Source organism: Podarcis tiliguerta (assembly GCF_965153285.1).
Source record: "Podarcis tiliguerta genome assembly, chromosome: 4".
Classification (NCBI taxonomy): Eukaryota; Metazoa; Chordata; class Lepidosauria; order Squamata; family Lacertidae; genus Podarcis; species Podarcis tiliguerta.
Genome location: NC_139537.1, coordinates 99915313 through 100025965, shown reverse-complemented (window position 1 = coordinate 100025965; position 110653 = coordinate 99915313). Strand labels below are relative to the sequence as shown.

The 110653-nt window shown below is 42.1% G+C and overlaps 1 protein-coding gene across 4 annotated transcripts; it reads left to right on the top strand.

Annotated features, from left to right (window-relative positions):
• The first annotated feature begins 14832 nt into the window (after positions 1-14832).
• TDRD3 (tudor domain containing 3) lies at positions 14833-74452 on the top strand. Of its 4 annotated transcripts, XM_083435817.1 has the most exons (15): positions 14918-15118; positions 15950-16057; positions 25783-25871; positions 28100-28161; positions 31805-31965; positions 35369-35510; positions 37201-37272; positions 38228-38377; positions 39765-39899; positions 42467-42623; positions 44686-44811; positions 50814-51646; positions 52020-52145; positions 70324-70449; positions 74231-74452. In XM_083435817.1, the coding sequence occupies exons 1-14, from the start codon at positions 15078-15080 to the stop codon at positions 70441-70443; spliced, it is 2322 nt and encodes a 773-aa protein (XP_083291943.1). In that variant the 5' UTR covers positions 14918-15077; the 3' UTR covers positions 70444-70449; positions 74231-74452. The 4 variants fall into 4 exon arrangements, with proteins under 4 accessions (XP_083291944.1, XP_083291946.1, XP_083291945.1 ...); XM_083435818.1 differs by lacking the exon at positions 15950-16057 and having other exon boundaries at positions 14833-15118; XM_083435820.1 differs by lacking the exon at positions 15950-16057 and having other exon boundaries at positions 14858-15118; positions 25783-25867.
• Positions 74453-110653: the final 36201 nt, after the last annotated feature.

Here is a 110653-nt window from a genome sequence, read left to right as displayed (position 1 = left end):
AACTGAATAAGATGTGGGGGTTATTTTCTGTCATTGAAAGAAGAGAAAATAAAGTGCAAGAGTGGATGATAGGGACTGTAGGAATTCTGTAATATCTCTAATGTCTTGAAACATTATTCAGGCTGTTAACTGTTAATGCCACTACAGCAACACAAAGAGCATATCCATAGCACATATAATTATAAGTTACTTTTTCGATATCAAACTGTGTGGGTGTGGGTGGAGGGGGAAAGAATGCTTTAATAGCCACTTGACATGTTTTGAAAAGCTTTCTATACACTATATTACAAATAACAATTGTTATATTACAAATGTTATATAACATTTTTTATATTACAAATAACCTTTGGATGGATTCAACTTTTACTACATACAATGTCTAATTCATGGTATATTGCTCTGTCCCAGCTCCTGCCAACCTAGCAGTTCAAAAGCATACCAGCATGAGTAGATAAATACATATCGCTGTGGCAGGAAGGTAAACGCCAGAAGCAGTTTAGTCATGCTGGCCACATGACCCAGAAAGCTGTCTGTGGACAAATACCAGCTCCCTTGGCCTGAAGCGCGATGAGTGCCACACCCCATAGTTGCCTTTAACTGGACTTAACCATCCATGGGCGGAATCACACAAAGAAGACACAGCCCAAGTGCCCAGAGACAGTAGTGGCATAAGGTAAAGGTAAAGGGACCCCTGACCGTTAGGTCCAGTCGTGAACGACTCTGGGGTTGCGGCGCTCATCTCACTTGATTGGCCGAGGGAGCCAGCGTACAGCTTCCGGGTCATGTGGCCAGCATGACTAAGCCGCTTCTGGCGAAGCAGAGCAGTGCATGGAAACACCGTTTACCTTCCCACCTGAGTGGTACCAGAGTCCCATCATCAGGTAACTGGCAGCAGATGTGACTGGTGAGCACCTGTTCTGCTTTAAGCAACCGACTCTGCAATGCAGATGTGAAGAGAGGCTTCAGCAGCACCCTGGACAGGTCCATACAGATCTCAGTTTGGAGACTCCACAAAAGCAGAGTTCAGATGCGACTCAATGATAGCTAGCCATCCTCAGTCTGAGCCTTGAACAGGAGCTGAGCTCTAGCTCAGAAGCCAGCTCCACCTTCCGTGAGAGGAGTCTCTCCATTGAAAAGGGCCCAGCTTAAAGCAAGCCATGTTGATCAGTCATGTCTGTTGTCAGCTGTATCCTGCTGAAATCACTCATCCAACAGAAATGCACATACAGATACAGATAGGTGCACCCTGGAAATAAGTGAAAATGGCCCTCCCCTCATAACATGGCATTATTTACTATCAGTTACTGAGAAGGCCTTCTTGAAGAAGAGTGAGCACTTACTTTTTTAAAAAAGAAATTTAATTATGCTTTTCAGGTTTATATATTTCACTGATTTGACAATCATTTTAACATTTCAAAAATTGTCTTCCTTCCGCCTCTTTCTGCGATTCCTTAAATTTATTTTTAATAACTTCCACATATCCAAATTAACTTGATTTGCTCATTTATTCATCGACTTTAAATATATACTCTTATAAAATTGCAAGTTATTACAATACTCCTGCCAATGTTCTTATCTGTTTACAGTTTATCTGTAAATATTCAACAAACCATTTCCATTTTTTTTGTATATAAAAAAGTTATCTTGATTTCTTATTCTTCCAGTAAGTTTTGCCATTTCTGCATATTCCACAAGTTTTTGTATCCATTCTTCCTTTGCTGGGACTTCTTTCCATTTTGGGGTGATTAACATACTTGGCGCTGTAGTAGCATACATGAATAGGATTCTATACAGTTTAGGTAGTTCTGTCCCTATAATTCCCAAAAGAGAAGCTTCTGGGGTTTTTTCTTACAAGCATTATTGTAAACATCCTTTTCAATTCATTATATATCATTTCCCAGTAAGCTTCAACCTTACTACAAGATCACCAAATATGATAAAAAGAACCTTCTTTCTTTTTACATTTCCAACACTTATTTGATTTAGATTTATACATTTTTTCATTTTCATATCATTTTCTCTTAGATCATAGCATGCTGTAAATTTTATATCCATATTCCACAATTGTTCCCATGCTTCCATGTCTATATTATGACCAATATCTATTGCCCAATGTATCATTGAGGATTTTACTTTCTCATCCTTTGTCTCCGATTCCAATAATATTTTCTACATTTTAGACAGCACTTTTACATTACATTCCAACAGGTCTCTCTCCAGTTGCGATATTTGTTCCCCAAACCCTCATATCCTATCTTTCTTAAATACTTCATTCAAATGATGATATTGTATCCATGTTGTTAATTTCCCTGATAATTCCTTAAATTCTTTTAATTTATACTCTCCTCCCTCTTGTTTTAATAAATTTCTGTAAGTTGTCCACCCTTCTATCTTTACCGCTATAGTTCCAATGGTGAGAGCTAAAGTGGTGTTTTTACCTCTAATAAATTCTTGTATTTATCCCATACATTGTACACCCCCCCCCAATTATATGATTTGTAAATCCTTTATGAACTTTCACATTTTCATAACATAAATAAGCGTGCCAACCAAAAATAGTAATGACCTTCTAAGTCTAGAATATGTGAATTCTCTGATGTCATTCATTCCTTCAACCAACAGACAGGATGCCTCATAGTGTATCCGACAGGGGAAAACCTCCTTTATGTTCCTTTCTTGCTTAACTCCTCCTTCGTATTGGCCAATTTTGAGAAAACAAGAAAATAATAATAATAATCCACTCTGGGGATGTTTTGTGATCGCACCAACAATATTGTTCTTTTGATTTCTAATAATCTACTTCAATACTCAATACATGTAGAACATGCTATATCAATTATTGTTGGGGTTTATTCTTAACATTTTGAAATACACGTTGAGGGGAAAACCCCTAATGAAATAAGCTTCATCTAAGATAAGTAAACGGCGTTTCCGAGCTCTGCTCTGGTTCGCCAGAAGCGGCTTAGTCATGCTGGCCACATGACCCGGAAGCTGTCTGCAGACAAACGCCAGCTCCCTCAGCCTATAGAGCGAGATAAGCACACAACCCCAGAGTGGTCCGCGACTGGACCTAATGGTCAGGGGTACCTTTACCTTTACCTTTTAAGATAAGTACAGAGTTCTGTAATATGGAACACAGAAGGGTAGAAATTGCATTCTTGGAAACTGAAGGGCTAAGAGGTTAAGAGCTAAAGTTAGTGTGTAAAATATGAACTTTTCTTTTACTAGTTTAATATGTGTGCATGTAGCTAATTGATATGTATTTACAGTCTCTTCATGCCATTAATATTACTTGCCTTGAGATAATTTTCAGTTGCACCATGTCAAGCAGACAACGAAGACTCCCTTGCATGTGAACAAAAGCTCCATTGTTCTTCCAGTTCTGAAGTAAATGATAAAAATTATAAACTAATTTGCATAACAGGAGATTAGAAAATTATCCTTTTATCCTTCTTAATATATTTGCCCTTCCTAATTATAAAGATACAAATCTTTTCAGAATAGCTTCACACAAAAATATTCTTGGATAAAAATTGCATGTTAAGCTCGATTTTGGAAGGTTATTTGCATAATAAGACAAAAGAGATAAATTGCTTCCGTTTAATAATAGCCAATTTTACACTGCCGTTCCATACATGGCTGCTCAGAATAAAGTTCCACTGAGTTTAATGGGCTTACTCTCAAGTTAAGTAGTTATGGGATGGCTGCCCAAACTGGACTCTTTGGGAGCAGAACTTTCTCCCTGAACTTTACAACTAGAAGTTTCTTTGCAAAACTACTAGTCAGCATGGAGAAACACTAGTGACAGGCCTGTGTCTGCCATGAATTAGCAACCAGTTGTTTCTGTTACATGGAGGACCCCCCCCCCCCCGGCTTCCCCACTCTCTCCATAGCTTAGTGTTGAATCTCCTATCAAGATGACTTTCCTGGCTGGAACAGAAGGACTAAGCTACTGGGCTCAGGCAGTTGGCTTAGAGTTCCAAAAAGAGACGCTGCCTTTCAAGATTCACAGGCAATTGCACAGAGCACTATCTCTTTGGGTGTGTTTTTATGTGGGTGAGTGAGTGGGCCTGAGGCCTGAGGCAGAGGGTACACAGTTGGCTACTTCATGAGATGCTGAAAGCAAAGGCAGACATGTTGGTAAACGTCTTTATTATGATAGGGAACAAGTGTCTGAATTCTCCTGAACTTGAAAGCTTTCCCACTGTTGTGAGACATTTTGGTTAGTCTAATAAAGGTTATGCCTGCCCAACCTTTAGACCAAATGGAGCAAACAGCAAGCAGACCTAGTGGTGGGAGGAAAAAATCCTTAAATAAGAGACACGGGGGAATGACTAATGGACTTCAATGTCTGTACACTAATGCACAAAGCATGGGAAATAAACAAGATGAGCTTGAGCTCTTGGTACAGCAAACTAAATATGACATAATAGGCATCACTGAAACCTGGTGGGATAAGTCCCACGATTGGAATGTAAAAATGGAGGGATACAATCTATTTCAGAGAAACAGACCAGACAAGAAAGGAGGAGGAGTGGCGTTATATGTCAGGGATGTGTATACCTGTGAAGAGATCCAAGATTTAGAACCTCAAAGCCAAAGTGAGAGCATTTGGGTCAAAATTAAGGGAGAGAAGAATAGCAGTGACCTCATTGTGGGAGTTTACTATAGATCCCCAAGCCAAACGGAGGACATAGATGATGCCTTCCTGGAACAGATGGCCAAGCATGCAAAAGGAAGGGAGATAGTAGTAATGGGGGACTTCAATTACCCAGATATTTGTTGGATGTCAAACTCAGCCAAGAGCATAAGGTCAAACAGATTCCTCACTGGCCTTGCAGACAACTTCATTGTCCAGAAAGTGGGAGAAGCAACAAGAGGAACAGCCATTTTAGATCTGGTCCTAACCAATGTCGATGACCTGGTTAATGGGGTAGAAGTGGAAGGATCATTAGGCGCAAGTGATCATGCTCTTCTGAAGTTTACTATACAACGGAAAGGAGCAGCCAAGCATACTAGGACTCAATTTCTTGACTTTAAGATGTCCATCTCCGTTCCACTTTTTTTTGCCAAACACTTAAAGCTGAATGTGCACAAGTTAAAAGTTGCAAGTTATGTGTATAGGGCTTTAAGGGTCAAAACCCATACAGTCATATCTCGGAAGTCGAACGGAATCCGTTCCAGAAGTCCATTAGACTTCCAAAACGTTCGGAAACCAAGGTGCAGCTTCTGATTGGCTGCAGGAAGCTCCTGCAGCCAATCGCAAGTGGCAGAACCCACATCGGACATTCAGGTTCCAAAGAACGTTCACAAACCAGAACACTCACTTCTGGGTTTGCAGCGTTCAGGAGCCAAAACGTTCAACAGGTGTGACTGTACTTTGAATTGGGCTAGGAAACAAATTTGCAGCAGGTGTAGTTGGGTCAGAGCCCGCGCTCTACGTTCACACCTTCTAATTTCACTTAACAATCTAGCAGCCACACTCTGCACTAGCTGTAGTTTGTGAACCATCTTCAAAGGCAGCCACAGATTAAATACATTGCAATAGTATAACTGAGCGGTTACCAGAAAAGGTCAGCTGGAGTTTAGAGTTTATGAGCTGAAAGGGAAGAAGAGGCATTGCTTGTCCCTTGCTGCCGTTGCCCAGGCGGAATATTCTGTACTGGAAGGTAAAACCTTTGAAACCTGTGCAAAATGGGCTAAGATGAAGTATCAGAGAAAATCATGTGAGATGGAGATGGTTTGGAAGTGGGATAGAAATAAGGTTGATTTAAAAGCATATTTAATATTTGTCGCTACTGAGTATATATTTTTTTCATACCAGAGCTGTGGATGCCTTGAGACGAAAGACATAGGAGAATAATGGTCAAAGAAAGAGCTAAATAAATAAATGAGGTCAATGAGAATGCCCAATCCTATGCTGCTTTCAACCTGCTATAGCAATATTTCTTTATGCTCTTTAATCTTGGAGTTATTTTATTAATAAAATAAATTTTATTTAATTTTTTAAAGAAAAGAATGGGTCTCCTGTTTCAGTTTGGAATAGACATTAGGCATGGTTTGAAAAGCAAGTTCTGGTACAGAAGCGTCAGTAATGCCCCCTATCAATATGTGGAAATGCAGGAGCAGTTGGTCTAAAAATAAGATGCCTTTAAATGTGCAAACTATCTGCCAGATTGTAAAGATGCTAATGTAAGACCAACCTCTTGCAATATTGTGTTTACATTGCAGTGCCATTTGCTGTTTAGTAGAAACATTGATAATGCCCATGTTCCATCTGTTAGAAAATGTAAAGGCAAACATTTAACAAACGGTGGGTGCAGCTTCCTGGCAAATTAAGCTGAATACAACCCAAACATAAAGCAAGATTTACAACTTCACTCTCGCTTTCACCTGCCCCTTTTTACTTTATTTTACTTTTTAACTTTAATTTTTCCAGAGTTTTGAGTAAATACATAAATAAAACACAGTTTTATGTTTAAATTACTGCCTTGTAAGAATGAAATATACATATGTACACACAAACAATATAAGCAATAAAACTGAAAATAAAACAATATTGCAGCTGTGAATCACAGCAATGTGCTACTGAGTTTTCCTGTAACTGGTTGTAATGCATGCTTTTGTAATGGGCGCAAATATGAAAAGTAAACAAGGACTGTATAGTAATGAGCATCACAACAAAGCAAATCAGTTTTAAGACACTATTTGTTCTGGATGGAATCAGAGGAATTCAAACATCAAGTGGAACCAATTCCAACCCACCAAGCCTGCTGGCTCCCTTTCAGGGACTTGGTTATTATTAAAGGTCGGTTTAACTCGGCAAAAGGCAGCTTCATATGGCATGTCTTGGCCTCTGGCACCCAGGCCTTCTGGGAACGTGAGATTAAAGAGTAAGGATGATAGAGTTAGGTTTTTACGCCCCTTTCTAGATATTTGCCAGCAGTACAATATCCTTGAAGAGTTGTGGCCACCAGAACTGTATGCAGTATTTCAAGTGTTGGTGAAACATAGCCTTGTGTAAGTTTTATTTTCAACTCCTTTTCTCATTATTGCTAACACAGAATTATCCCTTTTCACAGCCGCCATCTTAATTGTGCTATCCACTACAGCCCCAAACTTGTGTTCCTGGTCACTCATCACCAGTTCAGAGCCCATTAGTGTATATGTGTGTATTTTGTCCCAATGTGCATTACTTTACACTAGAATACATTGAACCAGATTTCCCATTTTAATGCTCATTCACTCAGTTTGGAGAGAACCCTGAGAGTTCATCACATTCTTTTTTAGTTTTAACTGCCCTGAGCAATCTGGTGTCATAATCAGCAAGCTTGGCCACTTCACTGTTCACCCCTAACTTCAGGTAATTTGTGAACAAGTTTAAAAGCGGAACTGAGGAGTGGCTGTAATTCAGAGACTAGACAGTGTGGGGCCAGGTGGCTTGACTGAGCAAAATGCAGTTTCATAGGGTATGTATTGGCATCTGCTAAACCCTCACTGCCAAAATTGATGAATAGGGAAAACACTTTGAAATGGACTTGTGGAGTTTCTAGAAAGGCTGCTTTTTCTTCTTTTTTTATGTTGAGGGTGGAGTTGGGAAGTACAGGTTGGGGTTCAAGAACGGCAAACAACACATAACCAGTAATTATATTTCACACAAATTTGATGCAGTAGCATCAATGAATGGTGGATTTTTTAAAGGAACAAAAATACTTAAGATCTGCTCTGATTACATTACAGAAGACCCAGTTATTAACTCTTAGACTGTATCTCCTCAGGGCAGCAGGGCAGGACAGCATACCAAGAGAGCTTGTTTCAAATAGAGCGGACAAACCTTTATTCCTCCTACCTCAAAAAAGATTATGAGGGGAAATGAAGAGCAAAGCAAGAAACCAAAACCAAAAGAATCTCTGCTTTGAGGGTAAAGCTGCTCACTTTAGACAGGCAAAATCATTCACAGAAGCTAGCACAAAGATTCAGCATCAGAGTACTTTCAGCCAGTGGTTTAAATTAATTACCGGTAGTTGGATGTTAAGGGACGCGGGTGGCGCTGTGGGTTAAACCACAGAGCCTAGGACTGGCCGATCAGAAGGTTGGTGGTTCGAATCCCTGCGACGGGGGAGCCCCCGTTGCTCAGTCCCAGCTCCTGCCAACCTAGCAGTTCAAAAGCATGTGAAAGTGCAAGTAGATAAATAGGTACCGCTCTGGCGGGAAGGTAAACGGCGTTTCTGTGCGCTGCTCTGGTTCGCCAGAAGCAGCTTAGTCATCCTGGCCACATGACCAGCTCCCTCGGCCAGTAAAGCGAGATGAGCGCCGCAACCCCAGTCATCCGCGACTGGACCTAATGATCGGGGTCCCTTTACCTTTACCTTAGTTGGATGTTGATGTGTCTCCCTGCTCCCTCTAAACAGCAGTAATGCAAATTAACGTCTTCTATAAAAACTAAGCTTGCTGTACTGCCTGTTCACTCGCTTAATGTTTTCTACTGACAAAGTGCAAATAATACTATCTTTATTGTCAATGTACAACCCGTGTACAATGAAATTAACTGAGCCTCCCTCCCCCTCCAAAACACTCCATCTCATTGCACTCTGTGTGCTTGTCGCACAACACAACAACCCCGAAAGTCAGCTGCACTATATTATTTTCCGTTCAGCAGCCTAACAGCCCACGGATAGAAACTGTTTTTTAGCCTGTTGGTACGACGGATTATACTTCTATATCTCATGCCCGAGGGTAGAAGATTAAAGAGGTGCTGGCCGGGGTGTGAATCGTCCCTGAGAATTTTCCTCACTCTCCTAAGGCAACGATCCCTTGCGATGTCATCTAGTGGTCTCAGGGGACAGCCCATGATATCATGTGCTGTATTCACCACCCTCTGTAAAGACTTCCTGTCCGTGGCTGTCAAGCCAAGGTACCACACTGTGATACAAAGCTTCTGGACTGCAGATCAAAAGGCTTCCTTCCAAGCAGGCCTAAAAAGAAGAGGCATTCGGGAATGTCAGCCACCTTGCCGTGAGCCACCATTTAAGCTCCAAGCAGAAAGAATGACTAGAAGGGCATGCCTGCTGCTGCTTTGAGGAGCAATTCGGCTGAGCAGAGAGGGAACAGCAGCTTCCCTGGGCAGGGAGACGTGAAACACTGCAATGCTTCAGCTCTTATAGGGAAAGTAATGAGGGGCCTGGAGGAAGGAAAGCAGCTGGGCAGGTGGATGACTGTGCATTCATGAGACTCAAATTCCTCTATTCAAGGGCACTGGGCTGGCCCTGCAGGTCTTCCCATTGCCCAGGGCCAAGTTTCTTCTTCTAGGTGCCCGTGAGAAGCAGTGGCAGTGCTGAGGTTGGGGTGGTAGCCAATGCCAAGCTGGAATATAAATGTAAGAAGGTTTTTTAAAATAAATAAATAAAAACTGATTAGAAAAGAAATGGAGTGCTAACAATGCTTTGTGGTTTAGGTGGACTGTTCTTATAGTATGTGTCTTTGCAGCTCTGACACCCATTTTATGGAACACTCTCCCCAGAGAAGCTCGCCCAGAACCTACATTATGAGCTTTTTGAAACCCAGTGAAGACCTGCTATACTTTCCGATGCTGTTAAACAACTATGGTTCTATTGCTGTTTAGGCTTTGAACTGTTTTTCACCCTTGGCTGGATTTTATGCTGCTGTGATTGATTTAGCTTTGACGTAGTAAGATTTTTGTTTCTTTAAGTTGTGAACTTCTCAGATGACAGTTGATTAGGAGATATTTATGCAATGACATATAAATGTCAAAACCAGATAAAATATTACTTTTCACGTATATACCCTGCACCACCTGCAAGCTCAGGGTAATTGATGTGAAGCTATCCCATTTCATCCTTGCAACACCTCCGGGTTTGGCCAAATTATTGATCTGCCAAAAACCCCTAATGAGCTTCATGTCTGGGTGACCAGTTGAATCCAAGTTTCCTAAGTCCAGCCCATCACACTTCTCCAGTGTCATTCAAAACAAGGGAAATAGTTGCAGTGATACAATTAGAGTGCAGAAGGTCATGATGAAGCCTGCCCAATTTAAGCACATATGATGGCTAATAACAGGATTGATGTGTGACTTTTCTCCATACCTTCAGCGGTAAAGGTACTATTACCGTAATTAAAATGGTATAAACTCTGCAATACAATGGAGATTCAGGCTGGAAGCTAAGGGACTGTACTGATTCCAGTTGCACCTTGCCACCTTAACCTCAAAAGTGTTTTGCTGAATCAGACCAAGGTCTACATGATCCAGGATTCTTTCCCAGCATCCAAGCAACCAGCAGGGAGCAAATGTTTCACTGGAAGCCTGCTTGTGGCCCACAAGCTGTCTCCACATTTGCTTGCTGTGATTTGTTATGGGCTTTGATTACACATAAAGTCTCAAATTCTAAGCAGTGCCAGTTGAAACAGCGTTATTTTTATTTGATGGTTTAGTACTTGTTTGATATGTTATCTATGAACATTTATTATAATCTTTAGTTTTATATTTTAACCTGTCTAAAAATTATGGATGCAGATTTGAAAAGATGTAATATCCAAGCAAACAAATCTAGGAGTTATGATAGAGCTCAATGAAACATCGACCCAGTGAACAGCAGCTGTGAAGAAAGCATACTGTGTGAAGGATCATTAGGAAAGTTGTCAACATTATTATGTCTTAATACAAATATATGGTGCAGCCGCACTTTGAATGCCATGCACAATTCTCATCATTTCATTCTTGCATTTCAAAGGGAATTCTATAGACCTGGAAAATGCAAAAAAGGACAACTCCTCTCCTGTTGAAATAATTGCTTCATTATTTGGATTCAGCTGTATTATGCGAGTTGATTATAGATTATTCATCTCCAAAATAGTTCTAGGAGTAATATTTTATTACACATTCAATAAAGTAGTTCAGACTTCTGTAGTTCATACTGATTGCATGACATTTAGATGACATCTTGCAATTGACATGAAGGTAAAAGACTTAATTGGTTATCTGACCAAAAATGAATTATTTGAGTGTTTCCTGCAATTTTTTAAAATTTTTTTTTAAGAATCACACAAAAACATTGAATGGCGGGTTCCTTTGATTCTTAAACATTTTGATGCTATCAGCTTTTTCTTTTTGTGTGTGGTGGAGAGTTACTGCTTTTATTATTATATATTTTTACAAGAAGGGCCATAGACCACGACCTAGAAATTAGACTCATTATTTTACAAATGTCATTGCTTAACTGTAGGCTAAATATTTGCTTCTTAAAATAGAAGTTTGGGTGCGCAAAAGTAATATTACCCCAGATGAGCAAGCAAGTTTTAGAGCCAAGGTTTTAGGTAGCATGTTCATCTTCGCACATCTGACTAATAATAAACATTGCAAGAAAAGCACAAATATTATGTATACCACCATTGTAGATCTGAAACGTTTTCTCTACTCAGGTAGAATGTTTTATTTAGAAATGTAAAGAAATGAAGGGAACATTTTATCATATGTATTGGACATGTAAAAAGGAAAAATTATATTGGGAAATGATTTATAATGAGTTTAAAAAATGTTTAAAATAACTTTCCCCAAAAACTGGAGTCATTTTTGTTTGGAATAATTCAAACGCAAGTCCCTAAGTTTCAATAAAATTTATTCATGTATGCAACAATTGTTAGACCAAAAATGGAAAGTGAGGGATGTCCCAAGTGAAGAGGACGGGCAACTTAAGATGGTAGAAAATGCAGAGCTTGCAGGTTTAACATGTAGGGTAAGAGAGCAAGGAGAACATATATTCAAAGAAGAGTGGAAAATATCTATTGACTATATGGAAAATAACTATACACAGCTGAAAACACTGGCAGCATTAAGATAAAATCAACTGTGTAATTATTGTTTGAGTGATGTAAAAGTGAACTGACTGAAATGGTTACAGCAAAATATGCAGGAATGAAAGATAAATAAAATGAACCAAGGAAAGAGGGAAGTCATGGGATATCTAACAGTATGTAAAATGCTGACTTTAAGAGGTAAAACTGCAAATTTAATAAAAATTATTATTTAAAAAAGACTTTTAATTAACATTGGAGAGGACCTTTGTTGAATTGGACTTTGTTGTGACATTATAGAAAGATCTTGGCCATGGGAAAAGGGCTATGTCGGGTTATATAGCATTATATTAAGTGCTCTGTTTTAATTCCAGTTCAGCTCATTATGAAAAGCAAGGCCTCAGTACTAAAGGCCTGTAATGTTGAAGCAACCTGTACCTGCATATCTCCAGTAATGTTGCAGCATCTGTTGTTTTTAACACCATTCAAGGGTCCCATAAAGTACATTGGTTTCTGAAGCTATGTTGCTTCTAGTTTGTTACTGCAATGAGTGGTAGCTTTTGGAAATTACAGTGCTTTATGCTTCTTTCAATATCTCAAAAAGATACATATTTAAGTTTAGTACATGATTAAATTTTTAAAAAATAATCAGTTAAAAGGGCAAGTAATCAATTAAAAGATCTGTCAGTTATGTGATACGATTTAATTTCCTATTATTAAATACATTAATCAATTATCTCATGCAGGTGATAGTTTCAGGCTACTAACAGTTTATCCTGACTTAACAGACTGGCTCTTTGGCAAGCCAATCCAAACAAATTGGCAGATATAGATGGTGTGCATAAATGATCTACAGCAATGCCATCAGTGGTACTTAATGTTCCATTTATGAATGAACTGCTATTTATGAATGAACTGTTAAATGATACCTGACAATGAACGTTCTTGTGCTGGAGTTCTGACTCAAAATGCATGTTCATGGAAATAAAACCCACTGATTTCAAAATCCCTCTTCATATACTCTAAACTTGCATAGGCGACACTTGCTGGGTACTGAGATACCATAACCATGTAGGTTCAGGCTGATTGGACGGGAAAGACACACAAAATAATTGGTTCAATAGTAGAGAATTTGGCAAATGAGTGGGAAACTCTCATATAATTGACCCCAGTAAGTTGCAGTGGGTGTGGTTTCACTGTAATGGCCTCATGGGCCAAATGGGGAAGCCTGATTAGGCCCACAGGCTGGAGGCCTTATTGATGGTGCAAATTTTCTCCTGTTCCAAACCTGGTACATGGATTTTTTTCTCCCACTGACTTTAATGGGAGATATATTTTTTCAAAAAAATTGATATAATAAAATAATTAAACATAAATAAATATGCTTTTGAGAAGTGTAAGGGGATTTGTACCCCTGCCTGCAGGGGTGCATTGAGATTTGCAGCAGTGCATTTGTTGCTGGCTGTGCAACTGCGACTGTTAGATTGGCAGCACAGAGGTCTTGCCTTGCATATTGTGTGCAAAGGTATGTGCTGGTGACATATCCCTATCGTTATGAATTCATTGTCTCCCTTCATGTATGAGTGGCAATGTGGGTATCATCACCGGCAGTCACTGATTGTTGGGCACTACTGTAATGTCTCTGCCAATTTAAGTGTATGTGTTTTCCCCTCCTGTGCGCACAATGGAGATGGCAGCTTGTATTCCAGTGTGGTGTAGTGGTTAATATTGTTGGACTAGGACCTGGGAAACCACTCAGCCATGAAGCTCCCTGGGTGACCTTGGGCCAGTCCCTGCCTCTCAGCCTAACCTATCTTGCAGGGTTGTTGTTGTGAGGATAAAATGGGGAGCAATGGAAAACATGTCAGTCACTATGAGCTCCCTGGGGGAAAGGTGGGATACAATGAATTAAATGAGATATCCACTGTGCCAGGGTTAGGCAGAGCAGCAGCAACAGCCCTGCTACTACTGTAACATTATGCTGGCTTAATTTACCCTGGCCAGCTTCTTCTGCATAGGACTATGTTCCCTTAGGCTTTGTTCAAAACCTTACATTTTGAAAGCTCCACTGAATTCAACAGGACTTAATTTTGACTAGATATGGTTGGAATTGCACTGATAATCTAGGTTTTGGTTGCAATTTACTGTGGTCCCTCAAAACTGCTTTGCTAGAGTAGATTCTCCAGGGTTAGCACTCTGGGATTCAGCTCCTTTAGACGCTATTTACTTAACTAGAACTTAGCTCCTGAAACACAAGGCCTTTGCTGTGTGGATGATGGATGGTACAAATACATGCTTTGATTATAACTGTTTCTAAATTGTTTCTTTAGCCATTCCTCGAATATCATTTTTTGAAACTATTAAAATCAGAAACAGAAAAGAGCCAAAGATCCCCTCCATCCCCACTGAATCCTTTCCTCCCAGCAGTCACGGACTGTGGTTTTACTGCCTCCCAAACCTTTATGGCTGAGTCCTTCCACTTTCTTGGTGATGGAAAAAGCGGACCCGACACACAGACTGGCGACTCTGGAGTCTGAGAGGGAGCGGGTCAAGCAACCTGGAGGAAGGGTGTTCTGCACCCAATTTCAGCCGCATCTTTTGACCTTGTTATATTACCAGCACATTCACACTGCATGACCACAAACCACTTTTCCCTCTCTTTTTAAGAACGGTGGGGTACACAGTGCAGGACTAAATTTATTCATGGAGTTGTATTATTATTAGTAGTACTATTATCATTTCTATACTGCCCTTCCCCCCGAGGATCACGGGCACTTTACAGTATTAAATACATTACCTGAAAACAAAATAAACAATAACACGCCCCCCCCCTTCAGCCAAAGCCTAAGGTGGGGCCCCTTTCGGAGGCCGAGCCCTTTCCCTTCCGCAGAATCCCGGGCTGCGCTGCCTGGCTCTGCCCGCCCCCCCATCGCCTCCCCGACACCAGAGCCTCGGTCCCGAAGGCGCGCTCGGGGAAGACCGGAAAGGCCCACCTCCCGACCCGGAAGCGGAAGCAGCTGCGGAAGGGCGGCGCTGGGGGCGCCGGAGACTCCCCGACTTCCGGCAGCGTGAGAGTCGGCGAAGCGGCGCTCCGGGAGGGGCGGGCGGGCGGCGGGGGAGGGGGCCCGCAGTTCTTCCTTTTCCCTCCCCCGGCTTCGTGCGCTTCCCCTCGGGTGCCTCTGCGCCTGCGCGGCGGGGCCTGGGGCGGGCGGGGCCGAGGCCTCCCCGCGTGGCCCTTTCCCCGCGGTTGGCGGCGAGGAAGAGGAGCCATGGCCGACAGAGGCGCCTCGGCGCTCCCGGAGGCCGGCTGGTGAGTGGGGCGGCGGCGGGGCGGGGAGGAGGGCAGCCCCCCCAGGAGCTTCTCGCCCCTCTTGGCGGCTCACCTGCCTGACGCCGCCTCCTGGGCCGCAGCCTTTCCCCGCAGGCCTCCCGAGCGGGTCCCTCTCTTTACCTATTCAGTTATCCTTTGCAGCCGCCCGTGGGTCGGGGGAAGGCCGAGAGACAGGCTGGTCGCGAAGGAAACTTCCCCGAGGAGGGTGGGACCTCCGCGGCGCCGTGTCCCGAATGCGCGGCGGACTTGGCGAAGGGCGAGGAAATTAGGGGTTTCTGCCTCTCGGGTTTTGACAGCGGGGGGGGGGGGGTTGCAAGGGGAGCCCCGCTTTGCACCTGGGCTGCTTTTCGGAAGTTTGCAGAACTTGGGTTGGGGTTGCCTTGTCGTCAGCTCACATACTGTCCTAGCATACCGACCAAAAATATTCTTATCAGCCGTTTGTCGCCTCCTGTATTGAATTTCCTATACTTTATTTTAGCATACCTTACAACTGTGTATGGCAGATCAGTAATGCAATCTCCTATACTGTAGATGTAGTGACTAAGAAAAGAGATTTGCTTAAGTTCACCTGATGAGTCAAAGTTTGAAGTTGAAGTTTGAGGCATTTCTATCATGTCAGTCTTTTAACTGCTCTCCCAGCTTTTGAACCTAGGTTTCTGTTACTCCTCACGCAGTACACTCTTTCACCTAAAGATATGTTGCCGGCTTGTGAAGATTAGGCCAGAAATGATTAAACTAGCTGCTGTGCAATTGGAAATCAAGGTGGCACGATTTAAAGGTTTTTGCATTTGGGCTTGCATTTTTTTTTAGTCCTTTCTGTGGAAATCTGTCCTCACCCTTTACTTTTCATCAGGTATTTGCTGAGTTTAGATTGACAGTTAAGAGATTAATAAAAGTACACTTCAAGAACATTTCAAGGTATATTTCATTTGTTGTTGTTCAGTGCTATATTTATAACTAATAATTACATTGCTTGCAGTATATGTACTGTTGAAACAAACCATTTTCTACTTTAGCAGCTTTGGTAGAGAAAGCTGAATAATGTAAAATGCTGAACACTGAAGTATTCTAGCAAAGCTAATATTTTAAAGTAGTACTTGGGCCTAACCACGAGGTTGACAGCTTTGGTTGACAAGTTCACAACAGTATGAAAACATATTTGGTCACTGATGTGAAGCAATGTTGCTACTTATTTGGAGTGAGAGAGGTGATAGGCAAACTCTTCACCCACTCACTTCCAGCCCGCCAGGAGTTCAGGGACAAGTAGAATAGACAAAGAAAAAGTGATCATACTAGAGTGAAAATTTAGAAATTCTTTGTATTGCTTTTAAGTTTACCTTCAGTACTTCATTAGATATATACTCTAAAATAATTTTGTAAGCTGCAGTGAAAGCATGATGTACCTGGCAGGCATGTGGCCAGCAACGTGTTTATTTAACTTGTATTGATGCACAAAACATATTCCCTGTTAATTTTATGTATTGTATAACTATACCAATTTCCCCCCAATAGCCAGATGTGTAAAATAATATGACTTAAGCATTTAAAGCTTTGTTTGAAAATTTATTTTTTATTGGAGAAGACCCCTTACATTGGTTGACTTTTGATAGAGAATCAGGGGCTGATACACACTTTTGAACTGAGTTGCATCCAAAATCATGTTCAGTGAAGTTCTGCTAGCATTGGGTGAAGAGGATTGAGAGGCAGACTTCACCAGGTCTTCCCACGTCAAGATTTGGAGGTTTGAGAGAACATCTGACACGAGTGGCTGCTTGGGGGATGAAGGAGTCATTTTAAAAAGCCTCCCTTTCCCTCTTCCACCAGTGGGAAGCCTTTGCTGGACCTCAGTGCCTTCCAGGAGTGGAAGGAACCCTTCCATTCACGACAATCTGGCTCCCACCCACTAACTCTAGCACTGAGCTGTGCATTAGAATCCTAGATGGAAGGCACCTGAAGGATAATCTAGTCCAGCCCCCAGAAATGCAGGAATCTCAGGTGGCCTGTATGGGGATAGAAACCCATAACCTTGGCATTACCAGCACCACTCTCTAACCAACTGAGCTAACTGGCATTAGGAAATCTATCTCTATCTATGAATAAATACTGTTTACTTTTCCTATCAACACTTTTGGTCAGCAGGTACAGAGAGCAGACTTCCACCCATTAGCCCTGGCCTCATCTTCTATGTGTTAGGCAGAAGGTGAAGATAGGTTTTGTGCATACAGTATAGCTATACTCAGGTAATTTGGAGTCCCTGTGCAGACCAGGGTTGTTGATCACACACTCAAAATGAGGAAAGCCTATTTTGACCTTTTGTTAAACATACAGAGATGAGGGGCCAACAAGTACAGTCTAGGTGCCCACCATGTATTGATAGAACATATGGATAGACCATGAAACTTGAAAAGAGGGCTATAGTTATCTGAAAAAAGTTATGCTACAATTGATATTTACTTGCATTACATACATTCATGTATTGTGTTACTAAATCAGTACTTCTTTTAATGCTGTGTGTGTGTGTGTGTTGGTTGGTGCCCATCTTCAGAGAGAATAGAGTGTTCCTCCAGGGGTGAACTCAAACTGATGTGTTAGCAACACCAAAGTCACCTCCCTGTCGCGCAAGCCTGGGCAGTGTGTGTGGAGCTCCTGGACTGTCCAGATGACAAGATCCACCTCTTGGCTTCACTGATGCATTCCAAAGGAAAGCACAGCAATATGTTTGGCACCAGCTGCAAGAGTTGCCTGGAAACAGGCATACAAGGCACCATCCAACTGTCTTGGGGATTCCACTCTGGATTTGTGTAGTTTTTACTCCTCAGCCTTTTCTTCTCCCAAAGATAACCCACGAGACCGAAGAACTTTTAAGATAAGATTTTTTCTCTCTTCTAGATGGGCTACCTTCTGAGGTAGATGAGCCCCATCTGCCTCTCATTTCTCTCTACAGCACATGCAGCAACTGCCTTCTTGACCGTTGGATCCCCTATTGGTCAGATCGGCTCAATCTGCTGGAGCCTGTCTTCACATGCAGGGGAGATCCCTAAGTCACTGAGGGTTTGAGACCCTTCGACTACCCTCACCTGGTTTAGCTGGCTAGTTGAAGCCATTTCCTGGGGCGTGGGTTGTTGCATGCTGACGGCTTCTAAAACTTGTTAATGTATGGGTGCCCATCAAATGCCAACAGTGCCCTTCAGCTTTCTATATTGCACAAACAGGCCAAACCCTATGCCAAAGGATAAATGGACATAAATCTGATATCAGGAATCACAAGACAGAGAAACCAGTAGGAGAACACTTCAGTCTCCCAGGACATTCTATACAAGATCTCAAAGTAGCTGTCTTATTACAAAAGAATTTCAGAAATAGACTGGAAAGAGAAGTTGCTGAATTGCAACTTATTACCAAACTTAAAACCATGGAGAGACCTGGTCTGAATAGAGACATTGGATTCTTATCCCATTATACATGATAAAGCTGTTTTTAGCCATCTCACCCCTTGCTTTTTCCTGTAGGACCAATTGCAGTCATTAACAGTTGTCAACAGGTTTACCACATCTATCAGCTAATCACCCATTCCCACTACCCTTCTGAGTAATACCCCTCCCCACCCTCTCACTATATATAAGGGTCTGATGACTTCTGTTTCAGTGTATCTGAAGAAGTGTGCATGCACACGAAAGCTCATACCAATAACTAACTTAGTTGGTCTCTAAGGAGCTACCGGAAGGAATTTTATTTTATTTTATTTATGATGCTTTAATGTATTTTTAATCTTTTGTTGGAAGCCGCCCAGAGTATGGGTGCCCATCAAATGCCAACAGTGCCCTTCAGCTTTCTGATGGATGGGGTATAAATACATTATTATTATTATTATTTGCTTATTGCTTGCTGAGATTGTTTACAGTCATGGGGAAAAGAAGACATAATAACAACCAATTGTTCCTTAAGGTAAAGGTAAAGGTACCCCTGCCCGTACGGGCCAGTCTTGACAGACTCTAGGGTTGTGCGCCCATCTCACTCAAAGAGGCCAAGGGCCAGCGCTGTCCGAAGACACTTCCGGGTCACGTGGCCAGCGTGACATCGCTGCTCTGGCGAGCCAGAGCCGCACACGGAAACGCTGTTTACCTTCCCACTAGTAAGCAGTCCCTATTTATCTACTTGCACCCGGGAGTGCTTTCGAACTGCTAGGTTGGCAGGCGCTGGGACCGAACAGCGGGAGCGCACCCCGCCACGGGGATTCGAACCGCCGACCTTTCGATCGGCAAGCCCTAGGCACTGAGGCTTTAACCCACAGCGCCACCCACGTCCCTTCCAGTGTTCCTTAGCATGTCTTAAAATTAGGTAAATATCAGTGTGTATACTCAGTGTGTTGTAGCTGTGAAAAAGGCAAATCTCATGCTGGGGATTTTTAGGAAAGGAATTGAAAATAAAACCACCCGTTTCCTAACCCCATTATACACACCTATGGTGCGGCTTCATTTGGAATACTGCATACAGTTGTGGTCACCTCCCCTCAAAAAGAATATTGTGTAACCGGTTCAGAAAAGGGCAACCAAAATAATCATGGGAATGGAGCGACTCCTCTACGAGGAAAGGTTGCAGTGTTCAGAACTTTTAGTTTAGAGAAAGGGGAAATAAGAGGTATCATTATAAAAGTTTATAAAATTATGTCTGGCATGGAGAAAGTGGCTGGAGAAGTTTTTCTCTCATAACGTTACAACTCTTGGACATTTAATGAAGCTGAACATTGGAAGATTCAAGACAGATAAAAGAAAGTCATTCTTCATGCAACACATAATCCAGCGGTTTTCAACCTTTTTGAGCCCATGGCTCCCTTGACCAACTGCAATCTTTGTGCGGCACCCCTGTGGGGCTTGGGAGCCCAGTTATGTCAACCCTTGCCTGTAGCCCCTCACCCTTTTTCAAACACCCTCCCTTGTGGAGTGTTCCCCCAGCCTCCTCTACCCTCTTTTTGGGAGTCCTCCAGGCAGCTGCTGCCACCCCCCCCCCCCCGGTCTCTGAGCCACCCACCCAAAAGAGGTGCCTCATACTACCCTGCAGGGGCCTCGGAAGAGGATGTTCCCAGCCTTAGTAGCCCAACAGAGACTGGCTGAAAGAGAATGTGAGGCCAGCATCTTACCTTGAGTGGCAGCAGCTGGCGCCGCTGAGCCTGCATGGCGGAAAGGCTCCTCTTCAGTGCTGGACACTCAGCTCCCAGACAGGCCTTGCACACAGCAAGCACAAGAAAGGCCAGCACTGCCCCCGTCTGCCTGCCTGTCCGGCCTCCCACTTGTCTGTCCATTCCCAACAGCAAGGGCTGGCAGACTGGCTGGGCTCCCTCACCCACTTGCTTGCTTCCTCTGAGGCCGCCTCAGCTGCTGGCAACCAGCACCCCCTGGCCAGCCCCAGAGCCAGGGCTGCTGCAACAAGCCTTTGGGAGGCAGAGGTGCAGTAGGGCATCAGAGGAGGGAGGGAAGGAAGGAAGGAAAGAGAGAGAGATGGAGGCCAATGTTGCCCACGGCACACCTGACCATCATTCAAGGCACCCCAGGGTGCCATGGCACACTGGTTGATAACCACTGCCCTATTCTATTTAACATCTACATGAAACTCTTTAATAAAATAATTATTAGAAAAAACATGGCTTAAATGATACTACTCTGGGCATAAATGCAAGTGAACATATCTCTTTTAAACCTTTGGCACAATTTTCTTGATTGCTACTTACTGGAGTGTAATCATGTGATTTCAACAAGATTCTTGTTTTTTGTAGCAGTAAACTAAATTTAGTTATGCTTCTGATCTGGGATCCGAAATAAAATTATGTAGGCTTTGAGATAAATGAGAGATTCTGCCTTTCTGTTTAAGGACTAACACATTTAAGACCTTAAGTGAGAAGAGCTGTCTCTCATTGCGTTAGTCTATATTCATTGCTTATTCACATGCACCCGCTCTCTCAGCCAACTCACTGCATAGTTTCAAATAATAGTTTTGAAACGTGATGTGCAGAACTGGGGGGTGGGGAGAGAAAGAAGGGCATACAGTCACCTCAAAGTACAGTGGTACCTCGGGTTAAGAACTTAATTCGTTCCAGAGGTCCGTTCTTAACCTGAAACTGTTCTTAACCTGAAGCACCACTTCAGCACAATTTCTGTTCTCATCCTGAAGCAAAGTTCTTAACCCGAGGTACTATTTCTGGGTTAGCGGAGTCTGTAAACTGAATCGTATGTAACCTGAAGCATATGTAACCCAAGGTACCACTGCACACAAAGGTTGTGAGCATCCAGTGCATCTCTTGCATAAACCACAACGTACATAGAACAATGTTTCTTGCTGTAATTGTGCTCTAAAAGGTCAATTTTAGCAACTTTCCTGTTTTAATTTATATACTGCTTAATGCCAAACTAGGTTTCTAAGTGGTTTACAAAATATGGAGAACCAGGTTACGAAAACATTAATATATAAACACCTATAAATAAAATGAGCAATAAGACAATACCATTAAAACAATATATCAAGTACAGGAGATTTTGGTTGTGAGATCAAGAGAATGTCTTTGTCAGAAACTTCTTCAAAAGCCAACAGAATGCCTTTCGAGAGGGGCTTTTGTGTCTCTGAGCAGGCAGTGCTTTGCACAACAGCAGTGCAGCCAGTGGTTGGTGTATTCATTGTGCTCTTATGATATTGTAAGCTGCCGTTGTAAGCTGTTAAGCCCCCAAAGTAAAATGTGCTATATTTTATATTTTTGTTTTATACAAATGCATTATTCTAACACCCAAGTATTCCCTGGTTCCCCTATTCCTTTTTGATCTGATTGAAGTCTCATAGAACATGCATTTATGTGCTGTTCTTGCTGCACATAATAGTCTAGTTCAGGGGTTGGCAAGGCTTACCAGGCATGGGCCGGGTCACTCCCACAGAGATCCTCCATGGGCCGGGACGGCGCAGCGCGATGCCAGAAATAGCTTCTGTGCATGCCCAGACACCGAAAATCGTGCCTGCGCAGAAGCGATTTCCAGTGTCTGGGCATGTGCAGACGTGATTTCCGGTGTCTGGGCATGCGCAGAAACAATTTCTGGAGCTGTGGAAGAGAGTCCCTGTGCCATGCTGCGCCAGTTTAGCGCAGCTCAGTTTGGGGGTGGCTCTTGGGCCTGTTAAATGGCCTCCGTGGGCCTCTTCTGGCCCATGGGCCTTAGGTTGCCTACCCCTGGCTCTAGTTAATGCTGGTGAGTGTATAGGAAATTATTGTGTCAAGTAGGTTTGAGTGTTTTGTGGATAATGCGTTAAGACAATTAGGCTGTAATTGTAGGTGCCTGTTCTTGGGAGTAAGTCCCACAGAATTCAGTGAAGCTTATTGTTGAGTTGGCCTGCATGCTATTGCTCTGCATAAATTATAGACTTTCTGAAATGGAATCGAAAATACATATTCTAGCTGCACTCTTCTGCTCAAACATGCAACTCCATAAAACTAGTGTTAAATTTAAAACTATTTATTTATACTTGGACATTCTCCCCCAATTTTAAAACACTCGTTTATTTTTTAAGGAACAAGGACTTGACATGCAGCAATAGTTCCACCAAGTGGTGATTCCATAGTTGTACATTGTGATGTTTCCTAGACAAGAAAATTCTGTTTGCTTTGTTTAAGTATAATTTGCTTCCAGGTTGAAAGTAAGATGTAAGCACAGCATATTGTATGTTGTTATTATTTACTAAACAGTATATTACAGTATTTCAGTGGCATCCTCAATTACATCATTCCATATTTTAGTGTTGGTCCAGTTCCTAATTCAAAACATTAACAAAAATACTTTTGAGTAGCATTATGAATTATTGTTGCAAGTATTATTATTATTATTATTATTATTATTATACTTTATTTTCTTTCATTGGTGCACACTGCTTTGAGGTGTGTGTTTTTTAAAACAACGAAGATTACATTGGTTTGGATTTTGCTTTAGAAAGCAAGATGGTTCAGCTTATGTTGCTTTGCTTCAACTTGGGTCCAAATCAGAGCTTTGCTTCAGAAAAGCCAAGGCTTTGTAATACTTTTTTCACCGTGTGTGTGTATCTCCTTAAAATCTTTATTGAAGGTCCTGCTCTAAGTTCCCCAGCAGATGAAGTGAGATAGGTGACATCTAAGGCGGGCTATCTTAGTGACAGCAATTTATGGAGTAGATTCAGGCAAGAGGCTTACCTGGCACCATATTTATAGTTTTTTCAGCATCAGATAAATACTTTTTTTCCACATTAAAAGAGTTAGAACCTCAGATTAAACAGACAAGTTGTTTAATCTGAGGTTCTCAAAATTATGATTCATCCTTATTGTGTATCTGCCAGAAATAAATCTTCATACTCCTTTCATTGTTTTGTATCATATTTTTAATATTTATTTTCATTCTTTGTTTTTAGTGCACTTCCCTGCACTAAAGTTGTTTAACTTTATAAATATAATAAATAAATATTTTTGTAGGTAGAGGATGTACTTAACTCTGATCTAAAGCTGATAAGCCTGCTCAAGTTGTGACCAACTAAGCCAAACACTACTCATCTCCCATCTGCTAAAGCTCCCAGATACTTAGCAACTCCTTGCTTCGGCAGTGGCAGGCAGCAAAATCAAGTTTTTGACTCCTTTGTGTAGCTGTTAAATGTCTAGTGGCTGTATAACTGATAGCTTCACGTATAGAAGGAAGTTATTGCATGTGTGTACACCAAACTTCAAAATAACAAGCCATGTTCTGCTTGTCTTCTGAACCTACTTAATGGTTAAAAGGGTGTGTGTGCGGCAGGGAATTCAGTAGAGTGGTGAAGATAGTTTAGGGGGGAAATGCAGTTCTTTTTGCAGCTACTGGTTTGGACGTAGTGTTACTCTTAGAGTGCGCTCCTGAATGATCTTCTGCAAGCAGAGCTTGAATTCAGCACCTTTTAAATTTAGCACTATAGTACAGTGGTACCTCGGGTTACATACGCTTCAGGTTACAGACTCCGCTAACCCAAAAATAGTACCTCGGGTTAAGAACTTTGCTTCAGGATGAGAACAGAAATTGTGCTCTGGCGGCGCGGCGGCAGAAGGAGGCCCCATTAGCTAAAGTGGTGCTTCAGGTTAAGAACGGACCTCTGGAACAAATTAAGTACTTAACCCGAGGGACCACTGTAGTTATAAGCCCTGCTGGGATTGGCTCTGCTCCAGAGTTTCTGAGTTAAATTGATCCCCACCCAAAGCAGAGTGTGCATTTGGGATTGAATCCCTTCCCTGTTTTCAGCAGGAATATTTGCATCTGTGACTTGGTGCAAACTGAGACTGTAAAAAGTAAAAATAATTCAGAGTGCACTTCTAATTCTTCCCTTGAGCCAAGTCACCTGATGTGCGGCTCATGGAGGGTGGGCTGGATCCATTTCCTCACCTGTCGTTTAGTGTAATGCGTGAATGTAGAAAACAAATTTCCTATCAGGCTTCAGCTTTATTTTTTTAGTTTTTATTATTTCTGACCAAGTTGCATGAAAATGTTTCCTTTTCAGTAAAGGCGTGGTTTAAAAACAAGCAATGGTGTTTGTGAACCCGATAGGTTCATGTTTGCATGGACAAGTAATGGGTGGTATCCAAAAGTTAGGACCATTAATTTCAGTACATCTACTGTGAGTAAAACTTAATTGCGCAGCACCCAGTGTTTCCTGTCCAGCTGCAGCCCTTCCTGACATGGAGGGTCTCCTGATTTTTAAGGAGTGTCTTTTCCGGAAGTTCAAGAGGCTGAACTGAAAACCCCTGCTACATCAGTAGAATTTTATGCATGGCTGTTTGGTCTTTACCATTATTGTAATGGTGATCCACCATATTGTTTCCCCCTCAAAACAGGGAAATGGGGCGGGGGGTTGAAAGTAAGTATTAGGGAATATTGTATATGGAAATGTAAGGCATCAGAATTTGCTGAGGAACACCTTCAGTAAATAATATTTTGATAACCTGGCAAAAAAGGTAAAAGCATCAACCTTGCCTTACAAAACATAATCAAGTTCATATTAATTGAGGGTGTTGCTCTTGAATATCTTGGAACAATCAGGTCAAAGTTACTTACAACCAATCTGTTTTGAAAGTAAAGGAATTAGCTTCAGCTGCTACAATGTTTGGTTGAATTACTTAGAAAATAAGAATGACTTTGTTATTTCAGGACAATGTGCAGCATAATGAGCAATATTTAGTGATGTCTATGTGCTTGTGCAACAGGACTTGGTTCCTTTTCTCCCTCATTCAGCACCTGCCCAGGCCATTAAACTCTGTTTCATAGAGTCCCATAAGCCTCCAGAGCAGATCTTTGGAGGACACTTGTGGGGCTCATGGGAGGGAGAGAGGTCACATTGCTACATTGGCTCTCACCCAAGGCTTCATCGGTGACCAACTAGTCATTCCATAAAAGCTCACAAACAAACTAGGAGGACAAGAGTTCTTATCCTTTGTTCTCCCCATCATCTGGTATTTTGGAGACTTACTGTGCAACAGTGTAACATCCCAGAATTGCTTCAGTGAAATCGTAACTTGCTGTACAACTTAAAATGCATTAAAAATGTTTTCATGGATAGATTAAGGATTTGGGATGTTTTCATTTGAGATATCCGTATACTAAATCAACATTTTTCATTTCTTTTAATAGGTACCTGTCAGATGAAGGAATTGAAGCCTGCACAAATTCATCTGACAAAGTCAACATAAATGACATTATTCTGATTGCACTTAATGTAGGTAGCATATGTGAACTTTCATAATTGTCTTGTTAATTGTCACTTATCGTGATCATTAGCTTATGGGTTAGCTGATATAATACAAAATGAAATACCATAGCTCTTAAAGGTGCTATTATTGTAAAATAATTACTAGAAAACCCCAAAACAGATTAGAATAGTATTATACAAGTTTTGCCTAGTAACTATTTAGGGTGGGTGACTTGAGTTGTTGTCTTAAAAGGAATAAAATAGCCCCATCACAATAACAATTGCTAGATTTAATTTCCATTCTGAGTTATGGAAATACAGTTTTGCAATTTTGTTTTTACTTGCTGGGTTTAAAGAACAGGTTTCCATCTGTAATAGAAGTTGATTGAAGCCGGTTTATATATATATTCTACCTTGTTTTTATGTTTTGATCTTAAGTATGTTGGATAAATTAAGTTAGAAATACTATTTCTGTTATAGAAGTATAGGCATTCTTTAGTCTATTACCTGGGGATTTAACTGGAGGCAATTTCTTCTGCCATAATATTGTTAAATAGAAAACAATAGTGATATGGTTCATTCTTTGAAATCACCATTTCTCCTGCTTCTCCCCAAAGGGAACAAGGTAGAATTATTGGTGTTGAGTGTTATATAAGCATTTTTTCTAAGTTTTGTTAGTGCTTCATACAATTCTCTTTGTATTTCTTAAGAATAATTCTGTATAGTATATCAATTACTAACTTTATGTGTTCCCTGAAAAATTAACTGTTCATGCTTCTATACCAGGCAAGCAATAGTTTTTCTGGTTCTTGCCTTTATTTAAAATTACCTCTTCAGCATAGCAGATTTTTTTATACCAACAAAAATTGTGCTAGTGTACTGTATTGTCTCCATAGAATTTTCAGGTAATAGACTAAGCATATGTTATCATTAACCAGCAGATAGTCAGAATCTATGAGCAGACATTTAAGGAAACAGAATGGAAGACTAAAGACGCTGTCATGCCTTCTTTCTTTCTCTCCTTAGAATTATAGTCTTTTATAGTATCTGAAGAAGTGTGCATGCACATGAAAGCTTATACCAAGAACAAACTTAGTTGATCTCTAAGGTGTTACTGGACAAATTTTTTATATATATTTAGTCTTTTATAGTGTTCATTATATTCCCTTTGGGTTTCCTCACCCATACATCTTGCAAAACTGTTCTAGAGGGATAGCATGAGGGGCTGCAGTCAGCAGGAAAATAGTCTAGCGCCCATGTACACAACTCCTTTGTCATTTCTGCTGCCTTTCAGGATGCTTTAGATTTCATTCAGTAATACCACCTACATGATCCCACAGGAGTATTTGCAGCCATGCATACTAGAAACTTGCTTAATACAGTGGATGAACAAAATATAGTTATGTAAATAACTAATGAAGGTTATGTAAATCCTAATTGTAAAGGGTGTGCAGATAATGAACCAACATTTAAACTACAGAGATTTAATGATTTCTATTTAAAAAAACGAGCGGTGTCTCTGGCGTTGGGTCAACTATTGGAACAATACTATAAATGTTTAGTTCAAAGTTAAAACAAAAATTTGAGGCATAAATAATTTAATTCTATTGTGCATCTGATTGTTTATAGGAAGAAAATGTAATCTGAGTGTTGCAGTGTCTTGGGTAGTAATATTCATTTTTAAAAAATACTGTATACTTCCTTTTAAAAGTGAAAATCTCAATGTGCTTTACACAATAAAAACATAAAACAATGCAATAGTGTGTATGTGTGTGTATAAAACAGTTAACTAAAAAACCCCATTCTAAATAAAAATAAAAATAGCTAAAGGATATGACATACAAAACCTGCTTCAAGTAAATGTAGACTAAAACAGCTGGATCTTAGAAACCATTAGGAAATATAGAGGGAACCAAGCATACATAGCCGCTAGAGGTCTGAACTGTAATTTCTATAAAAAGGCAACAAGTTTTTTATAACATTATTTGACTCTTCTTAAGTAGGGATTATTCCTTTTTAAAGATTTGCATTAAGTTGCATAAAATATTATTTTGTTTAAGAGCTGTGTATGAGAATCATGAGCTTGATAATATTTACTTTGTTCATGGGTATGTATATTTACCGGTATGCGTGACTGTGAAATACTGTTAGTACTTCTTACTATAAATTATTTCTTATGGATTGTTACTTTTTCTTTCTTTCTGGTATCTATTTTGGAAAACAGTACTCAAACTTAATTTCTATTTTGACTTCAGACAGATTTAAGAGCTATTGGGAAGAAGTTCCTTCCAAGTGACATCAATGGCGGAAAGGTGGAAAAGGTAAAATTGCTGGCTTTTGCAGTACTTGTGTTCATACAGTACTTGTATTCCTCCAGCTTTTCCAGCTGAACTTGTCTCTCTTCTTCTCCCTTCTCCATTTACTGGGCATCATCCCTGCAGGGGCTACTGGTGTCAGGTGATTAATAGGTGGGTTGTCAAAGTCTCTTGCAAGGTTTTCTCAGGTGCCTGGGAGCCAGCTGATTGTCAGGTGCTTGGGAACAGAGCTAGCTTTTAGACACTTGGAGAGCACTGTGCAAGCCCTGGGCACCAGGATGACAGTGCTGCATGCTGCATGGATCAGCTGTGTGATCTAGTTCCTTTGTCTAGTGATCTAGGGAACTTGGTGGCACAGCTAAACCAGCAAGGTGAGCTCACTCGCTATCAGCTGGGTAGTAACTTTATTCCTGCTGTGATTGAGTGTCCAATCCAGCCACTTCTCTACCCGCCCCACACCTGATGTCACATATGATGTCACATGCGGGCAGGTGGGGGAAACAGCCCCAAACACATCCCCACCCTCGCCGGAACAACGATATCTAGGGTGTAACAGTACAGTTTCATGGAACTTAGAATCATGATATACAAGCTTCAGCCACAAGATGGCTGTGTTAGATTAAATTTGAAAAAAATGTTGAACTTCAGCATATGTGACAGATAGTGTAACAGCGTGCCTTATCGTGAGTAGAGTTAAATGGTGTTTAATATCATGATTATTGTATTTAAGCAGGAAATCTGATACTTCTCAGAGTATGAAGGGTTTGAACAAATTTAGAGCTAATCCAAACTATGCGCAGTTAGCATTTTTTCCAAATTATTGTTGGAATATTAGGTTTAAGTCCTGAAATCAATTTAGGTTAGCAGTCTTGGTCTTCTCTGCAAATATCTTTAATACCTGTTTGGTTGGACAAATCAAAATTAGGAATCTTTTTAATATATTGTTATGCTGACGGTGAGACTAGATCTTCTCTTGTCTTTTTAGTGCTGGGTGTTTAAGTGAATTTTTTCAGAAGCCTTAGTTCTGTAATTAAATGTTTGTGTTTAATGGGTGTAATCAACAGGTGAGAAGCTGAAAAAACAGGGTGCCAAAGTGTGAGCCGCACTTTTGTGGGTCAGACGGCCTCTAGATGGACCCATTTGTTAGGGGAGGGAGATAAATTGTGCTTAGACAAGGAATCATTTGGTAAATTCAACAAGGAGGTTTTAGGATTGGGACAGACATAATTTTGCATATTCTTCTATACAAACAGCCTGTAGATGTTGGACTGCTTCACATTTTAAACTAAACAAGGATTTAGTGCTATGTACACAAGCCTAGAATGAGCCTGAGGAAAGGCCAATGTCCCCCAGCTCTTCTGTGCGACCAGGAGAATAGCTTTTTAGGAGCCAGAATAAAATTCAGCCACCCCACTTGCTGTACTTAATAGTTGAATTTAGCAGCACAGAAGTTCCCGCCACAACTGTTTGGCAATTGTTTCTGAAGGTTAAAGAAGCTTTTCTAGTGGGTGGGTGTTTTCTGTCAACTCTATTTTGTCCTGTATATCTCTGGCTTTGGTGTCATTTCACCTCAGCGGCCAATGGAATCTGTGCATGCATAGGCCCCACTGACTTCAACTAAACTACTTTCCTGGGAGTAAGCCCCATTGCGTTCAGTAGGGCTTGCTTGTGAGTAGACACACTTTTGCTTGCACTGCTTACCGAAAAACACCCTCCCCGTCATTCTCACATTGTACCCAACCTCCCATTTCAGCATATGGCAGCCAGCTAAATCTTCTCCCCCCCCCCCCCCGCCCTCATCCCATCAATCTCCCTTTTTATCAAAGGGAGGGAGGGAGGCCAAACAAGCAAGAAGATAGTCTCCTGATACTGAAATTTTAATCAAATCATGATATCGCTTTTTGTTTTTGTTTTATATAAAAATATGACCTTCTAATATATTGCAAATCTTGTGCATGGTATTCAGAAAACACAATATTTGAAAAACCGGGAAGCTAGTACTTCTTCCTGTGCTAACTCTGCCTCAGTCAGCTGTTCCCTGCCAGCAGGCTGCTGCAAAAATCGCCACCTCTTTGAGAATGGGTTAGCTCTCCCCAATGGCGGAGGATGCCGCTCGGGCACATGGGGCGGGGCAAGGGCGGCAATGCATTGAGGGGCCTCCGGAGTCTGCTTGCCTCCTCCCACTCAGCCGCCCCACAGCTGGGGGGAGGCAGCGGGCGGACCGTTGGGACAGTGTGGAGCCTGAGCATGCCCAAGCCACCATGTCTCTCCCAGGAGAGAGGCGTGGCTCGGGCGCGCTGCAGGCCCCGCGGTGAGTGCCGCCTGGCATTTTGTCACCCCCCTCAATGATGACACCCAGGGCGGCCCGCACCCCCCTTCCTCCACCCTGGGTCTTCTGCCATCCCTACTAATAGCTACAATACCCTACCCTAGAACTCTTCCCAATTCTCTCCTGGCCCCTTTGGTTTCTCACACATTTGTTATTAATAGCAAATTAATACATTGATATTAAATGTGAAGTTTTGGGTGCACAGTTAGAAAAGTATGAAAGTGAGCCTACGGCAACCACTTGAGGTCTAGCCTCTGTGACCCAAGGTTCCAGCTGCATTTCTTGGAGGCTCCTGAGGCTGTCAGACAGGATGCCATAAAGAAGATGACAGGGACTCTGTGCTGCTTCTACAGAGACAAATACTCACCATGCTCCATTGAAAAGGGGTTGGCAAAAAATGTTTATTTCAAGTGGAGGACCAAAGAGCTAAAATAACTATATGGCTATGCCAACAGTGGACATTGATGAAGGCCCTTTGATATGGTGAACGGCACATGAGGCATCCTTCCCAATATTGATGGTGCATGCAAAGAAGTTTTGGGTTATCCCAGGAACAAGTGTGCCTTCTGAAAGTGTGTTCAGCGTATGTTCTTCAGAGACAAATGGCATCTCTATTGCCACAGAATGCTGAAATGCAAATTTTCCTTGAAAAAATGTTCATTTAATCATTTTTTGTTCTGTAAAATTTTATCCATTCTTTCTGGTTTGGCCTGGTTTAGAAAAGAACATTACCCATCAATCAGATAACTGGTTTGTGGGATGTATAAGACTCAATGGATACTTGAATATCTAAAAGTGTGACACTGAATTGGTGTTTTGCTTGTTTAGTAATGTAATTAAAATTTTAGTAGACATTCTCTCACCTTACTTTTGATATATGCTACTGATTACTTCTACAGCTTTAATTTTAGAGAAAATGTGCTGATTTAAACATTATTGTACAGTACCACTATAACATAGCAGTTGTAACAATATGTTAAAGGTAAGTAAAAAATTATCAGTTTTAGAATTAGACTCATAAGTAGTAGCAGTTGCCAGGACATTACCACGTTCACCTCTACATAGCCTTATTTCAGATATCGTGATATATTGAAATATTGCAATGTTTAGCTGGTGATATATCGCGATGTTGAAAACCAGATATCGCCCAACTGTAGTGTCCATAGAAATGATGGCAGTGCTCTGGCAACAATAATAATGAAGTATAATTTTTTAAAAAAAATTTTTAGGTAACCTAATACCTACCAGAACCATTTCCTATAGTAGTTGATCAAAATAGAACAAAGCTAATTAAAATAATTTTGCCCTTGGTCTTCACAGCTAGAAGGTCCATGTGTTCTACAAATCCAAAAAGTACGCAATATAGCTGCACCAAAGGATAATGAAGAATCTCAGGCTGCTCCAAGAATGCTGCGTTTGCAGATGACTGATGGACACACAAGCTGCACTGCAATAGAATATAATTATATGTCCAAAATAAGGTAAACAATACTTATTTTGCTTCATATTGACTGAAAACACATTACATTTTAGAACTCTCAAAGGCATTTCAATATATAGAATATGTCCGAGTTTACAATATCTTTTGAAGGAGAAAAAGGTTCCAGAAGTGAAGAAATAATAATCCTATACGAAGAAATTCTTCATATCTTTTTCTGTTTGTGGTTTATGCCTCCAAGAATAAATTCACTGCTAATCTCTCATAGTGGTCCTTGGTTTACAATAGCTGAAAACACAGAAGTACACTGTAAAAGTAAAACATTTATAAGAAATGAATTGAATAGAAAACTTTAGGGTGTTATGTATTATACACAGCTATAGTTAAAGCTGTCCTTCAGATTCTTTGGGCAATTGTGTGCCTATATGATACCCATTCAAGTAATCAGCTGGAGTTTAACATAGGGTGATAACAGCTGAAAGGCCATCTGGCCGGCTGATCAGTTGTGTACATAAAATGAGTGGAATTTCATTACTAAAAATGCTAATGAATTGCATAATAGGTATACTGGATTGGACTACATATGAATTAGTGACTTGATGAGAAGCCATGTGCAAAGCTCGTTGGCTTTACACGTATGGTAAACCATAAAGAGATTGCAGAGCAGTTTGTGCACTAAGAAATTACTTGGTGAGCAAAATCAAGAATATTTTAACTTTATACAAAAGCCTTTCTCCCTGTGGGTAGGAGCCAACTTCTAGGGGCTTAGGGTGCTACTTCCCCAAATAAAATATTTGAGGGTGCTGGGGCCCTCAAAGTTGATGGACATTGCCATTCAAATAGTGTGCAGGCACCGCATCAGGGGGCGACTTACCTGCCCCCCCCATATTTTATACAAGTTGGCACCCCTGCCAGCACCAATTTAAAACTGCCCTTCAACATTCCTGAAGCTTCTCTAACAGAAAGCTGCCATCCCCATGCACATTCATAGCTACACTACATAGGGATATGCAAGATTGTGCAAGGTTGTACCCAGAAACATTTACCCTAGTGCTAGTTTGTGATTAATCATAAGACTTGTTGTCTTTACACAACTTCTCCCCACAGATTTAGAGGCCACAACTGGAACACTGCCTCCGTATTAGATATTCTGTCCTTTTCCATGTTGGTCAAGCAGGTCTGCTCCTGTTTTATCCTCTATTATCTACACAGTTGCCTTAAATCTTGCAACAAGACAGCACTGGAGGCAGTGTGGTGGCCAGGATTAGGTATTTGGTTTCATAGTTGTATGTATCCTTTAGATCTACTTTAGTATAAACCATTCAAGAACCACTGTGGCTTCACTTTAACTGCCCATATTTCTTCCCAGAGTTCATGTGCCCATTTTCTCATCATCTGTAGATGAAAGCCTGTTATGCCTCCAAAAATAAGTGTGAAGCTGTACTCCAGTACCAAAAGATCGGTCCAGCTTTGCAAGATCCTACAGGACAAACCTTCAATTTTATATTTGAATATATTGTATGCTATTTAATTAAATAGTTTCAAAGACAACGTTTTGTTTCTGAAAATGTGAAATGATGGTTTTGTCATCTTAGTTCTTTAAAAGAAACATGTTTCTTTCTGGAAAAAAGTTGTCCTTCAAATAAAGCCTAAGTGAAGAATAAAGTTTATTTGCACCCATGCTTGTCAAAATATTTTTTCAAAGCAGTTTCTAGAAAGAAAACAAAATAGAGTGACAATAAAAGCACAGCTTAAAATAGCTCAGCATTTTTTAAAAAAGAAGATTTTACATAAGCAAAAATCGGCTACAAAATATCTTTAAAACGTTTTCAGCATCTGTCCAAAAAGGGGGTGGGGGGCTTCTCTAGTTTCTTCAAGTGGAGAATTCTGTCATTGCAGTGCCAGTGATCAAAATTTTGCTAATGACTGGCTGGAGTTTAGATTCTCAGATGCTGATCTTGGGCAGTCCTTAAGGTAACCTGCTTCTAGACTGCTTACACATTTTGAGGATTAAACTGAGCCTGGAAACAAACAATGTATTACGGCAACATGCTCTGACCACCCTTGTACCATTTGCAGTTTTTGAACTAGAACAAAATGGCAGCTCTGCAGAAGGAGCCTGCTGACTTTACTTCAGCACTCTTTTTCTTAAGGATGGAAGTTGTCACATATTATGTTAGTTAATAAACTATTATTGTAGTATTCATGGAGATCTGGAAGTAATTTGCATCACCTCAGCTGTCTTAATAGAGCTGTTGGCAAAGGGCAGGACTGAGCAATATCTAGACCAGGCATAGGCAAACTCCAGCCCTCCAGATGTTTGGGATTACAATTCCCATCATCCCTAGCTAACAGGACCAGTGGTCAGGGATGATGGGAATTGTAGTCCCTAACATCTGGAGGGCCAGACTTTGCCTATCCCTGATCTAGACCACCAGCCCATCTGATAAGATGCTAGACTAGGAATATGGAAGACCAAACTCCACAGTTGGGCTCCTTCCTTCATCTGTGGCCAGCACAGAATGCAACAGGGTCTGTATGGAGCCAACATTATAATGAAGATGGTGGAAGTAGAATGAACATCTTTTTTCATTCAGTTATGCTTGACAAGGATTTGGAATTTCTCATGACACTTTGTACTAGAGATGTCTTGATGCTGTTGGTGGATTACAGATATGTGATGGGTCTCTATCTCCTTTCTGTGCTGCTTGGCCAATGTCTGAAGCCCTTTGCTTCATTGGGAGGGCTGCATGCTTCGGATCCTCAAGGTCCCAGTAGCAAGGCTGTGAATTCTCACATGCTACTGTAAAGGTGTCTCAGTCATGAGATGCCCCATGTTCAGGTATCTGAATCTCATATCTCCTTTGTGCGCTGTTCCATTTCCAGGAACAGGGTTTGTTCTCGCCTAAGTATCCCTAGTCAGAGCTCAGTTTCTGAAGTGATTGACAGCTGATTTTCTTAATATATTCTGTCAATTTGTGAACAGTTGAAAACTACTATTGTAATGATTGATGTTCTATAGATGCTGCAGCATTGAAAATGTGTTTTTTGTTTACCTATTTTGCCACTGAACATTGGAGGCACTTGGAAAAAAACATACAGTAAAACACGTTTTCTGTGAGTGCTTCCAGAAGCAATATGGAGATGGATTCTTCCTGTGCTTCCTGCATAAGGTGATAGTGCTGGGCCATGTGTTTCCTCATGACTGCATCTTCAAATGCAGATAACTTCAAGTGCAGTGAGTCCTTTCTAGTGATACCTTAATAAGTCACATAGCTATTTAGCATTAAAACAGAATGCACTGTAGTTTCACACTACCAAATTCTTTAATATGCATCACATAATAAATAACTTAGAACTGATTCAGTGTAATGGTGATTCAGAACAAAATACTGAAATAATACTTTCGTCAATACTTGTGGAGTTCCTCTTGTTCTTGTGTTTAGTCTGAACACTCCTCCTGGAACGAAAATTAAACTGCTGGGAATTGTGGAAGTGAAAAATGGCATCCTCCTTCTGGATGACAGCAACACAGTGATTCTTGGCGGTGAAGTGGACCATCTTATAGAAAAGTGGGAGTTGCAAAGGGTGAGGTAACATGCTTTTCCCTACCTTAAGCTGAATAATAATAATAATAATAATATTTATTATTATTTATACCCCATCCATCTAGCTGGGTTTCCCCCAGCCACTCTGGGCAGCTTCAGCATATCTAAAAACAAAATAAAAATATCAAGCATTAAAAACCTCCTGATACAGGGCTGCTTTCAGATGTCTTCTAAAAGTTGTGTAATTCTTCATCTTGACATCTGAAGGGAGGGTGTTCCCCAGGGAGGATGCCACTACTGAGAAGGCCCTCTGCCTGGTTCCCTGTAACTTCGCTTCCTCCAGTGAAGGAACCAGCAGAAGACCCTCAGAGAAGGACCTCAGTGTCTGGGCTGAATGATGGGGGTGAGGCTCCTTCAGGTATATTAGTTAAACTTCAAATTATTTATTAGGTATATGAAAATGAAGGCATTGTGATTGTGTTACAAAGCACATTTAATTAAGTCACATTGTAATGTGCATTAAAAATGTTTTTATGGAAAGGTCAGGATTTAAGTTGGGGATGGGGAATCTTAGGCTTGGGGGGGCCATACCTGGCCTCTGGGGCTCCCCAAGACCCCCCCCCCAGACCACAGCCTTCACCAGTCCTGCTCCACACTCTCCTCAAGTTATTTTCCTCCTGGAATGTGTCCTTGTGCTGATGCCTCTTGCTGGCCTGGATGGAGAGATGCTTGGTGTCTATGGGGCAGGATGTGGGAGGGTACAGAGGAAAGTAGAGCATCCATTGCGCTATCCATGTTTGCCTCTGGCCCTAAACTGCTGTCAGGTTGCTCACGAGGGGTTCTCCATCCCTGATTTAAACCCAGGAAATTTAGCATTTTGTTAGCCTTCTGAGGTGTCAGAGAAAAATGGGCTGGCAAAAGTTCCACATTGGAGGTGGGCCGTTTCTGTACCAGCCTTCTATCCAGTGTCAGTGTGGTACTTTAAATGTAATAAAGCTCTCTGATTTCCCTGCTGAGGCTTTCTACTTTTTGCCTCTTCACTTTATGCGAAAACCTGTCTCTTTCCTGAGGCACTTCAGAAAGAACTTCGCAAACACTCCTTGTACATCTCTTGAATAGTGGTTTTTGTCTGATTATATTATTTATTGCAATAATGTATAACCTGCTTTTCATGATGTAAATCTTTCCAAGGCAGCTTGCAGAGTAATGAAACTGTTAATAAAACTGCATTCACACTATTAAAATATTAAGCAGGATCCTTCCCAGAAGGCAGGTGTGGTAAAAGATCTTGGGGTGTGGGTGGGCATAGTTCCTCTAGAGCAGCCTCTAAGGTGGTCTTTTTCCTGCCTAATAAATTGATATCTAGCTCTGGTTGAAGACACAGTGTGTAAAACACGAAGTTCTGTGGTTTGTGTAGCATGTTTCCACCCTACATTTCTTTGACTCCATAGAACTTCCTATTCCTCAGTAAAAAGACTTCATACGTATTTCTTTCTAGAGGCACAAGCTTAATGCCCAATTCAAACTGGGTAGTTGATTTGCTTGTTTAGAAAGTTTGCCTTCTCTCTTTGTCTCCTTCAAGCTTTCCTGTGCCTCCGCACTCTTCTCATGACACCGGTGCTTCTAGTAAGGTTGATCAGTAAGTTGGTAGATACAGGGCATGAGGGGTAGAATGTCATACCTCTTGCTGTGGCAATACCAGTTAATGATAATGTTGCTTAATTTCACAGAGCTTATCAAAACACAACAGAAGTAACATAGGAACAGAAGGTGGACCTCCTCCCTTTGTGCCTTTTGGGCAGGTATGACATGCTTTTATAATAGGTTTAAACTTTGAAACAGAAGCGACTCTGTTGTATCTTAGAATATTTCTTATTATTATTTCTTATTATTTATTGAATATATATACTGCCCCATACCCAGAGGCTTTATTTTTAAAAAAGTTACATATAGGCCTTTTTATTTCAATACTTTGGCATTGTGTTCTTTAGAGTCTAGTGTTTAACAGGATATGGTGCAGGAAAAAGATATTTAAGCATTAATTTACAAATTGATATAACTGTAAGAAACTAGTTTGAACATAATGCTTTTCTACATGTTTGAGAACTTTCAAGCGGCGGCCAAGTGCTTTCCCAGCCCATTCTTTCAAGTGCCACAAGGAACATCAGCTACGTGATACTTTCTATTTAGCAGTTAAATGTTTGGTTAGATATCTTTTTCATTTTAAGTTTTGCCCCTGCTTTGTACTGATGGGCCTTCAGTATTGGTTTGTTTTTAGAGTGCGTGCACACACCCCAGTTTCTTGTTCACGTACCTATGTCAATGAGACTATATTCTAAAAGCAGCTTGATCTGTGGGGTAGAAAGTTTCAATTTCCGCTATTTGGTACCAGCCGGGTGTCTAGAAGTGGAGCATTCTTCACCCAGTAGAGAGGAGGATTCTTTAATCAAAGCAAGGCCTGAGTGGGGCTAGACTGGGAGGCTTCCTCTGGAGCCTCTTGTCCACTTCTTGGAACCTGCACAGTCCCAAAAGATCTTTAAGGGAGAGGAAGAGACAGGGGATCAGGCTGGGCTGCTTGAGTAACACTATTGCTCTCTTATGATTCATCTGTCTTTATTTCCTGTGTAGCAGAGACTGGGAAGTTCAGATCACAACTAGAATCTGGCATGTGGCTCTATTGTGATTTGATTCTATTATATTCAAAATGAAATACATGGTAGATGGAGCTGCTTTTTAAATCTGCTTTTACATTTCCAGAAGTGTGTATCTCAGCTTCAAGTAGACAGCAGGGAGCTGGATCGGAGAAAAACTCTGCAAGTGACAAGCACAGCGAAACCTGCCGGGGACAATGATGAGTTTGAAAAACAGCGAACAGCTGCTATTGCAGAAGTAGCAAAAAGCAAAGAGGTTAGAAAGAGGGTCTGCAGTATGTTGTTGTTGTTACTATTATTATTTACAATAAATTTATAATTTGTGGAGGTACTATAATGTCTGTGCGTTCTCTTCTTGGTATTGTATGGAGAAATGAATATGAAGGTATTTGCTGTGTTCCCACAAAATAAATTATCCAGTGAGGAGAAAGGGGGTTCTAAAGGAATTTGGCATGGAGTACTGCTGAGGAGAAAATCACCCAATCAGTTTAGAAGCATGCATTGTTCTATATTCATTGATTATAGTTATTTAAGCTAATTAGAAAACTTGAGTACAGTGATACCTCAGGTTAAGAACTTAATACATTCTGGAGGTCCATTCTTAACCTGAAACTGTTCTTAACCTAAGGTACCACTTTAGCTAATGGAGCCTCCCGCTGCTGCCACGCGATTTGTGTTCTCATCCTGAAGCAAAGTTCTTAACCCGAGGTACTATTTCTGGGTTAGTGGAGTCTGTAACCCGAAGCATCTGTAACCTGAAGCGTCTGTAACCCGAAGTACCACTGTATGAAAGAAAGAAAGAAAGAAAGAAAGAAAGAAAGATAGATAGATAGATAGATAGATAGATAGATAGATATTGGAAACATATGTTTCAGTGTAACTTATCTCGGTTCCCAGGTGTTTGTTTGTTTGCTTGCTTGTTTTGGAAAGACCAGAAATACAGGAGTAGATTGTTCAGATATCACACTAGCCAAGGATTAAAATGAATATGTATATTGAATTACATAAATATGTCAGACTTAGGGTAGATGTTTTGACTGGTTTATTTCGTACATAGAATGTTTTGGAACCAAAACATTTTGTTATGTATAAAAGCAAGCAGTTTTAGTAATGTAAAAGGTCCCTTAAACTAAAAGCCTAACCGTACTGCCTGTGTAATCTCTATAATGTATCGGTGATGAAATATTCTTCCTTCCAATTTCTGATTTAAGTTGTTTTTTATATAAGTTGTGGGATTCTCTCCCCACAGAGGTGTGTCTGGCTTCTTCATTCTGTGGCTTTGCACCTCTTTGCCTTTGACACCTGAAATGTGTGTTTTCATAGCCCACTCTGTTCTTGTAACTATAATCTGTTTTACATGTTTCTTATTCTGAGTTTTAAATTGTTGTAACCTACCCTGGGAGCTGTTTGTGAAGGTTGGGTAATAAATTTGAGAGTAATAATAATCCCCAATTATGCTTGTTAAAACCTTTTTACAGTATTTTGTGATTTCTAGAGAGACCAGAAGTGGAGCTAGAAATCAAAATTTTGTTTGCAGGAATGCTAAAAATGAGTATCTTCAGACTGGCTTTCCATAGTGGTTATATAAAGAAAGTTAGTACTGGTGGTACTGAAAGATTATTTTCCTTATCTCTTCTCTAAAGACTAAAACGTTTGGAGGAGGTGGCAGTACTAGAAGCAACCTCAGTGTGAGCACAGGAGGGAATCGAATCAGGGAAGTGTTCCAAAAAGAGAAGCTCAAGCCTGAGGGGAAAAATGAAGGTGTCTATCGAGAACTGGTAAGGCTGGAATCTCAGCAAGCCTTCAGACATCAGTATTTTATATGAAGGATGTTCAGGGGGAGGTGAGGGGATGTTTTTGTGCAAGGTATGCAGGCATCTTGACTACCAGTACAATTCCTATGTGTTATATTCCGTGGAGCTTACTGAAGGGTACTTCAGTTAGGATTGCAGCCTAACTCAATATTTGATTAAAGTAAAATGTTAAATTGCAAGAAAATTGAAAACCAATTGTCATGGCTGAAAGGTAACGTCTTTGCAGATATGTTTCTTATAATCCAGATTTCTCCCCCATACAGATGGATGTTGAGCTTTTCAACTATGAAAATATTGCTGGATTTTAGTGACAACATCATCATCAACAACAACAATCATCACCATCTATTTCTACCTCTCTCGTCTGGCTGGGTTTCCCCAGCCACTCTGGGCGGCTTCTAACAAAAGATTAAAAAAATACATTAAAACACGAATCATTAAAATTTCCCTAAACAGGGCTGCCTTCAGATGTCTTCTAAATGTCATATAGTTGTTTATTTCTTTGACATTTGATGGGAGAGTGTTCCACAGGGCAGGTGCCACTACTGAGAAGGCCCTCTGCCTGGTTCCCTGTAACCTCACTTCTTGCAGTGACGAAACCGCCAGAAGACCCTGGGTGCTGGACCTCAGTGTCCAGGTTGAACGAAGGGGGTAGAGACGCTCCTTCAGGTATACTAGGCTGAGGCCATTTAGGGCTTTAAAGGTCAGCACCAACACTTTGAATTGTGCTTGGAAACGTACAGTGGTGCCCCGCAAGACGAATGCCTCGCAAGACGGAAAACCCGCAAGACGAAAGGGTTTTCCGTCTGCAGAGGCGCTTCGCAAGACGAATTTACCTATGGGCTTGCTTCGCAAGACAAAAAATGACGAAAAAAAATCGAATTTTTTTTTTACTCCAAAGCCCCTTATTCTGAATTGCTAAGCTGCTAAAAGCATTTTAGCAGCAAAACCGCTAATCCCCCCCCCTAAAAAAGCCGTTTTTAGCCCTTTTTTAGCCAATAGCGCTAATAGCGCTACTCCGTCAATGGGCTTGCTTCGCAAGACGAAAAAACCGCAAGACGAAAAGACTCCCGGAACGGATTCTTTTCGTCTTGCGAGGCACCACTGTACTGGGAGCCAATGTAGGTCTTTCAAGACTGGTGTTATATGGTCTTGGCGGCCTCTCCCAGTCACCAGTCTAGCTGCCACATTCTGGATTGGTTGTAGTTTCTGGGTCACCTTCAAAGGTAGCCCCATGTAGAGCGCATTGCAGTAGTCCAAGTGGGAGATTACCAGAGCATGTGCCACTCTGGTAAGACAGTCTGCAGGCAGGTAGGGTCTCAGCCTGCATACCAGATGGAGCTGGGAGACAGCTATCCTGGACACAGAATTGACCTGCGCCTCCATGGATGGTTGTGAGTCCAAAATGACCCCCAGGCAGCACACCTGGTCCTTCAGGGGCACAGTTGCCCCATTCAGGACCAGGGAGTCCCCCACACCCACCCGCCCCCTGTCCCCCACTAAAACTGGTTTAAAATGTTGTTCTTTTGCCAAATCTGTAGTCTGGCATCAGCCTTGCTAGTAATTATTTAAAAGTCATTGTGGCAGCAGTGTGCAAGTTGAACTGTTCTTGCAAGCTGTGGCCAGGATCCAGAGAAATGCAAAGCTAGTATCCTGTGCAAAGCTAGTACCTTGTGTCTTTATTGAACAGCGGTTCCCTGTGCTATACTGTGAACTGCTTCTGAAACTGAAGGAGCTTTCAAAAGCAGTTTGGCATGGAGGTTAGCTATTCAAGAGGAATTTAAATGTTTGAGGTTACCTGTGCTTGTGTATCCCTCTTGAAATTGGTTGAAAAGCACTTTCAAATGCAAGAACCCAGATGGATACTGGGTCACTCAGCCAGGCTGAAAAGTGCCTTCTTTTGAATTCATTCAAGGCAGGTAGTAGCTGCTGGATCTGTGTGCAGCCCTGACAGTGAGAGGGCTGTGATACTTGCAGTGTGATTGCTGCATAAAAGACGGGTCTGTTTCCATCATAGTGCAACAGTTCACAATTCCCAGAACACACCAGGTTGTATTGAATGATGTGGGGATAGAAGTGTTTTCATCCCAGGCTTTCCTGACTACTCCAATCCATTGCAGTTTTCTGAACCTCCTTAAAAGACTCCCTTGAGTGGTGAGCATATCCTGAAATGTGGCACATGGACTGCAGTGGAATGGGAAGAGCTCCAAATTAGTGGGCGGCATAGGGATCACAATTAGGTGGTGGCATCCCCTACCTGCTCCTGCCCTCCTTGGAGATAATTCAGGAAAGACGTTTAATCAAAGGCAATAAATAAAGGGCATATTTCGATATTCCCTTTGTCTGTGGTTTGTATGAAATTATGACTTTGTAAGAAATTACTCTTAATTTAGCAAAACAGACTTGTCTTGTCTTGTGTGTACATGAAATACTAATTTGTGTTTTAATTTAATATATTCACTTTAAAAGTAAACAGTTTTATGGGGTACATTGTATCCATGGTTTACATTTATTCATGTCTTCTATTGCAGGTTGATGAAAAGGCTCTCAAACATATAACAGAAATGGGTTTCAGTAAGGAAGCAGCAAGGCAAGCGCTTATGGATAACAGCAACAACCTTGAAGCTTCATTGAACTTCCTTCTGAACAGCAATAAACAAATGACTGTACAAGGGCCGCCTCCTAGAGGTACAACTTTAAAGGCTGCTTCTTACAGAAAAGCATTTAAATAGGAACAATTTACTTCTGAACTACAACCAAAGGTTTCTTGTGGTTTTCTGTGAAGCCCCCAACTATAATTCCTTCCCAGTTAACATTGCTGTTGATGTGTAGAGCATGAGGCTATTGTAACACAGTACATAATGGATTTATAATACAACACCCCAAGGGATTCTGTAGTTGTGGTGCTGTAAAGCTTCTTTCAACGAATGTCTAACCTGCCTTAATGTCACCAAGGTCTTGAGAGTTAGAATGTTCTTTGGCTACCATGGGTTGAGCTGATGAGATCCTTCAGAGGAACATGGCAGACAGCAAGGCCAAAGGGGGCACATGAGCCCAGGAAATGACTTAGCACAAGGAACTAGGAAAAAGTTGCTTGGAAGAAGGGAGTGATACAGAGGAATGGTGAAAAGGAGCAGGAAAACTAGGAAAGGGTGTGCAGAGGTGCACGTATCTAGGAACCTTAAGGGTAAAGTTTCTTCTCCTTTTTCTTCATTAAATTTATATACTCTGCTTCATCCTAAGATCGCAGGGAGGTTCACAAGGTAAAAATACAGGATAAAGCACAAAATAAATAGAACAAAAACAGAGCAGCACCCCCACCCTGCCAAAAACACTTTTAAAGGGCCATAGAAAATTACTCAGCCCAAGGCCTGGTTAGAGGAACACTTTCACCCAGCACCTAAAGACATATGTTGAGGTCGCCAAACAGACCTCCCTGGGGAGAACATTCCAGAAATGGAGCCACTGCGGAAAAGGCCTGTTCTTGTGTTGTCACCCTTTGGACCTCTCATGGAGGAGGCACATGAAGAAGGGCTTCATGATGATCAAAGAGTCCAGATTGGTTTTTAGTAGAATTATGCCAAAAAGCAGTTTAAACAGAACCTCTTGGAATTTCTTCCACTTGGTTTAGTTTTCACATATGCTTATTTACAGTAGCAGTGACTGGGAAAGAGGGGTCAGAAAGGGAGGAGTTAATTCTTATCCACAGTGGAGATGAACACTCCATCACTGTGATCAGCACACTTTTTAACTTTGGCAGGATCTTGTAAATAACATATCTAATTTACCAATTCTTTCCTTACTTTCCTTACTATCACTGCTATGTAGTAGAATGTGCTAAATTACCAGCTTCTGTGTCTTATTCTACCTCAAAACGTGGATACTACAGAAGGTTCTTGGCTATTACTTCCACTTTCTTTTATATTCTGGCTCCCCATCCCACCCCATTTAGCTCATGGATTCTTCCTGTAATATTTGCAGTTAAATCCCACTGGACCTTCTATAGTGGTCAGGTTCAGTGACTTTTAAAATTTTGTCATGCATTGAAGAGGCAAGGCAAGCTTGCTGTTTTGGTCAAATAAGAATAGTGTTGTTACAGACTGCTGTATACCTTTTTTTAAAAGTCTCAGATAAATAAGTTTGAGTGGACATAAGGTAAAGGGTTCATTTTAATGGCTATGCCTGCCCTAGTCAGGTGATCATCTCACATGATGAGAGGGAGAAAAGGAGCTTGATAACTAGCTTGGTTCCCAACCTAGCTCCTCTCTCTGCTTTGGAGGGTGAATGTTTCTAATGGACCCATGCTGAATTGTGGGAGCTCCCTGTAGAATTAGAACCCTAATTGCTTACAGTATTTGGAATTTGCCAGAGCATGAAAAACTTACCTTGCATCCAGGTGCAAAGATTTTCTCTGAAATATATATCCTACTTTAATACACCTTAACTTGGTAGGTGTAAGATATTGTCAACAAAACTATGGAAAATGTCTTCAGCCATCTATTTCAGCCTTCCCCAACCTTGTGTCCCAGATGTTGCTGGAGAGCATTTGCCATGCTGGCTAGGGGCGATGCAGTTGTTCTCCCAACAACGTCGGGGAACACAAGATTGGTGGAAGCTAATCCAGTTGATAAGTTACTACATTCCTTTAAGGTTTCTCTGTATACCTAACTTTAAAATACTTTTAATTGCTTTATTTTTCAAGCTAAGTTCATTTGACTATAACTAAATAGGTTATATGATTTATCTCTAGGGAAGGGGAAAGGCAGAGGCCGGATACGACCTGAAGATGAGGAAGAACTAGGAAATGCCAGGCCATCGGCTCCAAGCACACTGTTTGACTTCCTGGAGTCTAAAATGGGTACTCTTGCAGTAGAAGGTATGTAGACAGGGTGGGAGTTTGCAGCTTCTTGCACGACACCATGAGTAGATCCATCATCCATATGGGTAGATCCACCTCCTTGGCTAGTTCACAAGTCCCAACTGCTGTACCTCGGGTGGGGCTTAGAAAACCTCCTGCATATAAGTCTCCAGTCCTTATAGAAAGATGCTGGAACTCTATCTCCTTGACTTATTTGCTCTCTTTGCTGTGAGCCTGTGTGTATGTGATCTTAGACAGTTAACTGGAATTCCTGTTGACCAAACTTTGGACCGTGCCTTGGTCTCACTCTGAATCACCCTGTAAGTGAAATCTGACTCTTGGCATCCTTCTGCCTGACAGCAGGATACGCACCATTGCCACACTGGACGTTTTAGTTCGAAACAGGGCACCCCATTGGCTAAGATTGATCTAGGGTAATAATCGATGGGGTAGGAGAAAGTGCTGGAGCAAATAGAATCTATGTACCATGTTGATTCAGGTGATTAGGGCCCCTGCAGAGTGATCCTCCTCCCACCCTGACCTCTGGGCATTCCATTGTACAGTGGAACCTCTAGTTATGAACTTAATTCATTCCGGTGGTCGGTTCTTAACCTGAAACTGTTCTCAACTAGAGGTGTGCTTTCCCTAATGGGGCCTCTTGCTGCTGCCAGCACACGATTTCCGTTCTCATCCTGGGGCAAAGTTCTCAACTTGAGGTAACTCTTCCAGGTTAGTGGAGTTTGTAACCTGAAGCGTTTGTAACCTGAGGCGTTTGTAACTCAAGGTACCACTGTACTGTATAGACCTAGTATTGCGGAGCAGGCATCACCTTGAACATTTATAGCTGTCCTCTTAAGTCTGAGTTTTCTTGGACATGACCTCTTTTGGGGGGCCAGCATACCCATCCAGGCAGATTTTTGCATTTTATATGAAATGTCCAGGTATGGGTCTGGAGCGGGGTCTGAAGTGAGGTCTGCCGCCTACGTTGGCACTGCCAGCGACACTGAGGACAGATGTTGAGGATGACGACACCAGACCCACATGCCTCCTCACTTGCACGTCTCCCAGAGGCCACATGGTTCTTCAGAGTGGCAGAACAGTAGACCTAATCCTGTGTTTCCCAAAATGGGTGATACCGCCCCCTGGGGAGGCTGCAAAGATCCAGGTGCAATTGGTGGGTGTTGAATAAAGCTGAGGGGGCGGTGGAAGCGACACCACCTCCCCTGGCTCCAGCGGTCATGCTGGAGGCCAGGGTTTTTCCCAGACTTGGGTGAGCCATTTTCAGCTTCACCCAGGCTCGGGAAGTCGATCGCAGCTTGCCTGCCTATTGGGCCAATGGCAGCTGAGCAATGGCGCCAGCCCCCCCCCCCCAATGGGGCGGATCGGACTGAGCCAGCCGGCTTCACTCTGGTACGGCCCATGGGCTTTTAATCTTGGGGCCTAGTTCACCTCATAGAGCTGAACATTAATAAGTTGAAGGCAGCGCACTAGGTTCATCCTTCTCATTAGGACTATTTTTAATGTTATTTGTAATTTTTATTTTAATATTATCCTTTGTTATCTTCATTTTGTGTGTGTAATGCAAATGTTACTATGGTTGATTTTAATAAATAATTTTATAATTTCGAGTTTCAAGGTGTCTTATTTACAACATTTTTCTGTGCTGTGGTGTAGGACAGAGGTAGAAATATAGATACATAAAGGATGCAAATTTGTCACTGCATATTTCTCTTTGTTCACTTAAGGACGGTGGATTTCCAGGGGGGCGCTGAGTATTTTATTTTTCTGAAAGGGGGGCAGTAGGCCAAATAAGTTTGGGAACCTCTGGTGTAATCCGTCAAGGCAGCAAAGAGGGAAACTTTAAAAGTGACTGGTTGAACAGATAACATTTTAATCCCAGCAAATGGGTTATCCACGGGTTGGCTTATACTTGGATCATCTAGTGAAAAGACTGGAATGTTTTTTTCTCCAAGACCAGTCCTGGTGGGACCTTTGGTATGCTGCCTTGTCTTTCCCACTCATGCCCAGAATATTAACCAAGATCTAATTAGAAAACGCATATTGGTCATCGTGGAGACTTCTTTCTGGCCAGGTTGTGTATGGTTTGTTAAAATGCCTTGTTAAAAATGGCTACAAACCACATTGGCTATGTTCTGTCTGCACTGTCGGAGGCAATATACATCTGAATTCCGGTTGCTGGGAATTACAAGTAGGGAGAGTTGCCGTAATGCTCATGTTCTTGTCTTCCTTTGCTTTGTGTTTTTGATTTTTCTTTAATGCTGTCAGATAATATTGAGATTTTCCAGTGTAAGAATATGCAGCTTGAAGTTGTTCTGAAATGTCTGTATATTATTATTCCTTAAATTCCTATACCACCCTTCGTCCGAAAATCACAGGGCGGTTTACAACATAAAAACACAAAAATACATACCATAGTAAGAAACAAGTATTCCGCCCTCGGTTTAAAAGACTAAGGAATGTTAACCAGCCAAAAGTCTAGTTATAGAGAAACAGTTTTGCCTGGTGCCTAAAGATACGTAATGAAGGTGAGCCTCCTTGTGGAGAGCATCCCACAAGTGGGAGCCACTGCAGAAAAGGCCCGTTCTAGTGTTGACACTCTCTGGACCTCTTGAGGAGGAGGAGGCACAGGACGAAGGGCCTCAGATGAGGATTGCAGGGTCCAGGTCAGTTCATATGGTTCATATGTTGGCTCCCCAACTATTTTGTATGAAGTGAAACAGTAAACGTGGCATTAACCTGAAGCTACTGTGAGGGATGTTACTGGTGTAACGGGTGTGATATTTTGCATTACAAATTATACTCTAATATGTGATAGTTGCATAGTTCCAGATAGTGGGATAAACAGAGGAAGTTTGGTATGTAGTGCGCAATTGGAAGACCAAGGGGCTAAGAGCTATTTCTTCCTTTAAGTTAAAAAACAACAGCACAAGTTTTATTCCGAGCATCTTATGCACTATATTGTTGATCTCTTCCAGTCATTTTGAATCCATTGTTGCAAAATTTAAGGAAAGGTGTCTGAAGTTACAGTTTCAAACACTTTAAGGGGGGAGGAGGGGAACCTGTGCACCATCTAGAAATTATTTTTTGAAAGAACTGCATTATTTGCATGTGAAGAAGCTTTCAGTATTCTTTAGCATTTTATTTAATGAAAGGTTTCCTTTTAAAAGTAGTTTAACTTGGAGTATTTTGAAGTAGTTTGACTACACGTAAAAGGAGATTTTACTTGTTATGGAACCACTTTCAAATTTTACAAAGAGATAGTTGTTTCAGCAGCTACTTGAGGCAGCCTTCCTGGAAATAAGCTTGTTGTTGTGTAAAACACAATTTATGAAGCTCCGAGCTGTGCTTGAGTTTTGTTACTCCCAGTTTCTGTGATTTGTTGTTGAATGTCCTTTGGCAATGCCTGACATCCTTAGCGATGTCTTGTATAGCTAGATGGAAATCTTGCTAATGGGAAAACTCAGCTTTTTCCTCCTTCAGATACACACTCCCCCCGCCCGCCCCCCTCCAAAAATGGGAAGCTTAGTTCCAAATGGTTTCAACACATGTGAACCACCCTGAGATCTATAAATGAAGGACAGTATACAAATTTAATAAGCAGCAACAACACTGACCTGGTGCAAAAACAAAATTGTCTTCTGCAGGAAATTTTGCAGAGAACTTTAATCCAGGGATGGTGGGACCTTGTGGCCCTCCAGATGATGTGGGACTCCAACTCCCCTCTGTCCCAGCCAGCATGACTAGTGACCCAGGATGGTGGTTATGAGTTCCCCATCTCTGCTTTAAGCTAAGAACTTGGGGATTGCTGCACAATTATGGGGCTTGCCTCAGGTCCAACACTCCCAGAAGTTTATCAGCAGTTCATTTTCGTAGCATAAAGGAAACTGACAGAAACTCCAACTCCACCCCACCATTTCCTCTTTTATAATTCCTTCTCCAGTGAGCCATTAGCCCAAACTCTCAAATGGCGTATATGCTTTTGCTGGACAGTAGTAACAAACCTAATTTGACACTTAAGAGCAGGACATGCTGTTTTGTCACACAGCTAGACATCTCTTCAGCTATTATGGTAAAATGAAATTGGGGAAAATAGCTTGGAAAATGGCTCAGTCTTTGCCTTAATTGCAAGACAGGAAAGCTTTTGTCTTATACTAGGTAGTTTTAAGATGACAAGCATTTCCCTTTTAAGTTGTCAGTCAATCATTTTATTCACTTAGGTTCCCATAAATCTGTGACCTTGAAATAATCATGCCAGACTAACCTCTTTCCCTTTGCAGAAAGCTACAGAAATTCATTGGGTTGGAAACATCTGCTGTGATGGTTAATAAAATCAATGCTTTTTTAATGGATTGTGGCTTTCAAAGTCCAAAATTACTGTCAGATACAAATAGTCTGAAGTGACAGGGTAGCAAAATTACACCAGTCCACTGACTTACCTGTCTCAAGGTGGACTCTGCCTGCAACAGTTCTAATGAATGTTTTTCATCTGTGCTCAGCCTGAATTAGTAAAATTTGCTAGGGAGATCAACCAAATTAGATACCTTGTACACTCAAGAATTCCAGCACAAATTTCAGACAGAATTAATTCAGCAATATAAACAATTGATTTGAGAAGGGGGGCAAATCTAATATTATTCAAAGCAAGGCATGCACCTTCAGAGTTATATTTAGATTTAACATAGTGTTTGTGTGTCTAAACCACAGAGCCTAGGGCTTGCCGATCGGAAGGTCAGCAGTTCAAATCCCCGCGACGGGGTGAGTTCCCGTTGCTCGGTCCCTGCTCCTGCCAACCTAGCAGTTCAAAAGCACGTCAAAGTGCAAGTAGATAAATAGGTACCACTCCGGCGGAAAGTAAACGGCGTTTCCATGTGCTGCTCTGGTTCACCAGAAGCGGCTTAGTCATGACCTGGAAGCTGTACGCCGGCTCCCTCGGCCAGTACAGCGAGATGAGCGCTGCAACCCCAGAGTTGTCTGCGACTGGACCTAACGGTCAGGGGTCCCTTTACCTTTTTATCTTACCAGGTGCACCAGTATATGAATTCTTTTCATTTAAAGTAAGTGTTGGACACAACAAAGAAGCAAACGTTTATGACTTCTGCTTTTTTACACTCTGCTCAACAATAAAGATTGGGTTTGCTTCGCTTACTATTTAAGCTAGACCTGCACAAGATGAAGCCTGTGAATTGTTTATAGTCTCTTTCCTGGCCATTTCACCCCTCAGCCGCCTGGATTTAAACTACCTTTAGGCTTGTGGCCCTTTCCTTTCTCCTTGATGGAGTTAAGAAGTTACAGCCATTCCGTGGTTGAGAGGTTGTGGTCATTCCATGAAATACTTTCCTCTGAGGCATTGTTTTCATTCTCCCTTACGCGATTTGCCAGACATTTGAGTTGAGCGGACTATGGTTACCTGCAAAATGAGAAACATCCCAAACCACAAACCCTTCAAAGCATGGTTTGGTAGCAGTTGCTGATTAGCGGTAGCCATAGTTTGCTCTATTAACAGCTTCGAAATCAAGAGCTTCGTGTGCTTAACTTTAGGCGGCTCATGCCCCCAGTGTTTAACTCCTGTAGCTTGTGAAAAACGTCATTCAGGTTAATACCATATGAACACTTTCCCACGTGTCTTGCTAACATAGATTATTGACATGCTTCTTGATTGCACCTTATAGAATAGTTCTATGAGAATGTTTTATTATTATTATTATTTAAGTTTTATTATGTTGTGATTTTATTTTATTTTTTAACCCCCTTTTTAATTTCATGTGAATTCTTGACTTTTATGTGTAATTTTGGCATCCTAGAATCTTTGCTGAGAGGCAGGATATAACTAAAATAAATATAGGTTGAGAGTGGCAATGTGACCTTAGACTCCATGTATTATTTATACACCAGATGATCAACTACATATCGGTTGTCAAATATCTAAACTGTCTTTAGCAATTAATATGATTTGATACTGATTAGCTGTGTCACTAATAACTGTTGTTTTTCTTTTGTAGAACCAAAGTTACAGATGTCGCTGCAGCATCAGGGGCAGCACAGAGTAATGAATACGGAGCAAAATGGCATAAAAGTGTATAGTCAGCAAAGGCATGTTCCTCGAAATGACACCAGGCAGCCAAGGAACGAGAAGCCACCTCGTTTTCAGCGAGACAGTCAAAATTTGAGGCACGCCATGGAGGGGAGTGTATTAATGAGAACCAGAGCTTCCGAAAGACAAAATTCTTTGGGCCCTGAGCAATGGATTGAAGAGAGAAATAGGTGTGATAGACTTTATGCTCGTAAAGATACTTCCTATCCCACAGCTGTTCACCCTGGTGACTTTCATTTTAAGCGGGACATCCCAGTGCAAAGCAGACAAGGAAAAGTTGCGTCACCCATGGAAATGAAAGAGAATTCTGCTGCTCAAGATGCATCTGACAACAATAATCAGAAACAGGGAAGTAGGGAAAACCAGATACACCATCCTGACAATTTCTATGATAGGAAAACACTAATGCTAACAAATGAAACTTTAACTGGCTTAAAAAATGAGCAGCACTTTGGCATGAACATAGATTATCAAAACCCTGTTAGAACTGATCGTTTTAGTTCTGTACCAAATGGCGATGTGGAGCATTTTCAGAAAGGAAGGAGAGTTGGACCTATTAAACTGCCCGCACCCAACATGGCCACAGCATTTGATGTAAAAATGTACTATGATACTGGGCCCAAAAAGAGATCTGGACCCATCAAACCAGAAAAAATGGTGGAACCCTCTACTTCAAGAGAATATGGGAAAAGCTGGCAACCAGGGGATGAATGCTTTGCCCTTTACTGGGAAGATAACAAGGTATGCCCTACGCAAGTCAAATTCTGTTGCTTCTGTTTTAAGTGCAAGAGGCGTCCACCATTCATTTTTAGGGTGATTTGTCATCTTTAATTTTTAATTCTTATTCTCTAGTATGTAATGCAGTTTGCCAACTCACACCTCACTGATTAAATTGTCCCGTCATTTAATCAGCTAAAGTATTTGTTGATTAAATTGCAGATTTAAATCTTTCACTAGGAATGTTTTAAAAGAAAATGGACAAAGTTACTATCAGCTGTTTCTTATACATTTTTCCTAATCCTATTACAGATTGGTTTTTATTACATGGTTTGTGAATATATTGTTGCTTTTGCAACTAAAATATGTGAACTTCTGTTTTAAATGTCTTTTCCAGTTTTATCGAGCAGAAATTGAAGCTCTTCATTCCTCTGGGACAACTGCAGTTGTTAAGTTCTGTGATTATGGAAACTATGAAGAGGTGTTACTAAGCAACATCAGACCCATTCAAGCTGACACCTGGGTACGTGATAATAAATTGTATACAAAGAGATAAAGTGCATAGTTCATACGAACAATGAAGCCATAAACAGATGACTGGTAATCGTGCAGAGAGTTTGAAGTAAAAGCCTGAAGAAGAGAATTCTAGAACTGGTTTAAGACCTTCTTTATTACATATCCATCCATAACAATGCCTTAAAGAATCTGCATGTGGTCTTACACTCATGTAATAAAATGTAAATTGTTCGGGCAATATTCTCGAGTCACTAGCAAAATAATATTTATATGAAAAATTAACAGGATGCTTTTTAAATTTGCTCTGTCAAATTAAGGGTTCTGATGGACAGCTTCCATATGGTTCTGTTTTAGTTTAGGAGATGATGAATTCATAAGTCTTAAATTCCAAAGGGTTTTTTAATCTATCTGTATGTCAGGTAAAATTAGAGCTGCTTCCACCATTGTTTTAATTGTGCCCATTATTTTGACAAATGCTACTTAAGTATATTAGATAGCTACAATAACTATAAAGACCTACGTGCTTCATAAAATATGCCATTCTAAAAGGTCTTATACAACATGTTCATGGAAAGCTCTATTTAGGTAAAACTAGAGTTTAAAAAACCCTTTTGTTTAGTGCACGTTTATTCAAGAACAATTGGGTTGTATCCAGTGAAGCCCAAACTGCCTCCCACTCAATTAATTCTCAATTTCCCATTCACACTGCTCCCCACTCCCGATCCTATAGAAGCATCCTTGCATGAGTACAGCATTGGTTACCACCCACTGCTTTGAACTCCATTTTACTAAGACTGTCTGTATAATTGGCTATGATGACACTTTATAACTATCCTGTTAATGGTACACAGAAGAGTGAACGCTTGAATTGGCTTTTACATTTTCAGTCCTTTCTGTGCTCTTTCTGAGTTTCTTTTGACAACCCAGTAGAAAAATTAAAAATCCATTATGGTTTTTTATAAATTTTATGACTTTAACATAGCAGTTCAAGTAGTAATTACCAGAACTCGTGCTACATTTTTTCATGCTGCTGATAATTCCTCACATTTTATTCTCTTTCATATAGCTGCAAACATATTATGTAAAGTGGAGGACCTTGTTTTTCTTTCCATACAAGCTTCTGCATTCTCTTAGTACTAGTTTCTTCTAGCAAAGAGGTTTGTTCTGTAATTCAGGATGGAGACAGTCAAGTGATGTCTAGAGTCTCCTGCTCTTTTCCGTCCCATCAGATTAGCTCTCAAATTCTCTGGCATCCAGCCCAGTCTGAAATGTATCATGTACTGTCACAGTCCCTGTTGTGGGTCCCCATGCAGTTCTTCTTGCACGACTCCCAGATTTCCAGACGACATTGAAGTAGGTTTAGAAGCCATCAGTGCTGTCACACATTTCTGCAGAATCTCGAGATAGGACCCAGGAGCATTATGCATCTCATGGTTTCTAGCATCTTGGTCCTGTGCAACATTCAGAGCCTCAGTTGGAGGCAGCAAAGAACGCTGCAGGCCATATTGTGGCAGCCACTGCAAAACCCAACTTTTGTCATACCTGTTTCCTGGCCTAGAGACCCAGTGCACTCATCATTCAGAATCTGTTTAGTTTTCAGATGTCCTGTGGATATCCAGCAAAGAATTTGGGTCATTTCAGGATGAAATAAGAGAACCCACCCAAAGCTCTCATTTGTATGGATGCATTGCTAAAGATGAGTTATGCTAGTTCAGTGTTCGTCTGATTATGGGCTTGGTCAGCCTGTTGCCTGATCTGAGGGACAACCCTGTGCTTTTGTTGCTTGTGGTGGCTGCAGACATACCAGTTCCAGCCAGCGTGCTTCATTATGATACTATGGTCATACACAGTCTATAGCATCAGGAGGAAGACTGGTAGGCAGGCCTGAAGCAGCAGCAGCTGCTGCAAGTAGCAGGTGAAAAGACAAGGACAGAGAAAAGAGAGAGGAAGAGGCTCAGTGAGTTGGAGGCAGTCTGTTGAAGGACAGGTGTGTGTGCCACACCAACCCACACCCCGTGGTTGCCTTTTCTAATTGTCTTGCCTCAAATTTTACATAATGAAGATACTCATAATACACACACTTAAATTGACATCAAAGCAACATAAATAATGCACCCTTAGGTTTGGGTCGATTTGGAGAGTGCATGTGAATGATTCTCTGGTTGCAGAAGGCATCCAGCCTAATCTCCAAACAGTGGCCAGTAGGAGAGCTGTCCCTTGTTTTGTCTGGATTCTGCAGCTGGAGGTGTACTTAGAAATGGCATTTTTTAATTTTTGCTTCCTTACCATGGAATTGAGTAATTTCCATTTTGTTGAAAATAAACAAAAATGGATAGTCTGTTAAAGGTTCGATCCTGATATGCTTCCAACTCTTAAGCTCTTCACAATATTGTTTGAGTCCTGGCAGAAGAAAAATAGCATACATTGACTAATACTAAAGTATCTGATAAGGAATGCAGGGAAGGAATGTTACTGTAATAAATGCATTTCAGTTATATTAAAAGTAAAAGAAAGGGCTATATGAATTCTGTATATTTCCTAAAGCAATAAATGTGAGATTTTGAATGAGTTCTTTTCAAGCAGACATACAGGTCTTTCAATAGAAAATGTAGATGAAGAAGCTTGCACTTTCCATCGCTCAAGAATTGTTTGAACATTGAACTTGGCTATAGATATGTACCCTTATATATGCAATCCACTGTTGTGCTAAATGTAGCAGTGATCACAAAATAAAGGTATATGTTTGCAAAAAAGAGCCCAAAATTAAATGCCATCACAACAATAAACTTTTTCTTTTGCAACCATTTAAAATAAATTTGAAAAGCATGCATTGTTCAGAGACTTCAGGCTTAATTAAGTCTGTTCTGTAGAAATGTAAAATAAACACAAGATAACTTAAACCTAAAGTGTTATGTTTTTCTCAGATTTCAGGAATACATTGGTTACAAATGATTATGCACTTGTCAGCATCTAATTTCATTATCAGTACTAGTTTTTCTTCTTACTCTCATACGTCCGTGTGCTTCTCAGTAATCTCTAGCATTTGGCTTTATTTCTGGAAGTAGAACTTAAGCATCTGGTTATAATATAGCTGTTTATGGTTGCTGTCTAAGAGTACTCTTAACCCTACAGTAGCCCAACAGAAATAATGAGGTGCTTTCAAGTGACAGTGCTTCAATAATGGAGCACATCTTTTCAAACAAGTACCTCTTGCATCAGTCAGCAATTTTGAAACTTTTCATCTTCAGAGAACACTTCAACATGCCTGCCAAGGCGCTCTTGTGCATTGCAGAGGATTCTCAAGCATATTTTAGGTTGCACACAAACTTCACAGGAGGCACTGGTTAGGCCTGATGAGCTGCGTGTGCCTTAGAACAAATGCACCAAACATTTGGAAGTTAGTTATGTTCTGTCAGCCTTTTAGTCATTACAGAAATCTGAACATTAAGTAATACTCCTGCATATCTGAAGTCTCTTTCCAAATTCACACACTTTAGTTTTAGCTTATTGGTAGTATGTTGGCAACCACCAGTAAAATAAGACAGTGAATTGGCATGACTGCTCTAGGTAAGGGAACATATCCTTGTCCGCATGAGCAAAGCTGTACTCTGTGTATATGAGGATAAGGGCTTCTGTGTCCATCCCACAGAGGTGACCAATCTGAGAGTGACTTCCCTTATCAGGGTATCTGGACCATCTGTGTTACACTAGAGAGGGGTAAGGAGAATTTTGCTACCCACAAGGTGAAGATTATGTGTGGTAAGACGATCATCTGTAAGGCTCCTATTTGTAATAGGAAGAAAGTAAAACATTAGAAAACAGTTCATATGCAGTTGCTGTGTGCTGGTTACCAGGAACACAGTGCCCAACCTTTGTGTTGTGTTTTGAATCGTACACACACATGCACACGCGAAAATCACTCTCCATGAACTCAAATTGGGTTAGCAACCTTATTAGTGAATAAGTAGTGAGCTGTTACAGGGGCCTGTACTGCTGTTTACATGCTGCTCTTGAAGGTTCTTAACAAGTGCTACACGTCAGTTTAGAGGTGGCTGGGGAAAAGGCTTTTAGCATAAACAATAAAACTCTTTGATTTAAATGTACTTCCTGTATTAGCAGTGAAATGTGAATCTTGCCTTCATTTACAAGTAGTTTCCGTAGTAGCACTGAAAAGTGACTTTGAAACAGTTCTAAAAACCTGTTTTCTGTTGATTTGACTGCAATGAAACTAGTGCCATGGGTGCAAACCCTACAAAGTGACAGAAGGGTATATATGATTTTTGAAGAATAAAAACCTACTTCTACTTACTAGGCACGGTTGACATAAAAATGTGTGCTCGTTTGGGATGCTGATCTGCTGGCTGGTCAACACACCACCTATATTTGATTAAAGTCAAATATTCCATGAAGTCAAAAATATTGGGTAAACAGTAGCCAGTCTCTTTTCTTGATCATGATGTCATCCAGCAGCCTTGGGGGGAGAGGGAGGCCCACTTCCCCCAATGCTGCTGGAGACAGGATTCATTTTTCCCACACAAGCATGCATGTGCACACTGTATATATTAGGAGCAGACTTCTTTACCTCACAACTCCAGAAAACTGCATATTTCTTTCCAGTTAAGCCATTTGGTCTGGCTTCTTCTATCCATGTCCTGTAACTCATACAATTTGTGGAAAGGCTTCAGATAATTAAAATAGGATTGTCTGTCTTTTCAGAAGTCTTAATAGCGATAATCACAAATGATAAGCAGCAGTTATTGGTGAAATCATCTGGTTTGATGAAGTCAGATGCACTACTGTGCCATTCAGGGAGGACTTTATGGATTATGTGACATCAGTGCATTAGTTTTATATGGGCCAGTACTTGTGTTATGTCTTGTAAAGTGCTGCTTGTACATCTTAGCATTTATAACTTTGAAGTGAATAGCTGAATGGAAGCAGTAATCACTCACACAGCATTCTGAAAGAGATTAGTATGGCTGCAATCCATCTGTTGGTCTGCCACAGAGGTGGGGAACTAGATCTGGCCAGTGGGCTGAATCCATATAGACTCCATGGACCAAGTTTATCACAATGACATACAGTGACTTATTTTTGCTTGTGCAGATAATCATCGGATTCTCATGGATGGCAGAGCTCTACACCCAGTGCTTTGTAACCCCTCATGATCAGCTGGTTGGCAGTGCAGCCAGGTCTTTATCTGCCCCACACCTGATGTCATATGTGATGCCAGGTGCAGAGTTTATGGGCATGGTTTGGTCATGGCTTGGACCCATTTAAGCCTCAGGCTGGAGATGCTCCACCCCATGGACTCCACCCCACTCCATAGACTTATTATGCACTTCTTTCATAGTGGAAGGAGATTTTGGGACTCAGATACACCATTTTTTATGTGTATGCCTGAAAACTATAGTGTGGAGCCAAAACAACAACACCAACAACATTTGTGAGTGAAAATATATAGCTACACTTTTCAGAAATATGTGATTGGCTATGGCTTTTTGTTTAATTTCCACTTGATGGAAATTCCTATGTGTGCTCTTAGGTGATGTGTTAAATGGCCTTCTGAATGTAACTGGAGCAGAGATGCATTGAAACCACATCAGTGGTGGTAAAACAACAAAGTACTGTGTTATGTTCAGCTAAGACATCCCATTAATGCAAGGATGTTAGCCTGCACAATGGGACTTCGCTTCTTGTGTCTCTCCCATCTGCTGTAGAATGTTGGCAGAACCCTCAGAACAAACTGGAGGGAAGGGAAGGCATTCGGGACAGGAGAGGAAGTCCTATTCTGCAGGCAAAAGTTATTGCATTAGTGGGACAACATTATGGTTTTTTATTGCTGCATCTGAAATAGAGGCTTAGGGGAAGGCTGGAAGAGGACATGACAGGACGATTATCAAAAATTAAGTGCAAACTATGGAACCAACAATCTGAATTTTTGCACTGAATAGTCTTTGAATTCTGCCAAACCGGTATTTTGTAAGCAGGCAGACTTTGGTAAATTATAGGAATAAGCAGGATTTTGGATACTTAGAATAGTAAAATTTCCATCAACTTCAGTGTCACAGAGGAATGAAATGCTTCCTCTCCCATTTGGGTGGGCAGGTGGAGAGAATGAAAGATAAATTTTTGGAAGAAAGTAGAATATTTACTGTGCTTTTTATCATTCCTGGTGAGTTTCTACTTCTACGATTTGAGAGAGCTTCCAGGACCTACAGTTGGCAGTGAGGAACCTCAGCTGAATGCCCAAATTAGACCCACCAGGCCATGTTCACATAGCCACAGTCGCCTGCTACTCATCTGCTTACAATACATCAGGAATGGAACAGCTAAAGTCATGGTGGCAAAGGAACAATCCAAAGCCATAGGGTGATTCTCAGTTGTTTTGTTGCAGCCCTGGCAGCAGTTTACATTTGGCATTGAATGCCACCCTCCTTCTTTAGAGTGCAACCACAGCTGCCTTATAAAAGTTGATTGATAGTTAGACAGCCCCACCCACCTGTCAAATGTGGAGGGCTGCATTTTGATCCGGCCCATCCAATGGAAGTGGTTCCCCTGGCCTATGGAATTGCAAGGGCCTTTGTTGTTGGCACCTGTCTGTCTCAAGAGGCAATGAAGTGCGTCTGGGTTAGCAGCACTGAGGTGACATCCCTGGGGCACAAACCTGGGCAGTGTGTAAGGAGGTCCTGGGCTGCCCAGACAGGACCTCGCCCCCTTCAGCCTCATGATGTGGCCTAAAGGAAAGTAGAGCAATGTGTTTGGCACCAGCTTGGCAGACTGTAAGTCTAGAAACTAAGCTGCAGTTGACGACAGCTGAGCCACATCTATTTTAAAAATCACAATAGATGGGGCGAGAACTGGGTCTGAAGGTGAGCTTAAGGTGTTCTGCAAACAGCTCCACAGACCGAATCCCATGCTGCCCAGAGACTAGCACAGGGATGTTACCATTGGGGGATGGGACAGCACTGTAGGGTTTTGTTGGTGCTCATTTGCCATCTCTAAACTTTGAGTGATAAAGAGAGAAACAGTTTTCTTTAGCTTTGCACATGAAGTGATACTGTTAAGAAAATACCTGAATATTAAAAATTAGTAATTAAAAGGATTTCCAGTATTGGAGAAGGAGCAAGAAGCAGCTGCACTGAAGGTAGTCCGGCATATTTCAGTTTTGCCAGTTGAGAATATAGTAAAAATAGAGTTGAAATAAAAGGCCGTACTACCATCTTGGCTTAGGAACAGGCTTCCCTTCATGCCATCAACATTACCCAGAAACAGAAGAAATGAAACCTGTTAACTGGAGGCAGCCGTTATCTAGCAGCATACACCATAAGCACTTTTTTCTACAGAGGGTTGAAATTACTTTGGAAAAGTCTGTTCCCTGGCCTCCACTGATCACATTATTAAGGACCATTAGTACATCTAGATGCTTGAGGTAGCTTGATGATACTGAAGTACTCAGCAGTATATCATCATTATACAATTCCACAGGAACTAGAGAAAGTCAGCCACAAGAAACTCAGGTCATTTTAAAAACTAAAAGTACAGCCCTCAGGTTTCTCTCTCAGAGTACTGCTGAAAGATCAATAGCTTCTGATTCCGGACTTCCATTTTTATCTTCATGAACCTAACAAAAGTGAATATTTTTGTTATGCATGTTAGCTTGTTTTTTTTCTTTAAAAAATGGCACGCATATTTTGAAACAGCTGTTTGTTTCGTGTGTCAATAGGAATATGAAGGTTGACAAGATTTTTATTTTACACCTCTAGAGTAAATGGGATAGATTGCCTTATAAATTGTCTTAAATGTTGACTAGAAAACATTTTCAGGGCATAATCAGCAATTAATAGCAGTATTTTTAAAAACTTTGCTTGCTTTAAAAATTAGAAAATATTTCATCACATATTTTTTCAATGTTTACCCAGATTTACCAACCACACACTCTTAATGCACAAGACACACATGCAGGTACATGTTTATGAACACATATTCTGTTTATTTTTCTGGGCCTTCTCTACTAGGCAGCGGTTAGGGGATGAGAGATGTAGCAGTGCAGCATATAAATAAAGGAATTTGAACAAAATATCTCATTATTTTCAGTATTTGTGCTTCACTTCATCCCACAACACTCCCCAGTACGAAGGCATATTATCCAATGTTATATAGGCTAGCTGTTTGGACCTAACACATTGATTCAACATTGATTCAAAAAGGTTTCATTTTTTCAGGTGGAAGGTATTCCATTCTGAAAGCTATTTAATTTTGGAGTCTGTTATGAGCATAGACTCCCAATCTTGTCAAATAACACTTGGTATAGGCATATGCTGTGAACAGCCTGAAGTCAGAATTAGTCTAGTAAGCAAAACAAGATGGTTTATTTGATGGAATTCCTTCAAGTATAAATTACAAGTCCTTTCTAGCTTTAATTCAGTTCTGTTTGCTTTTCAGAGAGATCTAAAAAATTCAGTAACTTTATGCTTTTGAAAGCATACTTGTTTTAATCTTTAAGACATTGGGATAAGAGTTTATTGAGTTTTGAGATGGAGCCTTTTCTGACTTGTTGACTACATCATAACTGAACCACATTTGGATGTCAGGCTGAACTGTGTTTTAGCATGTGGAGAATAGTCCTACACTCATCCAGTGTTTGCACACTTCTCCTGTCATCCCATAAGTTCAAAAGGAGGAATTCCGAAGCTTCTCCTTTTTCTTTAGGATAACACAGTTTCTTGTGTCACTTGGAGCTAAAAAATAAGCCAGTTTCAATTACAGTTCCTTGTATGGAAGACATGGGAGGCTGCACTTAACAAAAACCAAAAGCAGGAGCTTTCAAACAAATCTCAGCCTTGAAGGAAGGAGAAGGGAAGGCAAGAGGAGCATGTCAACTTAGGAGGAGGCTAAGCCCTTTCACAGGGCATTAAACTCTGGTTTAGCATGACATTCAAATACAGCCAGGATCTTGGCAACTTGATATTATTCAGGTCAAAAGACCTGTTGTGGAGAAAAATATTGTTCCCTGCTTGGGACATAGGAATAGCCAGTGAAAACCACGTTGCCAGTGCAAGTGTGTGAGAGGATTATGAGGCAGCATTCATATTTGTGCTGAAATGTGATAATTTATTGAAATTACGGGTATGTGGACAGCAGTACATTACTTTTGCAAAAACAAAACTTAAACCCCTAAATGTTTTGTCAAAGTGAACAAATTGTTTTGGAAAAGGACAGCACTTATGAACTGTGCCAGATGAACAATAGTTGGATTTCTAACCAATCACTTGCAAACAATTGTTATCCTTTCTTCACAATGAGAGCCTTGATATTTCATATTCTCATTCTGACTGCTAGAATGGTTTAAATATGAAAGCATCATGTGTCAGAGCCATTACAATAATTGAAATGTTAATGGACATGACCTCCAACCCCTGCCAGAAGAAAGCATTAGGCTCCAAACCTATCTTTGAAAAACAGGTTTTCAAATAAGTCTACATTAGTTTGCTCTAGTGAGCATATGGATAGTGAGCAAAGACCAGAACCACACCAGAAAGAAAAACAACTGACAAGTGGTGAAAAACATGCAAACATGATGCAAAATAAACACTAAATTAAATAGATATGAATGCAATATAATAGATGAAACAATTTCAGTGGGACTACTACAAACACTAAATAGGGGGAAATATAGCTGGTTGCATTAACTGCTTAAGATTAAGATGACATGTAGGAGATAGATGTAAAGACTTTGTGGAACAATGAGTAAATAAATTATTGAAAATTGAGAAAATGTTAATCAAAACAACCATATTTACCAGACTTTCTTGGGTGAGGTCTACTGTTTTCCATTAGAAGATTTCTGAGCAAATGTAGTCCACAAGGATCAGGAAGAATAAAAAAGGAAACAAAAACAGGAAAAAACTGAAGAAAACTATCCTCTTTGAGACCTGACCTGGAAGGAGTACAAGTCTCCTCTTAGCGAACAAACCAGTGTGCCCAATAAAAGCATAGATTGATTCTTCATTTCTCCAAAACACCAAACCACTGTTCCTGCTTTCATAGAAGGTGGGTTTGGAGAGGAAAATGTCGCTGGAGGAAAATCCCATGTGAACTAGAAGTTGTGAGATAAAGGTCGAGAGAGAGAAGAAGGCCCTTTCCCTAAAATAAAAAAATTCATTTTAAATCTGGTTCTCATTGGTTACATCCTCAAATAATTTTATTCATTAAAAATTAATCCTCCATCAATTTGTGACTTACACCAAGATTCTGAGTCTTCTTTGTTCCTCCTCTTTTAATTACCCAAAGAAAGGCTTCAATTTTTAAACAAGAAAAGGATGTTGTTTTAAAAAAGGAAAAACAATCTGCCAATGTAAGATACATACTTTGACATCAAACAATGTCATGGAAACTTGGAAAACCCAAACTTGCAGCACTATAATGACAAAGGAAGAGCAAGAAGAGCAGATATTTTTAATCTAAAATGCCTCATTGCAGCAGGAAACAGGGCATCTCTTCCTTCATTTACTTTCTCTTCTACAGTTTATTTTTCTCTGTCCATTTGTGTTATTTTATTTTGGTCCATTCTGCACTGATTGACACCTTCGCTGCCCTCCATCAGAGCCTATGATGCAATGGGTGGCCTTTTAGTCATGTTTGCTTTTGGTAGCATTCCACCCTCCCCTGATGGGCATGAATGTCTTGTTGAGGGTCAAAAAGTGAACATGTACCCAGTCATTGCCAGCATTTCCACCAGGCACACCAAAACCACTCATGCCGTCTACCAAGTGACATTGTGAGAGCAAGCCTCCGTGGTGCTTGACACCAATGCCAATATTTCCAACCATCACAGACTTAGGGTTTTCTCTACTTTGGTTCCATTCATTTTGTTGTTGACAGCAGACTGTTTTTTCAGACTGAGAGGTCACAAGTTTCCTTTGACATGGCTACAACACCACACCTTAGGGACTTGACCCATTCTCAAATTTGAGCATGGCAGGTGCTGTTGCCCTCTGCTTGCATAGTTTGCTAAACTAAGTGCGGCATAACCAGGATGCCTGATCCCACACTGAAGGCCTGCCTTTCAGTGGTAAGGGACTCATTAGTTCTAAAACTAATGACATTCTGTGCCGAAGCTCCATACCTAGGCCCACAGTGTTCCATATGCCCTTGTCATGGAGGTTTCTCCAGATGTCCTGTATCTCAGTCAACAGAGGCACAATTATCCTGTTAGTCATCTTCACATTGATCCAAGAGGTCGTTCCCATCTGTGAAGTTCAGTTATCTAACCATCCCAGGGCAGCAGATATCCCAAGCATCTGTTTTGACTTGTGACATGTCATAGTTGGGAGCTATATCCACCAGCATTTGGGACCAGACTCTGGCACTTTTGCTTGGTGTGGCACACTGTCACCATGGTTCACATGCAATATGCAGTTGACTTTTTCTTGCTTCCTGGAGATGACATTTCCTGTTCAAAACCTTTGTCTCCTCTTAAGAGAGATGGATCAGAACCCTCCTCTGAAAGGAGACAATGGAATCGTTATCTGATGCCTTGAGACTTCAGGGCTTCTGTTCACCATCCTGAGAAAGGTAGATGCCTCTAGACAATTGTAGACCTTCTTGACATAATTCCTTCATGAGACCAAGGAAATTCAGGATTGCCAGCATCCTTCCATTCCTTTATGTTGGGAATTTGTACCCATAGACTTGAAGATATGTACTTCCACATAGCGATCTGACACAAACATCACATCCTGCACATCCTCAGGGAGACCATTGCTTCCAACACCTCCTATTTCTACTGGCCATGGCCCCCAGAGTATTCATAGAATGTGTGACTTCTTCCCACATGCTGTTTGGATGGTCTGGCCTCTAGCATACCTCAAAACCTTATTGTATTGGCTACCAGTGTGGTTGCGGGACCTGCTCACACAGCCAGCTGCCAAAGTGCCTAGGATCAATGACTTCAACTGTGCCACCTCTTCATCTGTTTGAAGAGGCACCTTCTTTAGCATTGGCTCCGAGATATGTTCCAGCAGGGAGTGGGCTCCCATGTCAAATGTCTTCTTCCACCTTTGGGAGTTCAGTGCTCCTTGTGGTGAATGCAGATGATCGACTTGTACTGCTCTTTCATCCCTCAGTCCTTGACTACTGTAGTTGCCACAAACACTCACTTTTGTGTGGGGTGGGGGCACATTGTGGGACTTATGGTCAAGGCTGTGTGTTCCTGAGTAGAGTCAAGGCTTCTCATACATTCCCCTGAACTTCTGGCCATCACCAGAGTCTTCAGGTTCTCCTTTTGGAGCCATACCATCCAAGTGGCCTCTGACAGTGTTCTACATAAACAAGCAAACTGGCACTGGTTTAAGGATTCTGCCCTTACACTGGAGTTGTGGAACTGGTGTGTACCTAATGTTATCATTCCTGTGGTGATTTATATTGCTGTGAAAGAAACTGACCCAGCAGACCACCTGAACCATACTTCATTACTCTGGCAGGTGGACCCTTGTGCTTTCCACTACCTATTCCTCCATTAGGAGATGTGGCAGGTAGAGGTTTTGGTCACCTTCACCAACAGGTAGTGCAATGATAGTTTTGCAGCCAGAAGGGCATGTACAGGAGACGTCTGGTGGTGCTTTCCTCTTGAATAACAAGTGATGGGTCAACAAATTATCACTGGCCTTAAGAACCACTTTCTACTAGTGAGCTGTAACATATAGCTACATCATGATAGTGTGACAATATTTGTGCAATTACCAGCACAGATACTACCTGACAGAGTTACATAACTCAGTTTGTGATTTAGGGGTAGGTAACCTTTTTTCTGTCTTGGTACAAGGGACCACACTCAAGTGGTAGTCTTGGCCAAGACAAAGGTAGGTGCGGCTGTTCAGCTCTTCCCAATCACCAGGACAGCAATGAGACAGAATGAGATCTCCACGGCCTCCCAGTTTTCCCCTCCCCACAATAGAAGAGGCTGCTGGTCCTTTGAGAACCACAGCTTCATGGTGTTCCAGGAACCTTGAGGTAGTAGTTCCCAGTAGTTCCCAGCATATCCCGCTTCCCTCACCTTTTGTGACAGAAATGGCAAGGGATGCAGAATCACCACTGGGAAGAATCACTTGAAGGTGCTCTGGATACCTTCCCTTGTCCTTTGCCTTTCCCAAGTGGTTTCAAGCAGCATCCTAAGAGAGCAGTGGTCCAAAACATCCTGTTTGGACCTGTTGAGGAGGCTGGTTCTGGCCCATTGGCTGCTGGCTCCCTGGGGATTATTTCTGACTAAACAGCAAGAATCTTAATGTGATTGTGTTGCCAGTTACATAGATTGATGAGTATATGAATCATTCATGTGATTTATTTGACAGCTGGTATTAATTCTACAGTTTTTGACACACCCCCACCCTTTCAACTATTTAGGATTTTTATTCCATTAAACTAAAAAGAATTACGACACAACTGCAGTTGTTTCTATACTTAACTTGGGGCTAAGCTCCTTTGAGCTCTGTGCTGCTTACTTCTGAATATGTAGGTTAACTAGCAAAACATAGGTAAAGGTAAAGGGACCCCTGATCATTAGGTCCAGTCGTGAACAACTCTGGGGTTGCAGCGTTCATCTCTCTTTATTGGCCGAGGGAACCGACGTACAGCTTCCAGGTCATGTGGCCAGCATGACTAAGCCGCTTTGGGCGAACCAGAGCAGTGCATGGAAACACCGTTTACCTTCCTGCCAGAGCAGTACCTATTTATCTACTTGCACTTTTGATGTGCTTTTGAACTGCTAGGTTGGCAGGAGCAGGGACCAAACAACAGGAGCTCACCCCGTCATGGGGATTCGAACTGCCGACCTTCTGATTGGCAAGTCCTAGGTTCTGTGGTTTAACCCACAGCGCCACCCGCGTCCCTCTTAGCAAAACATATTGAGCTTTAAAAAGCCTAGTGAAATGCAACCTTTAGTTTTAAATTAGAAATGGAAACAATCTGACAAAGAATTGTAAGCATTTACCCTGTTAGCCTGAACTTTCCCAGTTAGAAGAAATCCTTCTCAGTTCTCTGAGAGGCTGCAAAGCTTGCAGACCAAAAAAGGATCAAGCTCCACCTATTCACTCCCCAAGTTTGTTTTTAATCAGAGTCATCTGCATTCTCCATTCAATTCGTGCTGGTAAAACAACTGAACAAGTGATCTCCTACAGAAAGACTGTGCTTCCTCAAAGTCTGCACCTTTTGAATTTGAGCTAATCTGCCACGAACAATCCAGTTGTGGGAGGCCATGGCCTTAATGACCCAGGCAATTATGGCCCTCTTCTTAGAACAGCCTATTCCAGTATGAGCTTCCTCTTTTCATCTGCAATGAGAGCCCCAAGAATGTAGCTGTGAACTGGCATAGTACTTTGCTGGTCAGTGTGGTAAGAAACTTCTCACTCGCTAGATGGACATGGTATGTGCCACAAAATGGTCTAGCTGCCACTGTGCCAGAAACCTATCTGCTTCACTGGACAATGTAGCTTTGGGAAAAGGTTTGGGGCACATCAACAGCTCTTCAGAGTCATAGGCAAGATACAAGAGACATGCCCCAGTCATTCCGATGTGAGGAAACCAAGTTTTTCTGCTCAAGCTAATGTCTGATCTGATTTACAAAGGCAGGCTGAAATCTATGTCCTAAGCTCATTCTTAACCATTGTCTTAGCAAAGCATTCACATGGCTTAATAGCAACTGTGGAGAATACACTTTTGCTGCTGATGGTCTTTGGTGGATGCCGAGAGGGCATTTGACAAGTTCACTTGGGGCTACTTTATTTGAAGCACATCCGGTCATAAACAGCTTCAATAACAGTACTATGTTTGGTCAGAAATGAGGTATGACTGCAGACCAGCTCCACTGCCAACCCCCACTTGATTTAGCATGGTCCCAAAGTCTCTTGTTAACCTTATCTGAGAGTGTAGCACGTGCAATTCCCTTTCAAATATCTGAAGCGAGGTGTAGGGCAACACCTATGCCAGGGCTGGGGACCCTATGGGTTGTGGGCCTAATTAGGTCTGCTAACCAGTTCCATGAAACCCCACATACCTACCCAACACCTCCCATCATATGTGATGTCAGATGTGGGACAGGTAGGGACATTGCTGTTAGCTCACAGTCGTGAGCCATATCGTGTGCACCTGAGGGTGTATTGGCAATGCAGGCTTGCTCTCACCCTTGTAGTGAGAGCAAAGGCACCCGCATCAGCTTCCTTAGAGAGTTCCCCATAGGGAATTCATAGCACAGCTATGCCTTGCCAAACCAGGACTTGAGCTTCAAGCCTTGCTTGGCTTTTCCTTTGTATCCCAGTTTGCGCTGCTGCAGAGGAATGCCAGGGTGCTCTCCCACAGGCCAGATGCAGTTCCACACCCCTGGCCCAATTGTAACCAAAAGGTTTGAGCCACCTGGAAAAAGTGTAGACTAAAACATACACAAAAGGATAGAGCTGCATTTTAACCTGCATTTAGAATAATGGGAAGTCTTATTCTAGCAACTATGAGCTAGCTTTTTAGGTCACTTACTAATTTCCTCCTCTTTTCTTTGCTTTTAATCTTTCTGACAGGAGGTTGTACTATAATTTAAAATATGAGGTGGGGAGGCAGATGGGAGGCCAAAAATTCAAGTTTAAATTTAAATTCATGCTCAGTGGTGCTATTGCAGTTGTTATATGTAACATCTGTTGAAAGAGTTGCTGACACTTTAAAAGGGTATCAGAAGTTTAAAGGTGAGAAATCTTCTACTTAATATGTTTTGTTTTTTCCCTTTACACTAGGAGAACTGAAGTGGCTTTGAAATAAAAATAGGTCCAGGTGTTCCTATTTCCCCCCATGCTGTTCAATCCTTGTTCCATTTATCCCTGCTAGTTCTTTCTATAAATGATGTGAACAAGAGGCGTCTCTAATGTCATAGCAAAACATGTGAGTTTGTACAAAAAAGCACTGATAGAAATGCCTACTGCTCCTCTTTCCCCTTACAATCTTAACCCCCACCTAGTGTAGCTGGAGTGAGAAATTTGCACAGATTGTGAAAAAGAAACACAAACGGTATTCTGGACCAGACTTCAATTGACTTGTGATACTTCAATCTAATATACAGTCTGTGTTACAGGTGGGGAAACAAGATCCAACCAGGAGACCACATCCTGAGCTCCACCAACTCCCATCCCCATTTTGTGTCAATCTCCTGAGGTCACTACGACCTTTAGCTGATTGGCACTTACAGCAAGCCCTGCTTTGTGCAGTCAGGAACTCCGTGCAGCTGATCCCAGCAGGGCTTGTCGAGGAGACTGTGCTGTCAGCACCATGTCTTTCTCCCTGCTGGAAGTGGCTGCAACTAGGAAGTCTGTAGAGCAGCTAATCCCTGCAGAATTTATCTTCTTTGGGAACCCACATGCTTGCATAGGCAAGGCTTAGTGTGTCTTGCAAGCCAGTGTTTTACACTTGCAGTGAGCAGTAAGCACCCAAGTGTTCAATGGAATTTCCTCCAGAAACTACATAGGATTGCAGTCATTCTGAGCCTCATAAATAGTACATACAAATGCTATGAACTCTTGTGTGTTCTTATATCTATCTATCATCTATCTATCTATCTATCATCTGTCTATCTAATCTAATCTATCTATCTATCATCTATCATCTATCTATCTATCATCTATCTATCATCTATCTATCTATCATCTATCTATCTATCTATCATCTATCTATCTATCTATCTATCTATCTATCTATCATCTATCTATCTATCTATCTATCTATCATCTATCTATCTAATCTATCTATCTATCTATCTATCTATCTATCTATCATCTAATCTATCTATCTAATCTATCTATCTATCTATATCATCTATCTATCATCTATCTATATCTATCTATCTATCTATCATCTATCTATCTATCATCTATCTATCTATCTATCTATCTATCTATCTATCTATCTATCTATCATCTCTATCTATCTATCTATCTATCTATCTATCTATCTATCTATCTATCTATCATCTATCCAAAAAATCTAAAAAAATGTTTAGGGGTACTCTCATTTTCCTACTCATATTGAAATACTGCCCCTCAATGAGGCCAGACTTAGATTCACAAAATGTTTAGGCTTATGCGACCTCTGTGACCCCCCCCCCCCAAAAAAAGCACTGTATCTATCTATCATCTACATTCTACAGTATCTCTGTATCTATCATCTATCTATGAAGGCATCAACAGAACAGCTTGCATTTTCGGATTCTTTTTGGGGCATGACTATGGGGATTGTCATGGTGAGCTTCCAATTCAGTAAGGAGCAACAATTTACGGCCAAAAAACTATAATTAGTATTAGTTATTTAAGTGCTTGCTGTTGAATGGCCTTCTGTCACATATGATTTCCTTGAGATTCCTTCTTTTCAGGGGGTTGGACTAGATGACCCTCAGGTCCCTTTCAACTTTACAATTCTATGATTCTATGATTTTGTTTATGTGTGTTCCACCTTTCCTCCAAAGATCTCAAAGCAGCATACAGTATATGGTTGCCCCCTGTCCGCACTCCATTTATTTTCACAACTCTGTGAGGTAGGCTAGAGTAAGAATGTGTGACTGATCTGAGCTCACAGAAGGAGTTTCAATGCCAGGTCTCCCCAGTTCCAATGTGTCATTAACTTCTGCACCTTGCTAGCTAATCACTCTGAGCCAACCTCAAAGTAGTGTGGGACATACATATAACTATAGTTTTCAGAGCGTGTCTATTTATTCATTACAGACATTATCTCACAGATAGGGTTCCTACAGAAAGAGTAGTAACATTTTCCTGTTTCACGTTTTCATTTCATCTTTGATGCTTCTGTGTTGGATCTTGCACATTAAGTACTTGTCACTCCAGTGCCATGTTTTTAAATAATTAAAAGTCCCACTAGTCATTTTTCTGGCCCTTTTTTGCAGATTAGTTTGTGTAGACTTTTGGGGGGAAAGATGTTCTATCTGTACGATTCCTTGCTACACATACAGCCTCTCCCTGTTCTTTCCAGTATCCAGACTTCACTTCTCAGGCGTCTGTCCTTAAGAAAACATGAGTGTGATCTGGCCCAGCCATTCTTGTAAGGGCCATTTTAGCTAAAGATCTTTTTGCCTAGAAAGGGAACTTCTCTCTGTATAATTCTGTCAGTGTACACTTTTAAATAATGTTGTTTACCTGCAGGAAGAGGAAGAATTGGCTTATGAACAAACTTTAGAATTCCGAAGAGGTGGTGATGGACAGCCCCGGCGGTCAACACGGCCTACTCAACAGTTTTATCAACCTCCAAGAGCTAGGAACTGATAATGGGTAAATACTGATGATGGTCATGCAGGGTGAGGGGGTGGAGGGGTAGTGCACAAAACCTTTTAATGTTTGGTTTTGCAAACATTTATCACTTCCTAGAATAAGGGAATAACTCACGGACGTTCTGTTGGAATTTACCTGATGCTGCGGGGCTGTCTAGAAATTTGCACTGATGGGGCTACTGTTTTGAGTCAGCTAAAAATTGCTAGTCATGGAGATAATCTCTGAAAAGGAATGGGTATCTGAGGCAAATGTGGTGGACCTGGCCAAAGCATTTTGTTTGTTTGTTTGTTTGTTTGTTTCTATACCCGAAGGTCTCAGGGTGGTTCACATAAAATATCAAATACATAAAATCAAAACAAAACCAACAACCCAATAAAAACCCTCAAAAGAGCCAGCATTTTAAAAAAGGGTAAAGGGTGTAGATCACGTCAGGCAAAGGCCTGGTTGAAAAGGAAGGTTTTTGCCTGGCGCCTAGAGGTGTACAGAGAAGGCGCAGGCAAAGCAGGATCATGCCTGGATTCCTCTCTGTTCGGTAGATGCTAAAAACCACACCAAACCACAAAGCGGCTCAATATAAATGGTGAGATACTTGAATTGAGAAATACTTGCCAAAAGCGTTACCCACCACTGGGTCTGTGGATTAAAAAATGTGACTAAAGCCAGTATGTGGCAACCATGGAATTGATTGGTTTAGGACTTTATATTAATTAACAGTATAAATCTATGCTAGTGTCAATTGGTTGCAGTTTATTTATTTATTATTTATTTAAAATATTTATATATCTCTGTATCATGAAAATATATCACAGCAGAAATTATAGGGAAACTAAAAGGAGGGAAACCCCAGGATATGGGAACAGAATATTATAAGGTATTTTTAAAAAATACTGTTTCCTAAATTAAAAGTATTATATAATTCAATAAAAGAGGGTGAGAGGACCACACTATTGTGGGAACAATCAATAATTATCTTAATTCCAAAACCAGGAAAAGATTTGAAAGACCCAGAATCGTATAGGCCAATTTCCCTAGTAAATCAAGATGCTAAAATATTGACAACAATAATGACAAAAAGGATGAATACTTTCATGTATAAATAAAAACCAATGTGGCTTTATAGCAGGAAGACAGGTGTCTAGTTTAATAGGACTGTGTAGAATGATCAGTGTTAAAAATGATTATAGAAAGTTTAGGATTTGGAGAACGATTTAAAGGATTAGATTTAGACTTGAGGAACAAGGCATATGTCATGGTGAACGATAGTATAAAAGAACAAATAACACTCGCCTGAGGTACAAGGCAAAGATGCCCCCTTTTCCCAATCTTATTTGTATCGGTCATTGAAACTCTGGCCAATGTAATTAGAGAAGATGGAAATATGAAAGGAATAAGCAGTAAAGGAAAGGAGAAGATAAGCTTATTTGCAGATGACACCTTGCTAACAACTGAAAATCCATTGGAAAATATGCAGGTAATAGAAGCACATTTGGGGGAAAAAATTGGAGAAATAACAGGGTTGTGAATTAATTGGTCCAAATCAGAGATGATGATATTTAATTATGGGGAAGATGAAAAACATTTTTTTGAAGAAAAATAAAATAGATATAAAATTAAGAAATGTAATAAAGTATTTGGGAATAAATATAACAAGAAACTTAGAAAATTTAGAACAAGAGAATTTTAAGAAATTAAAGACTGAAATTCAGGAAAAGCTGAAGGAATATTAGAAAATTAATCTTTCATGGTTTGGAAGAATAGTGATAATTAAAATTTTGTCTAGAATAATATTTTTATTTATAATGTTACCAATTAAGATATTGGAGACAGAGATAAAGGGTTAGCAATGTACGATTAATAAATCTGTAATGGCAATAAGAAACCCAGAATTAATAAAAGAAGATGGGGTATAAACCCCAGAAAATAGGTGGACTGAGTCTTCCCAACATAGTTATATTATATAGCAAATGAGTTAAGATATATCATAGATGAGATAATAGAACAAGGAGAGTTAGAGTGGTTAGAGAAATGAGGGAGAAGTTAGTGAATAGATTTTTCATCAAACCAAATAGGTAGTGGTGGGATAATACTGAAAATCCCTCATTAAGAAACATCGTTGAGATATTGGTAAAATATAAAGGAAAGTTGATACCAGTAAATTTCCCACTAACTCCAGTGGTGATGATAGAAGATTTCCCAGTAAATTTTTAAAAGGCAGGCTGTTCCACAGGATTGGGCCGATGGCTGAAGGCTTGATTTCTTCTTGTTGTCAAACGAGTCTCACCAACTCAGGGAACGACCAAAGACGCAAAATGATCTCAGTGATAGAGCTGGAATATCAGGCGATCCCTGAGCCTGTCTTGGTGGCAGATGGGCAGCCAGTGGAGCTATTTGGACAATGGCGTCACATGTTCCCAGCCAGAAGCTCCCACCAATGGAGAAACAGGCAGCCACAGCCCTCGCCCAAAGAGCACAGAATGCCAAGTGGCTTTTGAGGCTGGGGGAGGAAACGAGGGGCGAGAGGGAGCAGAAGTGTGGAATATCCACAAACAGGACATGGCTGGCTTGGAACTTGGACTTAACAGGAGCAATCCATATGGCGACATTTTCTTGTGGGTCCCCTTTGTATCTATTTATCTTCCAAGGTTATAAACTGCCCTTCTCTTTTTCTATATTTCATATTTAGTGTGCAGAAATTACACTATTTGATGTGATTTCTTTCCTGACATGTTTCTTCTTCAGAGCTGTAGCCTGTGGGGCTGCTTAGAGACAGCAGTTGCCACCTTTACCTGCCCGGCTTTACTGGGATGCCAAGTATGGCAGCAGGGCAACATGGGCTTCTCTCAATATCAGAAGCACCTGGGATGGTCCTGAGCTGGAAAAACACAAACTACAAAATTGTGGATCCACTTCTCCGTTTTGGGGTTCATTGCTAACATGAATGTGGGTGGTGATTTTTGCATTCTTTATTTATTAATTAAATTAGTATACTGCCCTATACCCCCAGGTCTCAGGGCAGTTCACAGGATAAAATCACAATATAAAAACACAGAATACATAATCAAAATAAAAAAGAACAACCCCCCTCCCCCACAAAAGCACATTTTAAAAGGGCATTGAATGTTAGTCAACCAAAGGCCTGGTTAAAAAGGAATGTTTTTGCCTGGTGCCTAAAGGTGTATAATGAAGGCGCCAGGCGAACTTCCCTAGGGAGAGCATTCCACAGATGGGGAGCCACTGCAGAGAAGGCCCTGTTCTCGTGTTGCCACCCTCTGGAAGTCTCGAGGAGGAGGCACACGAAGAAGGGCCTCAGAAGATGATCTCAGCGTCTGGGTAGGTTCATATGGAAAGAGGCGGTCCTTGAGGTATTGTGGTCCTTAAGGCTTTATAGGTCAAAACCAGCACTTTGAATTGGGCCTGGAAACTAATTGGTAATCAGTGCAGTTGGACCAGGATCTGTGTAATATGCTCACACTGTCTTGCCCCAATGAGCAACCTGGCTGCTGAAATTAATGAGGAACACTCATTAAGTTAATACCTAACCTACTACTGGGTTCTTTCTTTTCGCCTAAAAAGTGCTTCAAAATCCAACAACAGTGTGTCTTACCTCATAATGTCAAAACAGCTTTACCTCAAAAAATAAAAGTTATTTGAGACAAAGTTGCAGTTTTTTGAAGCCTGTTTTTATACAACATCTGCTAATTTTTTTGATTAACAATGGGAGATGGAGTGCAAATGACAATGAGATCTCCATGTTACCTTTTTCCTCTCTTCCACATTTCAGGTATTTGTTGTGGCAAAAGTTCTCAGTGTTCTCCTTGGTGCTCAAGACGTCTCACTTTGCCTCATGGATGGCACTTGATGAAGAAGGCTGGTACAAGCAGGGAGTACGTATAGGATGTATTCAACAGAGACATTTTTTTAAGTTCCATGAAGCTAAACTTTTTACATATGAAATAAAACCATTGTTAATATTGCCATCAATAAAAGCCACCATGATCTACCCGTCCTTGCTTTGTGTCTTTTTTTTTTTTTTTTACTTGGCTGAGTGCAATCCTAATTCCTCGTATTTTAGCATCTGAAGAGGACATTATTTTCTGTGGTGGTACATTTATTAGGCAATCCTGTGGCAAGATGCGCAGTTTAGGATGCCTGAGCTCAGGCAGCCCCAGCTGGTGTTAAATTCCTAACCCTGTTCAGCTGAAGCTACACCAGAGTTATTTACTCTCCCGAGCTCAGCCAGGGCTCTGCTGGCTGGGTTGAAGGTGGCTGAGCCCCGGATGGTGTAAAATGACCAGAGAGGAAAGACTTAGGCTGGTTCTTACACCTGTGCAGCTTGGTCACATGACCTGGCTGTCACAAAAGTACCACAAAGAGATGGCATATGAAGTGTTTAGCAGACAGGTAGTCTTCCAAAGAAAGTCAAACAGCAAGTCTAGGAGGTAGCGTTTGAAGTGCATCACAAAGCAGGTCCAGGAAGCAGCAGTCTAAAAAGTGTGTCATGTAGTTTTACTAAGGATATTTATAATAACTGGGGGAGGGGAGAGATTTGGCAACTTGCCAGCCCAGCCATACCCTCCTACTCAGAAGTCCAATTAACAACATCTGCCTCTACTGGACAATCAAATACTTAAAACCCACCCAATTGGAGACACCTTCCTGTGCTAAAAATCAAATTCATTGCACTGGCAACCCAACATAGAACACTATTTTAAAGGACAAAAGGAGCTTACAGTCTAAAATTTGACACAGGGGAGGGAGATGAGGCAGGGGTAAATAGGAAATAAAATTTTAAATGTTTCAATTGCTTGTGGTTAGGTTTAGTTGCAGGCTTACATGCAGTAGTGCACAGGAGCTAGGACACGGAGCCAAAGGTTTACTACTACAGATGAGATTAGAGACTCAATAGGCCTTTCATTCTGACTCATAATGCTGCTTTTCCACAACACAGCCTGGATTGTCTCACTGTGACTTCTGCAGTCAAGGCATGGAGAGAACTAAAATTAGGTTTGTGAAACTCTAATACAAAGTAGCACAGAAGTTCTAAACCACTTGAAGCACATATGAAATATGCATTATGCTTTGCAATTGTACTTCTAAAAACACTACAGAACACATTCAGTGTTACAGCTGATGCTTTATATGCAGATGGTACCAGGCTCAATCTCCAGGGATGACTGAGAAAGACTTCTTCAAACCCCCGGAGAGGTGCTGCCAGGCAATGCTGATGTGGATGGAAGAATAGTTTGACAGTGCTGCTTCCTGAATTGAGCCATAAGTGCTTCTTTAACACACATTGGGACCCCAAGATGGCATGATAACCACTGAAACACTCTTTTCCCGTGCTCTCATTCAGTTTCCCTCAATGGTCTAAGGATGTGAATCACCCTGATCACAGACTCATGGTCTACTAGGTTGCTGCTTTGGGAGACACAATGAGATGGCAGCTCAATCTTTGTGCCAAATGTGCATGGCAAAGGTGCATTGTTCCACCAGCTTGCAATCCTGTTCTCTGAAAGTTTTCCCAATTCAGGATATCTGATTGATTACAGATGTAAACAGGTTTGGTGTAGGCATTGGGTGTGTACCTTAAATCAGCTGCCTGCTGGTCGATGGATGGAAGGGCTTGACCAGGGTCAGGTTCACTGTATGACACACACTGCATATGACCCACTGCCCTTCAGCCCTTGAGTTGGGCGTCTGGGCAAGAAACAGCCCCACTACCGGCTCCCTTAAGGGGATTAAAAAGGAATTATTGCTCTTATGTGCAAAAGTCAATGGATTTCAGTGTTCTCCCGCTTTTAGATATTCACTTGGGCCACTTTTTTAAAAATGCTACTTTGGTGCATTTAGATTGTATTCCAACAGAAAAAAATGCAGCACATTATCCATTTTTTCAAAGTACAACAAAGGCTGAGATACAGTACACATATGCCATGTAATTGTATTATATACATAGCAAGAAAAACTGTCATACAAGAGTTTATATTTCATAATATATCTACCTAGGAAAAGGTAGATTGTCACCAAATTTGTTCATAAACTGAAGTCACTCTTAGGCTTTGAATCATGCAAATTTGTATGTATTCTATACAGAGGCGTGGGGAGGGGGGCTGAGGGGGCTGCAGCCTCAGGCACATTTTTGGGAGGGGGCGAGATCAGTTGCCTCCCGTGAGGAGGCTGCTGAGGCTGGGGGTGCTACACCCCTGATTCTATACACACTTACATAGCCGTTAGCGCATTAAACTAAATGTGAGTTGTTTTTCTGAGTAGACATGCATAGGATTGTACTGCCATCTATTGAGACGTGACTGTTGAGGAGCTATTTCTGCTGGAATTTAAGGTGCAGTACAATGGTTTACATTTATCTGCCTGTTGTCGCAGAAGCAAGAAGACATCAAGAAATTTGTTGAAAGAGACTATTTAGCTCAGGAATGGGGGAAATCTACATGATGTTGCACATTGGTCAGGGTAGCTGGGGTTGTTGAAAGTTAGATTTGAGCAAACCTTGGTGACCTGTTCTTGTCTTAGATGAAGCATAGTGAGAAGCAACAAGCTAACAGCTATGGGATCATCCGCACTTCCACTTTGCCTGTCCCTAGAAAGAATGGGTCCAAGCAGCTCTGACACTTTCCCCTGGAAAACCTGCTCTTTAGTGCTAAACTTGAACAAAAGGCACTCCGTGGACAACGCAATTGCCATTCGTTCTGATTCAGTGCTTTCCCAGGGGAAAGCAGTAGAGAAAGTGCAAGTGTGGACGAGCCCCATGTTTCAATCACGACAATCTCAGTATGGAGGCTATCAGAAAGTTCACCTTGCAGGCACCGTTGTTAAAGATTTCATCATTAATGTCAAAGGTCGTCATTTCCAACCCACAACCTCAAGCTACATAACTGTTTATTATGAGAACTGTTTTGTTTTGAAAAATTCTATTTAGTCTGGAATAATGACATAAAACATGTCAGATAACAGACAGCAAACAAGAAAGAAAGAAGTTACAGTCGCTTAATGCAAGATAAGTACATTTAGGGAAGGAGATAAAAGTGCTATTGTGCTAATCCAAAAGAGAATCTCTTATTTCATGATGGCTGTATTTTCTTGGGAAACTTTGATAAGAGAATGAAAAAATCTTTTTCATGTATGCTTCAAATAGAACACTATAAAGTTGCCCCATGGGCATGAATGCTCCAAGGGGGTAGCAGGTATTTCTCCTCTGGGGCTCGCTTTAGGGCTGGACCCCTTACTTGAGGTTCTTCACAAAAGCTAGGTTCCCGGGTCAGAGTAAAAAATAAAGAGAACACAACCAGGCAAAAATCCAGAAGCACAGTGGGCTGCTCAGCCTTTGATTGTTTATTTGTCATGACAAAGATTCAACCTTTCTAAAAGCAAAGAAAGGAGAACCCTGAGACAAAGGGGGGTTTGCCTTCCAAGTCTTACATTTGGCGCAAAACGGTAAAAAAATCCCACCCCACAAGTGTCAGTGAAGCGTAGGCAAATGTCAAAGAGACATCCCAAAATTGGGAGGGGTTACAGCAGGTGAGGCAGGTCAAAATTGCCTGTGTCAATCAAAGCATTTGGAATTTACAAACCGTATACCTTTCCAGACAAAATTTACATCTGGCATTGACATTCCAACGAGTTTCTGCAAGTTACAAACAGGTGACATTGTGTGCAATCTACATAACCAGCACATCCTATTCAGTAGACAGTCTGGGTAAACATGCTCAGTGCTATTTTCCTAGAAAAAGGTGCCAGAAATGGCCTGTGTTTTCAGGGGTTGTGTGTGTGAAGTAGTGCTTTGTGAAGACATATTGACACGTTTATGTACATGCACCGATGAGGACTGAGGAGGGGGAGGTCATGCTCCCATATCACCACAAATAGTTCTTCCTATCCCCTTTGCTCTTCCAGCTTTCAATCATTGTATCAAGGTCTATGGTATAATATGGGTATAATGGATTAAACTTTGCTTGCCTTACAGTGGCCTTTGCCAATTGTTCACTTCCAAATACTCAATTCCTATAACCTTCCAGTGTACCAAGTTCGTTTTCAAGTCTCTCATTCATAGATCTGTTAGGTCAGTCAGGCTGCCAGCGGCATTTGAACTCCATGTATTAATGTATTCTTAGTTTGACACTATTGCAGATTTTGGGGCAACATACTTTAATTATTTCAAGATGATGCATTTTGTGTGGTTTTGAGGTATGACTTTGTGGGAGGTAAGCACAGAGTAATTAGACTAAATTTAACTGATGAAATTCAGAAGAAGGAGATTAAGTCTTAATAACACAACAGCTCTGTGTGATGCATCTTGAAGAGATTTAGCTAAATGCAAACTCCCGTGAAACCAAGAAGAACTAAATGCTGTTACGCAAAGACTCAAGTATAAGTAAAGTACGTAAATTAAAGAACCAGGCAGCCCCTAATGTGTTTGCTGGTTTTGTCTGCTTTCCTGCTGCTGCCACCGGTAACTCTGCATTTATTTTTCTGAGCTGTGAATCATTTACATAATGTGAAGTGTAGAGATTTAATCAAAACCAATGGTCTTTGACATCCCAATTAGTAAGATGAATGCCACCTGCTTTCTGTGTAGGCTGCTAAGTTCATATTTTCAAAAGATCCAGAAGTGTGCATTTACAAAATGTTATGTACTTAAAGTAAATTATGTGTGAAGAACAAAATAAAGGTCATGATCCAGCAAGACTCTCCTATGTGCATGGTGTGAAGTGCTGCTGCTTTCACTGGGCTGATTTAAAGGGGATCCTACCATAAATGGAAGACATTTCCTCTTGCCCAAGGGAGGTCCACAATTTCTGCAGATTTCACTCTCCAGCTGAAGCCATCATAGAATAACAGAACCATAGAGTTGGAAGGAACCCCAAGGGTCATCTAGTCCAACTCCCTGCAATGAAGGAATCACAAGGATCTCCGACAAAGTCTCCACTCTCTGCAGGTGCAGGTGAAGTTGATGTGCTGCTCTGGGCATTGGCTGCCTGTCTGAGGCCTCTTGTGGCCTCTGCTCTGGCGGGGGCGGGGCAGCTCCTCCCCCACCCCACCCTCAACTTTCTGCTTGGGCCTGGAGGAACTTTGACCAGAGGGCTGCCCCTCCTGGTGCCAGTCTCCAGGTGTAGTTCCTGGCTCTGCTGTTTATTGCGTAAAAGAACACCTCTGTGCTGTGACGGGTGAGCCCTCTCCCCAGCGTGTCCCTCCTCAATAGCAGAAGTTGGGACGGGGACGTGGCTTTTGAAGAGGAGTGCCAAAGTGGGGGTCAGGTGGTGCAGGGCCTTCACTATGGAGGATGGGGTAGGAAAGCCTAATTCCATGACCAAAGATCTGATTGTGGTGGTTAGTCATGTTGTTGCTTCCACAAATTGTCTCCTGTGCCTAAGAAGGTTCATAGTGTTTCATCTACACTGTAAGCAAGTGCCTGAGCCATCTTCAGAGCTAATGAAAATATATACCTTAGTTGTAAAGGGTTTTACTCTTCAACAACAGTGCCATTTATTTTGTTTCTTCCTCTTTACAAATGAGCAGTATGTGAGTGCAGCAAATATACGGAACTGAACGCTGAAACAAAGCATGGAATTTTGCAAATTGCTAGCAGTTACAACAGCATTGGGGAAGCTGTGATCATCCAAATTTTGTAAGACTACACCTCCCATCATTTCTGTCTGTTGGCCATGGTTGGGGTTGCTGGGACTTGATCATCTAGAGCAGGGGTGTCAAACTCAAATTCATCGGGGGCCGCATCAGCAGTTTGGTCACCCTCAAAGGGCCGGTTGTATCGGCCTAAAATATTTGAGCAGGCTGAGACCCCCAAAGTTGATGGGCTTTGACATTTAAATGGGATGTGTGTGGCATGTGATAAATTATGTGAGGTTCGAGCTGGTCTTTGACCCGTAATAAATGATGATGATGATGATGATGATGATGATGATGATGATGTGAGGTGGGGCCTACCTGCCCCCCTCAATATTTTATTCAGCCTGACACCCCTGTTATGAAAGATTACTAAAGTCTGCCCCTGTGGTGATGTATCATAACATTGTGCAGGCCCAGTCTGAGGGCACCTTTACTGGACTGCGTCTTGTGGCTGGGGCTTATCTACGCCTTCTCTTCCTTCTCCGCCTGGTGCTGCCTCCTCCCTGTGCCAGGTGCTGGCGGGGGGGGGGGGGGGGGAGATGTGCCGGTTGCAACCCAGTTTCTGACGGGGGCCAATGCTGCTTGTTCTTCCCTCTACTTTTCAACACTGCAATATATCGCTACCGTATCACAACATCACTATCACAATGTTGAAAAGTTGGTATCGTCTGCTTTTAGGGGCTGATGGGCTTACTCAGTACGGACAGGGGCACTCCTAGGAATTTATTGGATTTCAAATCCCTGGATTTCAAATCCCATTGAGGGGGGGCAGGGGCGGACTTTGGTAATATGGCACCCACCCTGAGTGAGGACAAACTTTGGTGCCCCCCCCCCATAGAATAAATAGGCATCGTTATCATTATTTTGTCCTCCCTTGGCTCGGGGCGGGTAAGGCGCCCGCACGGCCCCAAATCTGGTGCTGGTGGAGGAAGCACATTTCCACAACGGGCCGAGCTGCCCCTGTGGATCCTGCTGCCTGAGGCAGCCGCCTCCCTTGCCCTCCGTGGCAAGCCGAGGCTGAGGGGGACGTTCGCTTGCCCAGGCGCCGGGCTTCCGTCCACTTGCTCCGGTGCGCTCGCTGCAGCCCTGCTGCCAGCTGCCAGCAGCCGTCGGGGAAGGCGGCCGGGCTCCGGGGCTCGGTGGGGCCCGCCGGCAGAGGGCGGCGCTGCGCCTCGCCTGGGCGTGGAAGCCCTGCTGGCACGTTGTCTCCCACGCCGCGCGTTCGCGTCGCGCTCCCGCCTCCATCTCGGCTCGCTCCCTCCCGTTCTCCGCCTCCGCGCCTCGCCTGCCAGACTCGCATCCCTGCCCGGCGGCGGCACAGCGGAGGCCGAGCATGGCACCAGCAGCGGCTTCCGGGGCGCGCGGAGGAGCAGCCTCTCTGCTCACCTCCACCTTCGTGCTGAAAGGCGACGCGGCGCACAACCAGGCGATGGTGCACTGGATGGGCGAGAACAGCAGTGAGAATGGCGGCTACACGGGCCACATGACAACGTCTGGCGGGCCGGATTCGGCCCGCGGGCCTTGTGTTTGACACCTGTGATCTAGAGGGCAACAGAATCCTTCTCCCTGCTTTACAGGAAGACATGGGATTCAACTATACAGCTGCAAATAAAATGTTTAAAGTGACTTGTAAAGTGCAATATACAAATGTGACACCAGATAGCGATGGGGAACTATGGCAATTTCAATATATTTTTCAAAATGTTTTTTAAAATACATTTTCTCAGTGTTTTTTATATGTGTGTAGATTCCACCATGGAATTGCTACTGGTGATGGTAGTATGGAGACAATGGCTAATGGGATGGTGAGCATATGCTACCACAGTAGCTATTTAGGGGTGGGAGGGAGCATTTTTGCAAGCAAGCAGAGATGCATGGGAAGAGAACTTAGGTGGAGAGGAGTTGGGAACTGTAGGGGGTTATTCAGACACACTAAGGAGGTAATGAAAAGAATCATAGTGAGAGAGTAAAATTGGTAGAGGGGCTGGACAGGTGAGATGGCTGTGATGGGAAGGGGGCACTGGCAGGCACAAAAAAGATACCTACCAGAACTACAGCATATATATCCCCAGTCTTTTTCACTTGCTCAGCAAGAACGGGTTGGTGAGCTCTGCAGATATGAAGGAATGAATGCCAATGTGATCCCACTAAGTTAGCATTGCCTAGTTTTGTAACATTCAATTTTCCTGACAAACTTGAGCCTGTTTAAGAGTCCTGCTGGATCCAGATGTTTGCTTGTGGGGTTTTCAAACTCTAGAGAAGAAGGATGGGAAGAGAAAATGAGCGACAACAACCCAACGCAGATGGAGTGGTAGAAACCTCTGCAAGTGACCTCTGGCCAGAGTGATGTGACCTTCCTATGACAGCACACTGGATGCAGAGGGAGAGGTTTAAGAAAGAGAAAGAGAAAGAAGAGGATGAGTCAGAAAGACAGTGAAGAAAAAGCAGGTTCCTTGCTCCTGCCCAGTGACATTGAAAGTTCTGGAGGTTGTGCAGTTTTTAATGGTTTAAGTAAGTGACAGATGCATTATAAATCCAACTTATGTTTTCACAGTTCTTTGTGTATGGCTGTAACTTATTGAGTGTGCCAGTTTGGCTGTGTCATTCAGGATTGCCTAGCAAGGGAGCTTGTGCCTTTAAAAACTATAAGCTCTACTTTTCTAAGTTATTAAACTCCTTCATGGTGCAATGAAAAAATCATTATGGCATCTACAAAATGCCTAGCATCCTCCTCATCAAACAAAGAGAAATATAGCACAGTTCTGTTAAAAAAAGAAGTATCAATCCCTTAAAACAGTCCCATGCACAGGATTTGGGGCAATGCTCCCTGGGTGCTTCCCTTTTCCCAATAGGAAAGGGTTTCAGCAGTGAAAAGCTCTTTCTCAGCAGAATGTCCCCAGACTGGGCTCTTCCTCTTTTCAGATTGCACATCTTGACTGGTTTTTAGCAGTAGAAAGGAAGTACGTATTAAATATAACTTCCCCCTGTGGTTATTTTTCAAACATTTGCTGCAACATACAAGCACAGAGGAGGACTACAATACTAACAAAGGTAGTCCAGATGGCCCTGCAAAATCAAGTGTACAGAACTACCCTGACATATCAGACATGACAGAACAGGAAGCCCAATCACATCTTCACCATACATTTAACACACATCAACTCCCTCAAAAAATCTTGTAGTTTGTAAAAGGTTCTGGGAACTGCACTCTATGAGGGTAAACTATGTAGGAGTGCAAATATCCAGAGTGTGGGGTCAGGTGGGATCACTATGAAGAATTATAAAATATGCATCAAGCCATTGTGTCCATGATGAATGCCTTGTGTTGACTGGGTTCGATTCATTGACAATTTCTGACCAAATCCCACATACCTCTGCATCTCTGGCCTTTTCCCCTACTGTCCATTTCTCTCTACTTGACAAGTCAGGTACACAGCCCAGTTGCTTAGACAGGCAGGCTCCTGGGCCATAAAGATAGTGGGCAAGTTTCTTTGAAGTAGCTTTCCAATATGTTAATCTTAGGGTGTTAATCTTAGGGCCAGGAAACAGGTTTCACATAAAGGTGATAATGATTGCTGTCCTCCTGGCCATCCTTCTTATGTGTATTGATTGTTTATGACCTCAGGGGTTGCCAAATGGACTCCTTTGTAGTTCTGTTCTTTGTTTACCCCTTGCCTAACTAGTGATTGTAGTTTAACCTTCTCCCCACATGGGTTTGTTGAAATGCTCAGAAGAAATCTGATTGGTTCTTACGAACACTCTGTAAAAGTTATTTTGTGAATAAAACGACTTGGGCCGAGGGGGCTAGGGACAGGCACAGAGAGGCACAATTATACGCACCCTTCCCAGAGTCTTGCTGGTTCAAGTCTCTGTGTGTATTCTTATTAATCAGAGTTCAATCCTTCCTTTACTTTGTGAACGCCTCAAAACTATGGTTCTCAAGATTCTTTGGGGAAAGTCATAATAAACTTGAAGTCACTGAATGAAAGTCATTTACAGCAGGTACTCAGAACAAAAGAATTTGCTGTAAAAGCAATAAAAAATTAACGGATCTTGGTAAGGATGTACTTCTTAAATTTTTACTGATACATTTTGCTCATTTTCTTTCTCTCTGTAACTATGAACTATGTAGACAACTTTGATCACTAAAACTGTCTGATGCCTGGTAGGTAAAATACAATTAAATATGCTTTGTGTTTTTTTTGTCTGGGGTGTGGAGAGTATAAATGTACACCATACACAATAGATGAGATTATTTGTCACAAAGTTAGATTGCTTTAAAATCAATGAAAGATATTCATGGTAGATGGCTCCCTTAACAGCTGTCACCCATGATACTTAAATGCTGTCTCCATCTTCCGGTGCCCCTCCCCCGTTGCATCAGCTGAACACCTCATCTTGACAGAGCACTCAGTCTAGCTCAGGCTTCCTCAACCTCGGCTCTCCAGATGTTTTGAGAATACAATTCCTATCATCCCTGACCACTGGTCCTGCTAGCTAGGGATCATGGGAGTTGTAGGCCAAAAACATCTGGAGGGCCGAGTTTGAGGAAGCCTAGTCTAGCTGCTATTGGAAGTAGCGCGTTGGACTTGATGGGCTCTTGGTCAATTCTTATGGCCATGTGCTGGATTCCCTGAGAGAAATCACCCCCTGACCTATGTGATCATATCACCCCCTGTAAGTTGCCATCCTAATCCATCCTCACAACCCCAAGCAGGTACTACAGGTTGTCCTCAAAGGTGCTCCTTTCCCTTCCACCAAGCCTGCAGAAAAGTCTCAGGGTTGCTATATTTCAAGAAGGAAAGTCTCAGGATGACACCTCTCACCTTAAAGGTGCCTGAGGGTACTCACAAAATCTTAATAACATTCCATGCCTACCTGCCAAATGTGACCAAATGTCACATTTGTCAAACAGCTGCCCCCCCCCCACCATGCGAACCGCACCCACATTTCAGCCTGGGGCTGAGGAGAAGGCGAAGTCAGGCTGGCCAATATACTGATGGACCTAAAAATCCTACTTGGCCCCAGAAGACAACCAGAAACACGCACTGCAATTAGGCCAGGAGGATGGGCACTGGACAGGGAAGAAGAGCTCAGAGAATTTGAGCAGAGTTGGCGCCTGCACACTTTGCTCCACTAGCCGTGTCTCCCTTTAGCTTTTTAATGTCCAATTTTAATACTGCATTTGAATGAAACAACAACAACAACAACTGCCCACCACTCAGGGAGCTACTTTGCAATAGAGCAGCTAAAAATAAATAATATTACTATGCCTTTGAAGTCTGAATGTACTCTAGAAAATGCTTGTTATATATGCTTTAAGAAATACAGCACATAAGATTTAAAAAATGGGAGCTTAAAGTTGTAGCGGCAACCTAGCACTGGAAGGGTAAGTTTCACTCTTCAAGCCAGGGAATGGAAAGCAAGCATGCACAGACCTAGATATTTCAGTTTAAATTACAACACTAAATTGGAAATGCTAGATCCCTTCCAAAGGCAGCCAAACTCCCCAAAGCATCTGGCTGTTGTGAATAATGCATAAAGAAAAAGAGTATTTAAACTTTCAAACAACACTGGGAAATATCCTAAAGTGTTTTTCGATTTAATAGGAATAAAAAAAGTTTGAGGATATGGAGCCAGTTGGTAATTAAGGACCACATACCATGAAAAGATCTGCCTTTAGTAAGAGTTCCATGATTTCCAGGACTCTGTCAAAAAATGAAGGTTTGCCCCAAGAAGGAAGGGTGGAATTGTTGATGAAGGATTTAAAGACATAGTGCTCTTTAAGGACAGAAGTCAGACACTGGCAACCTTTTTGGCCCAAAAGCCTTGTTCATCCTTGGCCAAATCTCCAGGGGCCCAAAGGCCAGTGGTGTTGCGTCTCTTTCAGGGCACGGCACTCCACCCGGCCCAGTGCTAGGCCTACCACCCTTTCACTGCCAAAATTGACCAGAAAAAAATGGTGGAGCTGGTGGAGGGGAGGCTGGATCAAGCTCCCCAAACAGGGGTCGCCCACTTCTGTTGTAAGCACTGTCCTCATGCTCAGTACTCAGTTGTTGCTTGGTAATTTTAGTTAGGGATAGCCAGCCGTTTAAAGTGAAAATGCCACATTTCTTTGTAAGCAAAGCTCTGCTGCTGCATGCCAGTGGGGTCTGTGAACAATGCCAAAAGTCAGTGGGGCCACCAGCCTCTCTCATGCGGACAGGCACACATGCACACTCGTGCACATCCACACAACTGCACAACACACACACTCATCCACTTACACACCCATTCAGGCAGTTTTCTGAACAGATCAAAAGCCAAGATGCTAAGACGACTGTGACTGGGCACCTGCCTGTCTATACCAACCGAGCAAAAGGCATGGGCAGCAGAGAAAGGAGCTAATCCTCTTCCTAAATTGGTTTTTAGGCTATATGGAAATATTGTTGCATTTCTTTGTATGTTTTTGTAATGCTACTTTTGCACTTTTTTTTTTTAAAAAATAAACATTCTCTTTAGAAAAGCAGGATGAAATTGAGCAGTTTCTATTTGAGGTATCAAGGTCATAGGATGCTTACAAAGATATTGTTTCTAAGGTTGCAGCTACCCCCAATCTCGGCCAAGCAGTAGCAGGATTCCAGAGCTTTGCAGGCACTCAAGCAGGGTAACCTCCCCCTCCCTGGCTCTTGGAGTTGGGGCTGGGGGGGTGGGAAGGAGGACTACTTGACCCCCTAGCCTTTTCTTCCAGCTCCCCCCCCCCCCCGTGCTGCTTCTCCGGCCCGCCACAAGGTCTGAGGGACAGTGGACCGGCTCTTGCCCTGGTGACAGTTTCCATGACTTGTTAATGACTTGTTTCCAGCACCTTTTGTCATTCTTAGAAACTTCTCTCCCTGGTGAGACCTTGGCCTGGCATCTTCCCTTCAATACTCCAAATATCAGCTAAATCCCCCTCCTTTATTGATTTCTACCACCCACTACCTCTAGCAGTTATGGGTACCCTGGCACGCCCAAACTCTGTAACCCCAGATCTGTAACAATACCTCACCTCTGAGAGCCATTGCACAGCTTCAATTATATCAGCAATTAATAAAACAATTAATGATGCCTCCATCCATATGGATCTTGTAAACCTTCTGAAGGCTTCTCCTAAAGACATTCTTAGATGGAATCAAGGTTTTAACTCAATTAGGGTTGCCATATTTCAATTAGGGTTGCCTGACACCTGTAACGTTGTTGAGCTTTTTTGGGGGAAACTACCTCCACAAACCACCTCAAAGCATTTTGAGCTGGTTCCTCTGCTTTTTCCATTGCATTGCCATACATTTGGGTTTTCACAGACATTTTGCTGGGACAACACAATTTTTACATGCAAAACCCAGGACATGTCAGGATTTTTCCTGACCTATGGCAAGCCTAGACTCAATGTTTCTTTACTCAAAGCCACAGGCAGGGATTGTACTAATGACACACAGGACAGGCAGTTCTCAGCAATGCAAAAACAAAACAAAACAAACCTTGGAGACTGGGGTTGTCATCTTATGTTTTGTGCTAATTGTTCCTCTTGGGGAGAGTTTATATTTAATTCAACATTTTCCTCTAACTGAACTATTTTTTCTTTAAATGCTAGCAATAGTACATAAATTTGTGCTACATAATATTAAAACTGATGTTAAGTTATGCTTAGTGACTCAGTATAGCCGTGGGATGATATCAGGCCAGGTACAGGTGGAAATGAGAGAGAAATTTGGAAAAAGAAAAGGTTCTTGCTTTGATTGTCATTTATCCTGATACAACACTTCCTGGGCTTGTTTGTTTCTCAGATGTTTACACATCTTTAACTTGATTCATAAGCTGAATGAATTTAGAAGATTCTGCAATATATTTAACAGATCTTAATTTGCTTCATTCCCCCTCACATTATTTATTACCTTTCTTCCCAGGAGCTCAAAGCAGAACACATGGTTCTTTCTCCCCTCCCTCATTCTGCTCTCCAAAGAACCCTGTGAACTTCATATGGTAGTGCCTATCCAAAAGTTGCCCACCAAGTAGAGTTTTCAGTCAGGGTCTTCCCAACCTAGTGGCTCTTATACAGGAATAAACCACACAATCCTCTACCTTTATCAGCTTGAATATGAATTACCCCAGTACCCCAGTCACTTTCAGTAGATCCTCCAAGTGTCCCTATTTTCCAGGGACAGCCCCAGATTTACAGAAGCCATCCTGGTTTCTGATTTGATTCCGGAAAGTCCCGCTTTTTTCTAGGGTGTCCCTATTTTCAGCAGAGAAATTTAGGAGTGTATGTGACCCCCGAGCCAAGGAGGTACCATATTTTTTGCTCTATAAGACGCACCTGACCATAAAACACACCTAGTTTTAGAGGGGGAGAACAAGAAAACAAATATTCTCTCCCTCTCTGCGCAGTGCCTCTTCAGCGAAGCGGCAGGAGAAACGGAGCCCCTTCCATTTCTCCTCCCGAAAGCTGTGCAGCACCTCTCCAGCGAAGTGAAAGCGGTTGGTGCGTACCAACCCCTCTTGCTCTCCATGGCTTCAGTGAAAGCAACATGAAGCCTCCGGAGCACAGCGGGAGCGCTTCCAAGGCTTCGCGTTGCTTTCGCTGAAGCCATGGAGCCTGCATTTGCTCCATAAGACGCACACACATTTCCCCTTCCTTTTTAGGAGGGGGGAAGTGCATCTTATAGAGAGAAAAATACGGTAAGTAACCTCTAAAAGAAATCTGAAGGCAGCCCTGTGTGTGTGTGTGTGTGTGTGTATATATATATATATATATATATATATATGTACCCCCACACACACATATATATATATATACATACACACACCCACACCCTGATCTTGTTTGAGGATTAATGTTATAAAAGCGTTGTTGTTGTTGTTGTTATGAAATAGGACATCCCTATTTTCATCGTACAAGGGACGCGGGTGGCGCTGTGGGTAAAAGCCTCAGCGCCTAGGGCTTGCCGATCGAAAGGTCGGCGGTTCGAATCCCCGCGGCGGGGTGCGCTCCCGTTGTTCGGTCCCAGCGCCTGCCAACCTAGCAGTTCGAAAGCACTCCCAGGTGCAAGTAGATAAATAGGGACCGCTTACTAGCGGGAAGGTAAACGGCGTTTCCGTGTGCGGCTCTGGCTTGCCAGAGCAGCGATGTCACGCTGGCCACGTGACTCGGAAGTGTCTGCGGACAGCGCTGGCCCCCAGCCTCTTGAGTGAGATGGGCGCACAACCCTAGAGTCTGTCAAGACTGGCCTGTACGGGCAGGGGTACCTTTACCTTTACCTATTTTCATCGTAGAAATTTTGGAGGGTATACTTTCAGTAGTAATTAAAGGTGTAACACTCAAACAGTATGGGGTACTTTGGGTCATCTTAAAAATGGTCCATCTTTCTTTCTACTTAAAACCTTGGTTGCTGCTGCTTTGGTGTTGCTAGGAAACTAATTGGGACACTTAGATGACATTACAAAACACCCAAAATATCTGCTTTTCATCATGATATCATTTAATCAAATGTTTTGATTTGAATTTGTCTGTACTCTGAGAAACACCTTTGCAAAATGGCATTTCTAAGCCATGTTATCAGCATGTCTATATAACAGATATACTGTTGTTCCTGTTGCTCAGGACTTCATGGCTGCCATTATGACCATGGGGCTGCCTCAACATTTCAGTGGCCTGAGCACATAGCAGGTCACACTCTGGATCTTGTCTTTTCAACTGGGCAGGAAATGGATGATCTGAAAATGGGGGATATTGACATCAGTCCCTTGTCAGGATCAGACCACTATCTTTTGAGCTTTAGGCTTTCAGCCTATTGGGAAGCCAATAGCAAAGCATACTTATAGGAAGTCCACTAGACCTACTGAACTGTTCCATGCTGACCTTGCAGGTCCATTTAGTTTAAGTATAGGAAAGGCCCAATTCTACCTCATACTGGTGGATGATTACACAAGATGAACCTGGCGACCAGCACCCCCTGGCCAGCCCCAGAGGCACCATTCACCTGGGGAGCTTGTAGCCAGGGCAGCTGCAACAAACAACTGTGCAAGCCTTTGGGAGGCAGAGACGCAAGAGGGCATCAGAGGAGGAAGGGAAGGAAAGAGGGACAGAGGCCAGGGTTGCCCATGGCACCCCGGCCATCATTCAAGGCACCCCAGGGTGCCACAGCACCCTGGTTGAAAACCACTGCTTTAAGGACTGCCTAACCCCACACGGGTGGCGCTGTGGGTGAAACCTCAGTGCCTAGGACTTGCCGTTCGTCAGGTCGGCGGTTCGAATCCCCGCGGCGGGGTGCGCTCCCGTCGCTCGGTCCCAGTGCCTGCCAACCTAGCAGTTCGAAAGCACCCCTGGGTGCAAGTAGATAAATAGGGACCGCTTACTAGCGGGAAGGTAAATGGCGTTTCCGTGTGCTGCGCTGGCTCGCCAGATGCAGCTTGTCACGCTGGCCACGTGACCCGGAAGTGTCTTCAGACAGCGCTGGCCCCCGGCGTCTTAAGCGAGATGGGCGCGCAACCCCAGAGTCGGACACGACTGGCCCGTACGGGCAGGGGTACCTTTACCTTTACCTTTAACCCCATATAAACCAACCCGGACTCTGCATTAACCCTCTGAGGCCCTTCTTTGTGTGGCTCCTCCACATGAGGTTTGGAGGGTGGAAACATGAGAACGGTGCCTTTTCTGTGGTGGCTCCCCCTTTGTGGAATGCTCTCCCCAGAGATGCTTCCCTAGTGTCAGGGGCGTAGGAAGGGTGGCAGTGGGAGCGCTTCACCCCAGGTGCCATTACAGAGGGGGGTGACATTCGACGCGCCGCCCCACCATGACTCCCAAGCCATTGAGGAAGGGGGGGAGCTGCCCCACTTTGCCAGCGGCATTCCCCCCTTCCCCCTTCATTTTGACAGATTAGTGGAGGCTTGTGAGTAGCGGGCAGGTGGTGCGTCGAATGTCCGCCATAGGTGGCTTGCTCCGCCCCCAGCTGCAGGGTGCGTGTGCTGTTCCAGGCACCTGAGTGGCTACCTCCACAGCTGCCTAGTGCCAACATTACATGTCTTCAGGCACCAGGCAAAAACATTATTCTTTACCCAGGCCTTTGGCCATTAATTGATGGCCTGTTTAGAGCTGGGGTGAGGACTGTTGTTATGTTTATTTTATTATTATGCTATCTGCTACTATGTTTTTTTAATTAAGTTTTATTATTCATGCTCTGTAAAATCTGTTCTTAATGTTGTATACATACCTGAGATCTTTTGATAAAGGGTGGTATATAAATTGAAATTCTTATTCTTATTCTTACTCTTAATGTACGACCTAGAAAAATCTCAGGGAAGAACTTCTTGTGCCAGCTTCTGTACTGCCACTAGATGAGAATCCTACAAGAGACACTTCCAGGAATGGGTTAGACATTTTTCTGACAGGAAGACATATTTTGACAGGAATATTTATTTCCTGGCTGATGTTGATAAATGTGTTACTTATAAGACAGTTTTGTATGTGGTGGCAGTTGAGAAACATTCAAGTATACTAAATCTCCTGCTATATCCTGTCAAGCTGATCACTGGGTATAGAATCATCATGTCAAGAATGATGCCAATGCATTTGACTTACATTCTGATCTGTATTAGAACATCTTGGATTGTTAGACATTCCCGCTTGGGTTTTAGTTTCCCGTTTTAAATTTTTGTTTTTTGATGCCCCCCCATAAAGTATTAACTGACCAGCCATGAAAACAAATATTTTTTGTTTCTTTTGTGTTACAATGCCCCTTGTGCTTTGGGTCGACTGAGAAACTATTAACTTGGCCTTTAAACAGGTCATGGCTGCATGGCCACTGCTGATGGAAAGAATTTGTCAAGCTTGCTGATAAGCACATGGAACATATCTTGATTGGTGAAGAGGGTTTCTTTAGATCATTTTCTCAGGGCCACTGGGCCAAAAGAGAACTGGGGACTGGAAAACACCCCCCCCCCACCAACTGGCCTTGGAGGTTTCCTGCTTCCCCAGCCCATGGCTTATCAGCCAGGCTTCCCTCAGTAGCTGTTTGGGATATGTGTACCGTTAGGAGACAAAATAGGGACTTGCAATTGCTTTGTGGCTCTGCGTCAGGACAGATTCTGATGGTGGGATAAGATGGATGAAGTCTAAATCATCCCAAAATGGACAGGGACTCACACTGGGATCTTGAACTATATAATTAATTAGAATAGAGAGAATCTCATTGCAGAGCATTGAAATGCTTAATGAAAGAGTAGTCATTAGACTATTGAACTATTTGTGGCTCATCCCTTCAATTTTGGATCCATGCCTAATATAGATAAAATGATCCAGCTTTTTCTTGTCACAGAATCTAGATTGTAAAAATACAGAATTTAAGCTTGTTAAAATTTAAAACCCATAGATTAAATAAATACACACATGACTTTTTGAACTGTGTATGTGAGTGGAGGACAGGAATATTGATTGACCTAAAACATTTTATGTGATTAGCCAACTGGTTATGATGTTTTCTGCTGTTATATTTTATTGTGTATTGTGTATGTTTATGGTGGTTTTATACTTGGTGTGCTGGCCATTGGACAGTGTTCTCCACTGTCCCTGAGGGCAGCTTAGAAGGTGCAGAGCAGGCCTTGTGGCACACAGACCTGTAGCTGCAGGGTTGGCCCCTGAGGCAAACCACAAAATGGTGCTTCCCTCCTCTCCACCAGGGAAGAAAGGGTGAATGAAGATCTACATCAGGAGCAAGAGGAGAATAAAGATCTACCTCAGGATCAGCTGCCCCTGTGGATCTTGCCACCTGAGGTGGTAGCCTCATCTAGCCTCATGGATGGGCCAGCCCTGCGGAGCTCTGTTCTCTGACACCTCCCAGCCACTAACTCATCAGCCTGCCTAGTACTGACTAGGCAAACAAAAGGGCAGTGCAGGATGGTGGCCTCTGTGTGCATTATGTAAGCAGAGGGACACATGTCCTTCTGGAGCACATGACCTGGATGAACTGCCTCTCTCCCTGCTTGCTCAGTCATGGGCCTTTCCCAGTGGTGTTGTGATGCACTGGGAGCAGACAACTAGGTGAAACAGGCAGCTAAAGAGCCCAGGTCAGCAACAAGCAAGTCTTGCTACTGCCAAGGCATCTCTCAGGAGGAAAGGAGCAGCTAGGGGGCCCAGGGAGAGGGAGACAGGAGGAATGGCCAAGAAGCAGCTGCCCAAAATCTCAGTCTCCACTGTGACATCATTAGCCTGGTTGATGTGGGTAGCTTAGCAAGGTCTTTATAATATGATAACCATGACAGTTGTCTTTTGGTCTGATGCGGCATCAGATCCCACATAGTCTGTTGCTCTGTAAAGGTGGCATGGAAGCTGCATTTATATAATAAACTGAGACTAATACAAAGTAAGATACAAATGAAGACAAGCTGTCATTCTGTAGCACCCTGCTTGTGGTTAACGCTTAGCTGGAATGAAATATTCAACGCAGCAATAGAGAAATTAAAATAATAATTTATTTGTCAGACAAATAAATGATTGGCACAGTGGTATATTTACCAAAAGCTCTGCACCACCCCAGCCCTGGTGGCCAGCACTTATATTCCCTCAGCCCAGCCTCCTTACTCCTCCTTTGGCTGCCTCTGTCCAATCAGCCTGGTTGAAATTCCTATTGGCTGTTTGCTAGAACCAATCATAAATGATACACCCATTTCCTATTACCTTTTATGGGAGACAAAGAGCTATATTTCCTTCTATCAATATCTTACATTTGCCTTGACAAGCCATCTTAAATATCAGATCACCCTATGCCCTTTGCTCTTCTGCTCTTTGCTCTTCTGCCCTTGGCAACAGGGGCAAATGGCTAAAACAGATGGCTCATGGTTTCAAATTTTGTCATATAAACAGAGGTCTTGGGTTCACCTTCTCACACACCATCAATGAAATAAGAATCTAATATAAGTTGTTGCTATTAGCTCTTTGCCTTTTAACCTTCTCAGGATACCTTAAACCATGTTTGATGGGAGGCACTATTTACCAACTCTAATTAATGTTTTTGCAGCTTGGATTGTATTCTGTAAATTGTATGACCTTTGTTCCCAGCTTTTGCTCCTTTTTGCAACTTTGAGGTACTGCAATAAATCAATGAGGGGCCCTTGTTCAGGAGAATAAACAAAAGGCTCTCAGCCAGGTGGTTTCTGCCTGGCCTGGAGCAAGCATTTGGAGCAAGCATCTACAAATATATTTTTAAGCTTATTTTAAAATACAGATCTTTGATCAGATGCCTCATTCCCCCCTTTCAAGCTCAAGGACCTTCATCCCAAGTGTCCTTGATAGCTTGACCTTCATCATGTTCCTGAGGTAAAGCTCTGTATAGGGCCATGATATGAGGTAGAGTTTCATTTGAAATCATCTTGCTAATTGTACTTCTAAAACATGAAAAGATACATGGCACCATACATAAAACCATGACTACTACCGTCAAGAAAAACAAGCAAGACAATAGTATCCCTTTGAGTCCTGCAACATTTGGTAACCAATTGGTGAGCCATCCCATATCCCATCCTTCCCATGTTTGTACTGGAACATGTGCTATACTCTCCATCTTTGTGGCCAACACACGGATTGCCTCACCATTATCAGAAATGTTAAAGCAACAGGCATTCCCTGTCAAGTTCAAGACTCCACATAGGCCTCCCTGCCTGGCAAGTACATAATCCATTCCCAATTTTAGCTGAAAAATGGCGGCTCTACTTTCATCCAACTGTTGTGCAATTAGTCTCAAACTCTGGGCCGTTGCATTGGTTACAAGTTCCACTACTGCTTGCAATCGAATTATTCTGTTTAGATTATAAATAGGATCCCGTGCCCCTTGTATCAGCTCATCAGGATTCCAGGAGGCAGGATCATAATAGGCTATAATGCGCTCTGGTGGCCAATCGTTAGTATCGCTCCAACTCTGGGTACTTCCTCCTGCTATATGAGAAATATCAGCATTTCTTCGTGTACGTTTGACTGAACTAGTGGGCATAACCCACATTGGTGGTAATACCCATCCCAGGAAACAAGTCCCACTCCATTTAGAAGGGAGTTGCTTGTATGCCCATTCTCCACATATCCACCACAACCATCGGGTCTGAGGTTTTTGGAACGTGGAGTGCATAAGGCGAAATATCACAAGGGGTAAAGAGTTCACAATACAGTATGTTAGATTGCCTTTTGCTGTCACAGTTTTGTTCCACACCATTTTCCATGCATGAATAAAAGGAGGTGCACAGGGCAAGGTATTCCGAGTTCGATAGGAAGTACCGTCTGCCCAGGTTTGATTATTCTTAATATAATTCCAAGTATAGTGGCAACGAGAAGAGCCTACCATGGTAGAATCAGCTGCATCTGATGATTTATGTACACAGAATTCCCCTTGTACAGGTATAACTCGTATTGGTTTAGGTGAGTTCCATCCAGGGAAATTCTGTACTTCTGTTTGATATGGCATTTCGCTTACCATACCAATGGCATTTAATGGTATCGGTAATAAGGGCATACCTCCCTCTGAATCATCTGGCCCAAGAGAGCAAACAAGGCAATTAGTCTTATTTGTAGCATTGGCTACCATTTCAGCTAAGCCTACCCACATATTGTGGTCATGGCGGAATCCATATTTAGCAAATTTGGTCAGATTCAAGGACCCTTCCCCTTCCCAAGGGATCAGGATTAATAATAAAATCATGTTGATGTCTAGTATATGCATTCCTCCCACAAAAGATTACCTTATTGTGATAGCAAAAAAATATTAGCCCCAATATAATTCCCCCAGTGACAGAAATGGGAAACCACCAAGACCAAAACATATATCCCGAGGATCCCCAATGAGTAATATCCCTGATAATTGTTCCACAAGGGGGGGGGGGCAGTCAATCAATTTGTATAAGAGAATCTTCCCGTTCACAATCGCTGGTTTAGACGCTCCTCAAGCTTCAGGCGTGCGCAGGTCAGCCAGCTTCCAGGTTGTGGCTGCAGCAGGCCGGTCGTCTCAATGTTGCCCGTGACCTAGCCCGTTCCCCGTAGGGCTAGATACAGGGGTTTTTGGAGAGAGTCAGTTTTAAAGGATTAGAGGGGTCACCTTTGCACGTCCAACTGCCTTCGGACTTCTTCAAACGGGAGTGATGAATCCAGGGGGTCACCTCAGCTACCTTCACCGCTGTTGGAGTAGAGAGCAAGACGGTGTAAGGCCCACGCCACTTAGGTGCAAGTGGATCACGTTTCCACTCTTTCACCCATAGCTATCGCCAGCCTGGAACTGATGAATCGGCTCGGCAATGCTGCACGGCATGCGCTGAGGGCCCACCTGTTAAGAGAAACAAACAAACAAACAAACAAAACACGGGAGAGAGATTGCACTTGTCCCTGTGTCACATGGTCTCCTATTTGAGGTCAGCTGGAATATCCCGAACAAAGGAGGGTGGCCTCCCATACAGGAACTCAAAAGGTGACAACTTAAGTCTTTTTGTGGGTGCGCACCCTTCTGATTTCTGAATTTTCTTACGAATGTCAGAAGCGCACTGGGCCACAAAAGTAGCAGTAATCATTCTGCTGTTTTCAGGGGCTTCAGGGTCAAAAGGAGTCTATATACGATAGACTTCCTGCAGCCTCTTAAAAAGTCTCTCGGCCAAAAGTAGAACATTTGATTTCTATTCTACTTCTGAGACTTTAGACATATTAGTGGGCTTCTGGCATGCCCTGCGGATACCTTGCACAAGCGTCTGGCGGTAGGTAGTAAGCCTGGCCAGGTGAATTGCATTGTTTGGATCCCAATTAGGATCTTCCAAGGGGAAGTTTGTCCTGGAGATGACAAATATTTCCCACTCTGGCCTGCTCATGCAAATATATCTGTGCTTTTTCAATTCATTAGACCCATAGTCGTGAATGGAATGTATTGGAGGGTCGAAGTTCGAGGTGGCCATGGTCCGGGTTGCCCGTTAACCAGCACAGGCTCCTCAAGTGCATCAAATACTCTTCTAAGAGGGGCTACTACGTGACCTTTCTCTTCACTTTGCTCTAGGGGCCTCAAATCATAGGGGATGGTATCTGTCCCAAGGCGTTCTTTTAGCAGCTTTATACGCCTGGCTGTATTGCTTGCTGACCGTTCAAGGTCTCCCTGTAACTTCTGTAATAATTCTCTAGGACTTGGACGTACAGGGGTTTGGGGTGGGCAATCAGTTGTTCCACTAAAGGAGACTGTAGATGGAGTTCTACTGGGACTCACAGGTGGAACAACCACTTCTGCTTGGGCTTTATTATAGGACTCCAATGCCTCCTGAAGATATTTATCATAATCTATCAAGGAATCAAGGTCTGTGACTTCAGCTCCATTACTCATTCCACTTTCTTGCCTTGGGGTTACAACTGGTGGAGTGTTTGGATTAGGCTCCCCCCGACGTGGAGCATAGGGTGGAGGTGAAAGCACCTCTTCCTCTGGTCCCTCAAAAATGGGTTTGAGTTTATTTGGCAAGATTCCTTTCCTAGCTTCGGCTTTTACAGCCAATAATTTGCATTGTTGGACTTTGCATTCCCTTATCCATGGAGGATTATTATTTAATGTGCTCAGCCAAGAGTCTATATATGAAAATTGTTCTGGGCACCCTCCAGTTTCTTTGGTGATGTTAGACCAAAGTTTGCTTGCTAAATTTATATCAAAAGTTCCTTGAGACGGCTATGCAGTATTTTGTTTCGGCCAGTCTAATTCACATAACGTTCTCAAGCGCTCTGGGGTCATTTTGACACCATAAGCTCCTGAGAAGGCTTTCTTAAAATTATTTAACATACATTCAAGAGGTGTATTTCCCCCCTTTGAACCTCCAACTCCCATTGTATGGCCCTGTGAAGTATCCACTCAGTCACTCACACACTCGCTTCGTGGGGTTCCTTGCCCAGTGAAGTCGCCTTACTGGGAAACGAAGTACTACCCACTCCACACTCAGGTCAGCTACAAATAGTACTTTCTCACACATACAATGCACTGGATACTTCACCACACTCTACCTCCCAATATTTCCCTTTTCCTCCACCAGACCAGCATCTGATGTACCCAGCCACCTAGCGTACTCAGTTCCCCTTAACTGAGACGCAGAAGTTTGATCAAGACTTCTCTTCCTCCCAATTAATTGGAGGGCCACAATCCCTTTTGTGCACTTACCCTTAGCTGGTTCCCTGTTAATTTCTCTGGTTCCCCCCGGTTCCGTCGCCGTTCAGTGAGCAGGGTAGTAGACAGACGAGACTGCTGCGTTCCCCTGGAAAAAAGTTCCAGTGCGCGCTGGGTAGACAGTGAGTGTCCTCCCTCTGGTACCCTGCCCACTAAGGCGAAGGGGCTGCGTTCCAGCAGACCACTTATCCGAGTCACAGAGGCACCATAAAATGTAGCACCCTGCTTGTGGTTAACGCTTAGCTGGAATGAAATATTCAACGCAGCAATAGAGAAATTAAAATAATAATTTATTTGTCAGACAAATAAATGATTGGCACAGTGGTATATTTACCAAAAGCTCTGCACCACCCCAGCCCTGGTGGCCAGCACTTATATTCCCTCAGCCCAGCCTCCTTACTCCTCCTTTGGCTGCCTCTGTCCAATCAGCCTGGTTGAAATTCCTATTGGCTGTTTGCTAGAACCAATCATAAATGATACACCCATTTCCTATTACCTTTTATGGGAGACAAAGAGCTATATTTCCTTCTATCAATATCTTACATTTGCCTTGACAAGCCATCTTAAATATCAGATCACCCTATGCCCTTTGCTCTTCTGCTCTTTGCTCTTCTGCCCTTGGCAACAGGGGCAAATGGCTAAAACAGATGGCTCATGGTTTCAAATTTTGTCATATAAACAGAGGTCTTGGGTTCACCTTCTCACACACCATCAATGAAATAAGAATCTAATATAAGTTGTTGCTATTAGCTCTTTGCCTTTTAACCTTCTCAGGATACCTTAAACCATGTTTGATGGGAGGCACTATTTACCAACTCTAATTAATGTTTTTGCAGCTTGGATTGTATTCTGTAAATTGTATGACCTTTGTTCCCAGCTTTTGCTCCTTTTTGCAACTTTGAGGTACTGCAATAAATCAATGAGGGGCCCTTGTTCAGGAGAATAAACAAAAGGCTCTCAGCCAGGTGGTTTCTGCCTGGCCTGGAGCAAGCATTTGGAGCAAGCATCTACAAATATATTTTTAAGCTTATTTTAAAATACAGATCTTTGATCAGATGCCTCAATTCCAAGAAACTTTCTTGCAGCAGAAAAGAAATGGTAGTGTTGAATCTCTCGCTGTTTCAAGATGCTTCCGACTGATTTGTTTGCGGCTGAAAACTCGATGTGCATGGGTTTTTTGTTTTGTTTTGGTGAAGATGTTTGGAAATAGGTTCCCCCACCCTCTTTTCTTGGGGGTACTTAATACATCACAAACAAAATGCCACCTTTCATTTATTTCAAAACGTCAGCAGGGAAAGTGCACCCGGAGCTCTGTAAGAAATGCAGCTATCGGGTAGTATAAATGAATCATTTCATTGTCAGCTACTAAATCCATCCTCAGATCATTTCAGAGGATGCACTCTGTGTCTGTCCTGGTATCTACCTTGTTTCCCTGCTTCAGTGAGTGTGTTGTGCTTCAAAGCAGTCTCTTCTTTTATTGTTATCATTGTTATTCTAATGCCTACTCTGTGATAGCAGCTTAGAGTCCGCCCAGCTGCATTTGCAGAGGAGGAAGCTCAAAGAAAAATATAACCAAGGTACATAAATCAGAGAAAAGTGTAAACAACTTGGGAGTCTTTGGCTTTCTGTCAATGCAAACTGATTAAACTTGCATCAGATTAGAGCCTGAGCTTGCTCTTGTTTGTGCTGCTGACCATTAGAATACAAGGAGCAACAATTCTACACACTTCCAAATAACCTATACAATTAAGGGAATGACACATCCTTTGACCACCCTGTCTCGTCCTTCCTCCTGTCACCCCCCCACCCTCCACACTGGGGTTGCATATCAAATCACACAGCCTCATTAGTATGCATTGTTGTTGTGATCTGATTTCCCCAATGTAGCTGCAGACTGGCTCTGATAACCACAGGAGGCCCAGTAGATTATGCTAGCCATGAATCCATTAATTAAACTTGGCAAATAACAAAGAGATCTATAATTTCTTTTGAATTATTGAAGTCTGTGTTAATCAAGATTCCATGATAAACTAACAGCTCTTATCAGGAGAGCAAAAACTGGTTTATAAGTAATTCCAAATTCAGCTTCAATCTTTAGTGAAGGTTTCTTCTCAGATTGCAATGTAAAGATTTGTATTTAGTTTATTCAGTTTATGGCTCACACCATATGGTTTCAGGCATATGCAAATGTAATTGCTTGATTAATCAACAAATATGGATAACCAATATCAACCTGCTAAGATTTCTTTAGCTGAGTGACTGTCTTGTATTTATTTTTAAGTTTTATATTCTGATTTTCAGTTTCCATAGCAAGAAAACATATCTTCCTAGAAGAGCACAAGGGTTGAAGCAATTCCTTTCACCAATTAACCAATGCAGAAGCCAAACTTCACAAATCCAGTTGAGAAACACTATTTTATTTACTTCAAACAAGGTTCAGCTGAGTTTCCAGATCTTTCTTTTTTTTCCAAGCTGCAGAAGATCCAAGTTTATTGCGCAACAGGTTCAAGGCGAGATTGAACAGCGAGAAAGGGGTGACATGAACTTTTTTTCTTTCTTGATATTTTATTGAGGATTTTCTTGTTTTACAGAAGTAAGTGTTAGTTTCCAGATCTTAGCAAACAATGTTACTGACAAGTTCTCCCCATAGCTTCGACTCAGATTGAGATTATTCAAATCAGTGAAGTTTAATATCACTGATATGAAAATGGCAAATAATAGGAAACTGGGATCCACACAGCACAACAGATACTTGCAAAATAAATGTAAGATTGTTAATGGAATCTACCTGTCACATGATTTATGTACTTTCATTTATTGTTTGTGAGACTTGTTGCTGCCTGGTCAGCATTCTGAGACAACATGAGACATCGGTTGCTTCCTTTTCTGCATGTGAGGGAACCACTCAGATGAAGCCACAGAGAGGTCCAATGTGGAACATACCCCTGGGGAAAATAGTGTCAATGCTTTTGTTGGAACTCTTTTTATCCAGAGAGTGTAACTACAGCAGACTGACTTGCAATAACTGTTAAGGGTCCTATGTGAAATCTATCCCTCTTATTTGATCTTGGTTATCAGGTTGCACTTCTTAATGGACGGACTCAAACTGAATTATAGGATTAATAGCCCCTATTTACTGTAATGCTATGACAATTCGCAAAAGACATGTGAAAACATGTTGGTTAAAATGCTTTTAGGTGTCTCTGTTTAGAGTTCAGGATGACTGAAGAGGTTTTTGGTTCATGCAAGTGGTGGCTCAGTGGTGGTTCCGGTCCATGAACCATTTGCGGCTGGCTCTTGGTCTGATTTTTCTCTGGATTTCCACTATTCCCCTTACCAAGTTAGGAGAGCAAGGTATACCAGAGGCTCTTCTGATTGCCTTCTGAGAGGAATGCCTGCGTCTTGGCAGAAAGACCAAACCGGTGTGCCTGTTGGGGTGGTGGTGGTATAGTTATTTCCTTTGAGCAGTAATGTTGGGCAGAGTCTTGACCACCAGACTCAAGAATTTGGCCATCTCTGATGTATGGGAAAAGAATATTTCACATTACTATTCTAACATTCCTACATTTTACATACTAGTGAGCATTGAGCATGAATCTCTGCCACTGCAGAAGAGAGATTTGATATGCAGATACTAGGTTGTGAATATGCATTGACACTATATCACACATGATTATTTCAACCGAGTCATTTGTCAGTATTTATCTGTCAATTAAAACTGAATAATGCCTTGCGTTGTGAATCTAAGATGTGTGTTAATAATTTGCTTTCTACTGCCATCACAGCATCTTCTTTCATTGCTCTATGTGCTGTGAATATAAATCCCAAATGCAGTGTGTTGAGCTACATTTTAATACACTGACATTTCTTGCCCTCTTCTGAAAGAAGTGCCGTTATTTATCCTTCAGTTTAAATAATGTAAAACTACTATGTCTAATATTCAGAAAACACTATGAGTTTCATTTAAATGCTTCCATGCCTTTGTGTACAGTAGCAGTAGCAGCTACCACCGCCCCGACACATCATACCTACATCACAGAAAGGGCGGTCTACAGCAGAAATCTGAGTGCGTTGTTTATCTCCTGTCTGGCAGGTTACCTGTTAATGCTTACTTTATTGGATACCCTGGGGAGCCTGGCCAGTTTTTTGTAATGATAAATACTTAGTTCCTGAGCCAGGTCACAGGCTCACCCTATTCATGCACAGACATACCCTTAAGACAGTGTTTGTGAAGGAAAAGACAATGCGGAGGCATTTCCATTTTCCTTTGACTTTGCAGAGAAAACATTTGGTCAGTTTGGGAGCCAAAAATGGTTTCAGGTCAGTCTTCCTGTGCTGATCCATGTACGTGCTTGGTTGGTACATTTATGAACATTTTTATATATCTAAGACCTTAAAATTCTTATCACAATAGCCACTTGAAGCTGGGGCCAGAGATGGATTCTATACTCTATGCAAAGACAGTGGGTCACATAGACATATTCACTGCTAAGATAAAAAGCTTGATTTGTAACCTGATCAGTATTTTCCTGTTTGTGTTAAGAATAAATTGGTCCAAAGGATGGGTCGAGACAATGGGCATCCTCAATGCTTGCCTAAACTAGTTTTAGAGGAACTAGATGCTCCAAAGTCTAGATGTGACAGACCACAGCAGTTTCTGTTTGCTTGCACCAACTTACATCAAAATATAGCGTAACCTTGCAAGGAAATAAACTTCTGACAAACAAGCCCATATATGACTTGTGCTAATTATATGCATTTTCCAACAATCTGGAGAGTCCAGAAGGTGCACAGGGGAGGGTGGACAGGGGTAAAGGTAAAGGTAAAGGTACCCCTGACCGTTAGGTCCAGTCGTGACCGACTCTGGGGTTGCAGCGCTAATCTCGCTTTATTGGCCGAGGGAGCCGGCGTACAGCTTCCGGGTCATGTTGAGGCATCTGATCAAAGATCTGTATTTTAAAATAAGCTTAAAAATATATTTGTAGATGCTTGCTCCAAATGCTTGCTCCAAATGCTTGCTCCAGGCCAGGCAGAAACCACCTGGCTGAGAGTCTTTTTGTTTATTCTCCTGACTCCTGAACAAGGGCCCCTCATTGATTTGTTGCAGTACCTCAAAGTTGTAAAAAGGAGCAAAAGCTGGGAACAAAAGGTCATACGAATTACAGAATACAATCCAAGCTGCAAAAACACTAATTAGAGTTGGTAAATATTGCCTCCCATCAAAACATGGTTTAAGATATCCTGAGAAGGTTAAAAGGCAAAGAGCTAAAAGCAACAACAGCTGCTGCCTGGTGAGGAAGAGAAACTGCTCTGAGGTTGTTGTTTTTTTGGGTCACTTTGGAAACAGTTCTTGTTCTTTTGGTCATTTTAGAAACTTGATTTTTAATAAGTTCTTCCCTTCTAAAAATCAATCTATATATATATGTACTGACTTTAATGTAAAAGAATGTAGAAAGTAAGAGATGTTAGATTCTTATGTTAGATTCTTATTTCATTGATGGTGTGTGAGAAGGTGAACCCAAGACCTCTGTTTATATGACAAAATTTGAAACCATGAGCCATCTGTTTTAGCCATTTTCCCCTGTTGCTAGAAGGGCAGAAGAGCAAAGGGCAGAAGAGCAAAGAGCAAAGGGTGATCTGATATTTAAGACGCCTTGTCAAGGCAAATGTAAGAGATTGATAGAAGGAAATATAGCTCTTTGTCTCCCATAAAAGGTAATAGGAAATGGGTGTATCTTTTATGATTGGTTCTAGCAAACAGCCAATAGGAATTTCAACCAGGCTGATTGGACAGAGGCAGCCAAAAGGAGGAGTAAGGAGGCTGGGCTGAGGGAATATAAGTGCTGGTCACCAGGGCTGGGGTGTGCAGAGCTTTTGGTAAATATACCACTGTGCCAATCATTTATTTGTCTGACAAATAAATTATTATTTTAATTTCTCTATTGCTGCGTTGAATATTTCATTCCAGCTAAGCGTTAACCACAAGCAGGGTGCTACATTTTATGGTGCCTCTGTGACTCGGATAAGTGGTCTGCTGGAACGCAGCCCCTTCGCCTTAGTGGGCAGGGTACCAGAGGGAGGACACTCACTGTTTACCCAGCGCGCACTGGAACTTTTTTCCAGGGGAACGCAGCAGTCTCGTCTGTCTACTACCCTGCTCACTGAACGGCGACGGAACCGGGGGGAACCAGAGAAATTAACAGGGAACCAGCTAAGGGTAAGTGCACAAAAGGGATTGTGGCCCTCCAATTAATTGGAGGGAAGAGAAGTCTTGATCAAACTTCTGCGTCTCAGTTAAGGGGAACTGAGTACGCTAGGTGGCTGGGTACATCAGATGCTGGTCTGGTGGAGGAAAAGGGAAATATTGGGAGGTAGAGTGTGGTGAAGTATCCAGCGCATTGTATGTGTGAGAAAGTACTATTTGTAGCTGACCTGAGTGTGGAGTGGGTAGTACTTCGTTTCCCAGTAAGGCGACTTCACTGGGCAAGGAACCCCACGAAGCGAGTGTGTGAGTGACTGAGTGGATACTTCACAGGGCCATACAATGGGAGTTGGAGGTTCAAAGGGGGGAAATACACCTCTTGAATGTATGTTAAATAATTTTAAGAAAGCCTTCTCAGGAGCTTATGGTGTCAAAATGACCCCAGAGCGCTTGAGAACGTTATGTGAATTAGACTGGCCGAAACAAAATACTGCATAGCCGTCTCAAGGAACTTTTGATATAAATTTAGCGAGCAAACTTTGGTCTAACATCACCAAAGAAACTGGAGGGTGCCCAGAACAATTTTCATATATAGACTCTTGGCTGAGCACATTAAATAATAATCCTCCATGGATAAGGGAATGCAAAGTCCAACAATGCAAATTATTGGCTGTAAAAGCCGAAGCTAGGAAAGGAATCTTGCCAAATAAACTCAAACCCATTTTTGAGGGACCAGAGGAAGAGGTGCTTTCACCTCCACCCTATGCTCCACGTCGGGGGGAGCCTAATCCAAACACTCCACCAGTTGTAACCCCAAGGCAAGAAAGTGGAATGAGTAATGGAGCTGAAGTCACAGACCTTGATTCCTTGATAGATTATGATAAATATCTTCAGGAGGCATTGGAGTCCTATAATAAAGCCCAAGCAGAAGTGGTTGTTCCACCTGTGAGTCCCAGTAGAACTCCATCTACAGTCTCCTTTAGTGGAACAACTGATTGCCCACCCCAAACCCCTGTACATCCAAGTCCTAGAGAATTATTACAGAAGTTACAGGGAGACCTTGAACGGTCAGCAAGCAATACAGCCAGGCGTATAAAGCTGCTAAAAGAACGCCTTGGGACAGATACCATCCCCTATGATTTGAGGCCCCTAGAGCAAAGTGAAGAGAAAGGTCACGTAGTAGCCCCTCTTAGAAGAGTATTTGATGCACTTGAGGAGCCTGTGCTGGTTAACGGGCAACCCGGACCACGGCCACCTCGAACTTCGACCCTCCAATACATTCCATTCACGACTACGGATCTGATGAATTGGAAAACACACACCCCGACTTTTGCAGAAAAACCTCAGGCTATGATGGACTTGGTGACTTCAATAGTAAATACTCATAGTCCTACTTGGACAGATTGCCGCCAACTCCTCAATACTCTTTTCACCACTGAGGAAAGGAGAGACATAATTGAAAAAGCACAGATATATTTGCGTGAGCAGGCCAGAGTGGGAAATATTTTTAATATTGACCGTCATCTCCAGGACAACTTCCCCTTGGAAGATCCTAATTGGGATCCAAACAATGCAATTCACCTGGCCAGGCTTACTACCTACCGCCAGACGCTTGTGCAAGGTATCCGCAGGGCATGCCAGAAGCCCACTAATATGTCTAAAGTCTCAGAAGTAGAATAGAAATCAAATGTTCTACTTTTGGCCGAGAGACTTTTTGAGAGGCTGCAGGAAGTCTATCGTATATAGACTCCTTTTGACCCTGAAGCCCCTGAAAACAGCAGAATGATTACTGCTACTTTTGTGGCCCAGTGCGCTTCTGACATTCGTAAGAAAATTCAGAAATCAGAAGGGTGCGCACCCACAAAAAGACTTAAGTTGTCACTTTTTGAGTTCCTGTATGGGAGGCCACCCTCCTTTGTTCGGGATATTCCAGCTGACCTCAAATAGGAGACCATGTGACACAGGGACAAGTGCAATCTCTCTCCCGTGTTTTGTTTGTTTGTTTGTTCCTCTTAACAGGTGGGCCCTCAGCGCACGCCGTGCAGCATTGCCGAGCCGATTCATCAGTTCCGGGCTGGCGATAGCTATGGGTGAAAGAGTGGAAACGTGATCCACTTGCACCTAAGTGGCGTGGGCCTTACACCGTCTTGCTCTCTACTCCAACAGCGGTGAAGGTAGCTGAGGTGACCCCCTGGATTCATCACTCCCGTTTGAAGAAGTCCGAAGGCAGTTGGACGTGCAAAGGTGACCCCTCTAATCCTTTAAAACTGACTCTCTCCAAAAACCCCTGTATCTAGCCCTACGGGGAACGGGCTAGGTCACGGGCAACATTGAGACGACCGGCCTGCTGCAGCCACAACCTGGAAGCTGGCTGACCTGCGCACGCCTGAAGCTTGAGGAGCGTCTAAACCAGCGATTGTGAACGGGAAGATTCTCTTATATAATTGATTGACTGCCCCCCCCTTGTGGAACAATTATCAGGGATATTACTCATTGGGGATCCTCGGGATATATGTTTTGGTCTTGGTGATTTCCCATTTCTGTCACTGGGGGAATTATATAGGGGCTAATATTTTTTTTTGCTATCACAATAAGGTAATCTTTTGTGGGAGGAATGCATATACTAGACATCAACATGATTTTATTATTAATCCTGATCCCTTGGGAAGGGGAAGGGTCCTTGAATCTGACCAAATATGCTAAATATGGATTCCGCCATGACCACAATATGTGGGTAGGCTTAGCTGAAATGGTAGCCAATGCTACAAATAAGACTAATTGCCTTGTTTGCTCTCTTGGGCCAGATGATTCAGAGGGAGGTATGCCCTTATTACCGATACCATTAAATGCCATTGGTATGGTAAGCGAAATGCCACATCAAACAGAAGTACAGAATTTCCCTGGATGGAACTCACCTAAACCAATACGAGTTATACCTGTACAAGGGGAATTCTGTGTACATAAATCATCAGATGCAGCTGATTCTACCATGGTAGGCTCTTCTCGTTGCCACTATACTTGGAATTATATTAAGAATAATCAAACCTGGGCAGACGGTACTTCCTATCGAACTCGGAATACCTTGCCCTGTGCACCTCCTTTTATTCATGCATGGAAAATGGTGTGGAACAAAACTGTGACAGCAAAAGGCAATCTAACATACTGTATTGTGAACTCTTTACCCCTTGTGATATTTCGCCTTATGCACTCCACGTTCCAAAAACCTCAGACCCGATGGTTGTGGTGGATATGTGGAGAATGGGCATACAAGCAACTCCCTTCTAAATGGAGTGGGACTTGTTTCCTGGGATGGGTATTACCACCAATGTGGGTTATGCCCACTAGTTCAGTCAAACGTACACGAAGAAATGCTGATATTTCTCATATAGCAGGAGGAAGTACCCAGAGTTGGAGCGATACTAACGATTGGCCACCAGAGCGCATTATAGCCTATTATGATCCTGCCTCCTGGAATCCTGATGAGCTGATACAAGGGGCACGGGATCCTATTTATAATCTAAACAGAATAATTCGATTGCAAGCAGTAGTGGAACTTGTAACCAATGCAACGGCCCAGAGTTTGAGACAAATTGCACAACAGTTGGATGAAAGTAGAGCCGCCATTTTTCAGCTAAAATTGGGAATGGATTATGTACTTGCCAGGCAGGGAGGCCTATGTGGAGTCTTGAACTTGACAGGGAATGCCTGTTGCTTTAACATTTCTGATAATGGTGAGGCAATCCGTGTGTTGGCCACAAAGATGGAGAGTATAGCACATGTCCCAGTACAAACATGGGAAGGATGGGATATGGGATGGCTCACCAATTGGTTACCAAATGTTGCAGGACTCAAAGGGATACTATTGTCTTGCTTGTTTTTCTTGACGGTAGTAGTCATGGTTTTATGTATGGTGCCATGTATCTTTTCATGTTTTAGAAGTACAATTAGCAAGATGATTTCAAATGAAACTCTACCTCATATCATGGCCCTATACAGAGCTTTACCTCAGGAATATGATGAAGGTCAAGCTATCAAGGACACTTGGGATGAAGGTCCTTGAGCTTGAAAGGGGGGAATGAGGCATCTGATCAAAGATCTGTATTTTAAAATAAGCTTAAAAATATATTTGTAGATGCTTGCTCCAAATGCTTGCTCCAAATGCTTGCTCCAGGCCAGGCAGAAACCACCTGGCTGAGAGTCTTTTTGTTTATTCTCCTGACTCCTGAACAAGGGCCCCTCATTGATTTGTTGCAGTACCTCAAAGTTGTAAAAAGGAGCAAAAGCTGGGAACAAAAGGTCATACGAATTACAGAATACAATCCAAGCTGCAAAAACACTAATTAGAGTTGGTAAATATTGCCTCCCATCAAAACATGGTTTAAGATATCCTGAGAAGGTTAAAAGGCAAAGAGCTAAAAGCAACAACAGCTGCTGCCTGGTGAGGAAGAGAAACTGCTCTGAGGTTGTTGTTTTTTTGGGTCACTTTGGAAACAGTTCTTGTTCTTTTGGTCATTTTAGAAACTTGATTTTTAATAAGTTCTTCCCTTCTAAAAATCAATCTATATATATATGTACTGACTTTAATGTGACTTTAATGTAAAAGAATGTAGAAAGTAAGAGATGTTAGATTCTTATGTTAGATTCTTATTTCATTGATGGTGTGTGAGAAGGTGAACCCAAGACCTCTGTTTATATGACAAAATTTGAAACCATGAGCCATCTGTTTTAGCCATTTTCCCCTGTTGCTAGAAGGGCAGAAGAGCAAAGGGCAGAAGAGCAAAGAGCAAAGGGTGATCTGATATTTAAGACGCCTTGTCAAGGCAAATGTAAGAGATTGATAGAAGGAAATATAGCTCTTTGTCTCCCATAAAAGGTAATAGGAAATGGGTGTATCTTTTATGATTGGTTCTAGCAAACAGCCAATAGGAATTTCAACCAGGCTGATTGGACAGAGGCAGCCAAAAGGAGGAGTAAGGAGGCTGGGCTGAGGGAATATAAGTGCTGGTCACCAGGGCTGGGGTGTGCAGAGCTTTTGGTAAATATACCACTGTGCCAATCATTTATTTGTCTGACAAATAAATTATTATTTTAATTTCTCTATTGCTGCGTTGAATATTTCATTCCAGCTAAGCGTTAACCACAAGCGGGGTGCTACAATGTGGCCAGCATGACTAAGCCACTTCTGGCGAACCAGAGCAGCGCACGGAAATGCTGTTTACCTTCCCACCGGAGCGGTACCCATTTATCTACTTGCACTTGTATAAAATAGTACACAATGTGCTTTGAAACTTGTGATTGCTGCTCAGTTTTATGGAAATTATTCCACTGGGCCACTTTGCTGCAGCACTGAAAATAAAGCTTTTTATTTTCCACTCACTGCCTTTTCATCATTGACTTGGGAAGTCAGTACAGTGGGGAGTTCCCCATTAATTTAGCCTCATGTTCTCTGTAGTACAGTGGACGCTTGGGTTGTGAATATGATCCATGCAGGAGGCATGTTTGCAACCCGTAGCATTCACAACCCGCAGTGCACCGTCTGCACATGCACGGGTCACGATTCAGCGGTTCAAGGTCTGTACCACTGAATTAATTAAGAATCAGCAGGACCCTCATTACAATCTTATTTTAACCACCGGGGGCTGGATCAAATCACCCCCCCCCCCAGTTGTAGTTGCACCTGGAATTGGGTAATGCTGGCCTAGCTTACAGGGCTATTGTAAAGATTAACAAAATAACCTATGTGAAGTGCTAGGATCACTGTAAAATGTTATTTAGGTGGTAGTAGCACGTTTTTAGTGTCAGGCTATTTCACAGACTGGTTATCATTTGCTTTCATGTGATAAATATGATAAAATGCTGAGAAACTCAATATATTGGGAACCTGTGCTAGTTGGAAAGAAATACCATGAGGGGTGTAAAATTGCAAGCTATGAATCTAGCACTGGGATTTGTGCCTACAGGCCTATCACCCATGACCTTTTAACACATATACCAAAAAATGTCAGCAGTGAATGTGACAAATCATACAGGTCAGGCATACACTCCAGGGAGTTAGGATCGGTTGATATGGGTAGATCTGGATTTCTCCTGCTTAATGTGTGAAACAAGCTTAATGGTTGCACCCCTGTGAGTGCAAATGGAGACATGCATGTAGCATATAAATAAGAGAAACATAAATGCTTTCAAATATACAATA

What these genes read in the sequence shown, in the direction of transcription:
- TDRD3 (XM_083435817.1), top strand. Translation starts at nt 15,078, where the DNA reads ATGGCCGACAGAGGCGCCTCGGCGCTCCCGGAGGCCGGCTG. An exon ending in AATTATATGTCCAAAATAAG is followed by an intron (nt 31,966 to 35,368) that starts GTAAACAATACT and finishes TCTTGTGTTTAG; the next exon opens with TCTGAACACTCCTCCTGGAA. An exon ending in AAGGTGTCTATCGAGAACTG is followed by an intron (nt 39,900 to 42,466) that starts GTAAGGCTGGAA and finishes CTTCTATTGCAG; the next exon opens with GTTGATGAAAAGGCTCTCAA.